General features: G+C 39.4%; 1 pseudogene; it reads left to right on the top strand.

The window, feature by feature from the left end:
• Positions 132,145-132,686, top strand: Hba-ps3 (hemoglobin alpha, pseudogene 3; annotated as a pseudogene).

Genomic DNA, 144,179 nt, shown 5'->3' with positions numbered 1-144,179 from the left:
GTGAGTTATTAATGGACAGATATATTTTATCTCCATCGCTGAGCAATCTTTCCTATTCCCAGATGTCTTCAACTTTATAGACACATCTATTTGATTGCATTTTGAACAATGGCAATTGTCCTCCTGAAAGGCTCTCTGTGAAGGACCTAAAAATACCAGTGTCTACCATTACCTCACCTAAACCTGTTACATTAACTACAAATGCATATATTCTTAAAGTTTGCTCTTGGTATTTTTATAATATGTTACTGATAATGTGAGCTTTCCTTTCAATAGCATTCATTTTATATTTAAATTTAAGAAAAACTATGTTTTGATTCCCAATACTATCAGTTACCCTTTCCTCTTTTGTTTCATTCTCATGCTTATTGTGATTTAGAATGTCTTTCACGTAGAAGTAAAAGCTAAGTTCTACAAAGAAAGTGGGTGGATTTTCAGTTTATATATTTGGGGCAAAGCTGTTTGATATCAATTTCCGCTGTTTTCAATCTATAGCATAGTAGAAACACAAAAGAAGCCCTTGTCAAGAGTTATTAATGTTGTAAGGAAAGTTTATCATAGCCAAAGTCATTCTAAAGAATAAATAAATCTACTTAAATTAGATGTGTGTGTGTGTGTGTGTGTGTGTGTGTGTGTGTGTGTGTGTGTGTATACATTTGTATAGGGGAGGTGGGAAAAGTGAGGAAAAAAAGATCGAGGACCAGTTTTCTTACAAAGTAGAGAGAAAAATCTATATTTTATGGGATGAAAGAAAACAGAACCCCAATAATAAATAAGTAAATCTTTTTCTAAGATAATAAGCTTATGTGGAAGGGGAAACCAGAGGTCAAAAATAAAGACCTAAGTTTAACTCAGAGAATATTTCTGAAAGAGTTATGGGTTGGGACCCTAGCTTAAGATTACCAGGGGCAGCCTGAAGGTAAGAGCATAGGAAGGCAGTGATCAGCACTGGTACTTGTAACATTTATTACAAGGGTAATTTGTATATTATCTGCAAATAGGGTTATACAGTGACAGTAATTTAATGTTAATTTATACATTTCTCAGCATATGTTTTTAATAATGTTTTTGTTTCTTCTTTGAGAATTTAATACAATATATTTGGATCATGTTCCTTCCCCTGCCCCATCTCCTCCCTGTTCCTGTCCAGTCTCTCAACCCTAACCCATCCAACTTTAATATCTCTCTCTCTCTCTCTCTCTCTCTCTCTCTCTCTCTCTCTCTCTCTCTCTCTCTCTCTCTCTCTCTCTCTCTCCCTCTCCCTCTCTCTCTCTTTCTCTAATAAAAAAGACCAGAATCTAGTTTGTATTGGCTGACTACTCCTCATAATGGGAGTACATGTGTTTTCAAACAAGCCAATGTAGTAATTTTATTTGCATGTATTTAAGTATTTGTGTGTATTTATGAATTTATATGTGATATAAAGAGGAAGAGACGGGGGTGTGGAAATACACATGTCCCTGTGCTTGCAGAAGTCTCAGTAGCTGCAAATGTCCTCCTCTATGGCTTTGGAACACATTTTCTTGACTCAGGATATCCCACTAAACCTGATGCTGCGCTTGAGGCCAGCAATCACTAGTCCTCTCCCCGCCATGCCTAGCTTTTAGTGTAGGAGCTGGGCATTTGACCTCAGGTCCTCCTGAGTATAGTAAGTCTCTTATTCACTGCAGCTCACAAGTCATAGACACATGTGTGAAAGTTGCCACTAGATCAGATACTCAACACGGTTCTTTGAGTACATCTATTAGTCCTTTCCAACACCATTTCCTGCAATTCTGCTTTAATGATGTTGCTGCTAAAATGACATTGAAATTGTCAGTGTACATCCATTTGGGCATAAACACACTCAAACTACACATGCACAATGTTAACAGAAATAACACAGTTTATGAACCATTAAGTCATTCTAAACTTTGCAGGCTCTGAGGGAAAAAACTATTTTCAGGAATACCCTGTGGTGCTTTCAGGATTAATATTTGTGAGCTTGGAGGAATCCTGATGCAGTAGAGGAAGAAGACGAAGTGCGGTAAACCTGTGATAAAGCCTCAGGAGGTCCCAGATTGGTACCTGGACCTATCAAGACTTCTACTTGCACATACTCATGTGCAGACATGCCTGTGAAAGCATGAGATGGATAGTGGGTGTCTTCCTGAATAACAGCACCACTTTAATTTTTTGAGATAAGGTCTCTTGTTGAAAGGTTTTTCTATGCGTTGCAAGAAAAGGAAGGAATTTCTATAATTTCTTCAAGTAAAAGAATTGAAAAAGATGTTTATAAAAAAAAGAGTTACCTCCAATTGCATTGCAAAGTGATGGATTTTATATACTTGTTGCTGCAGGAATTGGAAGAAAATATTGATGATTTGCTTTTGCTGGGAAGAGCAATAGAAAGGGACTCAGATGCAAGGTATCTGTCTATAGCACTGAGAAGACTTCTCTAGTGAGACTACGCCGGGGCCTGGCCAACACAGAAGTGGATGCTCACAGTCAGCTAATGGATGGATCACAGGGCTCCCAATGGAGGAGCTAGAGAAAGTACCCAAGGAGCTTGGGGGATCTGCAACCCTATAGGTGGAACAACATTATGAACTAACCAGTACCCCGGAGCTCTTGTCTCTAGCTGCATATGTATCAGAAGATGGCCTAGTCGGCCATCACTGGAAAGAGAGGCCCATTGGACTTGCAAACTTTATATGCCCCAGTACAGGGGAATGCCAGGGCCAAGAAACAGGAGTGGGTGGGTAGGGGCATGGGGGGGATGGTATGGGGGACTTTTGGGATAGCATTGGAAATGTAAATGAGGAAAATACCTAATTTAAAAAAATCAAAAAAATTATAAAAAAAAAAAAAGAAATGTAATTCTTCAGTCACGGAATGTGCCTAAGGTGAACACTGTAGAATCTACTCCAATACTCATGCCAATCAGATCCACAGACAGCAAACAGTTATATCCAGTAGCATTCTGTGGTATCAGGGATCTGCAAGATGATTAACAGAGAGAAATGAAATCACTGTTAAAGCAATGCACAGTACTCATCACGCTCTTACTTGTTAACCATCCAAGATTTCCCTCACCCTCAGCTAAGACATGGCAGCATCAATGCTGTAGCTGGTCTTGGCCTCAGGCCTTCTTTTCTGAGGAATGACAATATCATCTCAATATTTGGCAGGTGGGCTTGTCCATTTACTATCTAAATGAAGAAAGAAGTTTCAAGAAGTGTTCAAAGAGATATTAATTAGTTAATATCCCAAATACTGCCCTCCCGCAGAGTTCTTCTACCCACCCCACCTTCCCTTTGCCATTGAGGGGGAAGTTCCCCTCCATTCCCTCACTCTAGTGTATCAAATCTCTGCAGGATTAAGAACATCTTCTCCCTTTCAGGCCACACATGGGAACCCTCTGTTATATTTATGTTGGGGACCTCAAACCAGCCAGTGTATGCTTTTTGTTTGGTGGCTCAGTCTTTGGGAACTCCCAAGGGTCTAGGTTAGTTGATACTGTTGGTCATCCTGTGGGGTTGGCATCTCCTTGAGTGCCTTCAATCCTCCCCCTAACTCTCTCAAAGGGGTTCCCAACCTTCATCCAGTGTTTGTCTATGGATATCTGTATCTGTATCAGTCGGTTGCTGGGAAGAGTCTCTCAGAGGGCTGCTATGCTAGGCTTCTGTCTGCAAGCACAGAATAGCATCATTAATAGTATGAGGAATTGGTGCCTGTCTATGGGATGAGTCTCAAAATTGTCAGGTCATTGGCCTGCCATTCCTTCAGACTCTGATCCATCTTTCCCCCTGCATTTCCTTTAAACAGGACCAATTTTAGGTCAAAAATTTTGTAGGTGGGTTAGTGTCCCCATTCCTCCACTTGGGGGTCTGCTTGGCTACTGGAGGTAGACTCTCTAAGTTCCATATCCCAAACATTATTTGGCATTTCTGCTAAGGACACCTGCATTTAGTCCTGAGAACCTCCCCCACCTCCACCCCAAGTCTCCTTAGAGAACTTCCCCCATCCCTAAACCCTGGCAGTTGCATATTTCCATTTATTCTCCTGGCCCTCTGGGACTCTCTTCTCATGCCTGATCCTGCCCCCCATTTTCCTCTAGCCCTCCTCTCACCCACTTAGGTCCCTCTCTTCATGCCTTTGCCTCCGGTGACTAATTTGTTCCTCCTTCTAAGTTGGAATCAAGCATGCTCACTTGAGCCATTTTTCTTGTTAACTTCTTTGGGTCTGTGTGGTGTATCATGGGTCTTCTGAACTTTTTGGCTAATATCCAATTGTCAGTGAGTTCTTTGGGACTGGGTTACCACACTCATGATTTTTCAGTTCCATCCATTTACATGCAAAATTTATTATGCCTTTTTTTTAATAGGTGAATAGTATTCCATTGTGTAAATATAGCACATTTTCTTTATCTGTTCTTCCATTGAAGGACATCTGGGTTGTTTCTAGCTTCTAGCTTTTGCAAATAAGCTGTTGTGAACATAGTGGAGCACATGTTCTTGTGGTTTGGTGAAACATCTTTTGGATATATGCCCAGGAGAAGTATAGTGGGGTCTAAAGGTAGAACTATTTCCAATTTTCTGAGAAACTGCCAGTATGATTTCCAGAGTGGTTTTAAAAGTTTTCAATCCCACCAGCAATAGAGGCATGTTCCTTTTTCTCCACATCCTTGCAAGTATGTGTTTTACTTGATTTTTTTTATCTTAGTCATTCTGATTGGTGTAAGGTTGAATCTCAGAGTTGTTTTGATTTGCATTTCCCTGATGACTAGGGATGTTGAACATTTTTTAAAGTTCTTCTTGGCCATTCAAGATTCCTCTATTAAGAATTCTCGGTTTAGTTCTGTACACCTTTTTTATTGTTGTTTTTTTTAAATTTGGTTATTTGGTTTTTTGGAATCTAACTTCTTGAGTTTTCTCTAAATTTTGGATATCAACCTTATGGGTCTGTAAGATTAACAAAGTAATGTGGTTACCTTATCAAAAGCAATCGCCATCAGAGTTTCAACACAGTATTTCACAAAACTTTAAAGAACAATTCTCAACTCCATATGAAAAATAAAAGACCAAAATAGCCAAAACAGTCCTGAACAGTAAAAGAACTGCTAGAAGTATCACCATCTCTAACCTAAAGCTGTATTACATAGCAATAGTAATAAAAACTGCATGGTATTTGTATCAAAACAGACAGTGGATCAACCGAATTGAATTTAAGACCCAGAAATAAACCCTCACACCTATGGACATTTGATTTTTGACAAAAAAGCCAAAACTATGCAATGGAATAGGGTAATTATCTTTAATAAATGGTGCTTGTTTGCCTGCATGTCTGCATGTAGAAGAATTTAAATAGAACCATATTTATCACCCCTCTACACACACACAACTCAAGTCCAAATGAATCAAAGACCTAAATGAAAAACATGACACAGTGAATCTAATAGAATAGAACATGGGTAACACCCTTGAATGCACTCAAACAGGAGAAAATTTCCTGAACAGAACGCTAATGACTCAGGCACTTAGGTCAAGAATTAGTAAATTGGACCACATGAAGCTGAACAGCTTTCTGTACACAAAGGACACTGTCAATAGGACAAAAAAAAAAAAAAAAAAGACAGCCTACGATTGAGAAAAGAACTTCACTAACCCTACAGCCTACAGAAGGTTAATATCCAAATATATAAAGAACTCAAGAAATTAGACAACAACAAGCCCAATGGCACAATTAAAAAATTGGGTACAGAGCTAAACAGAGAATTCACAACAGAGGAATCTCAAATGGCTGAGAAGCACTTAAATAAATGTTCAAAGTCCTTAGTCATCAGAGAAATTCATGTCAAAATGACTCTGCAGTTCCACCTTACACCCATCAGAGTGATTAGGATCAAAAACTCAAAGGCAGCACATGCTGGAGAGGTTGTGGAGAAAAGTGAACATTTCTCCATTGCTGGCTGAAGTCTAAACTTGAACAACCACTCTGGAAATCAATTTTTCAGTTTCTCAGAAGATTGGAAGTAGTTTTATAAGGACCCCAAAAATCGCTGGAGGAAGACCCCAGACTCAGATAGTATGCAAAGACAAAGTGTGCTTACTCCGCAGAAACAACCAGCACGTGGGAGTCAACCATTGTTGGAGATGGCAACCGCAGACAAAGGCTTGAAGGCCTTCTTAAAGGAAATTAGGAGAACTATCTAGAAGGATCAGGTAATCTCAGATTTCATTGGTGGATGCTAGGGGGTCACAGGCTTCTAATTGGCTTGTGCCAGGTGGTCAGTGGTTTGCATTCCTACATCAAGAATATTTAACCACAGGATGAGGTAGGATTGCCCTGTACAGATTGCCCTTATCTGAGATAATATATTTTCCCATTCTTGTGGTTATCCCCAGTCTGTTCTTTGGATGGGGGTTTTATTATAATGTTCCTGTATTTAAAGAGCTGTTCCTGGGGCTGGTTGTTACCTTATGGCCTTCAAAATCATACCTGGTCCTTAAATGGAGACAAGTGGGGTTTATGTTGTCTGTTAAGTTCTACCTCAAGACCCAGCTACTTATCACTCCTGGGCATATACGGAAAAGATACTTCACCATCACAAGGACACTTGCTCAACTATGTTGATAGCAACTTTATTCATAATAGCCAGAAACTGAAAAGCACCTAGATGTCCCTCAACTGATGAAGAAAATGTGGTTCATTTACACAGTGGAATACTACTCAGCCATTAAAAACAAGAACATTATGAATTTTGCAGGCAAATGGCTGAAACTCAAAAATATCTTCCTGAGTGAGGTAACTCAGACCAAAAAGGACATGTGTGGTATGTACTCACTGATAAGTGGGTATTAGCCATAAAGCACAGGATAACCATGTTATAATCATCAGACCCAAAGAAGCCAGATAACAAGGAGGGTTACAGGATGATGCTTGAATCTGTCTCAGAAGGGGAAACAAAAGAGATATCAGAGGTTCATGGAAGGAGGGAACTTGGTGAAGGAAGGGATGGAGAGGGGAGTGGAACAGGCAGGGGAGAGCATACGTAGGGAGAGCAGGGGAGAGAGAAGTCATGGTGAGAGGCAGTCTCTAGGACAGATCAGAGAACTGAAATGGGGGAATGTCCTAGAGAGTCTATGGGGGAACTCTATCTGAGACTCCTAGCAATGGTGTATATGGATCCTTAAGTGTTCACTTCCTATAGCCATGCAGTTATACCAGTGGAGGAATAAAGACAGCAACCCACCCACTAAACCTTCCACCCAAACTGTGTCCCAGCTACAAAACGTGCAGGAACAAAGATAGAGCAGAGACTGAGGGAATAGCCAACCAATGACTGCCCCAAATTGAGACCATTCCATGGGCAAGTACCAATCCCTGATACTGTTAAAGATACTCTGTTATGCTTGCAGAAAGGAACCTAGCATAACTGTCCTCTGAGAGGTTCCACTCAGTAGTCAAGGGAATGACAAGCAATCACACACCCAAACATTAGATAGAGTCTTATGAAAGAGTTGAGAGATGGATTGAGGAATCCTAAGGGGACAGGGACTTCACAGGAAGAAAAACAGAGTCAACTAACCTGGACCTTTCAGGGCTCCCAGAGACTGAATCACCAACCAAAGAGCAAACATGGATTGGACCCAAGCCCCCTGCATGCATTCTTTTGGTTCCTCCTAATTGGAGCAGGGGCTGACCCTGAACCTTTTGCCTGCCTGTCTGCCTGCCTGTGGATCCTATGCTGATAAATAGATGGCCTTGTTTGGCCTCAGTGAGAGAGAATGTGCCTAGTCCAACAGCTACTTGATGTGCAGGAGTGGGGGTGAGGGTGGTGTTAATGGGGGTGTGACACCAAGAGAGAGCTTTCCCTTCTCTTGAGTGAGGGGGTACTGGGAGGAGAGGAAGGACTGATATTGGGTTATAAAGTGAATAAATAAATTTTAAAAATAATAAAAGTAAAAAATAAAGTTCTGGCCTCTAGAACTACTTTGCCTTAGAATGTCTGTCTGTGATGCTCTAACTAGGGTATAACGAATATCAATCCACGTTCACTTTGCATGTCCACTCTGAACAGATTTATACATGGATTGTTCTCTCCTTTAGCATGTGGTCACATGATAGCTCACAGCATGGGACTAGATGCTAGTCGAGAGAGAACAGAATGGCATGAAACGTCATTCTTATTATCTCTAGTAAAGCTCGCACATGCTTTCTTACTCAGTCTTTATCTAACTTTAACTGTACCGATTCCATCTTAGACTGTTCACTGCTGCCCCTGTCCAACACTGTGATGTGGCAAGTTGGCATGAAACCTGATCAGAGAGACAGTTCTGCTTTTATCCCTTCCTGATATCCTACAGTAAGAGGTTGTCTTTACAAAGGGTCAAAAGCAAGAATTTTTTTTTAAGATGATGTAATTCTTTGCTGTCTTAGCATGCAACTCCAGCATTTTGCTTTAGACATAAGAGTTAGCTGTTACTGAGAGTATATTTCTTATCCATGGGGACAATGTTGTGAAGTGTTTCACTAACAAATTCTAAAGAATATGCAAGTCATGTTTAATAACATTTTGCCACTATATCCTCAACTAGATTAAGGTAGAGGAAAGATTTTAGGTACCAGCATCAGTAGTACTAACACCCAGAGCAAACACGGTATGAATTAAGAGGAGCAGAGGGAACTTCCACAGATTCCAAGGGTGGTTTCCTTATAACCATTCTAAAACTCTTAAAGTATTATCAGAATTCTTTCAGTCTCTTTCTGATCCTAAAATTAAAGTCAATGTGCCTTGCAATTAAGCCATTAAATTGAAGAAGAAATAAACACATAAATCCATCAAATTATTCTGTTCAATAAGAACAAGGAAAAAACAGACTATGAAAATCACATCCAAGTCGAAGCCAGACACATATTGTCCACAACTTTCCTTTTTTTTTTCTCCTTGATGTTGTAAAACCATATGAGTTTTCTCTGCCTGCATTAAAGAACTGTTTATTCTGCATCTGAAACCAAATAAGGAAAGCCTTTCTGTTCTGTTTACTTTAAGATGAGGCATCCCTAACCCATATGAGTGATGCTATTGTCTTCTAATTGGAAAGGCATTTCGTGTTTACCAAAGGTACAGTGAGCTAAAACCCATAACATGGCAGAAGCCTAAATGAATACTCAGAGGAAAAGTGGAGCATTATTTAAGTGGGATTCCATATGATATTGTAGTCTATAAGTTAAGACTAAGGAGCAAACCTTTTAAAGGGAGTTTCCTGTCCTCAAAGAAACATGGATGTTATTATAGGAGTCTGAGCCCTGCAGACTTCAGTTCACTGTAGCAATGGGCTCTGAGAAAGATGAAATCATCTGTATTATATTATGCGCAAGCAGGCCAGTTGAAAAGGGACATTGAGTATGCAATGTGGTAGATATTAGCAAACACTTAAGAGAAACCACAGGGGGAAAAAAACCCTCGTGCATTGGCCTGGAGTAAGCCTTCAGCATCTGCTCAGGCCCTTCAGAGTCTACACTGCTGAGAACATAAGTCGGTTTGTTGGTCATTCCTCTGAACTTGAAGCCAGATGAGCAAATCTGAACCATTTTATGGTACAATCATTCAAATCATTCCAGTATGTTACCAGACTTCTTGCCTTTGCCTTGAGCTTCAAAAAGAATTAGGCGGCATTTGTAACACTTCACACATTCCAAGGAAACGATTGGATCCAATTGCGAGTTTTCAAGCTCTGATGAAGTTTCTAATGTAAAATTTAGGCTAAGCATCCAACTTAACAAGACATTTTCCTCCAGAGCCACAGAACTAAAGTACAGTAGAGCAGTGATTCATCATTTTATTGGATTTATTATTTTATGCTTATGATATTACTTGTTGCTACTTACTATTATTTAGTAATGAATACTTAACTGTGAAATGAAGCTAGTCTTTTGATAAACTCACTACAAGCTCTCCTTTAAAATCCATTGCATTTGTAATGCACAGATTGCCATGGTGTAGAAATGACCACACAAAACGAGGCATTCCATACAACAAAATTTAAACATGGCATATATATTAATATGTTTATATACAAATATATGTATATATGCATGTGTACATATGTATATGTATACATATACACACACATATAGACAGATATACAAACCTGTATGCATGTATAGAGGTATGTATGCGTATGTAATTATATATAATTTTAGAAGCTAAGAACAGTGAAGCAGATATTTAGCTTATTTCACAACATTCTTATCATGTTTCTTATTACCCTTCAATATCTGGGGGTTTGTTTGTTTGGTTGTTTTTTGATTTGGGGGTTTTGTTGTTGTTTTATTTTGGTATTGTTGTTGTTTGTTTCTTTTTGTTTTTTGAGTGGCTGAGAGGAATATTGCACACAATAGCCAAACACTCTACCACCAGTCTATTCCCCAATTATGAAATACCTCTTTATACATAATATTATTAATTTTTTACTTTGTGAGTAAGCATAATTATTTCATTGGCAAATTATTTCATGCACAGAGGAAAGTTATTGTGTCAAAGACCAGTTTCTTATATGCTTAGTGGTGTTAGTGTTTTGCTATTAGCCTAAGCCTTCACAGATGCTCTCTACCTATTAACATTGGTGCTGCCCAGGCAGGAAAGGGGCTGGGAAGACAGAATAGAAAGTTCAAATTCCTTAGAAACTAGGTCTTTGTGTTTTTCCTGAAACTCACAGATATTTGGGCTAACATATTTTCTGTATCAGTATTAGCTATGAACACACACAGATACACATAAATATATACATCAATATATGTATATACATACTGGATATACATACATATATGTGTAATAGATATGTGTATGTCTATATATGTATGTAGTATGTATATGATATATGTACATGTAAATGTATATGAGGCCTACTTCCCAATTGCTGTGCTGCTTTTTCTTCTACTCTGGAGAAGGGGAAAGGAACAGAAAAAGAAAAAAAATGCGCTTGATCCTTTGCAGTCAGCTAATCAGTTGACCTTGAATGGTTTTCAAGCAGCTGCAACCATTGGATACTTAGTTGAATCCTTAAAAATCACCAAGGGAATTTGTGTTTCCTGATTTCAAGGAAACAGCAAAGAAATGGCTGCTCTGGCTCTCAACTACAAAAGCACAGTTCCGGATGTCAGCATTTCTTTAGAGACTAACTGAGTAAGTAGTTGACTCACATTTGCAAGTTGAAACACAGCTTGCAACAACTCAGTGATAATCCAGGATTGTAGGCTTAGGTTCAGCTCTGGCAATTTACATCTTCCTATAGGTATCACTTCCTAACGGCTGCCTAAAGAGGACAGCACCAAGACTACTTCTAATGGAATCACAAGGCAGACTGTCATATTGCACTCTCTCTATCATTATTATTATTATTATTATTATTATTATTATTATTATTATTATTATTATTTTGTGTGTGTGTGTGTGTGTGTGTGTGTGGTTTGAGAGTATAGGCTCAGAGATACAACAGCATGTACTGTGGCATCTGTGTGAAAATTAGAAGACAGCATTTTGGAGTTTATTTTTCTCTTCTATCTTGTTGAAGCTTTATTGCTTCAAATACTGTACTTTTTGTATTGTAAGCTTGATAGTCCACAAATGGAAAAAGTTTCATTTAGGAACTAAACATCTATCTCCTCCACTTGACATCATCTTAGGGTATATTGTATAAGGATGTAAATAGAATTCAAGAGTATGCTAAACATACTGTAAGGATCCATGATTCACTGAAGAATGATACCCCAAACTCAAATAGTATGTAAACGCAAAGAGTATTTATTCTGCAGAAGTCCAGCATGCTGGGGCCTCCCATTACCAAGATAGAGAGACAAGCATGCTTGTAGGCCTGATTTAAAGCATATTAGGGAATTCCGGGGTAGGTGACCTCTATGTTAATCTATTGGGTCCATCTCTAAGGATATTCCATTACCAGAGTTTGGGGGCTGGAAACTTGCTATGGAGGTCTGGAAACTGTTACTGAGGAAGTAGCTGAGGAAGTCTGGAAACTGCTGATGACCCATTGTCCTCGCCTCAGGCCAGGTGGCAGGGCAGCTTCTGAGGCCTGGACTGGCATGGACGTGGAGACAGAGATTTAGACCTAGTCTCCTTAACTGTCAATTTGAAGCCCGTCATGGAGTAAGTCTTGCCTTCTCAACACAACAATTCAAAGAGGTCCTGAGAATTTTTCCAAACTTCTCCTTATCTCATAGGGGGAAAAAAGGTAACAAAAAACTTGGCAACTAATGATCCTATAGCTACAAAATCCAGGATTTGAGATTTAAAATAGCAGTAAGCCTACTGGCTGCAAAACCTGAACATGTCTTCTTTACAATGTTATATGAAAGCTGATCAAGACTGGCACATGTCTGGGACCAAATTGTTTACACTTTGCATTTTATTTTTCAACTGTCTTACCTGGGTCTTCAAGTCTTTCATTGAAAGGGTCCCAAAGAAATCCAGAATTCAGGTGAAATTCCAAGTACAACTGCACAATTCAATACAGCTAATGGGTGCCATTACCCTTTGAATGAATAGTGATTTTTTTTTCTTTAAAATATAAAATATGGGATTACAAAGAGTCATATTACACATGTTATGAGCATTAACTACAAGTGGGAGTTTAATAGCTAGTTTTCGAGCCAATTTTTGAAATGGCAATTTTCCTCCCTTTTTGTGTTCTCTGACCATTTCTTCAGTCTAATTTGGTTCACAAGCAAATTATACCTTCAAATGACTTCATTTAGTCTGGGCAAGTAGGCAGTTAAGAGTCATTTCAAATTTATTTCCTGTCGTTTGCCTTTTGAAGAAAATTCCCAGAACTATATCCCGTGCCCCCCATCTCCCTTCAGGAAAGCTTTGCCAAAACTTGGACAGTCAGGGTGCCCTTAAAACCCAAGGCACTCTGCTACAAGCTTTCAAACCCCACCCAAACACAGAAGAAAAGAAAGGAAAACATGACTTCAGTGACTTATCCATAGATGATATGATTTTTAAAATAAAGGAACTGAGGCACTGGAAAGATAACTCAGCTTTTAAGACAATTGCCTGCTATTCCAACAAGCCCACCAGTACTCACATGGCAAGGTATAACTGTCTCTAACTCCTGTATCAGTGAAAATGTTATCCTTTGGCCTCAGGCACCAGGTACCTGACACAAATGGAGCACAGATATGCCAGGACAATATAAATATTTAACAAAAACTATCCCACCAACCAGATCATGTATGATAGTATTGCCATTTTATGAACAGAAGAACTGAAGCTGAAGTAAGGAAAAGCACTGTATATTTTAGTGTGAACTGATACCATTGTTGCTATAACCTCTGATTTTATTATGGTCCCTCTCTCTGGAAAACTTTAGAACCCCTTTCTGCTCTGTTAGCAATAAGAGCCCGAGTCTCTGCATGTGCGTGTTTCCCATGTGAGCAGAGCAGGCTTAGTTGTTTGTGCAATGTAGTGTCATGGGGTGTAGTGGCTATTCCTGGTTGTCAACTTGACAATATTTGGAATGAACTACAATCCGGAATTGGAAGGCTCAACAGTGACCCTTATCTGGAGGCTTGGAGATCCTTATCTGGATCTTGGTATGGAGATCCTGAGCCATAGTGGCTATGGATTTCAGAAGATTGAATCTCCGAGTTTAAGGAACACACCTTTAATCTGGGCTACACCTTTTCATCTGGGATTAATGGTGTGGTGGAACACACCTTTAATCTGAGCTACACCTTCTGCTGGAGACAATATAAGGACATTGGAAGAAGGGAGTCGAGCTCTTGCTCTTGCTCCTTTGCCTGCTTGCTGCGTGAGACTGAGTAACTGCTAGATCCTTGGACTTCCATTCACAGCTGCGACTGAACAATTGTTGGGAATTCGGCTGCCGACTGTAAGTCATCAATAAATTCCTTTACTATTTAGAGACTATCCATAAGTTCTGTGACTCTAGAGAACCCTGACTAATACAGAAGTTGGTACCAGAAGTGGGGTATTCCTGTGACAACCTGACCATGTTTTGGGGAGGACTGTGGAAGGACTTTGGAACTTTGGGCTTGAAGATCCATCCGTTGTTAAGAGCTCTGTCGGATGTTGTGTAGGAGCTTGGAAGACAACGTTGAGAACACTGCAGAAGATGGAGGTCTGGTTTGTGAAATTTCAGAGGGAAAATTAAAGACTCTTTTCAGGGCCATTGCTGTTTTGATTGTGAAGATTCTGTAGTTCTGGTTAGCTGGGGCTGAAGAATCAGCTGTGATTAACAAGATACCAGAACTACTAAAGCAAAAACTTTGCATTACTGGGACTATTGATGCTGGTTAGCTGGAGCTAAGAAATTAGCGGTGATTAAGGAGAGACCAGCATCATTGAGGTGACATCTTCTGGGAAGTGTTTTCTGAGAGCACAGTGGCTGTGTTCCAGATATAGCCAAAGTTGTACATTGTGCTGTGGCTGGACTTGGTAATGTTTAAGGGTCACCCAGGTGGTACTGGTTTTGAAGGCATGAAGGAGTTGAGCAGAGCAGCTGAGGCTTGGCACTGTGAGAGGCCATGGAAGGCCATTGGTGAAAGTGCAGCCTCAGTTGCAATTGATGGCCCAGGACTGAAGGGGTCATGCAGTGTTTTGGAGATGCCAGTACCATGGGATGACCACCAAGAGCAGCAGCAGCAGTGGAGTACAGGCATCTGGAACCTAGAGGATGATGCGTGTGCTACAAAGGGCCTGGCTGGAGAAGTGACCCAAGCCCTTGGAGGAGCCCAGAAGATCGTGAGTTGGATCCCAGACATTGGACGGTTGGAGATTGACTTTTGCTTTTGATTGTGACTGTGCCCTGATATTTTCCCTCTTGAAGGAAGAAACTGTTTTAGTGGAGCCCACAGTTGAGAGACTTTTAATTGTAAAAAGACTTTGGATTTTAAAAGAAATGGATATTTTAAAGAGATTGAAATTTTAAGAATATGTGAAGACTGTGGGACTTTTAAAGTTATTTAGAATGGGGATGAATAAGATTGTAAGGGTTGAGGCTTACTAGTGATGTTTTTGTGTGTCAAGTTGACAAGGGGTCAATTGTACTGGCTAGTGTTGTGTCAACTTGACACAGCTGGAGTTATCACAGAGAAAGGAGCTTCAATTGAGGAAATGCCTCCATGAGATGCAACTGTAAGGCATTTTCTCAATTAGTGATCAAGGGGAAAGGCCCCTTGTGGGTGGGACCATCTCAGGGCTGGTAGTCTGGGTTCTATAAGAAAGCAGGCTGAGCAAGCCAGGGGAGGCAAGCCAGTAAAGAACATTCCTCCATGGCCTCTGCATCAGCTCCTGCTTTCTGACCTGCTTGAGTTCCAGTCCTGACTTCCTTGGTGATGAACAGCAGTATGGAAGTGTAAGCCGAATAAACCCTTCCCTCCCCAACTTGCTTCTTGGTCATGATGTTTGTGCAGGAATAGAAACCCTGACTAAGACATGGGGAGAGCCTGTGTTATAGAAATGGATCAAGGGGCAGTTGGCTTTTGTATGCAAGAGTCTAGATCAATCCCATTCCAGACTAGCTGTCACAGAATTAGTTTGAATTCATGTATGGAGCCAAATTCTGGACAACATAGGATGTCTCAAAGTAGTGAAGAGCAAATGCTAGATTCAAATGACATCTTACTTTATGTATGTATTCATTTACTGTGTGTGAATATACACATTGCAGAGACAGGCAGAAAGAGCAGGGGTGAGACAGAGAGAGAGAAAGAGGGAGAGAGAGAGAGGGAGAGAGGGGGCAGAAAGAGAATGCTACATGATGTGCATGTGGAAGCCAGGGGAAGATGTATGAGAGACTAATGTCTCTTCCTGCCACATGACTTCCAGGGATTGAATTTAGACTTTTAGGCCTGACTGCAAGCACCATTATCCACTGAACCATCTTACTGGCCAGAGAAATTCATTTTGAATAGCAACCTTGTATGGTGAATGTAAATTGACCTCCCTGAAGACATAATCCAAAACTCTATCAAATTAGCTGTTTAGGCCAAAGTCCAATATCTCCAAGAATGTGAATTCTTCCCTGTATTCACAAAGCAGTTGGTTAGAAATTAAAAACACATCATCTGAACCATTACAAACATATATATCTGATAGGTGTTGGTATCATGAATATAAGACACTTTGAATAAGAAATGTTCCTTATAATAATGGGTATGTAAAAGATATTAAGAGTCAGTGATACAGTGACACATGCTGGAATATGAAGCAATCTTGCCCTGGAATTGAGTCCCTGACAGTTTTCTGTGCTATTGTCTCCCTTGGCTTTAGTTCCACATACTAGATCATTCTTTTAGCCCCCAAAGCCAAGTATTAATAGAAGGTTGCCAACATGAATTACCAAGGAAGCTTTGCTTTCATGACAGTTGCTAATTTGACAAGCTTGGAGTATTATTGTGTTTTTTGGTGTTATGCTTACATGTATATTTGTGTTAGATGATGAAACTGGAATTACAGATAGTTGTGAGTTGCTATGTGGGTGCTGGGAATTGAACCTGAGTCCTTTGAAAGAACAGCCAATTCCCTTAACCACTGAGCCATATCTCTAACCCCAAGCATAGAGGTCTCAGGTGGTTGTATCATCAGAACCCTTTCAGTAACTGACTAGTAACTACACTTGCAGTTTTGTGTGCATGATTTCCTTCTCCACCTCTTCACCCATGAATCACTCTCTCACATCCATGGTGGCTTCTCTGGGACTTGTGACTATATAGCCTTGGGGAAAGGCATACTATCAGTCTGAAGTTCAGTGTTAGAGTGGGGGTTCTAGTCTCAGTGAGATAATCCAGTGGGAATTTGTGGCTTGAACCCTGCTTAATTTTATCTGATCCACAGCTTGGAATCTTGAGCAATCAGATTTTCTGACTCTTTAAGTAACTGTGTTTCTGAGCTCTGTCTTTGTCTTTCATTTCTGTGTACAGCATTGGCAATTCTGAGCGCAACTCTCACAGTTACTTGTTTAAAGAAAAAACTGGAATTTTTATTCATTTCAATTATTTTCTATAAGAAGCTGAGTCGATTGTAGGTCTTCTTACCAAGTAATTTCTGCGTGACAGCTATTACCAAATAGTTTCCTACTACGACAGATCACACCATGATGAAAATATCTGTGGCTCTCCTCCAGTATAGTGAGAAGAATGTTACTTCAGTTCATTGATACTGAATCCTGAGATAGAACACATGACCTGTAACCGGTAGGATGTTATGCATAAGTCAGAAGGATCACTTGGAACAAATGTTCATTGGGTAAGCATCTTTATGTATCTTACAACACTATGGAAACAGCCTCTTCTCAGTAGCTCTTGGACAGCAGGCTGAAACTACAAAAGGAGACAAGACCAGCCAGGCCTACAGATTCCAAGAAAGTTGAACTCAATCTTCCTTAGTCAACTAAACTATAAGTAAACACCAGCATAGTTAAGAAACATTACATGTTGAAGCAGTTTGATATATATGAGTTCATTGAAACACTATATGGCAGAGGTATTCATGTTTACAATCTTAAGGATAGTTATTGTGTTATTAATTATACTTTACTGTCTTACTTTTAAACCAACATGACACATTTTTGATACGGTACAAACTGACAGTATAAGTTCAGTACTACTAAGTAGGTGTTAGATGCTGTAATAAAGACACCCCAACATGTATAGTGGTTCAAGTTCATCCAACAAGAGAGGATTACAGAGAGCTGAGGGTTGGTCTATAATTTCGAAGTTATTTAAGTTTTACCTTCCCTCCATTAAGCTCTGAAAAGGGTATAAATTATATATGAGATATCTTTATAACTCACGACTAGATGAGGTGTACATAGTGTCTGTTATTATTTTATTGTGTAGAACTTGTTTATTCAGTCATACCTAATGACAAAGAGTAAGAAGAAATTTAAATTATTGAATGACCCCTCCAAAATGGTGTAACAGTACTTTTGTTGAAATTTCTGCTTTCCCAACATGGCCCATCTCTGAGGCAGGGTTGTTTCTAACAAAGCACCGTTTGCTGCCCCATTTAGGGATTTTAGGGACAGTATCTATATTATCATTTCCAGCTCTGTTGTTTTGTACTTCCTTTTGATAAGCCCTATTGTCTTGTAGACACTTAATAATCACTTATTACGGTTAATCATCACACCGAAAATGAGAAATTTAATTGTCACAAGTAATTATAGAATTCAAAGATATCAATTCTAAAGTGTTACCTTATATGTCAATATCTAGCCAAGGACATCTTAATTGATTGAAAGTGTAAATAATTAACAACACACACACACACACACAGAGTAATACTGACAGTATCAAGCCTGTGTGACCTAACAAGAAAAATCAGGAGTTACTTCATGCCTTTTTCTTCAAAAAATAAAAATGTTTCTCAAATGGGAGGTCATATTATTTATCCTCCCAAATAAACAAATTTCAATAGTTAATGAAATAGTTACTTAATTGAAACAATTACGATAATCCTTTTCAAAAATAGCTACTTTCTGTTCCAGGTGTTGCAGCCTGCAAGGAGCAAGGGCCAACTATTTTGTGCTCATCCCACCAGAGTCTGCTCTCCAGCATTGCCCTGGTAAGAGATGAGACCAGCTCCCCAGGGCCTGTGGAAGACACCCAGAGCCCTGTCCAGCTGCCAAACTGTGCAGGCAGGTGGGTGCCACTATGATGAAGAACTATGGGGTGGAGAGATGGGAGAGAGAGAGAGAAGGAGAACAGCTTATGTACTATGAAAAGAGGCAGAAATGGAGATGAGAAGATGGCGAGGAAGAGCCTGATATGAGTAGCCTGTGCTGCCACCTGTACGTACTGTTGGCTAGGGCCGTGTTTGGATCCTTGGCTTTGAAGCAGCAGGGGTTTGTATCGATGTCCTTGGCCCATGTTACCACCAAAGGCCCTGAGGCCGGCCCTGGTCTGGGCGTCTTGCCAGTGCCATGGTAGATGTCTAGGGGCTGTGCTTAGCCACCAGCAGCCCCATGCCTGGGCAGAGAGGGAGAGCTAGTCCAAAGGCATGAGCTTGGGAGAGCTGGCCACATCCCTCACCTAGGCGGCGTGCGAGAGCTTGTCCTGGTGGCATGGGCAAAGAAAAGCCTGCATCAAAGAGCACGAGATCTCGTACTGCCCCTCGTGAGCTGCAGCTCAAGGGAGAGTTGGCCCCACCCTCACCTTGGCTAGCCCTGGTGGAGTGCATGCAGGCCTGGTGGGCTGACCCACTCACCTACCACCCAGGCTCAGATCCAGGGCTTTATGTTGCCCCACCCCAGCATCTGCCATACGATAAACTGCTGAAACCTGTGAAGGGGCCAGTCCTGTAGAAAAAAAGCTGTAGGATCTCCATGCCTCAGACAACAGAATAGCCAAAGAAGTTTTGATGAGGATCCCGTATTGATGTTGTAGCAGAAACTAGAAGCTTCGAACCAGGCCAATGACTCATTGTAACGAACATTTGCAAATAAAGCTGTTTGGTCAAAAGGGTATTCTATGAAACACACCAGGCACACCAAGCTTTCAAAGCAAGATACTTTGATTTTGTCTTTTGGTTTGTTTGTGTGTGTGTGTGTGTTCTTTTGTTTGTATTTTTTGTTTTGTTCTGTTTTTTGGTTGTTGTTGTTTTTTGTTTGTTTGTTTGTTTTCCTTCTGGGGACGGGGACTGCAAGGGCAGAGGTTGGATCTGGAGGATGAGAAGAGGAATGAGATTGGATGCGTGATGTAAAATTCACAAAGAATTAATAAAGAATTAAAAAATAAAATAAGTAAAAACAGCTACTTATTGACTACCATTTACAACTCAGTTATGCTCATAGATATACCCTGATTAATATAGTTGTAATGTAGAAGAAAAAAATCACAAGCTTTGTTACTGAAAACCAGGACTACACAGTGCTTGGCTCTTTGTGATGACAGAGACAAGTTACTATCAGGTCGTTAAAAGCATCTGTGTTTGAAAGCTTGCAAGTATGAAAGATGGCATGACACGGTAATATCATCACCGTATAAAGTCTCAAAACAATAGGAATTATTAGATCTTTAGATTTTAAATATAGAAAAGTCCAAACCCAATACATTCGGTAGCCCTGTCCCTAGAATCACCCATTGTTATAGTTGTTCAAATTGTTTTTATGTTTTTAGTAACTTGAAACCAATTTCTTTCCACTCATAAACAAAATAGAAAATTGGAGACTCAGAGAATGATAAGCAATCACATCAAATCACTGACCAGTCAAGGCACATTTTGATTCCTTTGTCTTCATTTACAAAAATTCTAACCAGGTGTTGTGTGGCGATTTCATCTGAGATAGCACATTCCATTTTTGAAGGAAACTTATGATTCAGGAATAATTAGAGAGAGGTTCCTAAGACTCAGAATAAACAACTCACACAGTCACTGAAACTGAATCAATACAGTAGGTAACTTCCTCTCTGAGCTTACATAAGAGATAAGGACAAACGAGACATGTTTTCATCAAAGACTAGCCATGTAGAAGAGCTATATGCCATCTGAGCTACACAGAGGAAGCTCAGGCTAACAGAGGTATCTAAATAGTCTCATTCACCTGTCCAGCTGTCTGCAATCCTGCAGTGAGCCTGAGGGTTCCAGCTTTCACAAGTTGGGTAGATTTTGGTGAAAGGTCTGCTTTTCAATCATTCCAGTTTATGTTCGTAATCATTTATTTTATTTTCTACATTTCTCAGCAACAAACCTAAATGTTATTCCGAATCAGCTCTATATCTGATCTCGGGCAATGAATGGGTATAGAACATGGCTGGTCTTCCTACTTGTTCTATCAATTTGAATCTACACATCTAGGTAAATTATAATGTAAGCAACCCTCTGAAAATGTTACCTTCTATCCTGAACTGGAACTTAGGGTTGCTTTGGATAGTCCATTGTCTCAGATGGTGTTTTGCTTGGAGTGTTTGTCTGAATGGGGCACATGTGAGAGTATGTTTTGCTAAAGCAAACACGTGAAAGGACCGAGTAGATGACACTGGATGGTATTGATACTCCTTACCATTGTTTAATGGTCATTGTTTGTTGTGGCTTCATAGAAAGAAATGATCCAAAAATCTTCTCGGTAGTGGCCTGGTGGCTTCTTGCCACTTCATCAGACTCCTGCTATTTGGGAGAGTGATCAGCTGATAGAGACTCAGGAGGAGTTTTACTGAGACAAGGTATTGTGCTTAGCACAGGCCAATGGAGAACATATGATATTTGGAGGGAGTTTAAACAGGATTCAATGGACAGTGACTGCAGGCTTTCACAGCTAGCTTTTCAATCTTCGTTGGTCCCCATTCTTCATCTTTGCTGCTCTTCATGCTGTTGAGAGAGGCACAAAAGAGAACTTTTCTTGGTGTCCCTACTGGTTCTGGATTCTTCTGCTGACAGTTCAGTGGAGGCCTGGCTGTTTCTGCTAGGTCATGGCACTGCTGCTGATTCGTGTTTGCTATCCCGACACTACTGAAGTGGACTGCTGGTGTCTCTGTGAAGTGAGTAGAGGGAACCACTGCTGCTGATTTCTGTGAACTGAACTGCTAATTTCCTGACAAAGCAAGTGGGATTTATTCCAAAGAACAATTTCTAAACAGGCCCATTGCCCCTATATCCTAAAAACCTTTCTTTTCCCCTACCTCTGGTGGGTGGTGGGCTAGAAGGGAGGTTAAAGCATTCAAGAACCCGTAATAAAAGTCGGTTTTAAGTAATCAAAGCCAACACTATCCAGTGTACTGACTAGAGAAGGGTAGCAATTGGGGGAGTCCTACTCTGGAAAGCCAGGAGTTAAGGACAGGTAAAAAGGGGATGCAGACATTTCAGTACAATGACCAAGCTACACCAGTAAGTGTTGAATAAATAGCCAAACATGTATAGTCTTGCCAAAAGAATGCAAGAGTGGATATTTCCCTCTGGCTGCTACTTGTAAAACTCAAATAGTTAAGCCAATGTTCCAGAAGAGTAAGGAGAAGGAATAGGGGCCTGGAAGATCAAAGCTATTATTTTTAAATATATTTATCTTCTCTCATCTCCTTTCTTCTTCTTCTTTCTCTTCTTTTCTAGTTTCGTCTTCTTGCCTATTTATTTTTTTCTACCTTCACTTTCTGCTCAGACTGTTTGTCTCTCTTACCAATGCTCACCAAAGAAAAGTGTATTTAATTAGGATGTTTAAGGGACAATGAATGGTAGAGCCATTTATGTTCTTCTCGATGAAAAGTTTTAAAAAGCAAACAGTACCAGTGAAGTGACATTGGAGCAAGCAGGCCTTTGTTGGGAGCTGGAGCAGGCAAACAGATGAAGAAACACTTGATTGTTGCAAGTTTTGTCGGTGAAATTTTCTAGCTCTTTGGCATTCAAAAATGTTCAAACAGGAAGTGATCTAGTTTAAGCATGACATGGCTTCTAGTCTCTTTGAAAATGTTTCTCCAAATATTTAGTGGTGTCATTTTGCTTTGGCTTGAACATAGCCAGGAGAATGTAGGAGTGAACGTTTTCCCTCTGGCCTTCACCTCTAAAATCAGATACTCCCCAAGTTTTCTGTAACATATGTCATGATATCTATACATCCACATGTTCCCTCCTTTTCTTTTTTTTTTTTCAAAAAAGTAGAGACACACAAAGAAAACTTGAAAAATTGTATGAAATGGTCAGTAATCAATTTTATGTTCAAGAGCAATTGTGTTCCCAGGACAATAGTTTATTTTTCTTTCTTCATTAACTGGAAGATGAACACAGTGATATGATCATGTTTTCATGTGTCAAGCTACCAAGATAATTAAGAATAATAAGCCAAGACCATGAAGCTTTGCTTGGAATACTGTGAAGTATTTTATTTCATAAGATTCAACATTACTGGCCCCACTTTAAAAGTCAAGAATATTAAATAACGATTGAAAACGTAACAAGAGGACATAGGGCCAAATTTCAGTCCATGAAGGATAGTGAAGAGGGAGAAAGGAGGCTTGTAAGAGAGAATTATTTGACCATCCCCTTGTTTCTGATACATTTAATCTGGAAAATACTAGGGAAATATAAGCCCGGACATTTGATATGTTGCGTTTGAGGCAAAGGTACTAAATCTGAGACAGTGTCAGGAGAAAGGGATATGTCAGTTGATGAATAGTCTTTTCTGACCATAGTGGGACTAGGAGTGTTGGTAAGGGAAGATAATAGTAGGATGGGCACTGTCAAAGTACCTCATATATATGTTTTAAATTGTTATGATCAAACCCATAACTGTTTTGTGTAATTAATATATATTAGTAAATATAAAAATCTAAGTCAAACTGCTGTCTAATTTATAATATCTACAAGTGACCTCTATTCTGTGTCCCCATAACAAGTAGAAGACAACACCCCAAGGACTTTCTTCTTCTTCATCCAAGCCCTCTGTAGGTAGATGGTTAAACATTCTTATGGTTAGCCAGGGAAGATTATATTTGTTTGTCAAGATAGTACTTATTTTTGTTTATATCAGGATATGCTTCATTTTGGAGCACAATAGTATCCACAACGTGTGCTTTGACCAGAAAATAAGGAAGAAGTGGCTGATTCTCTCAAGAATGTAATGAGTAATGAACAATAAAACACCCAATTATAGGCTGAATAACCATTGGTGTCCATTAAGGTCTGAGCGTTTTCTGAGGGTGGAACTTTCAGTGTAAAACTTTTCAATTTTTCAAGGAAACTGCCCAGGATTTTTTACATTTATTTTATTAATGAAAACTTTCCAAGATATAATGCTATCCCCTGACTGCTCTGGATCTCTTGCCAAATGCTTTATTTATTTTATTACATGTTGGCTTAGCATCTCCCTGTCCCAGTTCCTTCTTGGAAATATTATGGGAGGGATAGAGAGATGGTTCAGAGGTCAAGAGCACCTCCCCCAGAGGACCAGAGTTCGCTTTTCAGTGCTCACATCAGGCTCTTCATAATTGCCTGCAACACCAGATCCAGTTTCTGGCCTTCTTGGGTACCTGTACATCTGTATGATACTCTCACACATAAATAAAAATAAATCTAGAAGAAGTATATAGAAAAACAAAGCGAATAAATAAGCAATAACCCAATGAAAGACAACTCTTTATGACACATTGTAACTTATCATATTAGTAATATTAAGTAGAAATGTGCATGTGAGAGTTCTAAAGATTATGGAAAGACAGCAAGTCATCTTTATACCATATACACTAATGCTGTATTGTAGACATGCTTCATTTACATATAATGGATGTAACTTCAAGCTCTCACTCCTCTGCCTGTAATCATTTTGATTTAGGGCCCTCATGTTTTTAAAGTGAAGCAAAAATAAAATTAAAACTATAGTATTCTCAAAAAGTCCACAAAACAATATCTGTTGATAATAACTATTATTATCATTATTATTGTATTATCTGTACTCATAAAGGTCAACCATTGGATATGATTTAACTTATCAACATTTTCCTCTGTGTGGTTCACATCCACGCCTTCAAAGGATAAGCCAATGATATCTATTCGTGGTCTACAGAGAGGAAAGTGAAGTTAACTTACATCCAAGAAGAAAGCATGATCAGGACCTTAAATGTTCCTCCGAGGATTGTAAATGTTGGAAGAGTGGCAGCCAGTGTCAGGATCTATTGGGAATCTTAGGAACTTATAGAAGTTAGGTCACTAGGAAGGCCACCTTAAATAAGATGTTAGGACCACAGGCGTCTCTCTTTGATCTTGGCTTTCAGGAAGGAACCAGCCTTGCTGTTCCATATGCTCCATACCATAATATTAGGCCTCAACATTTCCTCCAAATGGTGGAGTCCAGTGACCACCAAATGAAGTCTCTCAAGCAGTGAGCCAAAATAAATCATTTCCCCTTTCAGTTACTTTCTCTGTTATTATGTCATAATGTAACAGTAACACCGAGCTACAAGTTGGGTTTGCCATCTCAACATAAGTAATTACTGCTAGAGATGTGCATTGGCAGTTCAGGGGTGAGTATGAGGTCTATTTGAGAAAAGAGTGAAGTACAAGAACAACTAATTTGATGTTTTTGGTCTCACTGTGGAGAAGGTACAAAAAGTCTACCCTAGAGCTACAAGGTCACACAGGGTCACTTCATGGGGGAGGTTTCAATCCTAAGTCACTCCGTGCTAAGTTGGAGTGGGAAGATTTTGAAATATGATGCACTTCATTTTCTCTTCACCTGCCATTCTTCTTATGAGAGGCATAGATGTGGAAGATTATAGGAACAGAAGTAAGTCAGCACATTCCCCAGTTGTCTGCTCCACTGTCCTGAAAGTTTGCTAAGGGACGGCTTGTGGGTCTCACCTGAAAGTAGCAGCCCCATTCCTGACAGTGTTTTGACTTGATGCATGCTGGCTTCTGAAACTACTGGCTCGAGGTGGTAACAGACCTGTGGTGCCAATATCTGAGGAATACTCTGCCATCAATGCTCACTTATGCCAGGCTCCACTCAGCCCCTTCTTATAACCTATCCTGAGAATGCCACTTGCCTACTGGTGGTTCTTGCTTAAACAGCAAGAGTCCTTGTTTCCTTTTATTTATAATAATGCTTTCTGTTAATCATTACCTCGCTGAAAGTGGATACTTCTGTGAACTCTTCTGTCCTTACCTGTGCTGAAAAAGAAATTAGCCTTACCAGACTCCATGGAAGTCCGATTTAATGAAGGTTACTGAGCAACTCAAAAAACCAGAGTCTCCTGCCCTGGGCTCTCTGCAAGATAAGTGCAGCTGAGAGCTGGCTGGTTTCCAAAGCACTGTGTTAAAGGCCTGGCTTCTCTCTCTGAGGCCTTTCCCAACATCTGTGACTGTAACACATGTGAACGATCTGAGCGTTGCCAGTGTATTTCCTGGCAGGCACAGCACGTGTCAGCTTTATTGCTCATTCAGACTAGGGAATTGAATTGAATGTAACAAATGCTTATTAAAGCACAATTTTGTGTTGGTGTGCTATAGAGAATAACATCTATTGTTATCAAGACAAAAACAACCCTTGAAATTTAAAAGGTATTTCAAATTTTAATAGGAGTTATTAATTGTTATGTTCTATATTTCCCGAACCTTTACATCTACCCATTGTTTCATACCATTTAATTGTTGCAACAATGCTTTTGGGAAACAATTATTTCCATTTTCTTAATTGGAAAACACTGAGACTCAAACATAAAACATGTAATAAGGGAGAACAGTGAGGATTTGGATCTAGTTATGCATGCGAAAAAGCAAGTTCAGCCACTTAATCGTTCAGAAAGCTGGTAACTGCAGCCCAGCTTCCAGCCAGCTCAAAGAACTGATCTTTCAATGGTAGACATCAATCTAATCACAGTGAGTGTCTTCCTCTTTTGAGCAGCTGCCAGAATATAAACAAAGTCATACCATATTATTTCTGCCCTGGGAACCAAGAGATGCTGTCAGGCAGGCAGGAGACATTCACCTTCTGTGAGCCTGGCAAGTCACATGTTTTCTCACACTGACTGGAACTCGGACACAGTGAAATGAAGAGTTCTACAAAACCCAGCATGCTTTCTTCCAAGTAGAAATGCCCAGAAATCTTCCAACTGTACAGTTTTATTGCAGTGCAGAATTGGCTATGAACAGACTTTGAAACTCACGACTCTTTAAATACAGTAGGAAAACTTGACAGTTAGGGGAGAGAAATGATTTCATCAGTTAAACAAAAAAATCTTTCACTAACAAGTCTAATCATCTGGTTCATTAATTTTATTTCAGGTTGTTACAAAGGCACATTTCTTTTCTATTATCACATATTACTACTGTGTGTTTCTTGCTTTCATACTCCATGACAGAGAAATTAAGATGCAGGCATGCATTTCCTGCTTAAGAAAGAGGATACTCATTCAATTAAATAATTAACACTGCAATAAAGCTACTGCTGTCTTTGTCCCTGGCCAAAGACCTAGGAAAGACTGGGAACTACGAATTGCTACCCCTTTCTGACAAAGGACTTTGGTTGTGTAAGCATCTTTTATTCAATGGTTAATCATGAAAATTCATTCTAACAAGGAAAAGCCTCAAAAGACCTCTTTTACACTATATTTTTTAAAAAAATATGACACATACTTTGGCCTTTAGCCTGGATGATCTTATTATTTACATCTGAGAAAAAAATGAAATTTCAACTCAAACTGAATATAAATTCTTAACAGGATTTCTCAGAGTAGTACACAGATTGCCTATAGTTATGCTTTTCTAAGGTGAAATTTTCCTTGAATGGCCCATATAAGTGGTAGACAGGGCAAAGCACAGGCACAATTCAAAACCAACAAGAAAGAAAATCCTTTTCTGTATGTGCCTGTTTACATGGTGACCCAACACTTCAACAATATCAAGAATGTATAGTGTGTCTTCTTTTGGATTTGAGTTATCTCACTTTGGATAATATGTTCTAGTTGCATACATTTGACTGAGAAATTCCTGATGTCTTTATTTTTAATAGCTGAATAGTATTCCATTGTGTAAGTGAACCACATTTTCTGTATCCATTCTTTTTTTTTTTAATATTTTTTATTATTACGTATTTTCCTCAATTACATTTAGAATGCTATCCCAAAAGTCCCCCATACCTTCCCCCCCCCCCACTTCCCTACCCACCCATTCCCATTTTTTGGCCCTGGCATTCCCCTGTACTGGGGCATATAAAGTTTGCATGTCCAATGGGCCTCTCTTTCCAGTGATGGCCGACTAGGCCATCTTTTGATACATATGCAGCTAGAGACAAGAGCTCCGGGGTACTGGTTAGTTCATAATGTTGTTGCACCTACAGGGTTGCAGATCTCTTTAGCTCCTTGGATACTTTCTCTAGCTCCTCCATTGGGGGCCCTGTGCTCCATCCAATAGCTGACTGTGAGCATCTACTTCTGTGTTTGCTAGGCCCTGGCCTAGTCTCACAAGAGACAGCTGTATCAGGGTCCTTTCAGCAAAATCTTGCTAGTGTATGCAATGGTGTCATCGTTTGGAGGCTAATTATGGGATGGATCTCTGGATATGGCAGTCTCTAGATGGATGGTCCATCCTTTTGTCTCAGCTCCAAACTTTGTCTCTGTAACTCCTTCCATGGGTGATTGTTTCTAATTCTAAGAAGGGGCAAAGTGTCCACACTTTGGTCTTCGTTCTCTTGAGTTTAATGTGTTTTGCAAATTGTATCTTATATCTCGGGTATACTAAGTTTCTGGGCTAATATCCACTTATCAGTGAGTACATATCATTTGAGTTCTTTTGTGATTGTGTTACCTCACTCAGGATGATGCCCTCCAGGTCCATCCATTTGCCTAGGAATTTCATAAATTCATTCTTTTTCTTAAGCTGAGGGAAATCTGGGTTGTTTCTAGCTTTTGGTTATTACAAATAAGGCTGCTATGTGTCCTTGTGGTACAGTGGAGCTTCCAGAGTAGTTGTAAGACTTTGCAATACAGGCAGCAATGGAGGAGTGTACGTCTTTCTCCACATCCTTGCCAGCATGTGCTTTTACATGAGTTTTCAATTTTAGCCATTCTGATTGGTGTAAAGTGGAATATCAGGGTTGTTTCAGTTCACATTTCCCTGATGACTGAGGATGGAAAACATTTCTTTAAGTGATTCTCCACTATTCCAGATTTCTCTGTTGAGAATTATCTGTTTAGCATGATATGTAGTCACTGATATGTAGCTATTATCCCAAAAGTACAGATACCCATGATACAACCCACAGACCATAAGACATTTAACAAGAAGGAAGACCCAAGTAAGGATGTTTCAATCTCACTTAGAAGGGGGAACAAAATAGTCATGGGAGGCAGAGGGAGGGAGGGTCCTGGGTAGGAGAATGGAGGGGTAGAGAACAAGGAGGCAGGTAAGAGGGGAGACAGGAATGAAGCCCACAGGGTTAGGAGAATGAATGAAAATATGCAGCTGAGGAAGCTGTGGGTGGGGGGTGGGGTGAGCCTCTAGAAAGTCCGAGACACTTGGGATGTGAGAGGTGCCCAGGACTCAATGGCGATGACCTTAGCTGAAATACCCAACAGTAGGGAGATGGAACCTGAAGAGACCACCTTCAGTAGATAGACAGGGCCCCCAGTGGAGAGATTGGGTCACTAACTTTCAAAATTTTTGACCCAGAGTTGTTGCTGTCTAAAAGAAATATAGGGACAAAAATGGAGCAGAGATAGAAAGAAAGGCCATCCTGTGACCAGCCTAACTTCGGATCCATCCCATGAGCAGGGCACTAAACCCTAACGTTATTACTGATGCCATGTTGGGCTTGCAGACAGGAACTTGTCTCTAGCTTGTGGGCCCTCTGAGAGGCTCTACCAGAGATGACTGAGGCAAACGCAGATACTTACCAGCCAACCTCAGCCGACTGAGGCTGGAGACCTCAATGGAAGAGTTAGGGGAAGGATTGAAGGAACTGAAGGGGATGGCAACCTGATAGAAAGACCAACAATATCAACTAATCAGGACCCATGGGAGCTCCCAGAGACTAAGTCATCAATCAAAGAGCACACATTGGCTGGTCCATGGCCTTGCACACATATGTAGCAGAAGGCTTCCTTGTCTGTTCTCAGTGAGAGAGGATGTGCCTAATCCTACATAGATTGATGCCCTAGGGAAGAGGGATATGTGGTTGGTGAGGTGGGGTTAGGTGGGTAAGTGATGGGGGGGACTCATAAGGGGTTGGATGGGGAGAACCCTCTGAGAGGCAAATTGGTGGGGATGGGGTGAAAAACTTTTTGAAAGGGGGCAGGAAGGGAGGCAACATTTGGAATGTGAACAAATAAAAAGATTTTTAAAAAACATGTATTGACTACAGGACCTGTAGAACCTGTATTTTCTGGAGCACAGAATCCAGTTAAGTATGGCTTCCATCAGTTATTAACTTAGCATGCATCCCAGGCTGCCTAAGGTTGCTAGCACTATTTTTGTCCAAGATAACATGAAACAAGCCTGATTTAGGACATACACAAAATATATAATTTTAGATAAATAAATGTATTTGGGTCTCAGAAGTTTCAGGTATACATTGAATGAATTAACATTAATTAACAGTTTAATAACTTTTAAGTTTTCTTGAGCACTGTCTAACATCCATGAATTAACAATTGGTTGCTTGCATAGATTTCTTCCTAACATGAAAACTGTGTTTTTATGGTCAGTATCTGCCAATTTAAATACAAAGATTTTTAGTATAAGATACAATTGGTATCAGTGTATCACTGATTGAAAGAAGCCTCTGGTCTCTAACTGCCTATCTTGCTCCTTATGTAACAGTGTCCAAATTTCTTATTTACACAAGTCAAGAAACTGAAGACCACCCATGGTGAATCTTAGCCATTATGTATGAATTGAGATTAGATAGACCACTTTACTTGGAACAATAGATGTAATATATGAATTCATTTAGCTAGAGGGCAGATGACACTGTTTGGAAGGACCTATAACTGAATCTTGCTAGACTAAACAGTACAGGGCTAGAACAAGCCTGGACGATATATGCTAGGAATGCTGATATACTACAGTTATGGTGTGTCATTCTTTGAGAAGACAGGTAATTGTTTCTCAAATAACAATCATTCATCTACCACCTGCAGAAATGGTATAAATTTTTATTTAAGTGAATTCATCATTTCATTGTCATTCATTGATTTAAAGCTATTTTCATTATGATAGAAGTTAACTAAAAATAAGATCAAGTAAATCTTTGATATTAAATTGAATGTTTTTATTAAACTTGTTCTATTTACAATTACATGCATTCATGTGTGCACACACACAAACACACTCACACACAGAGACACCCACATACAGACACACGGTTACCCTCATCCTGCCAATCCTATTGCCTCCATCCCTTTAAGTATGTTTGTTGTTGTTTTCGTGTTTTGTGATCTACTGAGATTAACTGGGTCTATCTGTGTAGACTTATATCACTAAATCATGAAAAATAAATTACAGAAGAGCATGTAATACATAAAGCTTTATCTCATTTTTTTCTATTATTTCTAACAGACAAAAAATATTATGTATAGTTATTATGTAGAACAAGTTATTTTGATGTGTATACATTGTGAAGTGGTTAAGTGAGGATAATTCAATATTTTTAGTTCATATACTAACTTTTGGTGGTAAAAATACTTCACATTTAACATATTAGTAGTTTGAGGCTGGGGTGGGTATGTATCAGTGGATAGCATTTCTGTCCACACATGAAGGCCAGTGTTGAGATTTCTTCCTTTCACACAGACCTGGGTGCAGTGGTGTGCGTCTGTAATTCCAGATAACTGCAGTTAGATGGAAACAGAGAATGAGAATCCCAGGAGACTCATAGGCCAGCTAACCTGGCATTCCCAACAGAAGACAACCAAAGGCTGCCAGAAAACAAGCTAGAAGGCAAAGGCACACACATGTGGTTCTCTGTCCCCTGTACTCCACGTGAGAGCAGTGGCTTTTATCTGCTTCTACTCACATACACAAGCACCTACGCATGAACATTCACTCATACACATGTGCACATAAAAGTACACATACATACATACAGCACATATGCATCATGCATACACATGTGAAAATTAATTTAAAATGATTAGTAACTTCCCCAATACAGAATTATATATAAAAACCCTGTAGGAGAATGTTTGTTTCAAACTTATTCCTCACCAAATTCCTTGGACTAACCCCTTACCACTTCTATACCTATCTCTAATCTCTAGCAACCACCATATGACTTTTTTACTCCTGGGAGTTTGACTTTTATATATTTCACATACATATGAGATCAGAAACATTTGTTTTTGTGTTTGACATATTTTCCTTAACGAAAGAGCCTCTAGGTCCTCTAGAGTGTCAGAAGATATAGTAATGTCATAGTTCTATAACTGAATGGTAATATTATATTCTTAGAAGAATATACTTCTCTATTTAATCATATTTAATCATCCATTTGTGACCACTCCAGCTCATAGCACATAATGCCTTTGGTGAATAATGCTGTCTACTCACTCTGATATCGGAGAGTACAGATACATACTCAACAGGGAATTGCTCTATTCCAGTTGTGTTACAATAAAGAAAAATCCATATATATTCTGCAGTCTCTTCATTTACATTCCCACTAACAGCATGTGAAAGATTCTCTATACTCCACATCCTTGGGGTCATTTATCTTTGGTCTCTCCGCTAATGTCTATCCTGAGTCAGATATTCAGTATTTGGAGATGCCAATTTCCTTCTCTGCCAGTGGAACCTAATACCCTTGTTCATCTCATGGCATTTGGTGAGGCTTGGAGGACACAACACATGAAGAGAGTTCATTGCAACCGCTGGTGTTTAATGAGTGCTCTCTAAGTGTTAACCATGTTAACTTTTATTATGAACATGACAGCATCTCTGGCTTCTATTTTCACTGCCATTTTTTTAAGGCAAAGTAACTCTGCAGCTGAATAATCAAAAGGACAATGACACATACTTTTTTTGGAGCCTTTGAAATAAGCAGTAACAAGAATCTTATTTCATCTCTTTTACTAGATAGTAAAACATTAATATTTGACATTTACATAGCACCTGCAGAGCATAAAACAGTCGGGGTTGGTGTTTAATAAAGGAGCCCTCAAAGGACTCCACCTTTGGAACAGTTCTCATTAAAATCAAAGTAATATGACATTATCGCTTGCCTTAAAAGAATGGCATAATCTCATATTTTACTAAAGAGTTAGATAATAGCAGACCACAAGAAATTATCTATTTCATGTATAATGTTCTAGAGTGTTACTCTTTCTTCTGTGATACCATATGTACTTGAGGTAAAACTTCCTCAAGAAAGAAATAAGAAACTGCATGATGGATCAAAATAAATAATAAAGTTCTCTGCAATTTACAAACCTAAAGACGAAAGGAAGAAAGATAATTTCTGGGAGTCCCTAGGCTTAATGCATGATCCCTTGTGGTCCTGATACAGAGAAGTACACTCTCCAACTGATAACTCAAGTGAAATATTGGGAAGTTTATATTAGCAGAAATGGCTCAGCAAAAATCAGTTAGAATATGGTGGGGATCAGACTCCAACTGAGTTGTGTTTCCTTCATGAACCCATTGTTATTCCCAGTACTGCATTCCCAGTATTGTTAGTAAAAAGGGGGTGCCAAGGAAACCGAGCTACAAAGGGATTGACTTGGCCGCACATGTGGAGCATAAGCTGGGTCTGGATTGGGATTCTAACTTCACTCTATACTACTTTCGAGGACATCAATGCATCCATCCCTGCATTTTTATTTCCCAGGAACCAGCCAGTTGTAAAAGCATCAACTCAAAAGTCGAAATCTGAATGCTTTCCAAATGGCGTTGAGAGGCCAGTCACTGAGTAGCAGTCTGGGAAAGTGTTACAAAGCAGAGGTGAAAGGAAAGCATCTTTTAATTTCTTTCCTTCTTTTTTTTTTTAAGGTACCATGGCTGACCTCAAGCAAAGAATCTGACTGTCTCACCCTGTATAGAATACATGGCAGTGTGTTCTGCCAATGTATGAGGTCTCTATGTGGTTAAGTAGAAGCAAAATAAGTAGGGCACATAGGAAGCAATGTTCCACACAGGAGATAACCGAAGAAGGAAAGATGCTTGGAAAATTGTGCTTTGGCTTCGCCAAAATATCACTCAACTAATCTATTAAATTCTACTCCCACTGCTTAGCAACAATTTTTATTATATATATGGAGAGAGAGAAATTATATATGTATATATAATATCTTATTATCTCCCTCTATACACACACACACACACACACACACACGTGCGTGTGTGTGTATTTAATATCTAAACTCCATTCATAGTTTCATGTGTTTTATAACATATTCTTTGGAATGTATCGTAAGAAAAAGTATTTTATCATATGAACTTGTGATTTAAAAATGTATGTTTCAGTCTAACAGTGGTGGAATATACCTGTAATCCCAGCATATGGAAGATGGAAGCAAGTGAATCAAGAGTTCAAGACATCAATAGATACACTGTGAATTGAAGGTCAGAGTAGGAAGCCTAAGGTAAAAGCAGAGTAGAAGGACATCTTGACACACACAGATGTAAATATAAGAATGTGTATGCATTTATATACACATTGTATAAGCATGTATACACATGCATATATAGAAAAGATAAATGATAGATAGAAAGATAGTTAGATACATAAATACATACATAATTAAATATATTCAACATTTTCAATATAATTAAAATAATTAAATTATTTTATAGCATCCCTTTGATAGCACCCTTGCCAACACTCTAGCTGTAAAAGCCTCAAAGAATAACTGTCAATCTTCTATATTCCTCTCAATGGTAAGTACAGTCTGTGCTCTCTCTTCTTGTCGTCTGAATGTACTTATGACTGAAGCCACCAATAGCATAATGTTATACAACTTCCAAGATGAAATATTAGAAAGACACAACCTTCTGCGTCACTGCAGCACTCACTGGGAGTCCCACATCTCCATGTGACAAGAACCTCTACACTTACATACCATGGTAGAGAGGCCAAAGCACTCATACATGTCTTCTCTTTTGCATACCTTCCAAAGGCTGAGCAGAAAACAGGAAAATTGATCCAGGTTTTAGTAATCAATCACACCTGGTCATCTGAGTCCTTTCAGCTGATGCCTCATATGGGCCATCCTGATGTGCCTATTACAAACCAGATAGAGCATCCCAGATACAAGTACATCGAAAATTAAGAATGCTATGATCAAATACCCAACAAACAGCAATTTCAAAGAAGGTTTTGACTTGTCTTGTAGTCAAAGGAATATAGCTAATCATGGAAAGAGAGGTATAGTGGCTGCAGAGTGAAGCAGCTAGTCACATGGCCTCTACAGTCAAAAGGAAGGCAAGATAAAACACCCATGCTCTCTTCTATTTATTAGTCAGTCCAGGACCACAGCCCATGGGATGGTTCCCACCTACATTCAGAGTGAATCTTTCAATTTTAGTGAAATCCCTCTAAGATTATCCTCATCAGCAGAATACCATGAGGTGTACTTCCATGGTGATTCTATATACAATAAAACCTATGGCCTTGCTATTCTGAACTCATCTGATCTCGTCTAAATTTAGTCAAAGTGAAATCACAATAAAGCATTGCAGGTAGTATATAAAGTTTCAATAAATAATATAAAATCAACAAGTCTTTCTGAATCATGTTTATTGTAGAATTGCTTATAGGTATGTTGAGTTATTCTGTGGACTTGTCCATAAGCATTATATAAGGTACTGTCCTAGCTTATAAGTACTAGTTGTATTTTATATTTTATATCTCTCCGGTAGGAACAAAAACCTATAATATGTCTGCAGATGTTCTTGACACTGAATTTAAAATGGTCTAAATATTTCACTACTTTAAACAAATTTTAATTTTAAAAGGAATCATAATTCTATCATGATATGTTTGAGTAATTAGTCAATCAATTAAATCTAATCTATTATTTATAATACAATGTTGACTGGAGATCAGTTTAAAAATTAGAATCAACTTAAATTTTATTTTCTTAGATCCATTTGCTAACAAAATATAGCCTATTCTGTTTTTGCAAATAAAACAATATTGTGATACAGCCTAATTTGCATACTGACTTTGTATAATTTATTTTCACAGGCAGGATTGATTAGTATGTACCAAAATATATGCACTGGAAAACCTACATTTATTATCTGGCCTCTTTACAGAAAAAAAGAAATGTATATTTCCAGATCTAACTCTTTGAAGAAGGAATTATTACCATTTCCTTTAAAAGCTCAAAAAAACTAGAATTTTAATGACTTACAGATTAAGTTCAGCTCTTCAGAAAGAAGTTCAGAATACTCTAGAACTTCTTCAAGTTGTTGCTTTACCAGGACAGGACAGTGCTGGGCCCCGTCGTCTTGGTCCCTGAACACTCACACTTGGATCTAGATTATATTCACAAGCTCATTCTACTCATTCTGTAAAGTTGTGCATAGACATGCTTATTACATTTCCTTTCTCAGATTCTGTTCTAGAGTGAACAAACTGGAAGATAACTTTGAATTGACAATGATCGAGTTTACTTGTGGAAAGAGACAAGCTGTTAACAAATGTGATTTGTTAAAATGAGCACCAAATTGGGGGAATCAAAGGAGCTCCTTCTGGGAGAGCTTGGCTCACCTAAAACAAATGGAAGAGCACAGTAGTTGGGCAGTTGTTCAAGAAAAAAAATGTTCTCCCTGCCTCTGCAGATGATAGCAAAGAGATTGACTGAATAATCAAATCACTTCCTGTTCATTCTTTTTATAAAATATTGCATGAAACAATGGACCACAATGGGCATCATTAAGGCGATAGTTGCCCCAAAAATGAGTAGACCAAGAGATCCAGTTGACCCATGAAGGGATAACACCTGACTGGGAGCTAAATAAAGAAGCCTGGCAAGATCTTCCTAAGCAGAAGAAAGGCAAAAGTCCTCCCTCTCCCTCTCCCCCTCCCCTTCCCCCTCCCCTCCCCCTCCCCCTCCCCTTCCCCCTCCCCCTCTCTCTGTCTTTCTCTCTCCATCTCTCTCTCTCCATCTCTCTCTCCATCTCTCTCCATTTCTTTCAGTCTCACTGTGTGTCTCTGTCAGTCTCTCTGTTTCTCTGTGTATCACTCTGTGTCTCTCTGTGTCTGTCTCTATCTCTACACACACACACACACACACACACACATAGAGCTTCATAGGTCTGGGCTTAGTATGGTAAGCTCTTGTGTGAGTCAAGCCTTTAACAACCTAAAAGTAATCTTGATCATAAAATTCTGATTCACACCTGAGGTTAGAGTGAACTGGAGAAGATGTGAATTTATGTGAGATACAGTGAAAGGTTATAGGTGACAGTTAGAGAAATATCCAGGATTAAGTCCAAGGACTGATGTGACTATTTAAACAATAAGCAATTGTTGACAGGTCAAACACCTACCATGAATCTGAAAAACTATGAAGATAGAGGCTACCAGGGAAAATGGCAAGTGATCTTTTGTGATCACTTTGTGAATATGGATACATCCAATGGCAACAATGCATGGATGTAATAAAGCATTTCAGAACATTTGATTTATATTTTTCAGCACTATATAGTGCATTTCTTTTTCTATTCATTAAGTTGTTTGATCTGTTTTGTTTTGTTTTGTTTTGCTTTTGGACTTTTGTTGCTGTTGTTGTTGTTTTTAAATCTGATGGCCTATAGCTTGGTTGAAAAGAGGTTTTTCCATTTATTTGAAGGGAAGATATATCTTTACAAAGAAAATAATGACCCTTCAAGACATAAGCCTCACAGATATCTCACCAACCAATGGATGGCTCACTAACCAGTTCTTATCATGATTCTTCTCACAGAATCCAACATAGCCTGTTTATTTACCTGCATCCAGTTAGCCACAACTGGTCTCCAGTACTTACATAATTTGTACCCTGTAAGTCTGTTCTTCTTAATCATAGGACAAATAATGACCTTGGAAAAACAGTCCTGCCATTAAATATTCAAGAATATTCTAGATAGGGTGGTTAACACATCTTTGTTCACACATCTGACAACATCTGGAAGCATTTTGTTTTTCATGAAAAATTCTAAGTTTCATTACTGTAGAAAATGTTTTATAAACAAAATTAACTAACAAAATAGCCATTGAAATAAAAAAAAAAAACCCAGGCTACTTCTATGTAGTTAGTTCTTTATTAAAGTAATTTCTGAGGCCATAAATTTTAAGACACCAGCTCCAAATAAATCAACACAGAACTAATGCATTTGGGTCAGAGTCTATTGAAATCCTAAATGACAACATGGCATAGATTGAGAATCGTACACTCTATTGAGAATAGATAACTTACCTGAGCTTTCCAGCACAGCTTGGTCCATTCTCTTCAGTTCAAGGCTGTTAAGCACTCTCATGCTCCTCCTGACCCCACACAGTGCAGCTTTTGTGCCAGAGCTATTCACAAACACATTCAGGATGATATACCCTAGGCTCTGTCCCAAGATTGCTTAGACCAATTACCCATCATCTATCTATTCCAGCCCAGCTGACTGTGTCAGCATTAGAAACACAGAACAAACACAAAAAGTCCTCATGCCCACATGTCATTATACAAACAATATGAAAGAACAAAACAGTATGCACCTCCTCTACCACCAATTCAACAGTACTATAGAAATGTTCCACAATGAAAATTATCTAGGCAGACTCGAGAACACAGAACTTAGAGAAAAAGATCATAAATCGTAGATTTCATTAAAGAATTTAAAGAGTTCATAGAAGACACACACACAAAGGTAGATAGATAGATGATAGATAGATAGATAGATAGATAGATAGATAGATAGATAGATGATAGATAGATGCATAGATACATAGATGATAGAATAAACAAACAAACAAATAAATAAAATAGCCCAGTGAACTTGAATGAAAAAAAGAGAAGAATACCAATTAAAGGAGAAAGAAAATCTTTCCATGATATGACCAGCTCTAGAGAAAATACTAGAAGCAATAATTTAGACTGAGAGGAATAAACATAGACAAGAGAATTAAGAGAAAAACAAATTATCAAAACTATAGTTAGTTAAATATAAAGTATAGCCGATAAGATAATGAAAGCTATCAACATATACAGTTCAATGATAGCTTTAAATATTAGAGGTAAAAGCCCCAATTTTCTAATCAAAACATAGAGACTGCTGGAGCAAATTAAAAAAAAATATATACCCTTCTATTGTCTATTGAAACTCACCTGAGCTTTTAAGTGAGTGGATAGAAAAGGACTCTAATCAAATGGGACATAGAAACAAGCTGATATCTCTATTCCAACATCTGACAAAATACAAACTAAACTAACCAGGGAAAATAAAGAAGGATACTTAATTAGCATCAATGAATAATTAATCAAGAAGACATTACTGTTCTAAACATATATACACCAAAACCTGTCGCACCCAATTTCATAAAAATATACTACCAGAATTAAAGTCACAGGTTACACAAATTAACTTTAACCAATGATAATAGGTGATTGTAGTGCTCCATTTACTTCATAAAACAGGTGATCTGGACAGAAACGAAACAAACACTGGAATCGATTGACATCAAAGAGAATATTCTACAGAATATTTCCCTCAAACACTAAAGAATATACATTCTACTGATAATTCCACAGAAGCATCTCCATCTTTGGTTATTAGCTTTACTACACCTGGAATTAACTAAAACTCAAGTGCCAGGATACACCTGGGAAGATTTTTCTTAATGAAATCATTTAAAGTTGGAAGACCCACCTTTAATTCAGATCCTTTGAGATGGGAAGACCCACCTTTAATCCAGGCCACAGCTTTTGGTGTCAACCTACATATAAAAGGGCATTGGAAGAAGAAAACTTTTGTCCATTCCCTGATTATGTTTGCTCTTGTTGACAAGTTCATTTCTTCACTTGCATTATAGACTGCTTCAGGATTCCAGCACATTCTGAAGACCAGCTAAGATTGTAGCTTCATGGACCAAACAACTACTAGATTCTTGGATTTTCTGTTGGTAGACAGCCATTGTTTGCCTAGTTGGACTACAGCCCATCAGCCACTCTAATAAGTCCCCTTTATGTAAATATCCATTCTGTCAGCTCTGTTTCTCTAGAGAATCCTGACTAATATATGATGCAACTAAAGAATTTGGAAAACAACAAGAACAAACAAAACTCAAATCCAGTACTAAGCAAGAAATAATAAAATCTGAACACAAAGTAATGAAATGAAAGCAGTACAATAATCAGTGGATCTAAGAGTTGGTTCTTTGGGAAGATGAACAAGACCACAAGACCCTTGGCTCAACTTAAAAAAAAAAAAAAAAAAGAGTGCCCAAGTGCCCAAGTTAACAGCATTGCAAATGAATAGTGAAACATTATAATAGACAACAAAGAAATTATAATGTTCTAAGGGAATACTTTAAAATCTATACTCCATATTTTTTAAAATCTAAAAGAAAGGGACAAATTTCTAATTCATCCAAACAACCAAAGTTAAAGCAAGAAGAGATCAACAACTTAAACAGACCCATAATAAATGAGGAGATTTGAACAGTAATGAAATCCTTTGAACAACAACAACAAAAAGCCCAGGCTCAGGTAGACAGATGGATTTACAGCAGAATACTCCCATACTGTTTAAGAACTTGCCCCTATTTGCCACCACACACAGGTTCTTTCTGCAAAGCACTTAGCCTCAGCAGTAGGCCAGCTATTCCACATCTTTCCCCCAGGTCTAGTTCCATGAGTCTCCCTAAGATTCCCTATTTATACATTCTTCCCAGTCCACCAGATCTAGCCTTCTATTCAGGACCCATATCCAGTAGGCTGATCATGCTCCACGTATAAACTGACCAACATGTATAAACTGTGTCATGAAAAGTCCCAATACCAGAAATGACCTTTCCTTTTGAGTTGCTGGTCAGATAACTCTTATAGTCTTTAAGGCCCCTTGGTTTCCTCTCAGAGGCTGAAGTTCGTGTTTTGAAGGTAAGACCCAAGTTTCAAGAATCCAATTTGGATCTGACAAAAAGCGGAGGAATGATTTTCATAGTCTCAGAAGGTGGTATATAAGCTTCCAAGAAAGGGAAGTAACCAATAGCCCTATCCAGCTATGACACCTATGAACAACAATGACTACAGTGTGGGGTGGTTTTATTTAAGTACAGCATCACCCTCTTACTCAAGAAAGGTGTGTTCCAGAGTTAGTCACCATAAGGCATAAATGAAACCATAGAGTATACCAAACCATAATGCAGTGCAGTTGTTGTGCAGATGTCTATAAAAATATGAATTCATGAAAAAGACACAGTGGACGATCAATAGAAATTAATTATAAACTAGAACAATGATAAGAATATTCATAATAAGGTTGGTGTATGTTGCCTCTTTCAGAATACCGTTTTTTTTGAGATTATAAAATAATTACACTGCCCTTCCCTCTTTGCATTCCAAACCCTCCCATATAAACCTAACTACTCTCCTTCAAATTTATGGCCCCCTTTTCCAGTCATTGCTTTTATATGCATATATGTAAGTGCATTTACATACATACATACATACATACACACACACATATATATGTATATATGTGTGTATATATATATGTATACATATATGTATATATATATAATTTGCTTATTCTTTCAGTTCCGTTTTTAGAATTGAACGCCCATGGGCTTTTCTCTAACTAGTTTCACATGTCTATTGGTGTCATCATTGCTAAGCTGATGTTTGGGCAGCCATATTGGGCACACAGTTGAAACTATGGATATACCTTATCATTCTATTCAGTGTTTTTAGCTTGAGTAGATGAAAGAAAACTTTGAGAAGACTACTCTAATGTCCCAAACTCTTCCTTCTTGTTATCTCTAAGAACAATTATTTCACCCATATATTCCATATCATTAAGGAGATATAATTATTTTAACCCTAATAGATTTTCAAGAATAAAATGAATTTGGAGAATTGATGTTTATTTCTAGAGGGAAGACACAAAGTTACTTAAATCAAAACTAGAAAAAACTGAAATAAAATGAATCCCTCAAAATACCAGTCTATCTATGCACAATTTATCTTGGGCCTGGAAGGGAGAGAAGTTAGCCCACTCAAAACTGGGGTAGCATTCAAGTTGTACATAGTTTTTGGCCATGAAACAGTCCTTCCCTCTGTGAAAATGGCATGGCTGTGGTATAATGTGATCATAAGGCTACCCATTTTGCGGTGATAGAGTATGTGCTACAGTTGCCAACTAGAACATCGAGTTCAGTGAACAATTCTCTGTTGACTTAAATTGTCACTGTGGCATCTAAATGCCACTGCGGCAGGAATTTCAAAGACCACCACTGACACCACAGACAGCAGAGAGCAGAAATTATTTAGCATTATGTTTAAAAAAAATAATCATGATCGAGGACATAGCACAGTGGCAGAATGCTAACCTACTGTGTGCAAGTTCACTTTCCAGAACTGCAAAAGTAATCTTGAAAACATGACCATAGAAACAAAGAAGATTTTCAGCTTTCATAATGTACAGATGCAAACCCTCATCCCAAAGTGCAAAAGTGACAAGAGCCTGAAATACCTGAAGAAGGAAAACAAATTCACGCTTCGGAAGAAAATTTTTGTCCCATGATTAACATCATCACAAAACCTCCTTGATACTTTAAGCTTTCTTGCCATCCTCCTTTCCTTCATTCCTTACCCTCCTCTGTTCTTCCTTCTCTTACTTTTTAACCCTCTACTTTTCCATCCATCTCTTCACCTGTTCCTCTTTATAGACCACCTTTATGATGCCCTTTCACTAAAAATAAACAAATGAACAACACAATAAAACAAAAAGCCTGTCTGTATATTTTCTATGTTATCATGTTATTCGAGGACTAATAAATATGATTTCAGGCACAGAAACAAAAGCTGCACTCCAATTTCAAAGCTCTCAGCCTGGCAATCTGAAAAATAACCCTCACTTTTAGTAGAGCTGAGTAATGTGTAATATGATAAAAAGATATGTCAAAGATATCTATAGGAGCACAAAGCAAGTCAGGATGGGAAAGTAGTACAACAAAAATGATATGTTTACTGAAACAGGGAGAGGGGGAGGGGGAGAAGGAAAGGGGGAAGAGGAGAGGGGAAGGAGGAAAGGAAGGGAGGGGGAGGGGGAGAGGAAGGGAAGGAAAGGGAGAGGGGAGGGGGAGAGGGAGAGGGAGCAGACAGACAGCAGACAGATAGACAGCAGAAAGACAGACAGACAAATGCAGAGACAGGGTGTTGAGCATGAGAAGGGAGTACAAAAGGGCCACCTAGACAAAATGAATATAATGTGTGCTGCCCATCTAATGAAAAGTAGCACAGCCCCACTACAGATCTCAGGAGTGGAGCACTGTTGCTGAAATGGTGGTGTGTATAGAAACAATAGCAAACAAGGTAGAGGAAAGTGGTGTTTAGAGCTGCATTCTCTAGGGGGGAGGGAAAAATCAATGAAAGAAATTTTGTTATGACCAGATTTTCATTTTAAAGAGACTATTTTCAGAGGTTAGATTAGAATGAATTATACTCAGGAGATGACTTGAAATTATGTCAAGAATTAAGATTGCAGCCGTGGACGTAAAGAGGTCCGGATGGACAGAAGAGGAAGTGATGATGTGGAAGAGAGAAAGAGAAAAGGGTTCTAAGGTTACCTGAGGTCTTACTTATTAGTGCTTATTTTTTTTTATCATTGTTGGGTTTCAATTATGCATGCTGATAACTGAAGCCTGTGTTGTGTGGGCAAAATATAATTTCCATTTTGACTGTTTCCTCCCCCATATTGACGGAAGCATCTGAATTTTTTTTTTCATCATGGCAGTTACTCCTGCTCTTTCAAGACATTCAATATCACAGGAATCTTTTTTAAAAAGTTCAGAATTTTGAGAGTAAAGATATCAGAAGCCTCCATAATTATGGGGACCTCATTGGGAAAACTTGGGTATTGGGCCTGGACATGTAGAGCAATAATTATACAGAAGGACTTTCACTCACATACTTGGTCATTGATGCTGAATATTATCTGGGAAATGAAGTTGGGGTGGGCAAGTGAACATACTGTGATTTACCATGAGCACATGTCTCACAAGCTCATATGCACCTTGAGTAAATCTCATAGCATTTACTAATTTCTTTAAGCTCTCTGGGGCAGAAATATCCTGAACTAGCTCAGCTTCAGGAGCAGCTGTCGCCATCTTGGTTCTGGGACTCCCTGGAACTTAGGAATTTAGTCTGCACAGGTGAGAGTCTGTACCACAGAAGCTGACAGCTTCTGGGAACTGCCAAAGCAACACAGCTTCCGAGAAAGGCCCTGTTTTGGGCCTTCTTCTTCGGCCAGGAGGAGGTCCAAACACAAGATATCTGCGCACCTTCCCTGTAAGAGAGCTTGCCAGCAGAGAGTGCTCAGAGCACTGAAACTCAGAGGAGAGAATCTGTCTCCCAGGTCTGCTGATAGACGGTAACAGAATCACCAGAAGAACAATCTCTAAACAGAGTCAACTATAACTACTAACTCCAGAGATTACCAGATGGCGAAAGGTAAACGTAGGAATCTTACTAACAAGAACCAAGACCACTCACCATCATCAGAACCCAGCACTCCCACTTCGTCCAGTCCAGGACACCCCAACACACCTGAAAACCTAGACCTAGATTTAAAAGCATATCTCATGATGATGGTAGAGGACATCAAGAAGGACTTTAATAAATCACTTAAAGAAATACAGGAGAACACTGCTAAAGAGTTACAAGTCCTTAAAGAAAAACAGGAAAACACAATCAAACAGGTAGAAGTCCTTACAGAAAAAGAGGAAAAAACATACAAACAGGTGATGTAAATGAGCAAAACCATACTAGACCTAAAAAGGGAAGTAGACACAATAAAGAAAACTCAAAGTGGGGCAACACTGGAGATAGAAACCCTAGGAAAGAAATCTGGAACCATAGATTTGAGCATCAGCAACAGAATACAAGAGATGGAAGAGAGAATCTCAGGTGCAGAAGATTTCATAGAGAACATCGGCACAACAAAGAAAATGGAAAATGCAAAAAGATCCTAACTCAAAATATCCAGGAAATCCAGGACACAATGAGAAGACCAAACCTACGGATAATAGGAGTGGATGAGAATGAAGATTTTCAACTCAAAGGACCAGCAAACATCTTCAACAAAATTATTGAAGAAAACTTCCCAAATCTAAAGAAAGAGATGCCTATGAACATACAAGAAGCCTACAGAACTCCAAATAGACTGGACCAGAAAAGAAATTCCTCCTGACACATAATAATCATAACAACAAATGCACTAAATAAAGATAGAATACTAAAAGCAGTAAGGCAAAAAGGTCAAGTAACATATAAAGGCAAGCCTATCAGAATTACACCAGATTTTTCACCAGAGACTATGAAAGCCAGAAGAGCCTGGACAGATGTTATACAGACACTAAGAGAACACAAATTCCAGCCCAGGCTACTATACCCAGCCAAACTCTCAATTACCATAGATGGAGAAACCAAAGTATTCCACGACAAAACCAAATTCACACATTATCTCTCCACGAATCCAGCCCTTCAAAGGATAATAACAGAAAAAAAACCAATACAAGAACGGGAACAACGCCCTAGAAAAAACAGGAAGGTAATCCCTCAACAAACCTAAAAGAAGACAGCCACAAGAACAGAATGCCAACTTTAACAACAAAAATAACAGGAAGCAACAATTACTTTTCCTTAATATCTCTTAACATCAATGGTCTCAACTCCCCAATAAAAAGACATAGACTAACAAACTGGCTACACAAACAAGACCCAACATTTTGCTGCTTACAGGAAACACATCTCAGAGAAAAAGATAGACACTACCTCAGAATGAAAGGCTGGAAAACAATTTTCCAAGCAAATGGTATGAAGAAACAAGCTGGAGTAGCCATCCTAATATCTGATAAGATTGACTTCCAACCCAAAGTCATCAAAAAAAGACAAGGAGGGGCACTTCGTTCTCATCAAAGGTAAAATCCTCCAAGAGGAACTCTCAATTCTGAATATCTATGCTCCAAATACAAGGGCAGCTACATTCATTAAAGAAACTTTAGTAAAGCTCAAAGCACACATTGCACCTCACACAATAATAGTGGGAGACTTCAACACACCACTTTCACCAATGGACAGATCATGGAAACAGAAACTAAACAGGGACACACTGAAACTAACAGAAGTGATGAAACAAATGGATCTGACAGATATCTACAGAACATTTTATCCTAAAACAAAAGGATATACCTTCTTCTCAGCACCTCATGGTACCTTCTCCAAAATTGACCACATAATAGGTCACAAAACAGGCCTCAACAGATTCAAAAATATTGAAATTGTCCCATGTATCCTATCAGATCACCATGCACTAAGGCTAATCTTCAATAACAAAAAATGATAGAAAGCCAACAGTCACGTGGAAACTGAACAACACTCTTCTCAATGATACCTTGGTCAAGGAAGGAATAAAGAAAGAAATTAAAGACTTTTTAGAGTTTAATGAGAATGAAGCCACACCGTACCCAAACCTTTGGGACACAATGAAAGCATTTCTAAGAGGGAAACTCATAGCTCTGAGTGCCTCCAAGAAGAAACGGGAGAGAGCACATACTAGCAGCTTGACAACACATCTAAAAGCTCTAGAAAAAAAGGAAGCAAATTCACCCAAGAGGAGTAGACGGCAGGAAATAATCAAACTCAGTGGTGAAATCAACCAAGTGGAAACAAGAAGAACTATTCAAAGAATTAACCAAAGGAGGAGTTGGTTCTTTGAGAAAATCAACAAGATAGATAAACCCTTAGCTAGACTCACTAGAGGGCACAGGGACAAAATCCTAATTAACAAAATCAGAACTGAAAAGGGAGACATAACTACAGATCCTGAAGAAATCCAAAACACCATCAGATCCTTCTACAAAAGGCTATACTCAACAAAACTGGAAAACCTGGACGAAATGGACAAATTTCTGGACAGATACCAGGTAGCAAAATTGAATCAGGATCAAGTTGACCTTCTAAACAGTCCCATATCCCCTAAAGAAATAGAAGCAGTTATAAATAGTCTCCCAGCCAAAAAAAGCCCAGGACCAGATGGGTTTAGTGCAGAGTTCTATCAGACCTTCAAAGAAGATCTAATTCCAGTTCTGCACAAACTTTTTCACAAGATAGAAGTAGAAGGTACTCTACCCAACTCATTTTATGAAGCCACTATTACTCTGATACCTAAACCACAGAAAGATCCAACAAAGATAGAGAACTTCAGACCAATTTCTCTTATGAATATCGATGCAAAAATCCTCAATAAAATTCTCGCTACCCGAATCCAAGAACACATTAAAGCAATCATCCATCCTGACCAAGTAGGTTTTATTCCAGGGATGCAGGGATGGTTTAATATACGAAAATCCATCAATGTAATCCATTATATAAACAAACTCAAAGACAAAAACAACATGATCATCTCGTTAGATGCAGAAAAAGCATTTGACAAGATCCAACACCCATTCATGATAAAAGTTCTGGAAAGATCGGGAATTCAAGGCCCATACCTAAACATGATAAAAGCAATCTACAGCAAACCAGTAGCCAACATCAAAGTAAATGGAGAGAAGCTGGAAGCAATCCCACTAAAGTCAGGGACTAGACAAGGCTGCCCACTTTCTCCCTACCTTTTCAACATAGTACTTGAAGTATTAGCCAGAGCAATTCGACAACAAAAGGAGATCAAGGGGATACAAATTGGAAAAGAGGAAGTCAAAATATCAATGTTTGCAGATGATATGATAGTATATATAAGTGACCCCAAAAATTCCACCAGAGAACTCCTAAACCTGATAAACAGCTTCGGTGAAGTAGCTGGATATAAAATAATCTCAAACAAGTCAATGGCCTTTCTCTATACAAAGAATAAACAGGCTGAGAAAGAAATTAGGGAAACAACACCCTTCTCAATAGTCACAAATAATATAAAATATCTTGGCGTGACTCTTACTAAGGAAGTGAAAGATCTGTATGATAAAAACTTCAAGTCTCTGAAGAAAGAAATTAAAGAAGATCTCAGAAGATGGAAGGATCTCCCATGCTCATGGATTGGCAGGATCAACATTGTAAAAATGGCTATCTTGCCAAAAGCAATCTACAGATTCAATGCAATCCCCATCAAAATTCCAACTCAATTCTTCAAGGAATTAGAAGGAGCAATTTGCAAATTCATTGGGAATAACAAAAAACCTAGGATAGCAAAAACTCTTCTCAAGGATAAAAGAACCTCTGGTGGAATCACCATGCCTGACCTAAAGCTTTACTACAGAGCAATTGTGATAAAAACTGCATGGTACTGGTATAGAGACAGACAAGTAGACCAATGGAATAGAATTGACGACCCAGAAATGAACCCACACACCTATGGTCACTTGATCTTCGACAAGGGAGCTAAAACCATCCAGTGGAAGAAAGACAGCATTTTCAACAATTGGTGCTGGCACAACTGGTTGTTATCATGTAGAAGAATGCGAATCGATCCATACTTATATCCTTGTACTAAGGTCAAATCTAAGTGGATCAAGGAACTTAACTTAAAACCAGAGACACTGAAACTTATAGAGGAGAAAGTGGGGAAAAGCCTTGAAGATATGGGCACAGGGGAAAAATTCCTGAACAGAACAGCAATGGCTTGTGCTGTAAGATCGAGAATTGACAAATGGGACCTAATGAAACTCCAAAGTTTCTGCAAGGCAAAAGACACCGTCAATAAGACAAAAAGACCACCAACAGATTGGGAAAGGATCTTTACCTATCCTAAATCAGATAGGGGACTAATATCCAACATATATAAAGAACTCAAGAAGGTGGACTTCAGAAAATCAAATAACCCCATTAAAAAATGGGGCTCAGAACTGAACAAAGAATTCTCACCTGAGGAATACCGAATGGCAGAGAAGCACCTGAAAAAATGTTCAACATCCTTAATCATCAGGGAAATGTAAATCAAAACAACCCTGAGATTCCACCTCACACCAGTCAGAATGTCTAAGATCAAAAATTCAGGTGACAGCAGATGCTGTCGAGGATGTGGAGAAAGAGGAACACTCCTCCATTGTTGGTGGGATTGCAGGCTTGTACAACCACTCTGGAAATCCGTCTGGCGGTTCCTCAGAAAATTGGACATAGTACTACTGGAGGATCCAGCAATACCTCTCCTGGGCATATATCCAGAAGATGCCCCAACTGGTAAGAAGGACACATGCTCCACTATGTTCATCGCAGCCTTATTTATAATAGCCAGAAGCTGGAAAGAACCCAGATGCCCCTCAACAGAGGAATGGATACAGAAAATGTGGTACATCTATACAATGGAGTACTACTCAGCTATTAAAAAATGAATTTATGAAATTCGTAGCCAAATGGATGGACCTGGAGGGCATCATCCTGAGTGAGGTAACACATTCACAAAGGAACTCACACAATATGTACTCACTGATAAGTGGATATTAGCCCAAAACCTAGGATACCCAAGATATAAGATACAATTTCCTAAACACATGAAACTCAAGAAAAATGAAGACTGAAGTGTGGACACTGTGCCCCTCCTTAGAAGTGGGAACAAAACACCCTTGGAAGGAGTTACAGAGACAAAGTTTGGAGCTGAGATGAAAGGATGGACCATGAAGAGACTGCCATATCCAGGGATCCACCCCATAATCAGCATCCAAACGCTGACACCATTGCATACACTAGCAAGATTTTATCGAAAGGACCCAGATGTAGCTGTCTCTTGTGAGACTATGCCGGGGCCTAGCAAACACAGAAGTGGATGCTCACAGTCAGCTAATGGATGGATCACAGGGCTCCCAATGGAGGAGCTAGAGAAAGTACCCAAGGAGCTAAAGGGATCTGCAACCCTATAGGTGGAACAACATTATGAACTAACCAGTACCCCGGAGCTCTTGACTCTAGCTGCATATGTATCAAAAGATGGCCTAGTCGGCCATCACTGGAAAGAGAGGTCCATTGGACTTGCAAACTTTATATGCCCCAGTACAGGGGAACGCCAGGGCCAAAAAGGGGGAGTGGGTTTGTAGGGGAGTGGGGGTGGGTGGGTATGGGGGACTTTTGGTATAGCATTGGAAATGTAAATGAGCTAAATACCTAATAAAAGATTTTAAAAAAATCAGAATAAGGACACTATTGTAATAGAAAAAAAAAGAAATAACATATGTAGGAAGTAAGTAGGCATTAGAAGACAGGAGAAAGTTTAAAAAACAAAAATGAAAACAAACAAAAAGCAGGAAAAAACACGGGTCACTATTTTCGAACTTTGCTTTTTAAAATTTCCTCCTCCATCGTCATTGTTTTCTTTATTCATCTATGCCCTGATGCACCTTAATACATAATAGATATTCAATTATGGCCCTACAGTTAAAATATTATTTCAGACTTTAAGGGCGACTCATTTCTTTATAATATTTTCTGTTAAGAAAATGTCTTCAATTCTATTCCACCTATTTCATTCTTAACACGATTGCATCTTACTTTAATTGTCTCTTTATCAAATATGAATATGATATTGTTGTGTGTGTGTGATATTGTTGTGCTATTCTATAAAACATATAACATAAAACAAAATTTTTACTATATGTCTCTGAGAAAATACTCTGAATTTTGAAGACATGTAAGTTGCCAAATATGTCATCAAACGCAAGTGCCTAGTGTAGGTAAGGCATTGGCTTGAACCCTAGCATCACATAAATAAATCAATAAATAAATGCTAAAAAAAAAATATCCTGAACTAGGAAGCAAAGTTCAATCCCAACAACTTCATAGACAAAATGTGGGTTCTACTAGCTTTCTCGTGCTTTCTATCAATACAAGTAGTAAATTCAGTATCCCTGAGATTTCCTGACATGGGACAGGACACATGACAGATGTTTGAAAAATTCCAAGGAGTTAGAATCAAGTGTTCTCCTTGAGAAGGAGTCTTATTGGGAAGGTACAAAGCAGAGGATATCAAATTATGAAGAAGCTATGGTTCTAATACCATTTCAGGCTTGACAAACATAAAATGGGGCTGATTAAACACCTACTAGAGGGAAGTAAAGCGAGTAATAAAAAACATATGAACAACAAGCACTGTGTCCGGGATATTATAGTCTCCACACAAGCCCCACTTGTATAGAGAATAAAGCACACGGCCCCGCTGCAGTATTACTGCCCTAGTCTCTTCCTAGCAATACCCTTATACTGAATAGGACTACTTGTTCAAGGTGACAACTCCAGAGTGAGCTATGTGGGGGCTGTTTGAGGGAATTGTTGGAAGCCTAACTCCTGTTACAGACTAATTCTTTTCTATTTGCTATCGATAAGTGTTCAAACTGTGGGCACGTTGCAATGAGCTTGCTGTATTCAGATCTTCAGTGTCTCTTTCCAGTGCTGACCAAAACCATACCCACCCAAATGAAAAGTTCTTCAGGGACTCAAATAACAATCAAAGTCTTTCTTGGGGACATTCTACAGACAGATGTCTTCAAGTCAATCAAGACAGGAAACCAACATTTGAGGTTCTGATGTATGCAGTTATTACAAAGCTCCATCTCTTGTTTGTTGTCCTTGGTACAGTCACACTACTCATCTGAAATCTTTCCTTCACTGTTGGAAGCCTAGCAGTTCATCAGGTAGCCTAAATTCACGGAGTAAGGAAGTTATACAACCTATCCTAGAAAGGACACAAAGAGAAATGACAGCAGGAAGTGCTATTTCTTGTAGTCACTACATAGATGTTTTCATTGGTCATTATATTCAGTCTCTACACTAAGTGTTCTTTCTTCGCTGCCTATAGATTTTGCCTGGATCTCTTGGTCTCTTGGCCTCCCAGTCCTAACTAGTGAGTCATCATCTCAGGAAAGCAGTGGGGAATATCATGGCTGACCTCAATGCTGTTCCATTCTACCTTTGAGTCCTAATGGTTTGAGATTTTTCCTACAATGCCCACAATTTATTGTGTTGTTTCATTTTATTGTTCCCCTATATTGGGCCAGTCAATATGAAGACTCCATTTTATAGAGTAAGAAACTGATACAAACATAGATGTGAGAAAAGGTGAGAGGCTTGGAAACAGTGAGGGTATCTTTATCACACTCCAATCTCTGATTCCAGGGAATTATCCTCCACCCATTTTCACTCAAACAGACAAGTTACGTTCAAACTTCAGAATATAGTTGATATTTTGCCTCCTCTTTTTTTTTTTATTAAATACATGCCCAGTAATGGATTCAACCTACCTATAAAATGCCAAAAAATAATTACTGCATAACAGTGTCCTAAGTTTTAAAAGATCTTTCTTAAACAAGTGTTTTCCTAGATCATCCTATTTTTAAACTGTATCAGCATAAAAAGAAAGGCATTTTCATCCAATCCAATGACCTACATTTAGTGATAAACATTAAAGGATTCTTAAATAAACACAACAGCTCACAAAGACAATTGAACTAGCATACACTTACAGCAGTCCCCCTGAGGTCATGTGAATGAGTGGAATAGGAATCTTTACTGTTTACTGCCACTCTGGGTAAAATGAAACTTAGATGTAAAATTTTTCAATGAGCAACTGTGATTTTGCTGGCAGTTTTTTTGAATCAGTTTAGCCTAAAGTTAATGGTATTTGCAGTTATGAGGAAAATTAATAGTATGCTATCAGACCTATTTCATAAGTATACAAATGTTCAGACACTGATTAGAAAATTGGGTAATATAAAAACTAATCAAGAATCTGACCAGAGGAATAAGGAATTGTCTTTGTAAAAGTTTGAAGCATGTACAATTTTGTTATGTTTTAGTTATAATAGTGACTCTTCACTAAGGACATATCACATATGTTTGTTAATTTATCTTTAATATTTTTGTTGTTGTTTAGTATCATTGACTATTTCTAAGTTAGGTAAAGTTATAGACTAATGTAAGGACTATTACCAGTCATGAATTTCAGGCATATTCCAAATATAATCTTCCAATTCTAGACGTGTTCTTTCCTTACTCATTCCTTATCAGTAGGATAAATTCAGTGATCATAGCTGCTTCAACTGATTTACTTTAAGTACATGAATAGTGTATGTACAATGAAAATCACTGTGATGATATCTACTACTCATGAGAAAATGCAATCATGGAAGGTTATGATGTAGTCACATGTAGCTCATATGTTTCCAAACTGGTGGTCGAATAGTCATTTAGGGCGTGTTCACGTCGCCCTAGTCATCTGAAGATAACTATTGACTTTGACTCAAAAGTCAAGACAATGAGTATGATATCTCTAATAACTGTTACCAATAAAAGACATGATAAGATGCAGATATCTTCTGTATATTAGAGTTCACTGACTACAAATGCTCTGGGCTTTAGTCCTCCAAGGATTAGCAGTCTAGCTCTCCATCCTTCATGCCTATCATTTAGCTAGACTGCTAATTCTTAGAGGACTAAAGCCCAGAGCATTTGTAGTCAGTTGTACTCTTAAAAGGGTACAATGGAGAGAGGAGTGTACTTCTAACTGCAGTTTACCCTACAGATTGGGAAAAGATCTTCACCAAACCTACATCTGAAAGAAGGCTAATATCCAAAATACATAAAGAACTCAAAAAGTTAGACACCAACATCCAAATATCTCAATTAAAACGTGGGCGTAGGGTTAAAACAGAGAATTTTCAATGAATCTATAGAAAATCACTTAAAGAAATGTTCAACATTCTGAGTCATCAGGGAAATGCAAATCACACCAACCCTGAGATATCTTAGATCCACCAGAATGGCTAAGATAAAAAACCTCAAGGGTCAGAAAATAATGGCAAGGTTGTGGAGCAAAGGGAACACTCCTCCATTGCTGGTGGGAGTGCCAACTTGTACAGCTACTCAGAAAATCAATTTGGCAGTTTCTCTGATGGTTGGAAATAGTTGTACCTGATGACTTAGCTATACCACTCCTGGCATATTCCCAAAAGATGCCCCACCATCCCACAAAGACACTTACTCAACCATGTTCATAGAAGCTTTATTCATGATAGGTAGAAACTGGAAACATCCCAGATGTCCCTCAAATAAAGAATGGATAATTAAAATGGATAACACAATGGAATACTACCAAGCTATTAAAAACAATGACATCATGAATTTTGTAGGCAATTGGATCAACTAGAAAATATCATCCTGAGTGAGGTAACCCAGACCCAAAAAGACATGCATGGGATAGACTCATTTATAAGAGGATATTAGCCACAAAGTGAAGGATAACCACACTAAAATCCACAGACAACAAAGAAGAAATAACAAAAAGGACCCAAGGGAGGATGCTTGAATCTTTCTCAGAAGGGGAAATAAAATAGATATTGGAGGTGGATGAAAGGAAGGAACTGGGTGGTGAAAGGGATGGGAAGTGGAATGTGGTGAGGGTGAGACCAGGTGTAGGAAGAGCAGGACAGACAGAACAGAAATCAGCAGTGGCAGGGAGGTGGGCATCTCTAGGACATGCCAGACACCTGGTCCTGGGTGTAAGGGGGGCACAAGGAGTCTTTGGGTGTCACTCTAGCTGAGGCTTCTAGCAGTGGGAGATATGTAGACCGAAGTGGCCACCTCTTATAGGCAGGCAGGACTTCCAATGAGGGATAAGGGCACTAAGCCACCCATAAAAACTTTGACCCAAAACATTCTGTCTACAAGATGTGCATGGACAAAGATGAAGCAGAGATAGAGGGAATGACCAAACAATGACTGGCCCAAACTGAGACCCATCCCACGGGCAAGAACCAATCCTGACACTGTTAGTGATATTTGGTTATGCTTGAAAACAGAATCTTAACATAACTGACCTGAGAGGCTCCAGCCAGCAGCCAATGGAAACAGATGCAGAAACCCACAGCCAAACAATAGAGGGAGTTTGGAGAGTCTTGTGGAAGAGTTGAGGGAAGGATTGAGGGTAGAGGATAGGGACTCCACAGAAAGACCCAGACAGTAAACTAACCTGGACCCTTGGGGGTTCTCAGAGACTGAACTAGCAACGAAGAAGTAAGCATTGGCTTTAATTAGGTCCCCTGCACATATATAAGAGACTTGCAGCTTGGTCTTTATGTGTATCCCCCAATAAGTAGGGTTGATACTGAATCTGTTTTCTGTCTTCAGATCTTGTTCCCCTATCTGGGTTGCCTTGTATAGCCTCAGTGGGAGAGGATGCACCTAGGCCTAGTCCTGCAGAGACTTGATGTGCCAAGGAAGGGGGGTGATAGTCAGGAGGGACTTCCCCTTTCTCTCTGTCTCTGACTCTCCTTTCTCTCTCTCTTAGACATACAAACACAAACTCATACTTGAGAGAAAGAGAGAGAGAGAGAGAGAGAGAGAGAGAGAGAGAGAGAGAGAGAGAGAGAGATCCCTCCTGAGTATAAACCCACCCTGACAGAGACAGACCTAAGAGAAGGTAATGAGCAAAGGGTACAAGGGAGGCTACACACCTGACACCATAATATCACTGAACAAATGTCTAAGTGTACAGAGACACCACCAACATATTGGGAATTATATCTCATCCCATTGTCTTCAATTCTACCATCCAAAATGGCCCAAATGCTTTAAAATGACGAACAGGTAGTAATTATGCCATGTATAGCATCGTCCTTGTCATCTCAACTACTTACAAATATCAAGCAGTATGTGTATTTGCTTACTGACCTCAAATATATTCTGATTGCCTTTCCATTTAGAATTTCTGCTCCACCAGCATTCTGGTTCTATAATTAGATCCCATAGTTAATTGTGCTTGTAATAATAGTAAGCAAGAACTAAAAGAAATTATATCTCTTGCTAGAAAAAAAATGCCACAAATGCCCACCACAGCTGAATATATCCAAATACCATTTCTTGATATCTTGCAAAAACAGGTTTAACATAAAAGTTAGGAACTACATATCCCACTTTTGCCTTGGAAGGTTCCGTTTGGGGTTTCTACTGAACACACAGTATTTGTTTTGTTTTAGTAACCACAAAGTCTCTGAGGCCATTCTCTCTGTGTCCACCCACACACATTCAAATGCTTCCATTAATGGTAAGCCACTAAAACCACATGAGTACAATGGTCACTACACATAAGCCCTATATCTTAGGTCTTTAAACAAAGGCTACCCAAAAGTCTTTGGGGCTTTGTTTATTCCTTCATAGGTTTTAGATAACTATATTATGTCTCATAGATGTCACAGAAACCAGAAAATTGAGGGAAAATATTTTATAATTTTACATAATGATGATTAAAATAATGTCAAAGATTTTTTATGAGTTTTGACATACCATAGCAGATGATACTTACATTTTTAGCTTGACAACAGTGTTAGTATTTAAGATATTTTAAATCTTAAAATGATTACAAAAATCACCATGATGGACTAAATCTGGTTATGTTCATAACATATGACCATTATGTTCATAATCACAACATAGATATTCATATACTTGCCAAAAGAGCATTTCGATTAAGTAAAACCCAGCTGCATTGTGTTAGCATGTGGCCAGTTTATTGAAAGTGCTCTATTTCTAGTGTAATGGTTGTCTTTATTGTTAAATTTGGGGTTTGTTTATCAGATAAGTTTTTATGAGATACCTGTTTCATAGACATTTTCTCCTAGGCCAAAGCATATTTACTTGTTTTTTAGTGATCTGTGATGAAAGCAAGTTCATTTTAATAAAGTCTAATTCATTCATTGCATTATGTATATGGCTAATAGTTTTTGTGCTTTGTCCACCAAATCTATCCCAAGATTGTAAAGATAACTAGTTCTCTTTTCTAGAGTCATGAAGCTTTACCTTAGCTTTCACCTATGATCCATCTTCAAGTAAACTTTGTTTCTTGCACGTGTGTGTGAAGCTTAAAGCCCTTTCCCTAGGACCCTCCCATTCAAGGATCTACTACGTATTTGTTTCCTTACTAGCCAAGGGCAGCCTTGGCTTCTGTGGATACAGGACTCTGCTCTGTCACATATGCCAACATTCCTTAAATGAGAATCATTTTAAAAAGCTTTCTGAAGGTGAATACCTGAGGAATTGATTCATACAGAAACAGATTATTTAAACTGTGAAGGGATGAAATTATTCCAATTTTCACTGAGGAAAATATACCTTTACTAGGAGTTTAGTGGATGCTGAGAATCAAACCCAGGTACTCTGGAAGAGCAGCCAGTGCTCTTTATCACTGATCCATCTCTCCAGGACGGACATTTTTATGATTGTATAGTGAGGTCCATCTTCACTCAAAGGCTTCTTCATTAAGCCTTTTCCAATCTCCTTTGATGGTAATGCTTTCTCTTTTAAACGGCCGTCGAAGCTTCTCCCAAACTGGGGTATGATGTCACATTAGAACTTGTATCAAAGCTTGAGTATTTCATTGCTTCTTATCCCCTCTTGGCCCTCATAATAATCCTGTTAAGAGAAACTGGGCATTATTTTCTGCACCTTCTAATGAATTACTAGAAATACTTTTTCCATTTTTCAGTGGAGGACTTTCAAAAAGCAACACTTTCTTTTACTAATTTATAGAAATCTTTTATTTTGTACAATTTCATATGTATATACAACACACTGTGATTAGTGTGGTCCCCCATAGTTCTCTCATGCCCTTCCCACTCCTTCCCACCCTCTTCTTTCCAAATGTCCCCATAGTACTTTCATGTTTTTTTTTTCCTCCACTATATTTTCTGCGATTATTCGCATGTATATGGGTGTGAGGCTGTTTTGTGGAGCAGAAGCAACTTTCCAGTAGCTACACCACTGAAAGCAAGTGACTCCTGAAGTTAGAGAGAGGGCTCACTAGTTAAGACTGCTCTTAGAGAATGCCTGGGTTCAATTTTTAGCACCTACATCAGGCCCTTTATGGCTGCTGATAACACCAGCATCGATGATGCTTCTGGCTTCAGTGGGTCCCGCTGGTCACAGTAAAAGTCCATACACATAAATAGAATTAAAAAGCTAGACTCTCCCCTCAACAGTTATGAGTTTCCAAACACTCCTCAGGAAGTGGGCACCTCACATGTGCCTTCTCCATGTACATGAAGAACCTACAAAGAAGCTTCTTTTTTGCCACAGATGGAGACCATCAAAGAGATCCACAGCTAGTTAAAATGCACACAACACCTAACCATAGGGTGCCTAGTTACAACTGATATATCTATAGCACAACCACTATACCCAACACTGAGGGAACATCAAAGAAAAATGCCTAGAAATCTTGCAATGCAAGAGGATCAGATACCCTATGTGAGACAGTATTTCTGCATATAATAGGGAGTTAAACTCTTGAACTCATATCAATTTTTTTTTGCTTTTTAAAAAAATTCATTTACTTTTTTACTTTATATTCTGATCACAGCTTCCCTGCCCTCTTCTCCTCCTGGTCCCACCCTCCCCCTTCACCTCACCTTTCCCCAACCTCTCCTCCCCTTCTCAAAAAAAAAAAAAAAAAAGGCATGCCTCTTATGAATATCAACCCCTTTGGCCTTTGAAGTTGCAGTAGGACTATGTACATTTTCTCCTATTGAGCTAGCCTAGTTAGGAGAAAGGGACCAAAAGATAGGCAACCTTTGGGTTGGTTAGGGGACCCACATGAAGACCAAGCTATACACCTGTTAGATATGTGTAGATGGCCTAGTTCCATTCCATATATGCTCTCTAGTGGGTGGTTCAGATTCTGTGATCCCCTGTGGGTCCAGATTAATTGATTCTGTAGATTTTCTTGTGGTGTCCTTGACCTCTCTGGTTCCTTCAACCCTTCCTCTCCATCTTCCACCAGACTCCCTGAGCTCCACCTATTATTTGGCTATCGGTCTCTGCATCTGTTTCTGTTAACTGCTGGGTGAAACCTCTCAGAAGAAAGAGAGGTTTCTTATGCTAGGCTCCTGTCTGTAAGTATAGGAGGATGTCATTAATAAGAGTCAAGAGTACACAATAACAACACTAGTGGACACACCAATGTTTGTAGATTGTGGAAATATCGCAGTGACCCACCCAGATGAAGTACTATAAGCAATTGATGTGAGCTAAGAGTGGGAGAACCAGTCTTCTCTAGGGATGTACTGCTAACAGGCTATCCAATCTGAAGGGGTCAGACCTAAACACACTTACTTATATGTGGCACTCAATGAACTCAGCAGGTTGTAGTTATACACTTGAATGTATAAGATACATGCACACACAGAGAGGGGGAGACTGAGAATAATTAAATAAGAGGCCATGAATTAAAGAGAGAGATAACATAGATTTTGGAGAAGGGAGAAATGATGGAAATTATATAAGTATTGTATACACACTTGAAATTCTCAACAAAATAAAGCATGATGGCAGGAAGAGACAGGAAGAAAGGGAAAGTCAGGAAGGGAATAGTCTGTGTTTAGAGGATTCTGAAAATGTTTCCAGGTGGGATGGAGAGGAATGACTACCCAGTAAGCAAGCCAGAAACAGGCGCCAGTGCTTTCATAATGCTAGAGGGAAAAGGGAGAGTGGGTGTGGGAAATCCAGAGGATTAGGGAGAGATGCTGGGGGAGTTGGTTCTAAAAACCTTTCATAAATTTTCTATGCAGAGTAAACAGAAGAGTATGGCACTGATACACAGTGGGAGCCTGAGTGTCAACAGAAACAGTGCCTTAAGACGTTAAGTGAAAAATAGATGAATTGAACACTTCGTAGGGACATGCAGAGCTGAGAAAGATCGAAATTAGTATAAAGACTAGGAGGAACCGGGAGTGAGAAAAGGGAAGCTCAATTCTGGGAACTGAGAAAGGATGGACAAGCAGAAGAGAGAAACAGAGGGAATGAGTGGAGATAGAGGGAGCAAGAAAGGAGATTATGAAGGAAGGAGAATCAGGAAGCCATAGAGAGAGATGGATGTTGGCTCAGAAAGCTAAAAGGCCTCATTTTGGGTTTGGATTCCTAGAAAGGAGAAAAACCAAACAAAATCATAAATCCTTCAACCCTCTGGCTAACCGGATAGCTTTCCACTAATGATAAATTCTAGGTCAGCGGTTGGCAAAAGAGAATGCAAACTGGGGAGAAACCTTAGACCCTAGTAATCAATATATTCCCAGGCTACAGAGCTGTTGATGGTTCAAGAAGAGAAATGGTGTAAAGCTTACTTGGAAATTGCAGCGACTATTATTTAAATGACCAGAAAATTAAAATGCGCTAAGGTATAATTTTCCTGTCTTCTTAGTACAAATGAACATATCGGTGAGTATGTCATTCTGAGTGGAAAGGGGACCATTGCTCCACTGTGGTGATTTGTGTTTCCTTTGGTGCACATCTGGCCAACAGCAGACCCCCAGGCGGCTCCAACTCAATGGATGACTGCTTTCAGTTTCATACTGTTCGAGGTGAAGGTTACTCTCAGGACTGTTTTACTCCATGCCCCTGTGGGGAACTGTCTTGCCTTAAGCTTCACATTATGCCCCAGATCCCTAGTGAGAGCCTTGGAAGGGGTGAGCTAGGAAGTGGGGGGGGGGGGATGGCGGGGGAGGGGGAGGGGGGACTTCAGAATATGTCTTTTTCACAGAAACTCTATCTGTAATGTATAATTGTCTCAACAATGAGCGATTCCTTGGGGAAGCAGAGCATTATCCTAGGTGGTAATCTACCATTCCTCTTTCTGGGGAATACTGGATAAGGAAGCAGTGAGCTGCTTTAAGACAGTGTTTGTCGGTGAGTCTGGTTAAGTTTTGCCTGTGCCGCTGAGCTAATCCAGCTGTCCAAGAGCAGAGGTCAGAATATCACAGGAAGCCAGATGCTGCAGCAAGCACATGCTGCTTTGCAGACATGTGTATACTGTGTAAATACACACACTGCCTCGCGTGTATATATAAACACTGGAAAACACCTCGCCCTAACCCCCTAGCCTTTTAGGTAAACTGAAGGAGGAAAAGCCAGTTTCCTCTGAAAACAACAGTTACTGATTACTGTTCAGCTAATGTGTTTGTCTGATATATTGAAACCAAGAAGAAAATGAAATGAAAGGTGTTGTTTTTATAGGCATTTTCATACCAGGTTACCAATCTATATATTCAAATTCTCAAACTAACTCCTATATCTTGGCACATTAGATATCAAATACAGTGCAAACAAGTCATTTATTCCCTATGTTTCATAACCTTTAAAAGCATTCTTACCTCCCTAATAAATGAGTCCTTGTGGCTACTATCCCATTTACTGTGGTTACTTCTTGGCAGAGATGTCATCATGACAGGGCAGGAAGAAGAGCAATGGGCTAGGCTCTGGGTCCAACTCTACCATTATGGTTCTTTGTTTCTTGATATATTCCATCTCGATTTTCTTCTTTCCCAAAACTACATCCAGAAAGAAAAGATTTTTTTTTTCAGTTCATGATCTAATGTGGTTAGAGTAGTACCAGTTTAAAATTTAACTGACTATGAAAGACCTGAGAGGATTCCAAGTATTGCAACAGGAATTCAGGAAGTGAACATGAAAGACAGTTGGCTCTCCACGTTCCACCAACCACTGGATGCCCCCATGACAATAATGTGTCCCATTCTCAATTCTGAAGAAAATACTTGTCATCTGTGTTCTTCTTTGATGTCAAGCAATTCTCTCTCTCTCTCTCTCTCTCTCTCTCTCTCTCTCTCTCTCTCTCTCTCTCTCTCTCTCTCTCTTTCTTTCTTTCTTTTCCGAGACAGGGTTTCTCTGTGTAGTCCTGGCTGTCCTGGCACTCATTTTGTAGACCAGGCTGGCCTCCAACTCAGAAATCCGCCTGCCTCTGCCTCCCAAGTGCTGGCATGTGCTACCATCGCCCTGCACAGGTCAAGCAATTCTTAAAAGACTTTACATGACAAAGCACATCTGGGTTTCCCGTCCCTGCTCACATGCTGCCACTTTGCCATCTCAAGACTGAATGAATGATCACATTTTTAATTTATTACTACAAAAGTCAAAGAGTCTATGTCTCACTAGTACCTGGATACCTGGATATCTACTGCAGTTGGCAAAAACTGTGTTATTTCTACCTTTGTCTATGGAATGGGCGACTGACAAGTCACACAATATGTAGTTTATAACTCGTTTAAAGACAGTTTCCAATTTCAAGTCCCAAGAGAGTTCCAGGCTACCCGGTACCATTCTCAGCTCTAGAACTTACAGAAGGACACCAAGTCTGACCCAGGAATCTTCTTTTAAAACCTCTTCATCCATATCCACCTACAATTTTAGGTAAATTTGTCTTCTTGGATAAAAGTCTATGTCCTTAGCCTGCATGATCACAGACTGACTTCGAGGTAGCTAGGCTGAGGGTCTTAAAGCCCACACTCACAGTAACACACCTATTTCAAGAAGACCACATCTCCTAATAGTGCCACTCCCTTGCCCAAGCATATATAAGTCATGACATCTCTCATACTCATACATTGGAAAAAATAATATTGTGAAAGTTGGAGATTAATTTTCCTAACCAAAAGCAATCTCAATCAAAACTTCAAAGTCATTGTTCACAGACATAAAAGAAATCTTAATTTTTATATCACAGTAGTACAAAACACCGGGAAGAGCAAAAGAGATCTTGATTGCTGAAATAATTGTCATGCCTAGTTTCAAGTTACATTATAGAGCCTTAGTAATATAAACAACATACCATGGAACAAAACATGTAGGTCAATGAAATAGAAAAGAAGACCTATTTAGACATCTAGATCAGTGAAATAGAAGACAGAACCATGACTACACATGACATCTATAGACATGGATCAATGGCATGGAAGAGAAGACCTTGCTATATATGCAGTTACCTGAGTATTTTTTTAACAAATATCTCCACATTATAAACTGAAGACATGACAGCATCTTCAACACACTAGGGAAACTTAATATCCACAAATAGAAAAACGGGAAGTTATCATCATCTTCCACCCTCAATCAAAAAAAAAAAAAAAAAAAAAGGAACTCAAATGAACCAAAGGCATCATCAACAGACCTGATACTCTGAAGCTGATAAAGGAAAAGGCAGGGAACATAACAGGATATAATCATGGACAAGGACATTCTGAGTCAGACTCTGGCAGCACAGGAAATAAAAATGAACAAATGAAATAAATCCACAATCAATAAACAGCATCTCATCAAACTAAAATGCCTCTGTAGAGCAAAGGGAACTGTAAGTCAGGTAGAAAGTTAGCCGACAAAACGTTGGGGAAGGCCAGGTGTGGTGGTACACACCTTTAATCCCAGCACTCAGGAGGCAGAGGCAGGTGGATTTCTGAGTTCGAGGTCAGCCTGGTCTACAGAGTGAGTTTCAGGACAGCCAGTACTATACAGAGAAACCCTGTCTTGAAAAACAAAAACAAAAACAAAAAAATGTTGGGGGAAAAAGTAATTGCCAGTTATACTTCTAAAATAGTTTAGTGGTTAGAATATACAAAGCTTGGAGCTGAGACGAAAGAATGGACCATCTAGAGACTGCCATACACGGGGATCCATCCCATAATCAGCTTCCAAACACTGACACCATTGCATGCACTAGCAAGATTTTGCTGAAAGGACCCTGATATAGCTGTCTCTTGTGAGACTACACCGGGGCCTAGCAAACACAGAAGTGGATGCTCACAGTCAGCTATTGGATGGATCACAGGACCCCCAATGGAGGAGCTAGAGAAAGTACCCAAGGATCTAAAGGGATCTGCAACCCTATAGGTGGAACAACAATATGAACTAATCAGTAACTCCAGAGCTTGTGTCTCTAGCTGCATATGTATCAGAAGATGGCCTAGTCGGCCATCAGTGGAAAGAGAGGCCCATTGGTCGTGCAAACTTTATATGCCTCAGTACAGGGGAACGCCAGGGCCAAGAAGTGGGAGTGGGTGGGTAGGGGAGGGGGTGGGGATGGTATGGGGGACTTTTGGGATAGCATTGGAAATGTAAATGAAGAAAATACCTAATAAAATAAATAAATAAAATAAAAGAATACACAAAGCTATAAAACTCTAAACATCAAGTAAACAAACAAACTAATTAAAAATTTTTAAATCTGCTATGGAACTTTACACGATTTGTGGTGTTTGTTTATTTGTTTCTTTTTTAGAAAAAAAATACAAATGGCATGTAAACACTTAAAAAGTCGCCACCATGGAAATACAGTTTAAACTACCTTAAGGTTTGTCCTAGTTAGGGTTTCTCTTGCTGCGATGAAACACCATGACCAATCAACAAGTTGAGGTAGAAGGGGTTTATTTGGCTTACACTTCCACAGCCTGTTCATCATTGAAGGAAGTCAGGACAAGAACTCAAAGAGGGCAGGATCCTAGAAGCAGGAACTGATGAAGAGGCCATGGAGGGGTGCTGCTTACTGGCTTGCTTTCCATGGCTCACTTAGCCTACTTTGTTATAGAATCTGGAACTGCATCCCAGGGATGGCACCCACATGAGCTGGGGCCTCCCCCATTGGTCACTAATTGAGAAAGTGACTTACAGCTGGATCTCATGGGAGCGTTTTATCAACAGAGGTTCCTTCCTTTTTGATGACTCTAACTTGTGTCAAGTTGACATAGGAAACCAGCCAGTACAAGTCCATTTCACCCCAGTCAGAATGACTACAATGATAAAAATGACAAAAAAAAAAAAAGTGTGCTCTGTTGTGTGGAAAGTAGCATCCTTTTGTGCTGTGTCAGAGGTATAAACTAGAGTATCAAATACTTTTTGAATATGAAATGTCCCCATCAGTGTTTCTGTTTCAATATTAATCAAATTGCTTTCTAACTGTCTTTGTCCAAATTTTTAGCTAAGTGCTATTCCCAACCCTTATCAGAGAAGCGTGTCTTCACAGAGAATGGTGAACACCAATTCTTCACAGAGAATTGGTGAATGCCCAAGATGCTGAGACTAAGCAATGAATGAGTGAGTGCTCAGCATGAAATAAAACACTTACACCACCCTGTCTAAACCACAGAGAATTGTGGCCAAGATGTAGGAGCCAAAAGCCAGGGAGAAGGCCACAAATTCTCATGCTCTACTCATAATCTATGTAATCATGAATTCAGGGACCTTATAATTACTTGTACTGGAACTGGACAAGACAGGCCTTCTTGACAGTCAGTCATTGATCGGGAAGAGGCTTGTAGAACCTACCTCTTACTGACAAAAAATTGGCTGCTGATGGACTGGAAAGAGGGGCAGTCATCGTCTTCAGTTGTGTAATCTCCAGTGAATTTACCAAACTCCAGTGGCTAGTTCCCAATCCCAAGGTTACACAGGTGGCCCTGGTCAACTCCAAATAGACATACAACATGAAAATGTATGAATGTAGAAAAGAGATTAATCATAAAAAGAGGAGGTAGATGTGGGAGAGATTAAAGAGGAATACGATAAAAGCAATCACAATGCTTCATAAGCCATTTTAAGAATGAAACTATTAAAAATTAAAAACAGTACCGTGCAGTTAAGAGCATTCTATTCTTTTCTCCTGCACAATACCTGAGCTCAATTCTCACCCCCCACCCCAATATAGTGTCTCAGAACCTTCAGGTAATCAGACACTGTCTTCTGATTCTGGGAACATTTCATGCACATGCTGATATACTTACATACAGACAAAATAATCATATACACAAAATGATACAATAAATAACATCTAAAATATTTCCCCTTGAATTGAAAATATTCCTCATTAGTAATGATCACTATTATAACCAAATCAAATTAGTGGTCTTCCACAAAATATATTCAACTAATCTGTTTCCTAGCAAAAGTACCTTAAATTGCTTAAGTAAAATGGCACTTGTTTAGTCTCTAATAGCAGATACTATTGTTGATATTATTGTTATTATGTTGTAATAGTCAACAAACATAGGGGTGATTATAGTATCATCCTGGTCCTATGAAAGATCGGAGAAAAGCCTGGATCCTTGTTTTATAAATAAACTTTTATTGAAACACATTCATGTATAACCAGTATTGCTTGCTACTGATTTGCACTCCAAAAATCTAAAATCTAAATAGTTATACACAGAATGTATAGCTGACAAAGAATAAGTTATGTATTGGCTTGTATTTTACAGAAAATTTTGCCTACCCCTTATGAGATACTTAGAATGAATTACAAAAATCTCCTATTTTAAAAGTGATTGATCAGTATTATATGAAAGTTTTTTGACATTGTCTGATATGTAGAGTACTTATAGTTCTTCCATGAATGTGTATATGTGAGCCAAGTTATGTTGAAAGAAGTTCAACAAATTGCTTATTATCAAATGTGCAGGCACTACTACAGAAGTAACACACTCATTACAAAGAGCTTTGAATCTCTCTGGGCAATCATATTGTCAGACGAACATTTGCTATTGTCCAGTTAGGACTTGGGTTATGGGTTAAAATCTAAAACCTAGAGAGATTTCTTGATTTTATTATCCTAAGCTTAAGAAAGTAGGAATTCAATCAAAGACTTTTTGAAGCATTCCTACAACTTAGTGTTTTCCTGCTCAAAGGACAGAAAACTCAATTCAAAGGCAGCCGTTATATTTGAATATATGCTTTGCAGAGCATATGCACAAATGACTAGTAAGACCACAAAGAGATATACAAGATCAAAAGCCATTAGGAAAATGCAAATCAAAGCCACGAGCTAGCCCTTTAGAGGTAGAAGGGCTGCAATCACAGAGACCAAAAACCATCCTCTGGGAAATATGTGGGGAAATCAGAACTTTCATATATTCCTGGGTGAATTTTAGTTATTTAGGCATGTTGGGAAACAGTTTGGTACTTCTTCAAAAGGTTGGCTGGATTTAGCATTTTACTAAATAATTCTACTCTGGTGTATATACACAAAATACTTAAAAACATATGTGAAACTTTATGCACACACAATCTATTTGAATGTTCATAGAAACATTATTAATATAAAAAAGAAATTGTAATACAAAGCCCATGTTTATTAGATGATGAATACATAAACAAAATACCATATGACCATACACAAAAATATAATAGGGCTTGGCATCTTGGCTCTTGCCTGTAATTCCAAGTCTTGGGAAGCTAAAAGGCAGAAACATTGTTGTGACTGAGGATCAGCTTGGGAATTCAGTAAGCTGGAGGCCAACCTGGGCTCCAGAGAAAAGTATTATCTGAAATAATCAAAGAGAAAATGCACTATCATTGCGAATAAAGACTAATGAAGTAGTAATAAACGCTGTATTAATTGAATATATATAGCAGGCATAAGAAATTAGTCATGGTATATATATTATGTACCAAGTGTTCAGCTTCGGATAATCTACAGACAGAGAAAACACATAAGTAGTTGGCTATAATGAGTGGTAGAGGAAACAGAACAGTGCTGTTAGGATTTGCTGAAATCCTATGATTAGAATTCTGAAAGCCTTTTGAAGTTTAGTTGTGAGGAACAGGACATGACTCTGTGAGTACAACAAAACTACTAAGTTATATGCCTTGCCATAAATGACAACTCATGACACATGTAATAAATCTATCATTAATAATCTGTCATTGAAAATAAAAAATCTCACTATAGTAGAATCATTTATGGATGCATTGATAATCTTTTCAGTACAACAGAATTTTCATGAGAATAAACTTAAAATGTGTAGGTTTCTTACTAACATGAAAATGTCAAAGTATTTAAAATAACAAAAAAGAAGCTAGAGAAATAGCTCATGATTACGAGAATCAGCTGCTGTTGTAGAGGACTGAGTTTGGTTCCCAGCATCCATATTGGGTGGATCAGCATTGCCTGTAATTCCAATCCAGAATCTTTTGGCTTATCCAGGTACCTGTATTCACAAGCATATACTAACACCACACACACACACACACACACCCAGATAGATAGATAGATAGATAGATAGATAGATAGATAGATAGATAGACAGATAATTTATGAAATGAAAAGTTGTTTAAAGCCTTTAAATATATATACAGATATTTTCTGAGACAGAGTCTCACGTAGTCCAGGTTGACTTCAAACTTACCATATAAATAAAAGTGACTTGAGTCACTCCCTGTCCTCCACCTCCAAAGAAATGGTACTGAGAGTTAGAATGAAATCATTATTACTACCACATGGCATGGCCAATAGAATAGTTATTCTTTTAATGTGTATAATTTCTAAATGTTATTGTTAAAGTAGTTTTTAGAGTATCCTAGTTTGGAAATTCTATTTCAAATGATTTGGCCTGAAAATAATATAGCTGTGATAAATATATGCATCCATGTGAAGAATATTTTGAAGCACAGTTCATAATTTGAAAATGTATTATCAACAGTGTTCAATATTTATACTTTCTTAGAGTGCAGCCATTAAAATGATTTGTGCATATCATGTGTAAATTGATAGGCCTAACTATTCTTCTCACATTTACTAGAATAAACACAACAATGTTATACTGACAACAAAGTTTTTATAGGGTTACAATAATGACTCTGCTTTGAGGAATTTGACATGCAGCCTGAATAGAGATGTACTATTGGTATAACATACACACTGGATTTGAAAAATGTGGCCCAAAAAAAAGAGAGAGAACAGAATATGTCATCAGTTTATTGATTGTTTGCCTTATATTAATATTTTGGGCATAGTAGGCTTAATAAACATGTTATTAGATTTATTTTACTTTGTTTTTACTTGTGTGTGTATGATGTGTGCACATGGGGTGTGCACATGTCTGTGTAGGTGTTGGAACGTGTCATAGGAGAATCTTGGGTACATTGCTCTGCCATTTTCCATTTCAGTTCCTTGAAACAGAGTCTCTCACTACACATGTAGTGACATGTCACCTCACAAATCTGGCTTCAGCAATAGTCTTACAAAGTCCAATTAATCAGGGAACCCTAATACTTAATGTTGCTTCTTAATTAATTCTCCATCCCTGAGTTTCAGTTAGGTGCCATGATTGTCAATTCCCCTTGTCCTGGCTGAAGGCAGAGTGGAATCCAGTCTATCCTATCTCAGGGTCCCTAATCATAGCTCCAACTCCTATGGCCTCAGACAAAGTCAGCCTGAACATCTTTAAGTTATTAAAAAAATAAGTTACCAGAAAACATTGTGATTATATTTTGCATTTGTATAATCTGTAGCACTGTCTAACATTTACCTAGATATACAGTTTTCAAAGCAGTCATGTGGGGTAAGTAGGCATGTTCAGAATACCCAAGATACAATTCACAGCCCATATGAAGCTCAAGAAGAAGGAAGACCAAAGTGAGGACGCTTCAGTGCTTCTTAGAAGGAGAAACAAAATACTCACAGGAGGAAAGATAGATACAAAGTGTGGAGCAGAGACTGAAGGAAAGGCCATCCAGAGACTGCCCTAACTGGGGATCCATCAGATATACAGTTGCCAAACCTAGACACTATTGTGAATGTTGCAAACTGCTTGCTGACAGGAGCCTAATGTAGCTGGTTCCTGGGAGACTTCGCCAGAGCCTGACAAATATAGAGGCCAATGCTCGCAGCCAACCATTGGACTAAGCATGGGGTCCCCAATGGAGGAGTTGGAGAAGGGACTGAAGGAGCTGAGGGCTTTCCAGCCCCATGGTTGGAGCAACAGTATCAACTGAACAGACCCCTGGAAACTTCTGGGGACTGGACCAATAACCAAAGAGGCTCCTGCATATGTGGCAGGGGATGGCCTTTTTGGACATCAGTGAGAGGATCAGCCCTTGGGCCTGATGGGGTTTGATGCCCCATGTAGGGGAATGCCAGAACAGGAAGGTGGGACTGGGTGGGTGGGTGGGGGAGCACTCTTATACAGGTAGGGGGTGGGGGGGATGGGATAAAGAGTTTCTAGAGGGGAGAACTGGAAAGGGGATAACATTTGAAGTATAAATAAAGAAAATATCCAATAATAGAAAAAAGAAGAAAAGGAAAGGAAAAAAGAGAAGAGAAGAGGAGAGGAGAGGAGAGGGGAGGAGAGGAGAGGAGAGGAGAGGAGAGGAGAGGAGAGGAGAGGAGAGGAGAGGAGAGGAAAGGAAAGGAAAGGAAAGGAAAAAGAAAAAGAGAGAGACCAAGGTTATCTCTTTGCCTTCCAGTCTGTGACGATGTTGGGAGGTGGACCCCACAGTGTCTGACCTGGTCTCTTTTTCTCCATGGAATACACACAATTCAATCCAGTAAGAGAGTAACTTTTAGATAAGCCAATCCATCATAGGTCTCTAAGAAAGCATTCACTAAAATCATGTGTGGTGTGCTTCCCTTTTGCACTGCATATAATGGTCTTCTGTTATACAGTAGGCTGTAGTAAGATGTGTTGGGAAGGATGGTGTTTAAAACCTCTAAGAACAGGGAATTTAAGTGCTTTTCCAATCTGACAGGAGGTGGGGAGAACCCTTTCCAAATTTCTTTTCAGGCTAGGATGTTCTGAGATAAAGCAATTTATCAAAATGTACCCTTTAACAAGAAAATTTGAGGTTACCTTTTTCCATTCTTTCTTCTCGCCCTCAGGGCTTCAGTCCTTTTCCCTTGCCCAATAATAGATCAGGTTCCCCTCTCTCCCCAACTCCTCCCTCCCCCATCCACTTTCCTTCCCAGGTCCTTCCCTCCCCACTTGACCCTCCAGAATGCACCAGAGACCTGAGAGGTAAGAGACTCTCAGGAATCAAAGGGAGGGACCTTATATGAAACAATCAACAGTAGGAGAAGGGAACTTATAGAGTCCACCTCCAGCAGGAAGACAGGGCATCAAGTCAGGGTTGCCATCCCATAGTCACATCTCTGACCCATAATTTTTCCTGTCGGAAAGAATTACAGGAATGGAAATGGAGAGGAGCCTGAGGAAAAGAAGGTCCAGTGACAGGCCCAAAGTGGGATCCAGCTCAATGGGAGGTCCAAAAGCCTGACACTATTACTGAGGCTGTGGAGTTCTCACACACACAAAAAAAGGACCTATCATGACTGCCCTACGAAAGACCCAACAAGCAGCTGAAAGAGTCAGAAGCAGATATTTTTTATTTTTACTTTTTTTATTAGATATTTTCTTCATTTACATTTGAAATGATAATGAAGGAGCTAGAGAAAGTAACCAAGGAGCTAAAGGGGTTGGATCAACAAAATGCAGATATTTGCACCTAATTAACGGACAGAAGCAACTGACCCCTGTTGTTGAGTTAGGTAAGGCTGAAAGAAGCTGAGTAGAGCGACCCTGTAGGAGGACCCGCAGTCTCAATTAATCTGAACCCCAAGATCCCTCAAACACTGGACCACCAAACAGGCAATATACACCAGCTGAGACCCCCAACACACATGCAGTAGAGGACTGCTGGGCCTGTGTTCATTCAGAGATGATGCACCTAACCCTCAATAGACTGGAGGCCCCAGGAAGTTTAGAGGTCAGGTGGGATGGGGGTTAGGGGCATCCATGTGGAGACAGGGCTTGTGGAGGAGGTGTGAAATATGGAGCAGTCAGAGGATGGATGGTGGGGGCAGGGAATGGAATATGGAGCATAAAAATAATTAATTAAAAAAAAAGAAAATTAGAGGACAGGTCTAACTTGATAATCTACATTTCCAATGTAGAAAAAGACCAGGAGGCAGAGTGACAGTTTAATCCTAGCCAACATATGTGCATTTGTCAACATGGGCAATCACCCAGGACAGAGATGGATACTTAAAGGTGATTTTTTAATTTACAGAAAATTAGAACCAGCTCAATGTAGCATTTGTTTATCCTCTTAATGAGATTAAACAGAGTCAGTCATTTGTCCTTTGGAACTAGAAGATTGCAGTTGAAGGCCTGGATGTATTCCCTGATGTTCTCTCTAAATAAACCCATAAAATGAAAGAAAGAAAAGCTTGCAATAACCAAGAGTTCAGGATAGGATCTGATTTATGTGATTTTTGATTTTGACAATGTTAGCATCTATCATTTGCTAATAAGAAGTATGAATTGTTTCCCAGAGCAAGTTTCAAGCGATTAAGTGACAGAAAATGTATGCCAGAAACATACCCGAATTTGCTCTTTTATTTCCTTCAAACTAACAAAAAACAGATTCCAGGACCAAAAATATCAGAAGGGAAAAAAATGAATAGGAATCTCTTTTTTCCACAGCATTCTGTGTCTGGTTTATTCTGGGTGGTGGCATTTCAGCAAGGACAAAGCAAGCTCCATGCTTTCAATGGGACATTGAATAATATAAAAACTTAAGACATAGCTTATGTTCCCTAGTAATGTATTTACTCATTAAATTGTCATCCACTAAATGAATAGACACCTCCTTTATGCTAAATAAGTTGAATGTTATTAGCAGACATGAAGAGAAAACAAGCTACTGCAGCCATACACATACGTGAGGCTGCGAGATACTACATGGAGCAGGCAAAAATTAAACTACTAGACCACGTATCCTCTCTCCATATATAAGTTGTCCATATCTTTTCACTATTCAGTCACTGGGAACACCATACATGCATACAAAATAGTTACACATAATTTCTTATGAACTATGTGTATAACTATGAGAGAATGTGACTATTCTTCAGTGAAAACATGGTAACAATTTAGACACTTCTAACTATGCTCACTTTTGCCATCATGATTTGAGCCATCTTCGTCTTACATAACAGTTTTCTTATCACTTTCTGTCCTGGCTAATTTTTATTCCATCGTCACACAAGCTAGACTCGTCTGACAGGAAGGAACCCCAATTTAGAAACAGCCTCCATATAATATGGCTATAGGTAGTCACACTTGTGATGCATTTTCTTAGTTAGTGATATATGTGACAAGGCTCAGCCCATTTTAGGCGGGAATGCTCCTGGACTGGTGGCCCTGGTTTCTACAAGAAACCAGATGGAGAAATCAGTAAGGAGTAAGCCAGTAAAGCCACACTCCTGCATGGCTTCCCTATCAGTCCCTGCCTCATTACCGATATAGTTTGAGTTCTTACATTGGCTTACCTCAATGGACTATGATTCAGTACGACAAATAAAACATTTCCCCACCAAGTTATTTTTAGTCATAGTGTATCATCACAGAAACAGTAAGCCTAAGACAGTTTCCAACCACTTCAATCTAACATTTATTTCCATGGGGCATCCAGTGTAAGTCAAACAATTATTGCTTTGTTTGACATCTTCCTTTATTCGGTCTTTCCTAGTGCCACGCTTTGGGTTTGTAAGAAGAGAGGAAACAAATTTCCCACAGTTGTAGAGGTTTAGAAGTCTAACATCAATGCCCAGATGGACGCCCTTGCTTTTGTTGTGTTTTCATAATGTACAAGGGACAAGGGAATACATTGGGGACACTTTCATAAGGGCATTATATGTAATACATGAACTTTTCTATTGATACTTTTTTTACCATAAATTATTTTAGAGGAGTGTGTGTGTGTGTATGTGTGTGTGTGTGTGTGTGTATGTGTGTATGTGTGTGTGTGTGTGTGTTACCATTTAGTTTACTCTATATAGCAAAATATAGAGCATAATAGTTAAATTATGTAGATCAATATTTAGATGATATGAGCAACAGTACTGTCATAGACAAAGGTTTAGTCAATTCGCTTTGTATTAGAAAAAGATCGTACAAAAATAGTGCTTATTAAGCTGCTGATATAATGTGCTTTTGGTATTTTTCATCAACAGATTACTTCTTCAGTCATCCTGCCTAAATGTTGTTCACATATTTAATAAAAATTGATTGAATACCTTTGTACACAGATCATAAAGAGATAATACAATCATGGAGAACACTGGGATGCTAGAAGGGAAGGAGCTCTGAGAAACAGAGAAGTAGGCTGGCAGTCTCAAATAATCTTCACGTATCTTCCCTTTTCTGGTAGGAGTGATGCAAATGTGTGAAATGAATTATTTTTAATATAAATGTAACAAGGACATTAGTACAGTTGCTGTAGTTCTTTATATTAGCTAGTTACCAATAATGACACAGAGAGACCAAGATTTATTTCCATGCTTCCCCTCAATACCTGGATATCTTTTTTTAATTAGGTATTCACTTTATTTACATTTCCAATGCTATCCCAAAAGTCCCCCATACCCTCCCCCCACTCCCCTACCCACCCACTCCCACTTCTTGCACTGGCGTCCCCCTGTACTGAGGCATATAAAATTTGGACAACCAATGGGCCTCTCTTTCCACTGATGGCCAACTAGGCCATCTTCTGATACATATGCAGCTAGAGACACAAGATCCTGGGGGTACTGCTTAGTTCACATTGTTGTTCCACCTATAGGGTTGCAGATCCCCACAGCTCCTTCTCTAGCTCCTCCATTGGGGGCCCTGTGATCCATCCAATAGCTGACTGTGAGCATCCACTTCTGTGTTTGCTAGGCCCCGGCATAGTCTCACAAGAGACAGCTATATCTGGGTCCTTTCAGCAAAATATTGCTAGTGTGTGCAATGGTGTCAACCTTTGGAAGCTGATTATGGGATGGATCCGCGGATATGGCAGTCTCTAGATGGTCCATCCTTTCGACTCAGCTACAAACTTTGTCTCTGCATCTCCTTCCATGGATGTTTTGTTCCCAATTCTAAGAAGGGGAAAAGTATCCACACTTTGGTCTTCGTTCTTCTTGAGTCACATATGTTTTGCAAGTTGTATCTTGTATCTTGGGTATTCTAAGTTTCTGGACTAATATCCACTTATCAGTCAGTACATATCATGTCAGTTCTTTTGTGATTGGGTTACCTCACTCAGGATGATGCCGTCCAGGTCTAGCCATTTGCCTAGGAATTTTATAAATTCATTCTTTTTAATAGCTGAGTAGTACTCCATTGTGTAAATGTACCACATTTTCTATATCCATTCCTCTGTTGAAGGGCATCTGGGTTCTTTCCAGCTTCTGGTTATTATAAACAAGGCTGCTATGAACATAGTGGAGCATGTGTCCTTCTTACCGGTTGGGACATCTTCTGGATATATGCCCAGGAGAGGTATTGCGGGATCCTCCGGTAGTACTATGTCCAATTTTCTGAGGAATCACCAGACTGATTTCCAGAATGGTTGTACAAGCTTGCAATCCCACCAAAAATGGAGAGTGTTCCTCTTTCTCCACATCCTCGCCAGCATCTGCTTTCACCTGAATTTTTGATCTTAGCCATTCTGACTGGTGTGAGGTGGAATCTCAGGGTTGTTTTGATTTGCATTTCCCTGACGATTAAGGATGTTGAACATTTTTTCAGGTGCTTCTCAGCCATTTGGTATTCCTCAGGTGAGAATTCTTTCTTTAGCTCTGAGCCCCATTTTTAATGGGGTTATTTGTTTTTCTGGAGTCCACCTTCTTGAGTTCTTTATATATATTGGATATTAATCCCCTATATGGTTTAGGATAGGTAAAGATCCTTTCCCAATCTGTTGGTGGTCTTTTTGTCTTTTTGTTTTTTTCGGTGTCTTTTGCCTTACAAAAGCTTTGCAATCTTATGAGGTCCCATTTGTTGATTCTCGATCTTACAGCACAAGCCATTGCTGTTCTATTCAGGAATTTTCCCCCTGTGTCCATATCTTCGAGGGTTTTCCCTACTTTCTCCTCTATAAGTTTCAGTGTCTCTGGTTTTATGTGGAGTACCTTAATCCACTTAGATTTGACCTTAGTACAAGGAGATAGGAATGGATCAATTCGCATTCTTCTACATGATAACCGCCAGTTGTGCTAGCACCATTTATTGAAAATGCTGTCTTTTTTCCACTGGATGGTTTTAGCTCCCTTGTCAAAGATCAAGTGACCAAAGGTTTGTGGGTTCATTTCTGGGACAAAATCCAACACCCATTCATTATAAAAGTCTTGGAAAGATCAGGAATTCAAGGCCCATAACCTAAACATGATAAAAGCAAACATAAAAGTAAATGGTGAGAAGCTGGAAGCAATCCCACTTAAAATCAGGGACTAGACAAGGCTGCCCACTTTCTCCCTACCTATTCAACATTGTACTTGAAGTCTATTCTATTCCATTGGTCTACTTGTCTGTCGCTATACCAGTACTATGCAGTCTTTATCACAATTGCTCTGTAGTACAGCTTTAGTTCAGGCATGGTGATTCCACCAGAGATTTTTTTATCCTTGAGAAGGGTTTTTGCTATCCTAGGTTTTTTGTTATTCCAGATGAGTTTGCAGATTGCCCTTTCTAATTCATTGAAGAATTGAGTTGGGATTTTGATGGGGATTGCATTGAATCTGTAGATTGCTTTTGGCAAGATAGCCATTTTTACTATATTGATCCTGCCAATCCATGAGCATCGGAGATCCTTCCATCTTCTGAGATCTTCTTTAATTTCTTTCTTCAGAGACTTGAAGTTCTTATCATACAGATCTTTCACTTCCTTAGTTAGAGTCACACCAAGGTATTTTATATTATTTGTGACTATTGAAAAGGGTGTTGTTTCCCTAACTTCTTTCTCAGCCTGTTTATCCTTTGTGTGCAGAAAGGCCATTGACTTGAGTTAATTTTATATCCAGATACATCATTGAAGCTGTTTATCAGGTTGAGGAGTTCTCTGGTGGAATTTTTAAGGTCACTTATATATGCTATCATATCACCTGCAAAAAGTGATATTTTTACTTCTTCCTTTCCAATTTGTATCCCCTTGATGCCCTTTTGTTGTCGAATTGTTCTGGCTAGGACTTCAAGTACAATGTTGAATAGGTAGGGAGAAAGTGGGCAGCCTTGTCTAGTCCCTGATTTTAAGTGGGATTGCTTCCAGCTTCTCACCATTTACTTTTATGTTTGCTTTTATCATGTTTAGGTTATGGGCCTTGAATTCCTGATCTTTCCAAGACTTTTATAATGAATGGGTGTTGGATTTTGTCAAATGCTTTCTCCACATCTAACGAGATGATCATGTGGTTTTTGTCTTTGAGTTTGTTTATATAGTGGATTATGTTGATGTGTTTCCATATATTAAACCATCCCTGCATCCCTGGAATGACACCTACTTGGTCAGGGTGGATGATGGTTTTGATGTGTTCTTTGATTCGGTTAGCAAGAATTTTATTGAGTATTTTTGCATCGATATTCATAAGGGAAATTGGTCTGAAGTTCTCTATCTTTGTTGGGTCTTCCTGTGGTTTAGGTATCAGAGTAATTGTGGTTTCATAGAATGAGTTGGGTAGAGTACATTCTGCTTCTATTTTATGGAATAGTTTGTGAAGAACTGTAATTAGATCTTTGAAAGTCTGATAGAACTCTGCATTAAACCCATCTGGTCCTGGGCTTTTTTTGTTTGGGAGACTATTAATGACTGCTTCTATTTCTTTAGGGGATATAGGATGGTTTAGATCATTAACCTGATCCTGATTTAACTTTTGTACTTTGTATCTGTCTAGAAACTTATCCATTTCATCCAATACCTGGATATCTTAATGCCCTAAAATAATCTGACTACCTCCAAGCCATAATCCCAATAATACTTACAATTAGGCCTCCCTTGTTTTTGCTGAATTCTAAGGGTTTTTTCCTCCTTGCTCCTCCTGGCAGATCTGCCTCATCCTTCTTCTCTCTCCTCCTTCCCCTATCTGACATATTCTCTCTTCTGCTCAGCCATTGGGTAATCAGTAGTTTATTGACAAGGCAGAGAATAAATGGTAAGAATTGTTTATACAAACTTGAGACAGGAGATTCTTGACATAAGCATAACAACTCCATGACTGGATTGAAACAAGATGTGATGGCAGAGAAATCAGCATTTGAGTAACACAAGGATAACCTTTACACAGTGCACAAAAACATTATGCCTACAGGAATGTTGAAGAAAACCAGGTGCCTCTTCTATTTCTTTCACACTTATCATCTGTCTACTGCCTGGTGCTTACTTGGAGAGGTCTACAAAGTATGTGAAGCCCCACGTCACAGCAACATTAATTATATTTACATAGAGTTTTAATATTAAGAATAATTACTATCATATATTCTTCTGTTGCTCACTCCATTTCTCTTTTCTTTACAGAAGGCCGTCCAACTGCAGGCTCTATCTACTACCTGCTTCTCAGTCCTATAAGCAGCCAGAGGATGGAGCTGGAGTCATTTTGCTTCACTCACATGTTGCATGATGGAATAAAGAGCACATTGGCAATACCTAACAATGCATAAGGTTGTAAATGAATACCATAAAACCAAGGAAGTTCATGTAAATTGAGGATGGGGTTGGCTAAGATCAACAAGCAGTAGAGATGCAGAAGAGAACTAACTCTCAGTTTTCAGTCAGGAGCTATTATGTTCAGATGGAGATGTGGATGGGAATGAAGGTCCAGGATGGAGATGAAGCATCTTTTCCAGAAACATCTGGCTTCTCCACAGGCTCTCATCCAGATCTTCTGAGACCCGAGTTTTGGCTGGTTTACTCCTGCTGGAAGGAGGACCTAGTCTTCGTGTGATAGGGTTTTGGTTCTTCCCAACAGTTTTCTGTTTGATCTTCCATTGAACAAACATTATGGAGTTAGGAGCCTACTTAGTAGTTATGAATTTTTCTGGTCATTTTCCAACAGTAATTATAGGTGTGAATATTTATGGGGTTAATATTGCTTCTGCTTACATGAGTCAATTCTTTCTCTTCAGACTCTTGTAATCAGTAAAAGAGATATTTCAGTTCTTTGAGCTCAGTTTTTCTCATTTTTTTATTTATCATGAATTCAAGAGAGGGAAATAGGGATACAATTTATTATACTGATTATTCCAATTTTTAACATGATGCTCAAATTTTTCAATAAAAATATAGTAGTTCAGTAATTTTATATGAACAACTGGCTCTAAAGTATGGTCAAGGTATTTTTAGTCTTTAAAAAATATAGTTTAGAAATGTTTGGGAAAATTGCTTTGGAACAATAGGAAACATTTATCCAATTCATAGAAGTTTTAAAAAACATATTATTGTACTTAGTAAAATATTTACTAAGAATTCTGATAAATTTTATATTCTAGATAATAATAAAATATATTTATGAACCTGATTCTTTCCCCTAGAACCACAACTTTCCAATGGTGTTTTAATCTTATGGTTTCTACCCTTGTCCCTTCTGGTATGCTGTGTTATTCAATAGAATTGGAAACTTCCTCTTTTATTTACTTAATTTTAATGAATTTGAAGAAAATATCTTTTCCATAGCACTGGTAATTAGTCTTGATTTCTCCTATATTCAACTACCCTTATCCATCACCTTCCTATGAAAGCTGGATATTAATTTTCTAATGCTCCTTTCCATTGGAAATTGTAATGCTACCTCCAACACTGAGCCTCCAATATTTCTACTCGCTAATGCTCTTTATAGTTTTGCCTCCACCAAATCTGACTTCTCATATCAGTGACTGCACCTCATTAGCTACCTATCCCATCCTCTCTTGAGACATCCAAATGCATGGTGGTGGCCCTCTATAAGAATGGAACGCTGTGAAACTTTTGATTCCTGCTTGTGTACCATCATTGATATTTCTTTTACTTTTTATCACATAGAAATCCTTAGTGCAAGACTAAGGGGTTTTTGTTGTTGTTGTTGTTGTTGTTCCTCTTTCCCTTACTCATTTTTCCCCTAGATCCTTCTCATTAAGACCATCAGATAACACACCACTGAGACGAGACAAGCAATCTGAATTACTTCATTTTAATAGTTTCTTTCAAAAGCTTGTACTATTCAGCATGACGACTCACAGGCTCTCCTGGGACCACCCAATCTGTCTTCCGGTCGGTTTCTTTGACCTTTCTCCAGACGTCTGTTTTATTTGGGGAAAGATAATCAGTTTTAATGTCTACATATTTTTCCTTTCATCTTTATTTTTGGCACTTTTAGTTAATTCCGAGCTAGCTCCAGAAAGGAAACGTTAGCATCTCCCTACAGCTGTTCAATCCTGGAGGAAGAAGGCACGTGCTGCTCATCTTCCCTGCTGCCCCAGTCTCACACTTTCTGGCTGTAGTTTTTCCATCCCTTTTGCTCTCCAGCCTTTTTGACATCTGGATACACAGATTTTCACTTTGAAATGAAAATAATTGCTTCCGGGTTCTACGCCTGTTAATTCATTTTTTCTCAATGTGTTTGAATTCTTAACCCCAATATACCGTTTCTTATACTCTCCCAGTGCCTAATGAACCATAATTTCAAATTGGACCTCACATTCCCAAACTTCAAAATCAAAGTACTGATCTGTGATAAAATTTCTTAAGTAAAATGTCTTTATCTATAGGCAGGCAGATAAAGGGAAGTAGAAGCTGCTAAATGAAATACTTTTATATAACAAATGGACATGGCAGAGTTTCGAAACTATGAAGGCATAGCCTACCCAAAGCCTTTTTATGAGCTTAGCAGATTTAGCTCGGTGGGCAAGTTCGGGGTCCAATTGAGAGACTTTGTCTCAATACAAAAAAAGTTGAGAGTAATGGAGAAAGACTCATGAAACCAACCTCACTACTCCACAGGTACACATACATGCAACTATACACAAACATGACACAGAGATACAAGTGCAAAACAATAATCTCATACATGTGTATAATGTAGAAAAGAGAAGATACCATGTTATAAATGCCAGCAGCAAGCCCTCTGCTGTTGTTGATACTATATTGATATAGATATATTTTCTTGTCTGAGGAAAATCACTTGGATAGATGTAGATATATTAACCCATTACAGTAAATGTATAACAAAACTCTTATTATAGTGAAAATATAAATTCTAAAACTTAGTTCGTATATTATTCAGAATAAAAATTCATAAAGACTGGAGGGAAATGTACAGAGATGAGAACAAATTCAAGTAAGCATCAGTGTCCCCTTGACTTTCACCATATGACATGACTTTTCAGAGTCTGCAATAGTTTGCCAGCCAGAAAAGTCTAAGAGCCTACAGATTCCTAGATGTTAATCTACTCTCAAACACCAGCCCATCAGTTTGGGGGGCAACCCATTCTAACATCAAATAGTGAGGTTGTAGTTAAACTGATATGAGATATTGTATGTAGAAGTAAATACAAATGAAATAAGATACTACTAGATTCCAAGAATTCAGAACCTTATGATTAGTGTAAGAATTCGTAGACCTATACCAAATGGTCTTCAACAGCAACAGCCAATGAGAGCAACCTACAGTTACATGACTGGTCTTATCGGACACTCATTTTGCATTTGACAAAAAATAATTAGTCATTATTTAATTTACATTATTTGATTTACATAAGTCACAGATTTGTTGAAAAAATTTATGTAGAGAATGCCTACCAGGAAGTGGGAAAATGAAAAATTCTGTGATACCATGGTTATCTTGGCTCTGGAGTTGAACATTTAAAACTAAAATATGTTTTATCAGTCATCTCTGGGTACAATGGTGCTGTGTAACACATGGCATTCCCGTAATCATTCAGCAATACACATTCAGACTGATTATGAGGTGTGTATATTTGGCTGATTCAGTTGTGACTGTGGCAAGCCCACACTATTTACTGAGAAGTAGTGGATAGTTTTAGCCACTTAATCCTTTACATCTCTAGTCTGTTAAGGATCATCGAGTTGCAGCATATTGTTAGAATCCTGACAGTAGAAGTTGCTGAGAAAAAAAATGGTTAAATGCATAAACACACTTTAAGCACTTACTTGAATGTTTTCTAACTTATATTAGTCAGAGAAGCTACGCTGTTTTAGTCCAAGTAAATGGCTTGGAAAGGCTCCTTCAATGAGGAAAACCATAAAGAATCAAAGCCAATACTTGGATTTACAACGAATACAAACATAATTTGTATCCTGAATTGAGGAAAATGGTTTATCAGATAGTTATAGATTTGGATGAGTTTCAAGATTTTATATATTGCTTGTAAAATAAAACACATTTGTACTTCATCATAGTGATATGAACCTGACAAAAGATATGAAAGATTTTATGTTATATGTGTTTATGTGCATGGATACATATCAACGTATGTGTACGTTGCATTCTGTAGCAAAGGCTGCAATTGATCATCAAAAGCCTGCACTTCCCTTTAAAAGGGAGTTCATGCTGAACAGTGCATACAAGTTTAGGAGCTGGGTTTTCTGGCCTGGCACAGAGGTTTTATGCTGTGACTAGATCTTGATAAAGATCTCGAGATAAAGGGATAAGACATTGCTCAACTCAGAGTATGAAGTGAATATCACTTTCCTCTTCACTTTCCCTCCTGGTAAGTAAATGAAGAAGAATAGAAGAAGGTATAGGTCATTCAAAAGACGCTAACTACCCGGTTCTATTACGTTAGCAAAGAGTGTCCCTTCCACTGTGTTTGTGTTATGTCACTAAATTAGGTAAGAATTTCATACACCAACTCAAATGTTGAAGAACCTATTATCACTGTAAAGAACTCACAAAGAGAATATTTACATCTACCATTTCAAGGTTTACAGGAAATATATTACATAATTAAATGCTTTGATCTTATGATGTGTTTTAGTGACTAACAGGACTAAGCCAAAAGAAGCTAATCTGATTGATCCAACCCCTACTGTAATGGGCTATAAAAATTATGAATGAATGGAGAATAGTAGAAACCCTGTACTTCAATTTGGTATGATGTGCATGAGACAGCGAAAGCACATTTACCACATGGACAGATGTTGCCCAGGTAGGAAGTTTAGCTATGTGTGCACACATGACAGGATGAGGGAAATTCTCCCTTAGCTTCAGCATCTGAACATGAGGAGAGAGTATACCTCAGCCAGGCAGAAGTGGCGCACGCCTTTAATCCCAGCACTTGGGAGGCAGAGGCAGGTGATTTCTGAGTTCGAGGCCAGCCTGATCTACAGAGTGAGTTCCAGGACAGTGAAGGCTACACAGAGAAACACTGTCTTGTAAAAAAAAAAAAAAAAAAAAAAAAAAAAAAAAAAACCCAAAGAACCAAGACACACACACACACACACACACACACACACACACACACACACACAGAGACAGAGAGAGACAGAGAGAGAGAGAGAGAGAGAGAGAGAGAGAGAGAGAGAGAATGCCTCATATACTATTTTTCCAAGAACACAATGTAAGAAATAACACTTATTTAATTCTCTTGGTAGCAACTCTATCATCATAGAGGCATGGTGAGGAAGCTGGAGTCACATTTTTTCCAAACAAATTAACACATATTTCAGGTTTTCTGTTGTTAGCAAATATCTTTATGCTTCTTCAATCAAGAAAAAAGAAAACACAGATGACTTGTAAATTAATGTAATGCCTCTTTGCTAAAGGAAGATCCAGTAAATTGCTTGCCTTGCTTTCTCAGAACTCAATGTTTCGGTATTCTCCTTTATAAATAAGCTGAAATCAGCCAACCTCATAAAAGGAATGACGCCATTACCCAAACAATGTAATAGTGCCTAATAGTGCCCATTCTCATTTCTGCTCTGTCATGACTTTGGCTTAGAAAACTGTTTTGAAACTGCAACATAATGAGATTGACTTTTGGAAGAAACAACTTTCCCCGGGAGAACTTTGCATTTTAAAGCAAACAGTACACTCCATTTGGTAGAATTCTGGATAGGCTTACTTGGTAAGTCAAGTCAAGCTCAACAAATTGTGAAATACATGGTATCGTCTACTTGGAGAATTATTCTTCTCGTATAATTGGGACTGATGATAAGATCCCTTAATTTATACATCTCAGCCAACCTAAGAAGTGTTATCTTAATTTTACTATTTCTATACATTCTCTGCATACAATTGCTATGGACAGTTAGTACAAACATTGGAACTCAAAACAAATTCAGAGCTAATAAGAACGGCTTGATGGGTAAAAGCAAATAACACACAAGTCTGGCAACATGCGTTTCATCTTCAGAACCCATAGAAAATTATAGGAGAGAATTGACTAAAGAAAGTTGTCCTCTGAGTTCCACAGTGCACAACAGTGGTGCTCCCCAAACATACATCTCTCTCTCTCTCTCTCTCTCTCTCTCTCTCTCTCTCTCTCTCTCTCTCTCTCTCTCTGTCTCTCTCTCTGTCTCTCTCTCTCTTTCTCTCTCTCTCTCTCTCTCTCTCTCTCTCTCTCTCTCTCTCTCTCTCTCACACACACACACACACACACACACACTTAAAATTCACTCTTAAACTTTTACACTTGGGTACTCAGCAGTCATAATAGAGTCTCACTGCGTTGGCAAAGCAACAAAGTTCTATGTAGTCTTTAGAGGGAAATCTACCTTCTTGTACTTTGTGATTTATAGAAACCATGCTCCCCCAACTCATTGGTTCAAGTCTCCATTCAACTACAAGGACAGCAATGTGCGTGGGAGATTGCCTCATACAGCACACACTTACCTGGACTCTTCTCTCTTTTTAACACGGCTAAGACTCTTATGATTATAGTGGATACTGCAGGATATTCTTCCTAATGTAAGGAATAAGAACCTTTATTTTTTTTCCATTTAATATGATATATTTACAGGCTCCAGATATTCAGACATAGGCATTTATGTGACACCTATTTCATTCTCATTGTCAAAAAACACTATATAAACTGTTCTGCTCTGCCATTCATTGAAATCTTAGGCAGGCCACATAGATTATGCAGAAACTTAGTAATGTAATTACTTTATAAATTTACAAAGTTAGGAGGCCCTTCTGAGTGCATTTTATATTCCTAAGTGACTTTAGTTTTCACTTCTATTTCTCTAATTATTCCTGGCAGAATCCTAAATACTTGACATAACAAGGAAGTAGATTATGGTCAACTTTAGTTTGATTCAGTATTACATCTTCTATGCCACAGCTGTGGGTTACTGGCTAGCCAGGCAGATGGTTGTAGACCTGGAGATCCTGATAGCATTGGAGCACTTTATTGTCAGACATGCACATTGCTGTCCTTCTGATTCACCTGATGCCTGTGGAGCTCCATGAGTTTCCATTCATCTGTACTCTCTCATTACAACTCTAGTATTATGGTCGATGTTTTCTCTTAAGAAGCTGTGTACAATATCCTCCACATAGCAGGAGTTCCAGCATTCACTCACACTGTTGGAGTAACAAGGATCTTCCAGGTAGTCAAATTGTAGAGCTATACCAGCCAAGCTTCCTTCCAGGGGAGAAAATCACTTTGTTCCCAGAGACATCCATAGGGCAATCTAGTTACAGGTTATGACATACAGTTCTCCATACTTGCTTCATAAAATATAAGTTTGGCAAAGTCACAGAAGCTTGTGGAAATCACTTAAATGGTCTTCTTAAGTTTCTCTTTATTGGTGGCAGAAGAGGTAGCTGAATGGTTAAAACTACTGACTGCTCTTGCAGAAGACCTGGGTTCAATTCTCAGCACCAATATGGTGGCTTGCAAACATCTGGTATCTCCTGTTTTAGGGGTTCCAATGCCCTTTTCTAACATCCACAGGTAATGCACAAGCCACTCACATGACACATATTCATGTGTATAAAATAATCTAAAAGAAATAATAATAAAATAAAATAAATTGTTAAAAAGAATTCTCTTTGTTGCCATATTGTAAGATGGAGGGACACATCTTGAGGGAGAACAAAGAAACAGTGATAAAACACAAGAAGACTTTCTTTCAAAATAATCTCTTTATCAACTTCCTAATATATTCATACTTTTTGATAAGCAACTTAAAATTGGCAAGTTGCATGAACCAGAACATTTTTTTTTTACATTCCCTCACATATTATGAACAAATAGTCCAGTTTTATGGTACTGGTTTTGGCACCCAGGGAACAGCTTTTGTCTTTTAGTATCTAAATGAAACCATACATTAATATGTAGTCTACAGTAACATTTATATTTATGCAAGTATAACAAGGCAAATTACACAAACACATTGTTAGTGTATAAAGACATAAGGCACATACACACAAAATCACTATTGAGTCCACTACAGTACATAAGCTTTCTGTTTCATAGCTAGAGAAGGCAGAATTTGATGGGAGCCAGGAAAAAATGATGAAAGCTGTCTGAGACAAGGAAATCAAAGGGGAAATGTGGGCAAGTCCCTATCACTTTTCTAGCAACTTGCTGATGGTAATGCTTACTGGGTGTTAGTATTGATACAGACAGTGGCCAGAAGATGGAGGAAATACTGTTGAGATATCTTTGAGTGACTCTGGTCAAACATAAAGTTGTTAATATATCTTGTCAAAGAGTGTGAGGAAAAAACTTTCTGCACTTTAAATTAGAACCTCATACTATTTTGGAATTTCAAAGAGTAGTGGCTTAATGATTAAGAGTCAATAGTGAGGTTTTATGACTGTCATTTTCAGTGTCAATGGAACAAAGAGCCTAATTTAAGTTTAAGTAACTGCAGTATTATGTAGATCTTACAGTCTCACTATATACCAAGGAATAATTATAACTCCACAGTAAGTTAGAACATAACAATACAGTCTAAATAAAAATACTATATATTTTGATGCTGAATCCCCAAACTGAAACAGTGGGGGCTTTTAGGGTGCATAGAACAAACAAACATTTTAGTACATAATTTTAAGACCACAAGGAGGCTGGCAATTAAAGAATGCACAAAGCACCAAGCATGAAGTTCTCACAGCTATCTGTAAGCTTGTACCAAGACTTCAACAGTAAGATAACTGTGAAATAGGCTAACAGAATGGATGGTAAAACAGGATCCATAATTCTGCTGCCTATAAGAAACACACATCAGCTATAAAGAAAGACATTACCCGCAGATTAATAAGAATATGTTCATAGCACTAAGTGTCTCCATGAAGAAATTAGAAAGTTATATCAGCAATTCAAAAATATACCTGAAAGCTCTAGGGAAAAAAGCAAGCACACAAAAGAGGAGGAGGAGGAAGGAAATACTCAAAGTCAGGGCTGAAATAAATCATTTGGAAACAAAGAAAACAATACAAAGAATCAACAAGACAGAGAGCTGGTTCACTGAGAAAATCAACTAGAAAAGTGCTTAGCCAAAGTGGTTAACTTGGTTAATTAGGAGACAGAGAGAATTTTCAAATAAGCAAAATCTGAAATGAAATAGAGACATAAGAGTTGACACTGAGGAAATTCAATGAATCATTAAGTCTTACTTTAAAACCTCTATTCCACAAAATCAGAACATTGTAATGAAATGGGCAATTTTCTAGTCAGATACAATGAACCAAAAGTTAAATCAATATCAGGTAAACTATACAACCCTATAACCACTAGAGAAATAGAAGTAGTCATTAAAAGTCTCCCAACCAAAACAAGTCCTGGTTCAGATGGTTTTAGTGCAGAATTCTACCAGACTTTCAAAGAAGAGCTAATCCCAATATTCCTCAACGATTCCACAAACAGAAACAGAATGACCACTGCTAAACTCACTCCACGAGATCACAGTCACCCTGATATCTAAGCCACACAAAGATTCAACAAAGAAAGAGAACTTCAGACCAATTTATCTTATGAAAACTAATGCAAAAATATTAAATAAAGTAAACACAAGTCGAATACAAGAACACATTAAAGACATCATCAATCAAGATCAAGTAGGATTCGTCCCAGGTACGCAAGAATGGTTCAATACATGAAAATCCATTGATCTACCTGCCTGTCTCTGTTCCAATATCATATGGTTTTTATCACTATTGCTCTGTAATACAGCTTAAGGTTAGAGATGGTGATTCCCCCCAGAAGTTCTTGTATTGTTGAGAATAGTTTTCACTATCCTGGGATTTCTGTTATTCCAAATGAATTTGCAAATTGCTCTTTCTAACTCTATGAATAATTGAGTTGGAATTTTGATGGGGATTGCATTGAATCTGTAGACTGCTTTTGGCAAGATGGCCATTTTTACTATATTAATCCTACCAATCCACATACATGGGAGATCTTTCCATCTTTTGAGATCTTCTTCAATTTCTTTCTTCAGAGACTTGAAGTTCTTGTCATACAGATCTTTTACTTGCTTGGTTAGAGTCATACCAAGATAATTTATATTATTTGTGACTATATTGAAGAGTGTTGTTTCCCTAATTTCTTTCTCAGCCTGTTTATCCTTTGAGTAGAAGAAGGTCACTGATTTGTTTGAGTTAATTTTATATCCAGCCATTTTATTGAAGTTGTTTATCAGGCTTAGATGTTCTCTGGTGGAATTTTGGGGTCACTTAAATATACTATCATACTATCTGCAAATCATGATATTTTAATTTCTTCCTTTCCAATTTGCATCCCTTTGATCTCCTTTTGTTGTCTAGTTGCTCTGGCTAGGACTTTAAGTACTATATAGTGAATAGGTAGGGAGAGAGTGGGCAGCCTTGTTTAGTCCCTGATTTTAGTGGTATTGCTTCAAGTTTCTCTCCATTTAGTTTGATATTGGCTACTGGTTTGCTGTATATTGCTTTTACTATATTTAGGTATGGGCCTTGAATTCCTGATCTTTCCAAGACTTTTACCATGAAGGGGTGTTGAATTTTGTCAAATGCTTTCTCAGCATCATGAGATAGCCATGTGGATTTTTTTCCTCTGAGTTTGTTTATATGGTGGATTATGTTGATGGATTTCTGTATATCGAACCATCCCTGCATCCCTGGGATGAAGCCTACTTGATTATGATGGATGATCTTTTTGATGTGTTCTTGGATTCTGTTTGTGAAAATTTTATTGGGTATTTTTGCATTGACATTCATAAGTGAAACTGGTCTGAAGTTCTCTTTATTTGTTGAGTCTTTTTGTGGTTTAGGTATAAGTGTAATTGTAGCTTCATAGAATGAATTGGGTAGGGTTCCTTTTTTTTCCTATTTTGTGCAATAGTTTGAAGAGCATTGGTCTTCTTTGATGGTCTGAGAGAATTCTGCACTAAACCCATCTGGTCTTGGGCTTTTTTTTTTTTTTTTTTGGTTGGGAGACTTTTACTGGGGTGAGGATAGAAATCCTCTTGAGATTGAGGAGAGAAGGAATAGCATGAGAAACAGTCAGGGGGCAGACCTGGAGGAGGATAATGACAGGACTGTAAAAAAGATTAAATAATAATAATAATAATGATGATGATGATAAGGTTACTTTTTTAAAAAAGAAAATACACCAATATAATCCACCATATAATCAAACTGAAAGAAAGACTATCACGTGATTATCTCAGATGCTGAAAAAGCCTTTCATAAAGTCCAATACCCCTTCATGTTAAAGATATTTGAGAAATCAGGGATACAGGGCATATACCAAAACATAATCAAAGCAATATACAGCAAGCCAATAGCCAACATTAAACTAAATGAAGAGAAACTTAAAGCATTTCTACTAAAATCTGGAACAAGACAAGGCTGCAACACAGGGACAAAGAGGCAGATTCTAGACAGTCACCCATATGAACAAAACCCAGAGATATCCAGATTGGGAAAGGCAAGGACAAGATCATAAGCAACAGAAGCCAATATACTTGGGCATCATCAGAACCCAGTTCTCTCACCACAGCAAGCTCTGAATACAACACCACACCTGAAAATCAGAAATCTGTCCTAAAATCCTATCTCGTGGAGATAATAGAGTACATTAAGGAGGATATCAATAACTCACTCAAAGAAATATAAGAAAGCATAGACAAACAGGTGAAGGAATTGAATAAAGCAATCCAAGACCTACAAATGGAAGTAGAAATAATAAAGAAAACACAAATGGAGACAAACCAGGAAATGGAAAACCTAGGAAAGATGTAAGTATTATCAACAAAATACAAGAGATAGTAGAATCTTGGGTGTAGAAGATATGGTAGAAGAGATTGACATAATTGTCAAAGAAAATTCAAAACATAAAAAACTCTTAACCCAAAGCATTCAGGAAATTCAGGACACAATGAAAAGAACAAATCTAAGAATAATCGGAATAGAGGAGAATGAAGATTCCCAACTCAAGGACCTGAAAATCTCTTTAACAAAATCATAGAAGAAAACTTCCCCACACTAACAAAAAAGATGGCCATAAAGGTACAAGAAGCCTATGGAACATCAAATTAATGGGACCAGAAAAGAAAATCCTCTCGTCACATAATAATCAAAACACTACCTGCACAGAACACAGAATATTAAAAGCTGCAAGGGAAAAGGGCTAAGTAACATACAAAGGTAGACCTATCATAATTACACCAGACTTCTCAACAGAGACTATGAAAGTGAGAAGAGCCTGGTCAGAGATCATGCAGACTCTAAGAGAACACAAACACCAACCCAGGCTACTGTACCCAGCAAAACTCTCAAACAACATAGATGGAGAAAACAAAATATTCCAGGACAAAACCAAATTCAAATAGTATCTATCAATCCAGCCCTATAGAGGATCCTAGAAGGAAAACTCCAACACAAGGAAGCTACCTGCACCAAAAAAAAGGGAAAAGATATTAATCATCTCACAACAAAGCAAAAAGGAGAGAACCATAAGCACATAAAGACACCTACAAAAATAAACATATCAGGAACCAACAGTCATCTCTGTTTAATATAAATCAATTTAAATGGACTTGACTCACCTATAAAGAGACATAAGCTAACAGACTGGGTATGCAAACAAGATCTAGCATTTTGCTGCATACCAGAAAAACACCTCAATAACAAAAACAGACACTATCTCAGAGTAAAAGGATAGAAAAAGAACTTCTAAGCAAATGGTCCCAGGAAACAAGCAAGAGTTGCCATCCTAATATCCAATAAAATAGACTTTCAACAAAAAGTTTTCAAGTGAGATGAAGGATGGTTCATATGCATCAAGGAGAAAAATCTACCAAGAAAAAGTCTCAATTCTGAACATCTATGACCCAAATGAAAGAGCAACCACATTCATAAAGTAGATTTTACTAACGCTCAAAACAAACATTCAATACCCACTGTCACCAATGGACAGGTCATTGAAACAGAAACTAAACAGAGACCCGTTGAAACTATGAGAGGTTATGAAGCAAATGGATTTAACAGATATCTACAGAGCATTTCACCCTAGAACAAAAGCATATACCTTCTTCTCAGCACTTCACTGTACCTCCTCAAAAATCGACCATATAACTGGTCACAAAACAGGCCTCAACAGGTAAAAAAAAAAAAGATTGAAATAATACTATGCATCCTATCAGATCACCACAGCCTAAGGTCGTTCCTCAATGTCAGGAAAAACTATAAAAAGCCCATATACATGTGGAAACTGATTAACTCCTTGTTGAATGATAACTTGGTCAGGGAAGAAATAAGGAAATAAATTAGATCTTGGTTCCAGGACTCCGTAGAACTTAGGAAATTAGTCTGAACAGGTGAGAGGGTGCACCACAGAACCGGACAGCTTCTGGGACAGATGGAGGCACAGAGCCACTGAGGCAGCACCCTTTGCGGGCCGCAGACAGCCTGCCACCATCCAGACCAGAGGACAGGTGTCCACCTGGCTCCGGAGGCGGCCTCAGCCTCAGGAGCAGCGGGCGCCATCTTGGTTCCGGGACTCCGCCGAACTTAGGAATTTAGTCTGCACAAGTGAGAGTCTGCACCACAGAAGCTGACAGCTTCTGGGACCTGCCAAAGCAACACAGCTTCTGAGAAAGGTCCTGTTTTGGGTCTTCTTCGGCCAGGAGGAGGTCCAAACACAAGATATCTGCACACCTTCCCTGTAAGAGAGCTTGCCAGCAGAGAGTGCTCTGAGCACTGAAACTCAGAGGAAAGAATCTGTCTCCCAGGTCTGCTGATAGACGGTAACAGAATCACCAGAAGAACAATCTCTAAACAGAGTCAACTATAACTACTAACTCCAGAGATTACCAGATGGCAAAGGTAAACGTAGGAATCTTACTAACAGGAACCAAGACCACTCACCATCATCAGAACCCAGCACTCCCACTTTGCCCAGTCCAGGGCACCCCAACACACCCAAAAACATAGACCCAGATTTAAAAGCATATCTCATGATGATGGTAGAGGACATCAAGAAGGACTTTAATAACTCACTTAAAGAAATACAGGAGAACACTGCTAAAGAGTTACAAGTCCTTAAAGAAAAACAGGAAAACACAATTAAACAGGTAGAAGTCCTTACAGAAAAAGAGGAAAAAACATTCAAACAGGTGATGGAAATGAACAAAACCATACTAGACCTAAAAAGGGAAGTAGACACAATAAAGAAAACTCAAAGTGAGGCAACACTGGAGATAGAAACCCTAGGAAAGAAATCTGGAACCATAGATTTGAGCATCAGCAACAGAATACAAGAGATGGAAGAGAGAATCTCAGGTGCAGAAGATTCCATAGAGAACATCGGCACAACAATCAAAGAAAATGGAAAATGCAAAAAGATCCTAACTCAAAATATCCAGGAAATCCAGGACACAATGAGAAGACCAAATCTACGGATAATAGGAGTGGATGAGAATGAAGATTTTCAACTCAAAGGACCAGCAAACATCTTCAACAAAATTATTGAAGAAAACTTCCCAAATCTAAAGAAAGAGATGCCTATGAACATACAAGAAGCCTACAGAACTCCAAATAGACTGGACCAGAAAAGAAATTCCTCCCGACACATAATAATCAGAACAACAAATGCACTAAATACAGATAGAATACTAAAAGCAGTAAGGGAAAAAGGTCAAGTAACATATAAAGGCAAGCCTATCAGAATTACACCAGACTTTTCACCAGAGACTATGAAAGCCAGAAGAGCCTGGACAGATGTTATACAGACACTAAGAGAACACAAATTCCAGCCCAGGCTACTATACCCAGCCAAACTCTCAATTACCATAGATGGAGAAACCAAAGTATTCCACAACAAAACCAAATTCACACATTATCTCTCCACGAATCCAGCCCTTCAAAGGATAATAACAGAAAAAAACTAATACAAGAACAGGAACAACGCCCTAGAAAAAACAAGAAGGTAATCCCTCAACAAACCTAAAAGAAGACAGCCACAAGAACAGAATGCCAACTTTAACAACAAAAATAATTACTTTTCCTTAATATCTCTTAATGTCAATGGTCTCAACTCCCCAATAAAAAGACATAGACTAACAAACTGGCTACACAAACAAGACCCAACATTTTGCTGCTTACAGGAAACTCATCTCAGAGAAAAAGATAGACACTACCTCAGAATGAAAGGCTGGAAAACAATTTTGCAAGCAAATGGTATGAAGAAACAAGCTGGAGTAGCCATCCTAATATCTGATAAGATTGACTTCCAACCCAAAGACATCAAAAAAGACAAGGAGGGGCACTTCGTTCTCATCAAAGGTAAAATCCTCCAAGAGGAACTCTCAATTCTGAATATCTATGCTCCAAATACAAGGGCAGCCACATTCATTAAAGAAACTTTAGTAAAGCTCAAAGCACACATTGCACCTCACACAATAATAGTGGGAGACTTCAACACACCACTTTCACCAATGGACAGATCATGGAAACAGAAACTAAACAGGGACACACTGAAACTAACAGAAGTGATGAAACAAATGGATCTGACAGATATCTACAGAACATTTTATCCTAAAACAAAAGGATATACCTTCTTCTCAGCACCTCATGGTACCTTCTCCAAAACTGACCACATAATAGGTCACAAAACAGGCCTCAACAGATACAAAAATATTGAAATTGTCCCATGTATCCTATCAGATCACCATGCACTAAGGCTGATCTTCAATAACAAAATAAATAATAGAAAGCCAACATTCACGTGGAAACTGAACAACACTCTTCTCAATGATACCTTGGTCAAGGAAGGAATAAAGAAAGAAATTAAGGACTTCTTAGAGTTCAATGAAAATGAAGCCACAACATACCCAACCTTATGGGACACAATGAAAGCATTTCTAAGAGGAAAACTCATAGCTCTGAGTGCCTCCAAAAAGAAACTAGAGAGAGCATACATTAGCAGCTTGACAACACACCTAAAAGCTCTAGAACAAAAGGAAGAAAATTCACCCAAGAGGAGTAGATGGCAGGAAATAATCAAACTCGGGTGCGAAATCAACCAAGTGGAAACAAGAAGAACTATTCAGAGAATCAACCAAAAGAGGAGCTGGTTCTTTGAAGAAAATCAACAAGATAGACAAACCATTAGCCAGACTCCCTAGAGGGCACAGGGAAAGCATTCTAATTAACAAAATCAGAAATGAAAAGGGAGACATAACAACAGATCCTGAAGAAATCCAAAACACCATCAGATCCTTCTACAAAAGGCTATACTTAACAAAACTGGAGAACCTGGATGAAATGGAGAAGTTTCTAGACAGATACCAGGTTCCAAAGTTGAATCAAGATCAGGTTAATGATCTAAACAGCCCGATATCCCCCAAAGAAATAGAAGCAGTCATTAATAGTCTCCCAACCAAAAAAAACCCAGGAACACATGGGTTTAGTGCAGAGTTCTATCAGACCTTCAAAGAAGAGCTAATCCCAGTTCTTCACAAACTATTCCACAAAATAGAAACAGAAGGTACTCTACCCAACTCATTCTATGAAGCCACAATTACTCTGATACCTAAACCACAAAAAGACCCAACAAAGATAGAGAACTTCAGACCAATATACCTTATGAATATTGATGCAAAAATCCTCAATAAAGTTCTTGCTAACCGAATCCAAGAACACATCAAAACAATCATCCATCCTGACCAAGTAGGTTTCATCCCAGGGATGCAGGGATGGTTCAATATACGGAAATCCATCAACGTAATCCAGTATATAAACAAACTCAAAGACAAAAACCACATGATCATCTCGTTAGATGCTGAGAAAGCATTTGACAAAATCCAACACCCATTCATGATAAAAGTCTTGGAAAGATCAGGAATTCAAGGCCCATAGCTAAACATGATAAAAGCAATATACAGCAAAACAGTAGCCAGCATCAAAGTAAATGGTGAGAAGCTTGAAGCAATCCCACTAAAATCAGGGACTAGACAAAGCTGTCCACTCTCTCCCTACCTATTCAACATTGTACTTAAAGTCCTAGCCAGAGCAATTAGACAACAAAATGAGATCAGGGGGATACAAATTGGAAAGGAAGAAGTCAAATTATCACTTTTTGCAGATGATATGATAGTATATATACGTGACCCTAAAAATTCCACCAGAGAACTCCTAAGCCTGATAAACAGCTTTAGTGAAGTAGCTGGATATAAAATTAACTCAAACAAGTCAATGGCCTTTCTCTACACAAAGGACAAACAGGCTGAGAAAGAAATTAGGGAAACAACACCCTTCTCAATAGCCACAAATAATATAAAATATCTCGGCGAGACTCTAACTAAGGAAGTGAAAGATCTCTATGACAAGAACTTCAAGTCTCTGAAGAAAGAAATTAAAGAAGATCTCAGAAGATGGAAAGATCTCCCATGCTCATGGATCGGCAGGATCAATATAGTAAAAATGGTTATCTTGCCAAAAGCAATCTACAGATTCAATGCAATCCCCATCAAAATTCCAACTCAATTCTTCAACGAATTAGAAAGGGCAATCAGCAGATTCATCTGGAATAACAAAAAACCTAGGATAGCAAAAACTCTTCTCAAGGATAAAAGAACCTCTGGTGGAATCACCATGCCCGACCTAAAGTTGTACTACAGAGCAATTGTGTTAAAAACTGCATGGTACTGGTATAGTGACAGACAAGTAGACCAATGGAACAGAATTGAAGACCCAGAGATGAACCCACACACCTATGGTCACTTGATCTTTGACAAGGGAGCTAAAACCATCCAGTGGAAAAAAGACAGCATTTTCAACAAATGGTGCTGGCACAACTGGCTGTTACCATGTAGAAGATTTTGAATTGGTCCAGTACTATCTCCTTGTACTAAGGTCAAATCTAAGTGGATTAAGGATCTCCACATAAAACCAGAGACACTGAAACTTATAGAGGAGAAAGTAGGGAAAAGCCTCGAAGATATGGGTACAGGGGAAAAATTCCTGAATAGAACAGCAATGGCTTGTGCTGTGAGATCGAGAATCGATAAATGGGACCTCATAAAATTGCAAAGCTTCTGCAAGGCAAAAGACACCATCAATAAGACAAAAAGACCACCAACAGATTGGGAAAGGATCTTTACCTATCCCAAATCGGACAGGGGACTAATATCCAATATATATAAAGAACTCAAGAAGGTAGACTCCATAAAATCAAATAACCCCATTAAAAAATGGGGCTCAGAACTGAACAAAGATTTCTCACCCGAGGAATACCGAATGGCAGAGAAGCACCTGAAAAAATGTTCAGCATCCTTAATCATCAGGGAAAGGCAAATCAAAACAACACTGAGATTCAATCTCACACCAATCAGAATGGCTAAGATCAAAAATTCAGGTGACAGCAGATGCTGGCAAGGATGTGGAGAAAGAGGAACACTCCTCCATTGTTGGTGGGATTGCAAGCTTGTACAACCACTCAAGAAATCAGTCTGGTGGTTCCTCAGAAAATTGGACATAGTACTACCAGAGGATCCTGCAACACCTCTCCTGGGCATTTATCCAGAATATGTTCCAACCAGTAAGAAGGACACATGCTCCACTATGTTCATAGCAGCCTTGTTTATAATAGCCAGAAGCTGGAAAGAACCCAGATGCCCCTCAACAGAGGAATGGATACAGAAAATGTGGTACATTTACACAATGGAGTACTACTCAGCTATTAAAAAGAATGAATTTATGAAATTCCTAGCCAAATGGATGAACCTGGAGGGCATCATCCTGAGTGAGGTAACCCAATCACAAAGGAACTCTCACAATATGTACTCACTGATAAGTGGATATTAGCCCAGAAACTTAGGATACCCAAGATATAAGTTATAATTTTCTAAAAACATTAAACTCAAGAGAATGAAGACCAAAGTGTGGACACTTTGCCCCTTCTTAGAATAGGAAACAAAACACCCATGGAAGGAGTTACAGAGACAAATTTGGAAGTGTGACGAAAGGATGGACCATCTAGTGGTTGCCTTATCCAGAGATCCATCCCATGATCAGCTTCCAAACGCTGACACCATTGCATACACTAGCAAGATTTTGCTGAAAGGACCCAGATATAGCTGTCTCTTGTGAGACTATGCCAGGGCCTAGCAAACACAGAAGTGGATGCTCACAGTCAGATATTGAATGGACCACAGGGCCCCCAATGGAGGAACTAGAGAAAGCACTCAAGAAACTAAAGGGAACTGCAACCCTATAGGTGGAACAACAATATGAACTAAGCAGTACCCCGGAGCTCTTGTCTCTAGCTGCATATGTATCAAAAGATGGCCTAGTCGGCCATCACTACAAAGAGAGTCCCATTGGACTTGCAAACTTTATATGTCCCAGTACAGGGGAATGCCAGGGCCAAAAAGGGGGAGTGGGTGGGTAGGGGAGTGGGGGTGGGGGGTATGGGGACTTTTGGTATAGCATTGGAAATGTAAATGAGCTTAATACCTCATAAAAAATGGGAAAAAAAGAAATAAATTAAAAACTTCTTGGAATTTAATGAAAATGTTGACACATCATACCCAAACTTAAGGGACACAATGTAAGCAGTGCTAAGAGGAAACGTTATAGCACTAAACATTATGGTAAAGAAACTGGAGAGATCTTACATTAACAACTTAAAAGCACACCTGAGAGCTCTAGAACAAAAAGAAGCAAACTCACCCAAGAGGAGTAGAAGGCAGGAAATAGTCAAACTCGGGGCAGAAATCAACCAAACAGAAACAAAGAAAACAATGCAAAGAATCAGCCAAACCAAAAGCTGCTTCTTTGAGAGAATCAACAAAATAGTGACCCCAAAAATTCTTCCAGAGAACTTCTCCAGCTGATAAACAACTTCAGCAAAGGGGCTGGATATAAAATTAACTCAAGTAAATCAGTAGCCTTCCTTTATACAAAGGATAAACAGGCTGAGAAAAAAATTAGGGAAAGCACTCTCTTAACAATAGCCACAAATATTATAAAGTATCTTGGGGGAAACTCTAACCAAACAAGTGAAAGACCTGTAATGACAATAATTTCAAGTCTCTCAAGAAAGAAATAAAAAAAATAGCTCAAAAAATGGAGAGGTCTCCCATGCTCATGGATTGGTCATCCTACCAAAGGCAATCTATAAATTCAATGCAATTCCTACCAAAATCCCAACACAATTATTCAAAGACTTGGATAGAGAAATTCTCAAATTCATCTGGAAAGTAAAAAAAAAGCCACAATAGTGAAAACAATTCTTAACAATAAAAGAACAGCTGGGGGAATCACCTTCCTTGACCTCAAGCTTTACTAAAGAGCAATAGTGATACAAACTGCATGGTATTGGTACAGAGACAGACACATTGATCAATGGAATAGAATTGAAAACCCAAAAACAAAACCACACACTTACAGACACTTGATCTTTGAGAAAGACACCAAAAATATACAATGAAAAAACGAATGCACCTTCAATAAATAGTGATGGTCTAACTCGCTGTCTGTATGTAGAAAAAAAATAGACCCATATTTGTCCTCTTGCACAAAGCTCAAGTCCAAGTAGATCAAGGATCTCAACATAAAACCAGATACACTGACTCTAATAGAAGAGAAAGGGGAAAAGAGATTTGAACTCATTGGCACAGTGGGAAATTTTCTAAACAGAACTCCAATGGATCATGTTCTATGATCAAGAATTGATAAATGGTACCTTGGGAAACTGGCAAGCTTCTGTAAGGTAGAGGACATAGTCAATAAGACAAATTGGCAACTTACAGATTGGGAAAAAAATCTTCACTATCCCACATCAGATAAAGGGCTAATATCCAAAATGTAAAAAGAACCCAAGAAGTTAATCACCAAAAAACCAAACAACACAATCAAAAAATGGGTATAGAACTAAATGGAGATTTCACAACTGAGGAATCTCAAGTGGCTGAGAAGCACCTTAAGAAATATTCAAAGTCCTTAGTGATAAATATTCAAAGTCCTTAGTGATCAGAGAAATGCAAATCAAAACGACCCTGAGATTCCACCTTACACCAATCAGAATAGCTAAGATCAAAACCACAGGTGACAACACATGTTGGAGATGATGTAGAGAAAGATGAATATGTCTCCATTGCTGGTGGGATTGCAAACTGGAAATCAATCTGTAGGCACCTCAGAAAATTGCAAATAGAAGACCCAGCAGTACCACTCTTAGGAATATACCCAAATGGTGTCCCACCATGCCACAGGTGCATGTGCTCCACTATGTTCATAGCAACCTTATTTGTGATAGACAGAAGCTGGAAACAACCCATATGTCTCATAACAGAAAAATGGATACAGAAAACGAGGTTCATTTACACAATAGGATACTACTCAGCTTTTAAGAATGAGGACATCCTGAGTTTTGCAAGCAAATGGATAGAATTAGAAAATATCATCCTGAGTGAGGTAACTCAGACCGAAAAGGACACGCATGGTATGTACTCACTAATAAGTGAATATTTACCCCCAAAAGGACAGAATATCCAAGATACAGTCCACAGAACTCAAAAAGGTCAACAAGCTGAATGGCCCAAGTGAGGATGGTCAGTTCCCCTTGGGAGAGAGAAGAAAGCAATCACATGTTAGGAGGGAGGGAGAGACCTAGGAGGGAAAGTGGATGGGGGAGTGGAGTGGAGAGGAGAGCAGAACCTGATCTGGTATTGGGTGAGGGAGAAGGACTGAAGTCCTGAGGGCTATCAGAAAGAATGGAAACAGGCAACCTCAGGAAATAGGAAGTTGGGGGGACCCTCCAGAATGCATCAGAGACCTGGGAGGTGAGAGATGCTCAGGACTCAAAGGGAAAGACCTTAGATGAAATGTCCTACAGTAAGCAGAGGGAACTTATAGAGCCCACCTTCAGCAGGAAGACAGAGCATCAAATGAGGGAAAGGGGCCATCCCACAGTCACAACTCTGACCCATAATTGTTCCTGTCTGAAAGAACTGCAGTGATGGAAATGAAGAGAAGCCTGAGGAAAAGAAGGTCCAGCCACAGACCCAAAGTGGGATCCAGCTCAAAGGTATCATGACCACACCCCGGAAGACCCAACAAGCAGCTAAAAGAATCAGATGCAGATATTTGCACCCAACATATGGACAGAAGTAGCTGACTCCTGTTGTTGAATTAGCGAATAACTGAAAGAAGCAGAGGAGGAGGGTAACCCTGTAGGAGGACCAGCAGTCTCAATTAATCTGGACCACTAAGATCTCTCAAACAGTGGGCCACCAAAGAGGCAGCTGATGTGAGGACCCCAACACATACATCAGAGGACTGCCAGGTCTGGGTTCAGTAAGAGATGATGCATTTAGCCCTCAAGATTCTGGAGGCCCCAGAGAGTTTAGAGGTCAGGTGAGGTGGGGGGTTGGGGACATCCATGTGGAGATAGAGGGGTGGGGAGGAGGTATGGGATGTGGAACATTCAAAGGTTGGACTGTGGGGGGGTGGAGGGAATACAATATGGAATGTAAAATAAATAAATAAATAAATATTTAAAAATAAATAAAAAATAAAAACCAAAACATCATGAATAATGCTGACTAATGGATGGAACTTGAGAATATTATCCTGAGTGAGGAAACCCAGTTCCAAAGAGATATGCACAGTATGTACTTACTTAAAAATGGATATTACCCAAAAAATACAGGTACCATGCTACACTCCACAGACCTAAAGAAGATAAACAAGAAGAAAGGTCCAAGTGAGGAAGCTTGCATCTCACTTAGAAGGGGGTGGACATAGTCATAATTGTCAGATGGAGGGATGGAACTGGGAGAGAGGGAGGAAGTAGAAGGGAATGGTTGCCCCAGGATCAGATGTGGGGAAGGACAGAAGAAATAGCTATATGGCCATGAAAATAAATGTAAATCTGCAACTGATGGAGGTGAGGAGGTGGAGGGCATCTGCAGAAAGACAGAGACCTGGGATAAGGGCAGCACCCAAGAATCAATGGGAGTAAGTTTAGCTATGACTCACTACATTGAAAATGTAGAACCTGAAGATGCTACCTCCTGTAGCCAGGCCTGAACCCCAGTGGATCCATAGATACACCAATCCACCCATAAAACTTTTGACCCCAAACGTATCCTGTCTACAAGAAATAGATGGGACATAGTTTGAGGGAATGACCAACCAATAACCAGCCCATCTTTAAACCCATCCTATGGGCAAGAACAAATCCCTAACACTATTAATAATATTCTTTTATGTTTTCAGAATGGCCCATATTGGTCTCTGAGAGGCTACACCCAACAGCTGATTCAGACAGATACAGACATCCAGAGCCAAACAGTGCATGAAGCTTGGGAATTCTTGTGGAAGAATACTGGTAAGGATTATGGGCCCCAGAGTGGATAGGAACTCCAATGGAAGAATAAAAGAGTCAACTTACCTGGACCCTTGGGGCCTTCAGAGTCTTAACCATTAAGCAAAGAACATTGAGAGTTAGACCTAGGCCTCCCCACTCATATGTAACAGATATATAGCTTGGTCTTCATGTGGGCCCCAAACAGTAGAAAGCAGGCTATCCCAAAACCTTTTGCCTGTATGTAGGATATTTTTTTACTAGCTGTCATGCTTTGTCTGATCTCAGTGGGAGAGGAAGCAACTAGCTCCATAAAGAAAGACTTGAAGTGCCAGGGGACCCCCAACCGCTCAGAGGAAAAGGAGGGGTACAGTGGGGGAAAGACTGTGGGTGGGTAGGGGATGACCAGGAGGGGACCAGTTAGTGGGATGTAAAGTAAATAAGTAAAAAGTTACATTAAAAAAGAAAAGATAACTCTGAAAGTTTGACTTCTTTTGGCTATTTAGGAATACTTTCACACAGCTGCATTTGTGCATCGCCTATTTACACACAACAGTTATTAATTCAGATACATTAAAAATATCATAATGACATTCAAAATATTTTAACCTATAGTTCATCATTTTCAGATATTGACCAGAAATTTAAAAGGCTTTAACAAGGCTGTTGCCTCCAAATTATTGCTAAGAGAAGTCACTACTAATACACCAAGGATTCAGGATCTTTCCTGTAATTGTCACAGAGGAGGAGGTATGGAAGAGAATTGGGGGTGCTAAGGGGTGGTAATTTTAAACAAGGGGAAGGACATTTGGAAGTGGGGAGACTAGGTTACATTCAGCATTAACAGATGTTTCATGGATCTTTGGAAGAGATGATGATTGGCTATTCCTAATTGGGAGCCTGTTTCTCTGGGGATGTTCATCTAGCTGGCGTTCCAATTTGCTGCTGTTTTCTGAAAGCTCCCTACTCCGACTGCTTTCTTGGTGCTGAAGCTCAGTCTAATATCAAGTGTGGGGAAACTTAAGAGTTGCAAGCACTGTTTTTCTCTCTTCCTTCCTAAGAAATGTTTCTAGGCAATGTGCCACACTGGTGACACCAAATATGGAAGACATCGACTCTTCTCAACTGCACATTTCCTCCTCTTGATTTGACTATTTAATCATTTCACAAATCTAGCACTGTAAACAACTTTGACATTTTCCTTTGATCCACAAAACTGTGTATTCAGTGGGTTGGTTTTACACAAGCATCTCCCAGAGCCGTCTCTTTTCTGAGTACTGCGTTTTCAGTTAATGCTAACTAACCCTTCTGAAATCGTCCTTCTCACAATGCTTTCTTTCTACACTCCTTCTCAGCATCACTTAAAAACGTAGATGTGATCACATGACCAATTGGTTTAAGTATTTTCTGGCTTTTCACCTTGTCTGTAATAAAAATCAAAGTACTGGACAGAGATGTAAAGCCTCCTCCCAATGGACCCCAAACCACCTTACTGCTGCTCTTTATTAGGGCATTGCTACTGTGCAGCTTGCACCTCAGCTTTCCTCCCCAATATTCTCTGAACAAAAATTCCTGAACCATCATGTCCTGATCCATGATAAAATATGCATTGTAGTTGAAACCTGTGTAGTCACAGTGTTCTCGTCACATGGAGTATCCTAGTGACACACTGACAGTGAATAATATGGACAAGTAAAACCCTGTATTTTTGAGTATTTAGCTATCTACCTGTGTTTTATAATTTACTTACTATTTTGTAAGCCTTCTCTTTCATTGGTTGATTGATTGGTTGACTCATTCATTCATTCACTCATTCATTCATCCCTCATTCATCCCTCAGAAGTAAGTACCCTGATATCCAATTTATGAATGAAAAGTCTGTCACACAGATGGTTTAAGAAGCGTACCGAAAGTCACAGGGCACGTAAACTTCTGTTGATGTAGACATAAACAAGTCTTCCAATTGTACAACATCTGATTATTTTAGCAGCATTCTGAGGTAGGTATAATTACACAGATTTCATGGGCACTTGGGATTCACAGAAGTCTTTCTAAACCATCTAATTCCATAATAAAAAGCATCATCTAAGGAGAAAAAGCAGGGGCTTTATTGTTAACTAAGTTTTGGAGATTTCCCACTTAACATGGGCTTGTTTTTCTTTAATGTATTAGTCCATGGTCAAGTGATGATGGAAGCAGACTGGGGTTAAACACTATTGTCCCGTGCATGCCATGCTGAAAGGGCCATTGGCTGAGATAAAGGACTACACAATATCCAGGCAGAGGGGAGGGAGGAAAGTGAGGAGGGAAGAAGGGAATAAGGAAGGATGGAGAGAATGAGAAAGGGAGTGAGAAAGGAGGGAGGAAGGGAGACCAAGACAAGACAGAGAGTCAGAGAGGGAGGGAGAAACCTTTAATGTTTTTAAGTACACCTCAAAAATCCATACTCATTTCAGATACTTAAGTTTTCCTATTTTCTGTTTTTTTTTTCCCCTGAGAAAATCCACATTATTAGTTGGGAGCCAGGCTGTTTGGGTCACAGTGCTAAGTAGGGTTTTGTTTTGTTTTGTTTTGTTTTGTTTGCCTCAGTCCTTTGTGATAGCTTATCTCTTAGCCCTTCGGATGTATCGGCTAGCCATGAACAACCAAACACTGATATTTCCCAAGATGGTGATTCCTTCTGCTACTGTAGATGGCATTTTACAGCTCTCAAAGAACAGAACAAAAACTAAAATCAATAGTCAGATGTCCCTTCCAAAGGTCGGATGTCCCCTTCAATGGTCAAATATCCCTCTGTGTAATACTCAGGCTCCAAATTCTCACCAACAATGTCCTGCCTTTTGGTTATTGCCCAAATTGGGTTAATACCACCAGTTAAGAAAAGGAAAAATCAGTAATAAAAGTAGTTTAGAAGGTTTTTTTTTGATCACTTAAACACTTGAGGAAGGTGCATCTTTTCCACATTATAAAGAACTTGTTCAGGGTAAGTGGGTTGTGTGAAACTCAGTAACACCTATGGAAAGTATGTACAGGTAAATGATTTCCAACCAAAATTAATTTAACTTTATTAAAATCTAACATATTCCCTGAAGACTCGTGTGCAAAAGGCTTGATTGCCAGTGTTATAATTCCAATCCAAAACATTCTCTCAGGGTTCATGTGTGAAAGACTTACATGCCAGTCCATGGGGCTATGGGAAGTTGTAGAATCATGAAGACTCTGACTTCATTAACAACCCAATCCTTTCATGGATTCATAATATGATGACATAACTGGGAAATGATAGACAAGAGAAAATGAACCCTCATTGAAGGAAGTAGGTCATTGGAAGGCAAACCGAAGGTTACAGCTGGTCTCTGATCCTTCCTTGTCTTTCTCTGCTTCCTCTCCAGGAGGAGAGCAGTTGTGTTCTACTCCATGTCTCCCACCACTGTGTTCTGCCACAAACCACAAGGGACAGAGACAACTGACCATGAACTGGAGCCTGAAACTGTGAGCTAAATCTTCCCTTTTCACCTGTTTCTCTCAGAGATTTATCACAGAGTTAAAATGGATCATATATGTGCAGCAAATGAATTTCTGTATTCTATTTTAATGATAAAAATGTAGAATGTCAAACACACAAAGACTTCAAGCTCTAACAATGGGGGTGCATGTAGCATTTTTTTTCTCTGCCTGGATCATCTCACTTAATAATTTTCGTTTCATCCATGCCAAAATAAATATAGCATATTTTCATTACACATTTATCAGTTGAGAGGCTTCTCTACCCATTCTATTTTCTAGCTCCTCTGAATAGAGCAGCTTGGAATCCTGATGAGAAGATACCTTTGTAAGAGGTAAAGAGACTGAAGCAGGGAGAGGATACAGAACAGGGACGTTGAGGGAGTGAAGGGTGATTAACAAAAATGAAGGCAGAATGAGAAAGCACCAATAGTAATTCAGTGATTCTTCATTGCAAGCAGAACCCCTGGTTTCTATGATTTTGCACAAAACATGGTGAGCTTGCAGATGTTTGGTTTTGTTTTGTTTTACTCAGCAAAGTTCAAACTAGCTAATAAAGCACCTTCAGTCATGGTGATCTAGGAATGGCTTCCTTTGTGAGGAAAATCAGTCAGCAGGCCCAGTGCTGACTACTGACAGAACTTTCATCGTGTGTTCTCCATTTAGAATCCAAGACATGTCTGTGTCTGCTTTCTAACCTAAACACACAGGAAAAAGACCTGTTTCTCCCTCCTGAGGCACTAACATCTGATGCCCAGCTGTGAGGATGCCAGGAGCCTGACTTCAGTGACTCCTCTCAGAGAACAATCCCCAGGGAGAAGCACAGATCCTTCACAGACTGCAGAGAAGAGGGGCAGCGGAGAATACAGAGAAGGCTGCAAAGAAACTCAAGAGGGAAAATCTTAACTGTGTGTGCATATGATTGGAAGGTTGTAGGCAGGATGAAAGCATTACTAATGGACCATTCACATTTCTGAGCAGAGAGTAACAGGGCTGTATATTTTCTTTTCAAGACGTGCTGCAGCTGCCATCCCATTGCCTGATGTGCAATGTCTGCTGCATGTTTCCCTCAAGTCTCTCACAGCACTGCTCAGTTTAACTCCCCTATTTGCTCATCCATCCTTGCATTCATCCATCCATCCATCCATCCATCCATCCATCCATCCATCCATCCACTCATCTTTTTTGATAGTAAATGCTCTAAATCAAGTAGTGTGCTAGAAACTAGAAGAAAGAACAAGAAATATTTTCACTAGAACGCCTCTTCTCTCCTCATGGTGGAAAAAGTCTTGGGGCGTGGTTGAAACGAATTTTCAAAGTGTGGACAGAGGTTCAATAAATTAAAAGTCTCTGAGGAGAAAATGTAGAAACTGGGAGACAGACAGATTTGTACTTTGAAAAACTGGTGGAATAGGAAGTGAGGAAGGCAAGAATGGTGGTGGACTAGAGAAATAGTTACATTACGTGGGTGGGGCATTTGCTTCTGTAAACACAGAAATATTGCTCTTTATGTCCTCATAACACAGGTGAGACTTGTGCAAACACACCTGTATCTGTGTTTTCCTCCCTTAAAAAGTTAAATGTTTTATTTTATATATATTATGGATACTTATGAATATTATGAATATTTTTCCTGTATGTATGCATGTACAGTGTATACACATGTGGTGTCTGTAGAGAGCAGAAGAAGACATCAGATGTCCTGAAACCAGAGTTATAGATGGTTGCTAGTTATGAGAACTGAACCCAGGCCCTCTGAAAGAACAGAAAGTACTCTAAGCCTCCAAGCCATCTCTCCAGACCCTCCCCTTTCTTTTGGAAATTTTGTATTGACTTGTCAATCTTCTTCATGCATTTCCTGAACTAACTAACACACACACACACACACACACACACACACACACACACACAGAGGAGAAACACACATAAACACACAAATGCAAAAATCATTATACTTTTCCCTGTAAATTATAATCTAATTTTGTGATCAATACCCAAATATGATGAACTTGTACTTAATTTTGTGTATGTCATCTATTACTATAACTAATCCACTCAGCTTTATGCCACTTGGATATTTCATAATCATCCCTTGTTTATTTGTGGTATTATTAAAACTACTCCAATCCAGCTTCCACATGGTGAGCAGAGGGATCTTTATAAAATAATTAGAGCAAGCCTTTTCCCTGCCCATATGCCATTTGAATATGACAAATGCCTTGTGGGAGAATTCAATGGCTTTCACATCCTGTCACTTATCTACTTCCTCTCCACTCCTGACAGTCACTCTGTGATGCTGCCAAACATGTTAAACTATTTGGAAGCCCTCAAAAATCCACATGCATCCATCTGTTTGCTTACTTCCCTCTGCTCTTCCTTCTACAACACACTTTCCTCCCGAATCCTCCTTGGGAAAGTACTACACATGGATCATGTCTCAGTCACATTTCAGATTCTTGGGGAAGCTTTCTCTGGGTAAACTGAAGCCTCCAACCACCACCCAGGCTGGGTTTCCATGGTAACATATGTATACCACAATGGTTATTCTTTGCTAAGGGCTATTTTTGTTTTAAATTGTGTGTGTGTCTCTATGTGCATGTGCACATATGAGAAATGCCTACAGAAGCCAAAGAGGGTGGTGAGATCCCCTGGAGCTGGAGTTACAGGAGCTTGTAAGCCACTTAAAGTAGGTGCTGGGAACTGAACTCCCTGGGTGCAGTAAGCACTGTTAACTCTGAGCCATCTCTCCAGCTTGGATCTGTGACTTCTACCAGCAGTTAAAACTCAGACTTGACAGACTCTAGGTTTATACAAATGAGAGTCTGAGACAGGGACATCAGAAAGTTTACTTTTCTGTTAACTTCCTGGTGTGTCCTGATGCAGACAGTCACAGACCACACATTGAGTAGAGAGAATCTAGCTCATCCTATATATTTTCCTTCTCAAACACAAACTGCTTACAGTTAGGTAAGACTTTACCTACTCACTTCTGACTTTCCAAAAACAACAATGTGCATGGAAATACATAACATTTGGGTGAATCTAACCAGTGTTACCACAAACTAACCTTTATTATTTCAATCTTTGTGAATTTCAAACAGTATATTTTTTAGGATTACTAAAAGCTAGTTTCCATGCTGATATCTATACAATCTGAATATTCCATTCAGTATAAAAGCTCGACATTTTCAGTCTCAGTACAGAAATATACAAGAAAGACACAGAGGAGATCTAGGCAGCATGTTTTCTATGGCTTTAGCTGAGGTACATGCACAAATGTGTGAAAATCAGATGGCTACAAATAACATTTCTGCTGTGATAATTGCATAATCCCTTGGTAAGCCATTTCCAAATAAATATTTCCTTCGGTGTCAATTCACATATACAGAGTGAGACACAAGGATGTCTGTTAGGAAAAGATACAGATTTCTGTGCTTTTTAACTGAGGCCATTGATGAACTACTTGAACTTGAGAATGTTGGCTTTTCAAGTTCAAGTATTTGTTACTACTCAGTGCTGTTCATTATGGTCAGCACTAGAATGTCAGTGATACCAAAAACCAAAGAGAAAATCAGGCAATACACAGAGAGGCAAGCAAATGCACAGTCATGTGGTGTGTATGAGTTAAACAAAGATATGGTATCACAGACCAGGGGAGAGTGGAGGGGGTGTCAAAGTCATAAAATAGAAAAAAAATCTCTGTGAATGAACGAGGAAGTTAAGAACTGACATGAAATAAGGCAGTCAGTGATAGACAAAATGTCAGGGCTTTCTAGGCAACAAGAGCATGCTCTGCGAAGCGCTGAGGTAGGAATGTGTGATCATGACTCTCTTCCTGCATATGAAATTGGAATTAAGGGAAATTAAGTTACCTCCTCATTGTGAAATTCTGATCTCCTTCAGACAGATTACATTCTATGTGTTGTTTGTTTTTGTTTTTGTCCATATGTGTACATATATGCATGTTTGTGTGTGTGTGTGTGTGTGTGTGTGTGTGTGTGTGTGTGTGTGTGTGTGAAAAGTATTTATTTTATACGGGAGAACTTACTAGAACAACTGTGTTGTTCAACAATGGCCATCTGCTTGTTGGAGACCCTAAGAACCACTTAAATCCTCAACGTCTGAAGCTATATAAACAGTTCCAATCTAGCACTGAAGATGTGGACATTTCATGGAGTATTCCTGGATTTCGTTGACACTGGAAGGCTAAAGAAGCTGGATTCTGATGTCAGGGAAAGACTGTGGCAGCACCAACAGCAGAGGAAGAGTAGATAGCCTCACCAGTTAAAAGCAATACAGATCCACTACCACCCAAAAAACAAAATTTACATCCCTTCACTTATTCTTACAAAGGAGTAGACTACTGGATGCTGTTGCTCACTGTGAAAATGTCTTCTTTCCCTAATTGATTCTTTCTAGAAATGTCTTCAGCAACCCATCTACACATGCCTCTCAGTTGCTTCAAGATCTCAGCTAACTGGCAATCAAGATGGACCATCATATTGCTTACATTAAGATGACTTTGACCTTATTGTTGGTACACATGGGAAGGTAAATGAAAGAAATGGCCAGCCGTCCACTCATGATAGTGGCTAAGCAACTGTGCAGTTGCAAAGGGCTGTCAATCTTATACCATCCTCTGCCATCTATACTTTGGAATGGATAGATGGCAAATGGATGGATCTAGAAAATATCAACCTGAGTGAGGTAACCCAGACCCAAAAGGTCATGCATAGTATGCACAGATTAGTGGATATTAGCCACAAAGAAAAGGATACCCATGAAAGACCAGACACACCTAAAGAAGTTAAACAATAAGAAAAGTCTAAGTGAAGTTGCTTGAATCTCACTTAAAAGGGAAATAAAACAGTCAAAGTAGGCAGAGAAAAGGAGGGAAATGAGTGGGAGAGGGGATGAGGAGGGGAATGCAGGGATCAGGATCAGGTGTGTGGAGAGACAGGAGAGAGCACCAGGAAGGCAGAAAAATGAATGAAAATCTGCCGCTGCCAGAGGTGGAGAGGTGAGGAGAGTCTCTAGGAAGTCACATAGACCTGGGATGAGGGAATCCTAGGAGCCAATGCAGGTGACCTCAGCCAATATGCCTAAGAGTGTAGACATGGACCCTGAAGAGGACAACTCCTGCAGCCAGGCAGAACACCCCACCCCCACCCCCTACCCCCCACCCCCAGTGAGGGATAAGAACACAAACTCACCTACAAAACTTTTAACCCCAAATCTGTCTCATCTAAAAGAAATACACGGGCAAAGATGGAGCAGAAACTGAAGAAATAGTGAAGCAACAATCACCACAACTGAAGACCCATCCCATGGGCACTATTAATCCCTGACACTATTAATAATATTGTATTATGCTTGCAGACAGGAGTGGAGCATACATTTCCTCTGAGAGGCTCTACTAAGCCTGAAACAGACCACATCTGACTGAAACAGACCACATCCAAACATTGGATGAAGGTCAGGGAAGGCCCTGGGTGGGGGGTGGGGGGGGATTGAAACTCCACAGAAGAACAGAGTCAACTAACCTGGACTCCTGGCAGCTCTCAGAGACAGAGCCACCAACCAAAAGCATACACGGGCTGGACTGAGGTCCCTGGCACATATATAACAGACATTCAGCTCAGTGTAGGTCCCCCAACAACTGCAATGAGTGCTGTCCCTAAAGCTGTAGCCTAACTGTGGAATCCATTCCCCAACAGAGTGGACTTATCTGGCCTCAGTGGCAGAGAATGAGTCTAATCCCACAAAAACTTGATACTTCAGGACAGGGGGATACCAAAGGAAACCAACCATCTCAGAGGAGAAGGACAAGGGAATGGGGGAAGAGACTCTATGAGAGGGGGCAGCATTTGAGATGAAACAAAACTGCCCAAGAAATATTTGCATCATCTTAATCATCACTTGAATGGGCATTCCTATAATCATCAGTTGATTTTTACTGTTTTGCTAAAATAACACTGAAATCACAAAGCTTTCCAAAGAAAAAATTGTTTCTTAACTGATTTACATTTTAGTTACTGCTTCATTCCATCATCCAAGTGGCAGAAATGAGCTCCTTTGAAACATTCTGCTCAATGGTTAATATAAAAGAGTAAGAAAGTCCAGAACTATTCAAGAACCCTTAAATATTCTCATGTTCCTTACCTTTATACAGTGAAAAGTAGGTTGGTCAAAATCATTCCATAATCTGATCCAATATAAGTGAGAAAAAATTGGTAGGACATATAATTATCTCCTCAGAAGAGATAGAGAACAATCAGAATAGTCATATGCACTAATTAGTGATTTTTAAAAATTATTCTAATTGAATTAGAAATAGATTGATAAATATTAAAATACTTAGACGAGTGAGTGCTCATCTTATCTTTTATGGGATTTTTACTATTTGACTTATGTGCATATTTAATAATTATTATGTATGTTATGGACCCTGTGCATATGTATTCAGTTTACTGATAAACATATATGCTTATATGTGAGGCAGAAGAATATGGCAGCAAGGGCATTTATTCTTACAAGGCAAAAAAAAATTGTTTCTACAACACACAGAGAGAGGAAAGCAAAGAGATGATATCTACTGTCTTAATGATAAATTATCAGGACATGGGTTAAATATGAATGGTTTGACCACAACCCCAGGGGACCATTTACCTATATTTCTTCATGTTTTCTTCCAAAATTCCTGCCCAGTTTTCCCTCAGTAACTAACAGAACCAAAACCAGTCATAAGAAAAACATTAGTGCTCACCAGCCACCAAACCGCATAGGAACCAAGATCTAAATAGCATAGCAAAATATACACTGCAAAAGTGGGAAAGTGGGGAAAAGATAAGGCCACAGGGGGAAATTCCTGAATAGAACATCAATGGCTTGTGCTGTAAGTTGGAGAATCGACAAATGGGACCTCAAAAAGTTGCAAAGCTTCTGTAAGGCAAAAGACACCGTCAATAAGACAAAAAGGCCACCAACAGATTGGGAAAGGATCTTTACCTATCCTAAATCAGATAGGAGACTAATATCCAATATATATAAATAACTCAAGAAGGTGGCCTCAAGAAAATCAAATAACCCCATTAAAAAATGGGGCTCAGAGCTGAACAAAGAATTCTCACCTGAGGAATACCAAATGGCTGAGAAGCACCTGAAAAAATGTTCAGCATCCTTAATCATCAGGGAAAGGTAAATCAAAACAACCCTGAGATTCCATCTCACACCAATCAGAATGGCTAAGATCAAAAATTCAGGTGACAGCAGATGCTGGCAAGGATGTGGAGAAAGAGGAACACTCCTCCATTGTTGGTGGGATTGCAAGCTTGTACAACCACTCAAGAAATCAGTCTGGTGGTTCCTCAGAAAATTGGACATAGTACTACCAGAGGATCCTGCAACACCTCTCCTGGGCATTTATCCAGAATATGTTCCAACCAGTAAGAAGGACACATGCTCCACTATGTTCATAGCAGCCTTGTTTATAATAGCCATAAGCTGGAAAGAACCCAGATGCCCCTCAACAGAGGAATGGATACAGAAAATGTGGTACATTTACACAATGGAGTACTACTCAGCTATTAAAAAGAATGAATTTATGAAATTCCTAGCCAAATGGATGGACCTGGAGGGCATCATCCTGAGTGAGGTAACCCAATCACAAAAGAACTCACATGATATATACTCACTGATAAGTGTATATTAGCCCAGAAATTTAGAATACCCAAGATAAAAGATACAATTTTCGAAACACATGAAACTCAAGAAGAATGAAGACCAAAGTGTGGACACTTTGCCCCGTCTTAGAATTGAGAACAAAACACCCATGGAAGGAGTTACAGAGACAAAGTTTGGAGCTGACACGAAAGGATGGACCATCTAGAGACTGCCATATCCGGGGATCCATCCCATAAGCAGCCTCCAAAAGCTGACACCATTGCATACACTAGCAAGATTTTGCTGAAAGGACCCTGATATAGCTGTCTCTTGTGAGACTAGGCCGGGGCCTAGCAAACACATAAGTGGATGCTCACAGTCAGCTATTGGATGGATCACAGGGCCTCCAAAGGAGGAGCTATAGAAAGTACCCAAGGAGCTAAAGGGATCTGCAGCCCTATAGGTGGAACAACAATATGAACTAACCAGTACCCCCTGAGCCCGGGTTTCTAGCTGCATATGTATCAGAAGATGGCCTAGTCAGCCATCAGTGGAAAGAGAGGCCGATTGGTCGGTCGTGCAAACTTTATATGCCTCAGTACAGGGGAATGCCAGGGCCAAGAAGTTGGAGTGGGTGGGTAGGGGAGTGCAGGGGAGGGTATGGGGGATTTTGGAGATAACACTGGAAATGTAAATGAAGAAAAAAACCTAATAAAAAAAGAGAGAAAAAAAAGCAATCTTCAATGTCCTTAGTGATCAGAGAAATGCAAATCAAAATGACCCTGGAGATTCCACCTTACGTACTCAGGGGACAACACATGTTGGAGAGGATGTGGAGAAAGAGGGAACATTCCTCCATTGGTGGTGGGATTTCAAGCTGGCATAGCCACTCTGGAAATCAATCTGAAGGTTCCTCAGAAAATTGGAAATAAATCTAATTGAAGACCCAGGTATACCACTCTTGAGAATATACCCAAAAGTTGCCCTATCTTCCCAAAGGGGCATGTGTTCCACTATGTTCATAGTGGCCTTATTTGTAATAGACAGAAACTGGAGACAACCTAGGTGCCCCACAACAGAAGAATGGACACAGAAAATGTGGTTCATTTACACAATGGAATACTACTCAGCTATTAAGAACGAGGACAGCCGGGTGTGGTGGCACACGCTTTTAATCCCAGCACTTGGGAGGCAGAGGCAGGTGAATTTCTGAGTTCGAGGCCAGCCTGGTCTACAGAGTGAGTTCCAGGACAGCCAGAGCTACACAGAGAAACCCTGTCTCAACCCCCCCCCCAAAAAACAAACAAAACCAAAACCAAACAAACAAACAAACAAAAAAGAGAAAAAACAAACAAACAAAAACAAACAAAAATTTTAGGGGAGAAAAAAAAAACGAGGACATCCTGAGTTTTGTAGGCAAATGGATGGAACTAGAAAATATCATCCTGAGTGAGGTAACTCAGACCCAAAAGGACATGCATGGTATGTACTCACAAATAAGTGGATATTAGGGAAAAAAAAAGTACAGAACACCTAAGATACAGTCCACAGAACTCAAAAAGTTCAACAAGCTGAAGTGCCAAAGAAGGCTGAAAGAAGCTAAGGAGAAGGACAATCCTAGAGCCAGTAGCCTTAGTTAGTCTGGATCCCTGAGATCTCTCAAATACTAAACCACCAAACAGACAGCATACACTAGCTGATATGAGGCCCCCAACACTCATACAGTAGAAAACTTCTGGTTCTTTGTTCATTCAGAGATGATGCACCTAACCGGCAAGAGACTGGAGACCCCAGGAAATTTAGAAATCAGGTAGGGTGAGGGGTGAGGACATCCATGTGGAGACAGGGTGGTGGGGAGGAGTTATGGAATGTGGAACAGTCAAAGGGTGGATGGGGGAATAAAATATGGAGTATAAAAAATCATACAAATTACAAGGTCATAATGCTCTGATGGATTTGAAATCATAATTTAGTTATGCTGTGTAGATTCATTCAACACACGTTATACTTTCCTGCCTTACCAAAGGCTTCTGCAAAAAGTATCAAAGGTACTAATAAAGAAGTAAAAAATCTTCATGTACAAATTACTTCAAAACATAGATCAGCAATTTCCTTGTTATTTTTTTTCTTCCTGCTTCTCCAAAAATGGGTCTTGTAGCAGGCATTGTACTTCACCATATTTGAATAGTTTTTACTAGATTGGATTTCAGAATACAATTATGATTGGCCAACAAGGTTGTCTCACACTACAGGCAACAAGAAACTGGTCATTCGGTTGGATGCTTTAGCAGTTCCAATCTGATGTTGAAGACCTGGAGGATTTCGAGAGCTGCTGGTCTCAAGAAATTCTTCACAGCTGGGCAGTAGTGGCCCATGCCTTTAATCCCAGCACATGGGAGGCAGAGGCAGGCAGATTTCTGAGTTCGAGGCCAGCCTGGTCTAAAGAATGAGTTCCTGGTCAGCCAAGGCTACACAGAGAAACCCTGTCTCAAAAAAACAAAAATTGTTCACATGAGAAAACCAATAGATTATGCTCTGATTTCAGTGAAGGCACTAGCCCTGGGGTCTCTGAAGTTGCCAGTGAGAATGATGTCCAAAAAGAGGAAAAAGGAACCTTTCATCTTTTTATCTGAGCTATTACACAAAGGCGCCATTCACTTTTAGGGTTCCATCTCCCGCATCAATCAAATCACTCAAGACAGTTCTGCAAAGACACATCTACAGGCTAAGCCAACGTAGTCAAGTTTTTCATTGAGACTCCTTCCAAGTAATAATAGCTTGTGTCAAGTTAACAAAACTAAATTAAAACTAAGATATTTCTGGACAGATGCTCTTCCTAGAAATCCACTCTTTCTCTGAGCTCTTGCAGTAATCTCTGTGTTATTCAATTTTTAGTTCAGTGGTTCCCAACCTTCCTAATGCTGCGACCATTTAATACAGTTCCTTGTGTTTTGGTGACCTCCAACCATCAAATTATTTTCCTTGCTACATTATACTATAATTTTTCTACTGTTGTGGATATACTGATATGCAAATATCTGTGTTTTCTGATAGTCTTAGGCAAACTCTGAGAAAGGGTCATTCCACTGTTCTAGTAGTTTACATGTTTGGTCATTCATTACTGACATCCTAAAGGAGACATGCCTCTCATATCTGAAGGCCTAGTTATCAGCTCATATTCCACCTGTAGAATCCTCTTAACAAACATTGGAAAGCTAAGCTGGATAGTGATTAGATAATTATCATCTCCCATCATAATTCATAGAAAATATGTTAGACTATTTTTGTTTTAGGCTATAGAGTACAGAGAATGTATTTTAAACACACACACATACAAACACACATACACACTAAAAAATTATGAGACATGTTCAAAAAAAGTTACTAAAGTTGAATAACTAAAGGGTTCCATATATTTGTTAACCAAAATTGCAAAGCTTAGTGCTTCAACTTGCTCACTTTCTCCTAAGTCAGAGAGCACAATATGTGTTCCACCTGCTAGAACTCGGTCAGCCCCAGACCTCCCATCTGAGCCCCATCCAGCTTGATAACGCCTTGCTTCCAAATGCTACACCTGCTGCATCAGTTCACCCTTTACTTTGACGTTTAGGATTCTTGATGAACCCCACTTTTGCTTTGCACAGGATAAAGGCCTCTGTTTTCAATAGATTTCCTTTTGTCAATCATCCATTTCAAATAGTCTCCTCAGCTTTCACCGTGTTAGCTTTCATCTTTGTACTCATATGTCTCAAAGGCTGTTTTATATTAGTTATTCCTAAGGTATGATCCAGTCCACTTCCTTTGTCAATGTATTTTTGGTGTATCGAGCAGCTGGATCCACCCTTTTTAAAGAAGGCTTTTATCCCTGTACAAATATATAAATAAGTACACTTGGAGGGATTTCTAAGGAAGTTGCAGAAATCAAAGACAATAAAGAAAATTTAGGATACCACGTGACTTGGTTTAAAAGCAGAGAAAAAATGTAATGGGCGTATTAGCTCAAATTAAAGTTATTTGTTCTTCTTCCTATTAGATACATTTTATCAGTACATATTTATGGAAAAACCTCCATATGCTATACACCATAATAGAGCACAGTTGATGTACATAGAACAACACACACTATTCTCCAATGAGCACTTGTAACCCAGTATCAGAGAAAAATAAGCAAATGAATAATGAAATTTCTGAATGAAATGAGTAAATGAAGTGTTTATATGCTTATCAGGTGGCTAGACTCTAAAGCTTGAAACACAAAGAAACAAGCTCACTGAAGTTAAAACAATAAAGAAGCCTTATCACACCACTGGGAATTCTCCATGAGCTGATCACAGACAAATATGGGTTTCTCTTCTCTGTAGTAAAGAGAAAAACATGTTGATTCATACTCTGGTCCTGAAATTCTAACACAGCAGTTCTCAACCTGTAGGTCGTGACACAGTTTTGTGGGTCAAAAATCAGATATCCTACAGATATGATATTTATATTACAATTTGTTACAGTAGCAAAATTACAGTCATAAAGTAGCAATGAAATCATTTTATGGTTGGGGGTTACTACAGAGATTGTAGGCACTGGCTGGTTTTGTGTGTCAACTTGACACAAGCTACAGTCATCAGAGAGAAAAGACACTCAGTTGAGGAAATATCTCCAGGAGATCCAGCTGTGAGTCTCAAATTGTAATCAAGAGGGAAGGACCCAGCCAATTGTGGGTAGAACCATCCGTGGGTTGGTGGTTCCTGGTTCTATAAGAAAGCAGGTTGAGCATGCCAGAATCAAGCAAGCAAGCAAGCCAGTAAGCAGCACTCTTCCGTGGCCCCTCATCAGCTCCTGCATCCAGGTACTAACTCTGTTTGTGTTCTTGTCCTGACTTTGTCTAGTGACCTGAAAGTATAAGCCAAATAAACCCTTTCCTCTCCAACTTGGTTTTTGGTTATGATGCTTCATTGCATCAATAGAAACCATGTCTAAGGACTGTATTAAACGTTTGCATCATTAGGAAGGTTGAGAACAACCACTGCTCTAACAAATGATGTATCAGATGCCAATCATTACATAAGTCATGTGGTCATCTTGAAACAAGGAAAAGTTATTCTTTTCCGAAGTATAGGACATGTAGGAAACTTTTAATAAATGCCTATTTTTAACTATTACAGAAAACAAACATCAAACAGACATAAGAAAATCATATTTTCCACATAAGTCCAAAAGTACCTCTAAATGCTTTACGCCTGCCAAACCATTTCTGGTACATATCTTCTTCATAAGAAAATAGCTGGATGAGAATCAATGACATCATATTCTGTACTACTTTCCATGATCTCTATAATTTTTAAATTTTAATGTTACTTTCTCTTCTTTCATGAACTTATTCATCTATTCACTTTACAACCTGATCACAGCTAACCCCTTCTCTTGGTCCCACCCATACGAAGAGAGCCCCTCCCTCATCTCTCCTCCCCTTCCCCTCTGAAAGGGGAAGCTCCCATGAGTACCATCCTACCTTAGACATCAAGTCCCTGCAGGACTAGTCACATCCTCTCACACTGATGCCAGACAAGGTGGCTCATTTAAGGGAACAGGATCCATAGGCAGGCAACAGATTCAGGAACAGCCCTCCCTCCAGTTGTTGGGAGACCTGCATGAAGACCAAGCTGCACATCTGCTACAAATGTGTATTGGGCATAGGTCAAGCCCATGCATGTTCTTTGCTTGACGGTTTAGTTGCTGTGAACCCTCAGGTTCCCAAGTTAGTTGACTGTTAGTTTTTCTTGTTGAGTCCATTGATCCTTCATCCAGCTCTTCCACAAGACTCCCTGAGCTTGGTCTAGTGTTTGGCCGAGGGTCTCTTCATCTGCTTCCACTGGCTGCTGGGTGTGGTCTCTCAGAGGACCGTTATGCTAGGGTAATGTCTGCAAGCATACCAGAGTATCATTAATCATGTCAGGAATGGTTCTTGTTGATGGGATGGGTCTATAGTTGTACCAGTCATTGATTGGCCACTCCCTCTATATGTTACATCCTCAGTTTATGAATAAGAAATGTTACATTCATTTTCCAGACTATCACAAGCCTATAATCAAGGTGATCTTACCCTGATCTCTTTCTCTCTCTCTCTCTCTCTCTCTCTCTCTCTCTCTCTCTCTCTCTCTCTCTCTCTCTCGATGTGTAAGTGTATGCACTTTCTTTGGGATGCAGTAGTTGAGAGTGATAGTTGCTTCAAGCAACTGCCCAACATTCCATAGATTTTCCTTTCCTTTTCAAGGGCAGGATGGTCACTATAGCTGGAACTTCTATGGCTAGCACACTTTTTCTGAAGCTCTGGTAGACTGAACTATTCTGTTATGTACATACACAGCATGGAAATGGTCATGAGTTCCAGATTGCTTGAAACCTTGGATCTGATTTTCTGTCATCAAAACAAGATATCAATCCATCCTGAAAGTTGTGCTTTCATATTGTTTACTGAAATGTTACAGAGTCACAACTTCATTTACAAGTGTAGAGAAGATAAAATGTAGAGCACACACTGCCCCTGCACACTTGTCCACGTTATTGAGTACAAGCAAATACTAATCTGTTCAAAAAATGATTTTACATGGTTTGCTTCCTCCACACTTTGAAAACTTAAGCACCATTCATGAATAAGAAGATATCTAATAGTGAAGATACAACTTTTAAAAAATAACTATTTTTAAATATTTCACTTTAAAATCAAAACAGAAAGTCCCTAACTTGCTAATATATATTTAAGTGTTTGAAATCTCTTTAAAGTGAATTGGGGAAGAAAGTCTATATTGGGGGTTGGGGGGAGTTACAAATAGCTTCATGTACTTTGCACAATGGAATAGTGCCTCATTGTTCCAATAAGTGTTTGTTCCAAAAAGTGGATAATTCAAAGCAACTGCTACCTCCCTAGTGCCTCGTTATTTTGTAATGGTAATAGCTGATGGTTCAAATGTAGTTCACTGACCCTCCTGTAGTTTTAATTTTCTCTTCCTGACTTCAATTTCTGTGACTCAGTTGTTTCAATATAAAATGTGGATAGAGCTAAGAGGCATGATACACAACCATCAGCAACTGCATGGCAAGGAAAGCTTAATGAGTTTCAATGTCCTATGTGAGTAAGCAGCCATTGTTTCTTCCACAGGTTTTAATAATAGTTCTGTTGGATGTTTACTATTTCCCAGTGAGACTGGACATAGCTTTTCCACATTTAATCTGCAGCTGTTCTTCATATGGTGGTGTCCCAGAAAGGATCAGCAGTCTGCTAGCCCTGTGAGAAAGTGGGCAGGGTATGAGAAAACTCTGTCTTCCATCATTTCCTGACTCTTCTCTTCTCAGAACATTCAAAACAGAATAGTAAGTGGTTTCATCCTTAAGAAAAATGCTTTCTTCCATCCTTTCCCTTCTTCTCCTCTGTTCCAAGTGAGGCACTGGCTCTACAGGTTCTTATGTCTGAGCATGAAAAGGAGAACAGATTTACTGTGACAGTATGCTTCGTGCAACAGCAGAAGTCATGCTCTTCCTAATGGCTAGCCAATAATTCACTTAATGACTATTGGTCCAACATCCAACATGATCTTGGGAACTAATACCAAGGAAACAGGAAAAAATCTAGCTTTCTCTACCTGCTAATTCTGTGGTTTCATTGAGATAATAGACACAGGCTAGTATTTTTTTTTTTTGAAACAACAGTATTACTTCAAACAAATGCAGGTGTCCTGGACAAGAAGTCCACATGGCAAAAGTCCTGCCTCTTAATCAAGAATTTGAAATACACTGTATTGATGTATAGGTGTATGTGTATATATACTTGAATGAACACAAAATAAATATAATAAGAATTGCCTTATGAGATTGTTTTGAGGATAGTTGAAAACAATTGTACCCTCTCTATTTTTAATATTTGTATTTCACAAATGATAGGACCTACGGCCTTTTTTTACAACTGAATTTAAAATTGGGAGACAGGCTCTTAACTATCTAATACAAAGAGAAAACACCTTAGCATAAAAGATATCATTGGAGCTTGCTTAAAGACAACAATCTTTAGGAATATAAGGAATATATAAGGAACGTAACAATATTTGAAGCAAAGTAAGCAAATGATACAAAGATAAAATTAAAGCATTTTATGCTTGTTAGCAGGATATTACAAGGCCTCCATTCACATACATTTTTATCCACAGCATCTACTCTGGCAACAGAGAAGTTATAATGCAAGACTCTTGGGATATGAGGGGGTTCTTGTGTGTCTGCCTTGGCATTGTCAAGATCACTTTGGAACAATTCTAAAGTGAATTTCTTCAGGGAGAAGTGTTCCACTGTTCTTTTTGATGCAATCTCTCTTAATTGTATTCACAGAAAATCTATGTCCTGCCCAATGCTCCCTTTCTATGCTTTGTATTAAAGCTGTTACGTCATGACTTTTCTGTCTCTTAAGAGCAGTGGTTTTCAGTGGGGAGACATACACCACTGACTGCAGATAGTTTGGATATTCACAAGTAAAAGCTAGGATGCTGTTAAATGATGTATACTCAATATAGATTGTGGACTTTTACCCCCAATAGCAGGGTCTAGCTCAAAGTATCAGTAATTCTCAGGTAAAAACTCCTCTATGACGCATATTTATTTTCTTTTTCTTCCTTTTTGTGTTTTGGTTTGGTTTTTTGTTTGTTAGCTTGTTTGGCTGGTTGATTGGTTGGTTTTTATGACAGTGTCTTATTTAGAAAAGGCTGGCTTTGAACTCACTATCGAGCCAAGGTTACTAGGCTGGCACTGAACTCCTAATTCTCTTACCTCCTCCCAACTGCTGAGATTACAGTTGTGTGCCACCATACCTCAAGACTTTGTATCTCTTTTCAGATGTCTTACTTACATTTATCTTAAATTCCTAGCATGTTACTATGTAAAATTGCATTAGCTGGAAAATTTAATAAATACCAAATCCTAACAACAAATACCTTTCTGGACATCACTCACAAAACTCATTAAACATGGAAAGGTTGAGGTCATACTTATATAAAACCTTCTTCACCCCTATGCTCTGATAGCTTTGGTAATGGGAAGTTACTCAGAAGACTCCCCAAAACAAAGAAACAAGCAAACATAAAACAACTCAGCCACAAAACCTTTGATCTATAATCATTTTTAAAACTATTTTATTTATTTACATTCTAGCCGTTACCCCTTCCCAGTCCCCACCCCCACAGTTCCTCATCCCATTCTCCTCTCCCTTGCCTCCAAGTGGTTGTTCCCTCCTACTAGTCCTGCCCCTTCCCTGGGGCCTCAAGTCTCTTGAAGATTAGGCCCATCTTCTCCCACTAAGGCCCAACCAGAGAGTCCTCTGTGCTGGGAGCCTCAGACTGGACCATATATGCTGCCTGGTTGTTGGATTAGTCTCTGGGAGCTCCCTGATGTCCAGATCAGTTGATACTACTGGTCTACCTATGGGGATGTCTTCCCCTTCAGCTTCTTCAATCCTTCCCCTAGTTTAACCATAGGGTCCCTGACTTCAGTCCAATGCGAAGTATCTGCATCTGTCTCAGTCAGCTGCTGGGAGGGTCTTTCAGAGGATGCCCATGCAAAGCTCCTGTCTATAAGCGTGTCATAGCATCAGTAATAGTGTCAGGCCTTGGTCCCCACCTCCCCCACCCTCTTATTAGACGCGTTCTCACGCCCGGCCAGGAAAGACGCAACAGACCAGAATCTTCTGCGGCAAAACTTTATTGCTTACATCTTTGGGAGCCAGGAGGGCAAGCGCCCAGCGCCCAGCCCCAAAAACGAAAGCCCCTTCAATAATGAAACCGAAACCCCTTCCCTCTTTAGGAGAGTTATATTTCGCCTAGGACGCATCACTCCCTGATTGGCTGCAGCCCATGGCCGAGCTGACGTTCACGGGAAAGGTAGAGTACAAGTAGTCATAAAATACCCTTGGCTCATGCGCAGATTATTTGTTTACCACTTAGAACACAGGATGTCAGCGCCATCTTGTGACGGCGAATGTGGGGGCGGCTCCCAACATCTCCCCCTTTCCTTTTAATAAGAGCAAATAGGCCACCCATATTAATGAGAGTGGAGATAGAGGTCAAATCCCCAGTGTGTAGGTAAAGGAGCCATGTACAGGATTAGCTCTTAGGCTCACAGGCTTTTACCCAGAGCAACCCTGACCTGCTCCCGTGTCGTTTTGCCTGGGGGAAGGGAACTAGGACACTGAACCTTCATGAAAGATGACATGTCTCCCTAGAATAGGCTCATATATGCCGCAGAGCCTTTCCATTGCAGTGCTTAGCCGTGCAACTCTCTCGGGCTGCTGAAGCACACTCACTCTATCCCGTGCAATGAGACTAGCCTCATGGGATATAAGAGCTGAGTGGCCAGCGACCTATTGCCTAAGCATAGATATATCAGGGGAAGCTCCATGTTCTAGTCCTGCAAGCGCCTGGGCAATAACCACCTTGTCTCTCCTAGTTTGGGCCTTAAGCTTACAGACCAATCAAAGAAGCAACACTAATCCACAGCAAAGTGTATCTCCAAATAATATTAATCCCACCCATTTTTTAAAGAAAGAAAATGCTGAGGAGATCCAATTGGGTAATCCTTTGGTCAGCGACAGGTCCAAGCGCGTGGAGTTGACCTGAAGTCTCAATTCCCGAAGGATCTGTTCAAATTCAGCCATCCAATTCTGTAACATATACTGAAAAAGACTTTTTGACAATTTAGCTGCCCTAGTAAATTTAACATACTGAATGGAAATAACACACAATCCCGGAAACTTTTGTTCACAACCCTGCTGAGTTATTTGTCATAATACATCTAGTTGTATCTGGACAAGATCTATGAGTTGATTAACCAGCATGAGACCTCTCTGTATCTTGACATTAGCTGAGGCCTGTTCATCTATGACTGTAGTCACTGAGGCTGACAAAGTGTTAATGGTGTCAGTCGTCTGGACCTGTCCAGACAGAGCCAAGGCTGTCTGAATTAAGGCTAAACCCAGTTCCTAGTTAGTGGTAAAAAAGCAAGAGAATACTTGAGCATTATACATCACCGTCATTGGGAGTGGAAATGTCGACATTATCCCCCAACGCTGCTCTCTCTTTATTATTGACGCCCTGGACATCACCAAGACGAGGGACATCAGTATTCCCTTGGTCAGTCTGGATTTTTCGGGTGAGTCTTTCTGGTATCCAAAATGGGTTGTCTTCATTCTGTGGGAAAACACAGATAGCTCCCCTGGATCTTATCAAAATAGGATCCGGGCCATACCATTTATTATCAAGGACATTTTTCCATTTAACCATCTCATTGGGCCTATCTGGCTCTGTACAATGACGTTCAGCCGCAGTATGGCCATGAGCATCAATATTTAAAAAATTGAGTGTAAAGAGTGCCAAAGACACAGACACTCTTGGTGCTCGGGGTACAGTCTCCTCAAAAGTTCCCCTCTTCTGTTTTATAAGATAGGTTTTGAGGGTGCGATGCGCACGCTCAACAATACCCTGTCCTTGAGGGTTGTATGGAAGTCCAGTCAGGTGGGTCACGTCCATCTGACGGCAGAACTGTTGGAATTTTTGAGACGTATAAGCTGGTCCATTATCAGTCTTAAGGAGTCTGGGTTTCCCCCAAGCACTCCATGCCTCAAGGCAATGTTGAATCACATGTGAGGCTTTTTCTCCGGTTAACGGAGAAGCAAACATGATGCCAGAACATGTGTCAATGGACACATGGAGATATTGAAGTTTTCCAAAGGAAGAAACATGTGTAACATCCATTTGCCAGACCTGTAGAGGTCGAATACCGCGTGGGTTAATTCCCACATGAGGAACTGGCAAGAACTCACAGCAGCTTTGACATTGAGTAACAATGTCACGGGCTTCTTTTCTTGTCAAGGAGAAACGACTGCGTAATGTTTCAGCCGTCACATGAAAATTGTTATGAAAATTTCTTGCAGCCTCTACCGGGGATGATAGGGCAGCAGCCACCACTTTAGTGGCCTTATCTGCCAAATCATTTCCCAGAGCCATGGGGCCAGGTAGGCCTGAATGGGCTCTAACATGAGTAATATAAACAGGAAATCTTCTAGATAACAAAACTAATTGTATCTGCTGAAAAATATTGGCAACTCTACTGGAAGGCTTAATCACTCCAGCCACTTCTAAAAGATTTACTGCATTAACCACATAACAGGAATCTGACACAATATTAAGGGGTTCTAAAAAGGTTTTTAAAACTTCTAAGACCACTAAACATTCTACCACTTGAGGTGAATTTTCATTATATTGTTTGGATACCACTTTACCATTAGCCACATAGGCACCTATGCCAGTTTTTGATCCATCAGTATATACCACAATCCCATTTTTAAGTGGGTTTCTTACTGTTATTTGTGGAAACACAACAGATTGATTTTGGGCAAACTGTAAGATTGGATGCTTTGGATAATGGTTATCTATTTTTCCTGAAAAGGAGGTAACTAAAACTGCCCAATCATTAGATGTGGCTGCCAAGGTTTGAACCTGTGCAGCGGTATAAGGTACAATTAAAAGATATGGACTTCGCCCAAAGTGGGTGATTGCTGCTTTTAGGCCTTTAAGGGCAAGCTGTGCAATTGCATCAGGATACCAATCTATTATTTTAGCTGGGGATACGTTTGGATGGATCCACAACAATGGCCCATTCTGCCACAAAACTGCAGTTGGCAATTGTGCTGTCTTAAAGACACACAAACTGAAAGGTTGCGAATCCTCAATACGTTGTAATTGTGCATTCTGTAAGGCATTTTCCACTTTTTGTAAGGCCTGGTTAGCAGCTAGAGTAAGAGTCCTAGGGGAGGAGATATGAGGATCTCCTTCTAAAATACTAAACAAAGGCCTTAACTCAGCGGAAGGAATCTTTAAAAAAGGTCTGAGCCAATTAATATCTCCCAACAGCTTTTGAAAATCATTTAAGGTATGGAGGTGATCTCTTCTTATCTCTACCTTTTGGGGCACAATCTTATCTGGGGACACCACAGAGCCCAAGAATTGTCCTGTATCAGAAATTTGGACCTTTTCTGTGGCTATCTGTAAACCCCACTGACTTAAAGTTTTAAGTAGAAAAGGATATGCCTTTTGTAGCATGGTAAGGTCTTTATGGCACAGGAGGATGTCATCCATGTAAAGGAGCAAAATTAAAGAGGGGAATTGTTCCCTCACTGGCAAAAGAGCTTCTTGCACATAAAGTTGGCACATTGTAGGACTATTGGACATTCCCTGTGGTAAGACCTTCCATTGATACCTCTTATCAGGTTCCATGTGATTAATAGAGGGGATGGTAAAGGCAAATCTGGGCCTATCCCTTGGACACAAAGGTATAGAAAAGAAACAATCTTTAATATCTATAATAATTAAATTCCAGCCACGTGGTAAGGCGGAAAGTACAGGGAGACCCCTCTGTACTGGGCCAAATACGTTCATTTGCTCATTAATGGCTCTGAGGTCATGGAGCAGTCTCCACTTTCCTGACTTTTTCTTAATTACAAAAATTGGAGTATTCCAAGGTGAGGTAGATGGCTCAATATGGCCTAGTTTTAATTGTTCCTCTACCAGTTGAATCACAGCTTCCAGTTTTTCAGAGGATAGGGGCCATTGAGGAACCCACACTGGATTCCCCGTTTTCCATGGTATGGGCCGTGCTGCCCCAATGGCCGCTATGGAAAACCCAGACCCTGTCTGTCTTGGTTTCCATTAGGTAAGATAGGCTCTATCCTTCCCTGTTCTTGATGTCCTAACCCTTTTCCTTCTTTATAACCCATCTTTGCCATGATATTTTTTGCTTTAGTTGAATACCCTCCCGATGGGGCGTTTTCATTGGACAAAATAAGGCCCAAATGCTGCATAATATCCCTTCCCCAGAGGTTAACCGGGAGTGGGAGCACATAAGGTATGAATTTCCCTTGCTGTCCTTCAGAGGATTCCCACGTCAAGGCAACGGAGCTTATAGTGGGACATGATTGATATCCTAGGCCCTGTAATGAATGAGATGACTCTGTGGTGGGCCATGCTTTGGGCCACCAATGTGTAGAAATTATACTTTTATCTGCTCCGGTATCAAGGATGCCTTCAAACTCTTTTCCGTTGATCTTAAGGCAGAGCTTAGGTCTATCATTTAAAGATACAACCAAATAGGCAGAATCATTTCCTGAGGAGCCCATCTTCTTTATCTCAGGTCCTGCAGATTTTTCCCTGGTATTATCAGGGAGGAGCAGCAGCTGAGCTATCCTATCTCCTTTACTAATAGAAAAAACGCCCTTAGGGCTTGAGCACAGGACCTGTATTTCAGGGGAATGTTGACAATCCATAACTCCAGGGTGGACTACTAAGCCCTGTAAGGTGAGTGAACCCCGGCCGAGAATAAGGCCCATGGTTCCCGGGGGCAAGGATGGTATAGGCTCCACCGGCACCGGCTGAATACTCATTTGAGGCATTAGTAGGAAGTCGGAGGCGGCACGCAGGTCCACCCTTGTGGGTCTTCCTGGGTCGCCTCTCTGACTGCTTCCTGGGTCCTGACAAACCGGTTCCCATATCTTTGAGGGCCCTGGGACCGAGGGCCCGATGACCCGTTTTTTGGCACATAAGCTGATTGACTATCAGGTGGGGGAAGGACTCTGCCCTTTATATCCCTCACAGAGCGACACTGGTCAGCTCTATGATAACCCTTGCCACACTTAGAGCAAAGAGTGAGAGTCCCTCCCTGTTTATCTGGAGCTCTGCAATCTTTCTTAAAATGCCCAGGCTTTCCGCAGTTAAAACATGTCCTCTGATTATTTCTGCCCATGGAGCGGTTCTGAGATTGAAGGATGGCGGCCGCTAAGCCTGCATTGGTGAGAGGTCCCCCAAGCTCTCGACAGACCCTGAGCCAGTCTTGTAAGCCTTTGTTCTTTCTTGGGGCTATGGCCGCTCGGCACTCCTTTGTGGCTTGCTCATAGATTAGCTGTTCTATCAGAGGCGCAGCTTGCTCTGACTCTCCAAAAATACGCTCTGCTGCCTCTGTCATTCTGGCCACAAAATCTGAGAAGGATTCCTGAGGTCCCTGAACAACTTTTGTTAATTGACCAGTGGTTTCACCTGCTCGGGAGAGCGCCTTCCAGGCCCTAATAGCCGTGGAAGAAATCTGGGCATAAGCTCCCCAATGGTAGTTTGTTTGATCAGCAGAATAAGCTCCCTGACCCGTTAACAAGTCAAAAGTCCAATCTCTCTGCTCTGGAGTCAAAGCAGCTGCGTTTGCTCGGGCCTGCGCTTGTGCAGTTTCATGCCAAAGAGCTCTCCATTCCATATATTTGCCCATACTAGGGAGAGCGGCTTTTACAACCGTTTGCCAGTCAGCAGGAGTTAGTGCCATGCCAGCGAGCCTGTCTAACTGCACCAAGGTAAAATTAGCATTGGTTCCGTATTTACGGACCGACTCGGCGAGTTCTTTAATTTGTAAGTATTCTACCGGAGCGTGGACACGCCCACCCTCGGCTCCTTCAAAGACTGGAAATGCCTGTTGTATTTTCCTTTGTTCCTCTCTGGGAATGAATGAGTCTGCGCACTGCCTCTCTGCGCACTGCCTCTCTGCGCACTGCCTCTCTGCGCATCTCTCTGCGCACTGCCTCTCTGCGCATCTCTCTGCGCATTGCCTCTCTGCGCATCTCTCTGCGCATTGCCTCTCTGCGCATCTCTCTGCGCATTGCCTCTCTGCGCATTGCTGACGCACTACGCAGGGCGGGGGCTCCGCATAGGGCGGACCTTGAAACCGACTGCCGGGAGGTTGAACAGTACGCTGGCTTTCGCCAGCCGCTTTTGGCTTTTTTCTTGACCAATTAGCTGGCTGGTAATGGGCTGCTTCTTCCTCCCAGTCTGTTTCCTCAGAGGAGAATTCTTCATCTGCTTCAGAACTACTAAGAGCTGGCTTCCTGAGCTCATCTAGTGACGAGTATCTCCTAGAGACCTCCGCTAATCGATCTTTTTTCTTTTCTTTTTTCTTTTCCTTCCTTCTAATCTCTCCCCAGGTATTCTTACCTGACCTAAACTTTTCCTCGGGTTCAAGACCCTTGGAAAGGCCTGTATACTTATTTTGTGTACCATATTTTCTCTTTGCTCCTACTCTCTCTCCCCACTTTACTTCTGATAGATTGCCCTGAATTTCATCCAGAATTTTCAGCCCTATCTTAATCACCTGATAACATGTGAAAAGGAACAAAAGGGCTCCTAACATTAGAAAAAATTCAAGGCCAAACATTTTCCACTTTACTTCTGATAGACTGTCTTGAATTTCCTTAGAAAGTTCAAGGCCAGGCTTACCTCGTAAAGCTATACTTACGGGTACTCTCGTTCCCCAGCTGAAAAGTTCTGAATTCATACAGTTGAATCCTTCTTAACAGTCTGCTTTACGGGAACCTTTATTACCGCGACCCGCAGTTCTGGTTCTGGAATGAGGGATCTTCCCTGCGCCAGTCCCGAGTTTTTTCTCGTCCCGGAATTCGGCACCAATTCTTATTAGACGCGTTCTCACGCCCGGCCAGGAAAGACGCAACAGACCAGAATCTTCTGCGGCAAAACTTTATTGCTTACATCTTTGGGAGCCAGGAGGGCAAGCGCCCAGCGCCCAGCCCCAAAAACGAAAGCCCCTTCAATAATGAAACCGAAACCCCTTCCCTCTTTAGGAGAGTTATATTTCGCCTAGGACGCATCACTCCCTGATTGGCTGCAGCCCATGGCCGAGCTGACGTTCACGGGAAAGGTAGAGTACAAGTAGTCATAAAATACCCTTGGCTCATGCGCAGATTATTTGTTTACCACTTAGAACACAGGATGTCAGCGCCATCTTGTGACGGCGAATGTGGGGGCGGCTCCCAACACCACCCCATGCCATGGATCCCAAGTTAAGCTAGTCATTGGACCTCCTTTCCTTCAGTCTCTTCTTTTTTGTCCCTGCAGGGTTTTTTGGCAGGAACAATTCTTGGTCAGAAATTTTAACTGTGGGTTGGTAACCCCGACCATCCACTTAAGGCCCTATCTACTGGAGGTATACTCTTAGAGTTCCCTCTTCCCATTGTTTGACATTTTGGCTAAGGTCATCTGCATTGAGTCCTGACAGTCTCTCACCTCCTCTTCCATCTCTGCTACTTTCTAGAGAGCCCCACACCCTAACCCCCCACCCCCACCCCCCGCGGCTGCATATTCCCATTTATTCTCCTGTCTCTCTGGGCTACATTCCTGTCCTACCCCATACCTGATCCTGTTCCCCTTTTCCCCTCCCCTTCCCCTCTCCCACCCAGGTCACTCCCTCCCTCTGCCTCCAATGATTATTTTCTTCCCCTTCCTAAGTGGAATTGAAGCATCCTTACCTGGGCCTTTCTGCTTGTTAAACTTCTTACAGTCTGTGGGTTGTATCCTAGGTTTTCTGTACTTTTTGTCTAATATCCACTTATCAGTGAGTACATACATGCATGTCCCTTTTGATCTGGCTTGCCTCACTCAGAATGATATTTTCTAGTTCCGTCCATTTGCCTGCAAAATTTATGATGTCCTCATGTTTAATAACTGAATAGTATTCCATTGTGTAAATGAAGCCCATTTTTTTTGTATCTGTTCTTTACTTGAGGAACATCTGGGTTGTTTCCAGCTTCTGGCTATTACAAATAAGGCTGCTATGAACATAGTGGAGCACATGTTCTTTTGATGTGGTGTGGCATCTTATGGGTATATGCCAAAGAGTGGTATAGCTGGGTCTTCAGGTAGATCTATTTCCAATTTTCTGGGGAACCACCAGATTGATTTCCAGAATGGTTGTACCAGTTTGCAATCCCACCAGCAATGGAGGAGTGCTCCTCTTTCTCCACATCCTTGCCAGCATGTGTTGTCACTTGAGGTTTTGATCTTTGCCATTTTGATTGGTGTAATTTAGAATCTTAGGGTTGTTGATTTTCATTTCCTTCATGACTAAGGAGTTGAACATTTCTTTAATCTGCCTGCTAAATATGCTCTAGCAATAGTTCCACAAAGCTGATTTGACCCACTCCACAAGATGCAACCCATACCTGACAGAGATTGGATGACCCAAACTCAAAGACTAGATAGCTCAGAGACCTAAAGTGAAACCAAATACTACTGATCTAAATAAAATAATAACATTAATAATAATAAAATGACTTCTAATGATATTCCACTGTACTTATAGATTGATGCCATAGGCATCCATAATTAGAGAGGCTCCAACTTGCAGTAGATGGAAACAAATACAGAGACCCACAACCAGACTTACACAGGGAAAAAGAGACCTTGAAACATACAGCTCTGAATATGAACTCTCTACCAAATCTTTCCTCTCAGAGTTCAGGGAACTCTGCAGAAGATTGGGTAGGGTAGTATGGGAAGCAGAGGGGATGGAGCACACCAGGAAAATGAGGCCCTCACAATCAACTGAGCAAAGCTGATGTGAACTGAAACACCATGGACATGGGTCTGTAACAGTTCCTCCGCAAACATACTACAGCTTTCAGCTCAGTAATTTTTGGTCTCCTGCACGTGTGAATGAGTGGCTCTCTGATTCTTGTGCTTTCCTTTGTGGCTCCTTTTCTTCTGTAGGTTTGCCTTGACTAACTTTGTGATTTTGTTGTTGTTGTTGTCTTATCTTCTTATATTTTATTTTGTTGAAAAAGAAATATCCTTCAGGTCATCTCAAAAGTACTTCTTTATCTTGGGCATCCATCTCTATTTTTCCTACATGTAAAGGTTTTTTTTTTTCAGAAAAGCAATAGATACTGCATTGATTTCTTACTTATGTACATAATAGCCATTAGTACATTAGAAATCATAAACAAAAGGAAAGTATTGCTTTGAGACTTTCTCAGTACAAGAAGAGTGAAACCTGCTTCTAAGCTATTTACCCTATTTCCTTCAAGTATAACTAAATAACATTGGTAGTTATATATGTGTGTGGTGGAACATGCCTTTAATCCCTAGCATTCAAGAGACAGAGGCAAGTAGATCTCTGAACTTGACACTACTCTGGCCTACATATTAAGTTCCAGGCAAGTAAAGTCAACATAGTGAGACCTTATCTCAAACAAACAAAGATAAGATGTTTTATAAAGTGTAAAATAGTTCATTACTATTAATTAAAAATACTAGTCTCTTATCATTGATAACATCAAAGAAAGGTTTTATAAACTAACAAGTATACAATTTTGCAGAAAGTCAAACACCTATGGGGCCAGACATGGACTGATAGATTGCTCTTCCCTATCTCCCAGTAAGTTTAAGTTGGAATTCTTAGGCATCTCTGTGCATGGAAAGAAGACATGACATGTGTCATGTCTGTGAAGATCAAGATGCTTCCAAAAGAGAACAAACTGAAAAGATTCCTTGGTACATCGGTAGATAAGACAGACCTTGAGGATAAAATCGTACTTGGACTAGTTTCCACGGTTGGCTTGGAATCCTTTGGCTCAAGTGAGTCTCCCAGCTCAGCCTTCTGGGTACAGGGAACTGCAGGAGCAGATCGCCAGACTCGTCCTAAAGACTTGCATCTTAGCTCTCCAGTGCTACCATAGATCAATAAGGAAATGCTCTGAGCTGGTGCTGGTGACACACATGGGGAACTTCAGGTCCTGGCAGGCTGAGGCAGGAGGATTGCTTGCGAGATTCACTTGAGCCAAAGTATTCCAAGCCAGCTTGGAAACTAGTGCAAGACCTGATCACACAAAAGGAGGAAAAGGAGAAAGAGGAAAAAGTCAAGAAAGGAGGAGCCAGGGGATGAGAGAGTGCACAAAGAGGAAGAGAGGGGGAAGAGCGGAGGAAGGACAGGCAGAGGGCTCCTATGTGGGTGGGTAGCATCTTATACTTCTTTTACTCAGAACCCGGGTGAAGCCTAGCGCTGAGACTTAGAAGCAGAGTGTAGGTTAAGAAGGAGAGTATGAAACTGGGACCAGAGGGAGAAGGAGGGGCAGATGGTTACTGTTTACTTTGGCTTGAGCGACTTGTTTCTCTGCCCAAGATAGGGGGATCCTAACTTCTTCCCAAACACCAGATGTTGGAGGCAGAGGAATGAGCAAGAAGCATCCGGGCAACTGATGAGGATTCCTTGCATCCAAGGAAGGCAGATCCCCAACCCCAGACTCTTGAGGGCTCTTAAAAGCCTGGCTGGGCAGAGCACAGGCCAGCCAATGAGGACCACTCAAAGGGCGTGTCTCAAAGAGCTGTAGGCATAGAAGTGCTGCTTATTTCAGGTCCAACACACTTCTGATTCTGATAGACTCGGGAAGACACCATGGTGCTCTCTGCGGAAGACAAAGCCAACGTCCGAACTGTCTGGGACAAGAGTGCAGGTCGTGCTGACTCTGGCGCGGAAGCCAAAGGAAGGATGTTCGAGAGCATCTCCCCACCAAGACCTACATCCCTCACTTTGATGTAGGCCAGTGCTCGCCCCCAGGTCCAAGGTAATTGATGCACGGGCTGATGCTGCAAACCATGGCCTGCCTGGTGCCCTATTGGCTCTGAGCAACCTGCACTCCCACAAGCTTCATGTGGTTCCCGGACAACTTCAAGCTCCTGAGCCACTGCTTGCTGGTGACCTCGGCTAGCACCACCCTGCTGATTTCACCCCTCCCCTCGTGGTGCATGCCTCTCTTGACAAATTCCTTGCCTCTGTACTGTACTGACCTCCAAGTACTGATAATCTGCCTCCTGCCAGCCTTGCCTTCTGGCTAGACCCTTCTTCCCTCCCTTGGATTCGTACCTCTTTGTCTTTGAATAAAGCCTGGGGCTGGGGGATCATTCTTGGGTCTGCACTGATGGAATAAAAGCTTATTTGAGTTCATGCTAGTGGGCAGATGGAAGGATCTGCATTTTATGGTATGGACAGAAGACAGATGCTTAAATGAGAGCAGTTTCACCTTGGCACTGGCAAGGCCAATGATTATATTTCAAAGAAATAATAAACAAATTTGCTCAAGGAGCTGCCTTTCATTGTACTTGCCAGTAAACTCTTTGTAGCTAGTGGTTGACAGGTAAAAGGAGCTGGAGAGGTAGCCAAGAAAGGGCAATGGGTTATGATCAGGTTAAAATTTAAGCAGTAGGGTTGTGGCTAGCTAGGGATTTTGAGTTCTGGAAATGGTTAATGCTGAGGAAGGAAATGCTTTCTTCCATTTTTATGAATGTGAATGTAGACACTGATAGCTAACAATCCTGGTATTAGGTAATGTATGTCTATCCTCCTGGTTGTCTGTGTTATTGAGGATCATCCAATAGAAACAGAACTGGCACTACACATTATTACATTAATTAAAAAAATAAAGATAAAAATTATTTTAATATGTGATTTTGCTGAACATATGCAGAATATTCTGATTTTGTATTCAATCAGTGCATGTTATGGAGAATATATACAATATTTTATTGAGCCAATTCTTCTAGCCTTGTATATTTTACAATGAGCAGCATTTCTCAGTTTTAATATTCTCTTTTAATGGTTACTAAAAACCAAGGCCTCACAAAAGCATTAAAGTTGCACAACAAACACATTTTTAGTGTTTTATTACACAAATAAATACAATGTTCAATTAAAATACAAAGGCATTTTCCCCTTTTCATTTAAATAAGTGTGAAAATAAAATAGAATTAAAGTTCCTTTTCTGAAGACAGTAACCAGGTTTCAGACACTCATTGATAAGCCTTAATAAAACTTATTTGAACTCCAAAATGAGTGAAGATCCTTGCAGTGAGACCAAGGATGGAGTGATGAAAAGTGAATCCTTTTCCTATTAGGATGCTCCACTTTCCTAGTGGAATAAAATGGAACAACTTACATCGTGGAATTGCCTATTTCCTGTTCCTTCCCTCATTGTCCAGCTTGCTCTGTTAGAAGCCTCATTGTTTCCATCGTATAAATTTGGACTTTCCCCATATGTTCCCTCAACCTGACGGGAAAAAACAAATCTCCCCATAAATGCAGAGCTTCAAGGATTCAGCATCGCTCGTGTTAGAGCCTCACACTTCATTCTGTTTCAGCTCTCTGTCCTTGGAAAAACGGCCCTGTCCCTCTATGGAGCTATATAATTACTGTGGCTCTTGCAAATATCTCCTTCCCTCTGTGTTCAGCCATTTAAGCAGATGTTAAGGCTACCAAAGAGTACTATACACTCCAGATTCATCTCCCTCGCTCCCCTAGATCTGCCTCAGAATTATTATGCACAGGGAATGCTGTTCAAAGAGAAATAAAGAAGAAAGTGATTTAGGGGCCCCTAGAGCCAATTGTCTTCCCTTTTTACTCCCCTGAGGATTAATGAACAACTGCTTGAAATGTAGTAAGAACACCGGATGTTTTACTACAAATTGAGAAGACCGGATGTTTCTTCTACAAATGCTCCCAGAATTTGAAGAAATCAAGGACTTTCTTAGGATGCACATCCCACATCTTGGGAAGGTCATCTCTATCCAGATGCAATGAAAACTCAGAAAGGATGTGGGAACTTCAATTACTGTATGATTGCCAAGTGTTCTAAGTAATATATCTCTAAGGAAAAGAAAGACTGGCCCCCAGACACACGTGCTAGTTTTCCAACTGGCACATTTCAAATTCTTCTTCCCACTGTGCACAGTGTGATCTTGTCATACATGTCTCAAGGGATTGCTATATAATTAACCTTGGGTACAAAGAATTGAATACACCATTTTCCCCCATCTGGTAGTATGCTATTGTCTTTGGTTCAGGAAAAACCACTCTTGGTTTTGTTTTAAATACACTTTCTTCAGTTTTTCCATCTGCTTATTTAAAATTGTTTGTCTTTTATCCCCATTTATCACCCTGACTTCCCTCTCCAAATAAGCATGTGTTTAACAGTTTATCCTTGCTGTATATTTCTATGAGACATATAGTTTTAGTACACATATAGTTTTAATATATAATTTATGTGGGCCATTTGTATTGCATTTATTGGTTTTTCATTAAGGAACATACTATGAACATCCCCCCATGTCAATATGGATCTGACCTATCAGTGGCAGTTACAAGCATCACATAACATACACAGTATACACCCACCACAGTGTACCAGTCCATAGTTCATGCAAAAGGTGGCCAAGTTGCTTCTAACTAATCCCCATTACCAAATACATACCTTCAGTTTATTTCTTCATGTGTGTTCCTTTATGTAGTTACGTGAGTTTTTTGAGGGATTGACAAGAGCCTTGGATGTTTAATTATGCCTTTTTTATAATGTTTCTTACCCCAGATTCATAGATGGGAACAATATAGTCTATAAAATGGCAAACATACAAAGGTACACATATAGTCTATTAACTGACAAACATATACAGGTCCACATTCAGACATTAGAGAAACAAGCACAGGACTGATTCCAGGCACAAACTGGTCCTGTTTATGAGTCTTTTTCTAGCTCCCTGTTTTTATTTGGCTGCAGTATATCTCTGTGAAGTAAGAAGATCTGTTACAACATTCTAGAGCCCCTGACAGCTGCTTCACCTTAGAAACTTTATTGGATGGCAATTCAAAAGTTTTGGGTACTTCCTGTCCCTGTCCTAGCGCATTTATTCTAATGAAGGAAGGTTTGGTGGAGTGTAGGTTTTAATGATCTTGCAGTGACATTCCCATTTTCCACTTTAGTGGCTATTACCAAGCTCTTGTTTTCTTGCTCTTTTCAGTTTTATAAATGGATCATTCATGTGTCCTCATGAGTGTTATAATTGATTTGATACTGTGGATCATTACCTTTTTCTCATTATTGCTACCAATGCCTAAATAAGCCTAAGGCTTCATTTCTTTGTGGGTTTTATAGTCTACACTTGTCATAGGTAGGCCATGCCTCTCTGTAGCTAAACCTAGCTGTGAAAAAGTGTACACTCCATGTGACTCTAACAAATCCTCTCAGACACCTATGATCTCCTGAATCTTGGCATTCTGGGTGCCAGGTGGTGGCACGACTGAGGAATGGCACAGAAACACCAACATTTCTAACTGCCTTGTAGGTCTAGATGGTTATCATGTCCAGTATTTAAAAGATAACCTAGCAAGTAGTAGAACCAGAATTCAACAAGACAAGACTATGGAGAAATCAACAAAGTCAACACTTTTGAGCTATATCTATCCACAGTCTCCCTTTCCGAGTGCTCCTACAGCAAAGCTTGGTGAAACAAAAATAATAGCAAATGTTTCCTCATAGTTCTGGAGGGAATAAGTATTTGATCAAAGTCTCAGTGGGACAAATTGTCCCTGCTGTTAAAAATGATTCTGTCGTGCCTCTTCCTGCTTCTACTGATCACTGAATATCCTGGGATCCCATCACTTTAAAATATCTATAAGATACTGGTCAGGGCAAAGCTTAAGGCAGGCATTGCACATAAAGGTTATGGCAAGTATGGCCTGTATATCTGCATAATCTCTATGCAGGGAGCCTAGTCTATAGTGTAAAACCACAAATTTTAAAACTTAGTTAATATTTACCCAGAAGCAATTTTCTCATATGTCTCTGTGTCCTCCTAACTTAGAAGTTATTCCACTTTAACAGCATCATAAATCAGTTGTAGCTGAAAGCCTATATTTCTAAGATCATGTGCACAATCACTGAAGCTTCAGCTTTGCTTATTTACCAATGTCAACAAGTTCTTCAACTTTCTACATACCAAGTAAATCTTACGTATCTCAGCTGTGATACTAACTACCCAGGGTTAGCTTGAACCCCACTAGTTAAAGGCTTAGTCCCACAAAACATTTTTGTGTCATTTTGAATACTAATATCCTCTGTCTAATGTATTATGTATTGGGGTGTCAAACCCTAATGATGTTTAAGAGTCTGCTAATGTAGGGGAAATAGCTCAGATCTCAGAAAAACACCTTATCTTTGGCTACAGGTTTATTATAATGGATACAACCCAAGACTCGCTCAATGGAAGGGATGCACAAGACATAATACCAGAGAGGGTGACCGAGAATACCCATAGTTCACCAGTACCTCAATGTAAATGTTTACAGCCGAGAGGCTTCTTAACTATTAATATTTTAAAGGAAGAGAGAGAGAGAGAGAGAGAGAGAGATTACCATTTACAGGCAGGTGCCCGTAGAGGCCTAAATGTTGCCTAATGCTGAAGTTACAGTTGGTGACGAGCTACATGATGATGTTCCTCTTCCTCAGAGGGTTGGAGTAGAGCTGAAAGCTCCAAATGCACAAATGATTGAGTCCTAAAAATATGAATGCTTCTCTCTGCTTTTACACAAAAAGATACCCAGGTAAATAATTTTATGGAAACTTATCATGAGGATCTTCTAACCTATTTATAGAATATGTATATTTTGTTTCTCCCTCAATAGATTTACAAATAAAGTAAGTTCTAAGGTTTTCTACATCAGGAGTTGGAAACCATGTTCTATGGCCCAAAGTTAACTTACAATTTCTTTTTAACACAGTTTGTGCTTTAAGGATAGCTTTTCTAGAGGCTGGAGAGATGGTCCAATGAGTAATAGTACTTGCTGCTCTTGTAGACCACCTGAATTCAATTCCCAACAACCATATTAAATTACCCTCAGTCTCCAGTAACTCCCAAGAGATCCAATGCTGTTGTCTGTCTTCCATGGACACTGTTCACACATGCACATGTAAACAACAGTCATACCCATTGATTGACATAGAGTAAAATCTTAAATAACTTTTATAGATGAATATTTGCAATGAATTTGTGAGAGCAAGTGTTAAATTGAATCATAAATTGAGAAGTGCTAACTTCTCTCAAAGCAATCCTATTATTCTTATTAGTAGACTTATATTACAAAATAATTTCCTCTCAGTTATTTCTGATGTTATATTCTAACTTCATAACAATATTTTGTAGAAACCTTATTTTTCTCATTCCATAGCTTAAATCATACTTATAAGCCTCACTTTATCAGCCCACCCCCCAGATATAGCATACTATGTATAACTTAATTTTTTAGTAACTCCTTTCCTGCAGGATATTCAAGATAATTAGTGACTGGAGAATTCTTCTAGAGACTATGAAAGTTGTGAAAGAAGCAAACACCATACAGGTTTTAATGCCCTGAGCATGGGGGTGGAGAATACTGGGAGGGTTTGTAACAAAGTTCCATGGCTTAAAAGCACAGCCACAGATTTGCAGCAGATGTGGCCAATTTACTCCTTTCCTGACCAGATGGAGACTATAAAGTCAGAAACAAGACAACCTTCTTTGTACCAGTTCTTTACACTGTCAACACATAAACTCCGCCAAGGGGGTGGGGGCACACTGCTTTCTTCAGGCTAAAACACTTCCATTGAGTTTTTATTAGCCTAATTCTCACCCATAGGCATGGCAACCCCACAGAACGATGCTGTTATGCTCCCGCCACCTGCACGGTAGCAGAAGATGTTTAGATCACAAGCAGTTGGACGTGAGGAAACTTTCCGAGAGGAAAACAGGAAGCGATGGTCTTATCTTACCACTTAACAGCTAGGTAGCCCCGTCTGTGTCAAGTTATGTACCCTAGTCCTAGCCCACGGTTTTCCTCTCTGTGGATGGCAGTTGTAGTATATAGCTACTCACAAGGCTGCAGTTCTGAATGTTTAATAACCTATGGAATATGAGCACTGATGCATCAGAAAGTTACTGACCATAAAGAGCAGGTGAAGCCTCATAAACGAGGTTTATTCCTGACTAAGGTGGAGTCTAAATTACCATTGACGTGTCAAGTATTCAGCACTGGGCTGCAAACATAAGCTCTATAATTTCTGCTACCATTACAATGACATGATCCTTCTGTTTTTCCATAAATCAACCCCCTATTTTATGTAATAAAGCACCCTGAATTTCCCATGTAGTGTTTCACTTGGTGTAAAAATCTTCTTCTCTATTTTTAAATAATTTTATACAACAAAGATCTATCAGTAAGGACATTGGAAATAAATATTTGGAAAGAAACCCTCAGAATTAATTGATTCATGCAATTTTACTAGTTTACTCACACCAAAAAGCATAATTGGCGGTCTAGTTACTAGAAGCACATTAAGTGTTAAACCTAGGTAATTTCCGAGAAGGAGGTGCGATGGATTTTAACACACTTTACTCAGGTGAGCACTCATGAGTCAAACCTCTCAGAAGAATGTCTACATCACTACCCCAATGTTTGTGGTCAAATTCTAGTCTTCAATATGGAAGCATTAGGGAATAGTTCCTCCAGAGGAGAGGATTCAGGTAACGAAGGCCAGAGTACTTATGAAAACAATGGGTTCCCATATCTCAAGGAATCTCCAAATGTTTGCATGACTGCTTTCTACCATGCAAATAATAACAATAAATTGGTAGTCTGTATCCCAGATTTCCAGAGCTATGTTTCCTGACACAGATCTCAAACCTTTAGCCCCCACACAGTAAGAAAAAAAAAAAAAAAAAAAAAAACCAGTTGTGTTCCACACAAACCATAGTTTTTTTTTTTATAGCTATCCAGACTAATTAAAAATTTACAAAAATCACCTATCTATATCCATGACAGGAAGACATGTCAAAGTGGGTCAATGCAATTTTACATCTTGATTTCATCCTCTATGGTATATAAAAGAAATGAGAGAGTGTGTTTGTCTGGCCTGTGCCACACACTATTCTAAAAGCTTTACGTATAGTAACTTTCTGAACTCCTTACAAGAGCTCTATCATTTAATATACTGCAAATCCCTCAATCCCCAGTTTCTATTATTTTGATCTTCCCTGTCCAGTATCACAGCACAACTACAGCAAGCGGCTCGGCACAATTCCTACCCACTTCATGTGAGCAGCAGTTAACTTCCAGTCACCCATGCCATTGCTTGCAGTCTTTGTTTTCAGGACTTCAGATACTCCAGAGTAGTATAGCAATCAGCCTGCTCAGTGTCTACATATGTGAACCCAGAAATAAAGCAGAATTAACCCCAAAGCAAGAGTTCAAGCAATGAAGGTCAATAGCTGATAAAGATATGGTGCCCTGTTATTCCCCTGAGTCAGACTTCAAATGCTTTTCAGATGACATTGTAAGATAGTACTGCAGAGTCAAGAAGCCAGCTGTGTGTGTAGCAGAGGAAATGGTAATCTATCTTCATTTAGGAGTGCCCTTTTCTCTGCTTTACTTCTCTGTCTTTTCTCCTCCATAGACTATCTTCCCAAACACATATGTGTGTATCTCACACATTAACTTTCAACTCAGAATTGGATTTCTCAGTGATGATGTAGGTATTGCCAAAAGTAACTCTCTTTGCTGTGCTGTAAACTGAATAAGGAAATTTTGGAGTCTGAAAAATCAGGATTAACATATAAATTCAGAGGAATTGTTTCCTAAGGCTTTGTGTGAAGGGCATGCAGCTAAGGAAAAGGGTTTTGTGATGGTACCAACTTAGTACACTAGGCAGCTAATGATTCTGAAATCTCTCTCTCTCTCTCTCTCTCTCTCTCTCTCTCTCTCTCTCTCTCTCTCTCTCTCCCTCTCTCTCTCTCTCCTTCTTTTCTTCCCTTCTTACATCATGTGAGATCCAATCTAACTATGTAGAACATATATACCTTAACTCTTGATTGCCTCCTGAATCCTGAGATTCTAGATGTGAGCCACAACATCTGGCTTTGTTAAAATTATTTTTTTTAATGTGTTTGAGCCTTTTACCATGAATTCAGTGGGAAACAATCTACATTTCATAACGGTGTTAAAGTCAGGATATGAGGGCAACATAGAGATAAGATGAGACACTGAATATCTAGAGACCTTGGTCCACTCTAACTGAACCTCGTCGCTATTCTTCCAGAGATTACTGAAGGCAGCCCTAATGCCCCCAGGATACTCCTTGAAACTTGGCATAATGATTATGGCAATAACAGAGATGGAGGCCTGAAGACTTGAAGAATTTTCCAGTTCCAGATTGGGATTGATGATACATCCACCTTCATGGACTTTACTAGGTTCTCAGCCATTATTGGATTACTCATATAATATCATGCAAACCAACTCAACAAATTCCCTTTCAATGTATTCATTCCATCAGGTAGTTCTGTCCCTCTCCAGATCCTAATATACCTCAATTTTCGTTTTTATTAATTTATTGTTGTTTTGAACATATATGCCATAAGTGTGCAGTATCTGAATTTGTTTATTTAAAAATTGTTCACCTTTTTCTGTATGCTTTTAAATTTATCTATGGAGTTCATTTTATTATTTGTCACAATGATGATATCTTTCAGAATTATATAGTATTGTTATTACATTATATATTGACTCAAGGAAGAGTGGTCCTTCCTAGGAAAGCAGTGAACTTAGATCTTACAGGAGACGTATCTTTCTATATTGTAAAGAAAATTGAAAATGGCATGTGACAATATAGCATGCATAAAGTATTACTTTTATGTCCCTGTGTAAATTGTAAGTTTCCTGATAATAAGTACTACTACAATTTCTGACGCCATTGAGTTTACATTGGCCACCTTGGTCTCATTAACTAGAACCATCCTCTTGCTCCTCTCTCTCTTGTCCTGAGCAGATATTTTCACAAACTTGCATTTGTCCCATGTAGTAGAATACAGAACTAACAATCTCTGAATTTTCACGACCTCTATGAAACAGAGATGTTTGATCAAACTAGAGCCTCTCATTTCTAAATCTGACACAAGCTTTGATTTTTCCTTGTTTGGAAAAGCACACATCCCTGCAACCATGGTTTGCATCCAAGTGGTCAGGATGACTGACAGAGTGGCTCCCAGAGACACTGCACAGATGGGAAACATTGTGGTTAGGTTTCAACTGCTGTGATAAACACCATGACCAAGAAGAACTTGGGAAAGAAAGAGTTTATTTCAGCTTACAACTCTCAGTTCACACTCTATAACTTAGAGGAGCTGGACAGGAAATCAAGTTAAGAACCTAGGACAAAAGATGAAGAAGAGACCATGGAGGCATGTGGTTTATTGGCTTTCTCCTCATGTTTGCTCAGCCTGTATTCTCAAACCATCTGTGACAACCTGACTTCAGTGGCAGCATCAACAATGAGCTGGGCCGTCCCACATCAATCATTAATCAACGCAATAGCCTACACCCTTGCCTAACAGGCCTATGTTATGGAGGTATTTTCTCAGTTAATATTCCTTCTTCCTCCCAGACATGTCTAGGTTTGTGTCAAGTTAACAAATACCAACAAGCATGGAGGAAAAAAAAGTTAAAGAGAGTTGACAGAGGATTTTTTAGGAGCATACAAAGTGCTGACCATGGGAGGAAAAAAAAACACAAATATTTTGAACAATAAAATGCATTTAGTGTCTGATTAAAAGATAAACATAGTTAGCATATTCAAAAATCAAAGGATTAACACCAAATGTGCTTTAATCTTTCCACAATAACATGACAAATAACAAATAACATGAGTTAAACTCTAACATAGACATGATTATTGAATCTCTGAAGGTATCAAATGATCAATGATTAATCTCCATTTTGACTCTGTAGTATCCATATGTATATGAATATACAGTTTATCCTTATCCATTTCAAAGTGTTTTGTGTAGGCTTACAATAAAAGATATGTACTTAATATTATTTGACAGTATAAAAAGAAAGCACTGTCTAAAGAAGAGTAGCTGAGTAGAAATATAGGAGATAGTTTGAAGAGTGAGCATTAAAACTATCTCTAAGCTTGCTTGCTACCTGAGACAGCAAGCAACTCACCTGCTAGACCATTTCTTCTGGCCATACTTCTTACTTTTAATTAGTTTTGATATTATTGACTATTCCCCAAAGAAACAGTATATAACAGGTCAATATTTTTCATGATATTTTGTAAACAAAAATGTGTTTAAAGGTATAGGTTTCACAGGTTGAAAGGTGTAGGTTTCACAGATTAATGAATGATACTAAATGGTCAGTCCTAAAATAAAGCTGTTGAAGATGTACTTTGGAGTGTTTTAGCACCAATGTTGAACGTGGCTCTCAGAACTTTGAGTTGATATGTAGGTATTGAAACTTGTGACTAAAATATTGATACTTTGAAAATACAGCTTCTTTCCGCACTGCTCTTGGCCACCTACTTGACAATTTCTAAACCCAGAGTTTCCTGACATTTGTTTGCTCTACAGAAAAGTACAAACTGTGTAGTATCTTTGTATAAATAAGTGTTGCCTATGTTTTGCTTTGTTCTGTTTTCAATTTATTAAGTAGCATAATTTTATGTTGTACTCGTCTAAGCTACATTTACAAGGGTGATAGCTTCTTTTCATAAAGAATTGTTTTATCTTTAATTGTGTATGTGTCCTTATGTGCATTTAGGGGTTTAGAGAGTCTAAAGAAAGATTTCAGACCCCTAGAGATAGAATACAGGCACTTATGAGACATCCACCATGAGTTCTTGGAACCAAGCTTAGGTCCTCTAAAAAGCAGTTTGTGATCTTTACTGTTGAGCCACAAAAGGGACAGTTCTATAAAAAATTACTGAATCAAAAGCAAATACTTTGCTTTATATAAAAATATCAAATATATGAGAAGAAGGGAGAATAAAACAGAGGGAGGGAAAAGAAAGCAGAGGAGGAGTGAGGGAAAATAAGAATGAGAAGCAGAAAGAAGACAGAAATCATATTTATGTACAGAATGACTTATGTGGCATAAAAAGCAGTTAATATGTAATATGTGGTAATCAAGTTTATTCTCCCACTATTAATATATATATATAAACTTATTTCTACACGTACTATAAATATATTTATAATATAAATCAAATATGGCTACAAAACACATTATATTCTTCTTCAAGTGTATTCATATTTAGTAATGATTCATCAACTTCTACCCAATGAGAGTCTCATGAACTCTTATGGTAAGATTGTGGCTCCATTAGTACTTCATTGAGAATTAGATGTGTACTGGAATAAACACTAGGACATCTTAGTGTTGCACTTCTTTCCTGAAATTACCATTTATTGTTTTGTGACAGTGTATCATTTTATCTTTAAAATGAGATATTAATCGGGCCTAACCTCACAGATTTAAGAAGAAAGTTGCTGAGCTGTCATTAGTTGTAAATGAATCTTCAAATGGAAAACATTCAGTAAGTCAGAGTAACTACAGTCCTGGTTTTAGAAATGCTATTCACAGTTGGAGTTCCGATGGAGACCTAGGCCACTGTTGCTATGAAATGACCACCAGTGAAGGTTACAGACAAGGTCATCAGAATCAGGATCAGAAAACTATTGTCCTTGAATAAGGAAAAAATGAAATGTTACTGAATGTTAGGGAAAAGGGGCAGAAGAAATACAAAAGTGCTAAATATTA

The sequence above is a fragment of the Mus musculus genome, chromosome 15 (genome assembly GCF_000001635.26).
Source record: "Mus musculus strain C57BL/6J chromosome 15, GRCm38.p6 C57BL/6J".
Classification (NCBI taxonomy): domain Eukaryota; kingdom Metazoa; phylum Chordata; class Mammalia; order Rodentia; family Muridae; genus Mus; species Mus musculus.
Note: the sequence above shows the minus strand (reverse complement) of the source record. Positions and strands in the feature narration are given on the sequence as shown.